The sequence below is a fragment of the Gossypium hirsutum genome, chromosome A08 (genome assembly GCF_007990345.1).
Source record: "Gossypium hirsutum isolate 1008001.06 chromosome A08, Gossypium_hirsutum_v2.1, whole genome shotgun sequence".
In the NCBI taxonomy this organism is placed as follows: domain Eukaryota; kingdom Viridiplantae; phylum Streptophyta; class Magnoliopsida; order Malvales; family Malvaceae; genus Gossypium; species Gossypium hirsutum.
The window spans coordinates 6,609,568-6,753,746 of NC_053431.1; the positions used below are offsets into that span (position 1 = coordinate 6,609,568).

Below are 144,179 nucleotides of genomic sequence, written 5' to 3' on the forward strand. Positions count from 1 at the left end.
CCGACCATAATCACCTCTAATCCATGTTTAATATGTTTTATATTTATATATAATCTGCTATGTTAACTTATTTTTAAATAACAAAAATAACTTTTTTTTTAATTCCAAAAAAAAAAAACAATATGGATACAACATTTTCGAGCTGCGACCCAACTCGGGTTGACCCAAAGACCCATCGGATCAAACCCGACATCAATATCGGCAAAGGCGTAAATCCCAGAAAGGGCCTTTTCATTTTGGTGTTAGGCTCTGTGCTGGTGCTGTGATTTAATCAGGTTTTTTTTTCTTTGTTTTACTTCCACTCCTCCAATGGATAGATACCAGAAAGTAGAGAAGCCAAAGTCCGAATCACCCATTAACGACAATGAGATCCGAATCACTTCTCAAGGCGCTATTCGAAACTACATCAACTATGCCATTGCTCTTCTTCAGGTTTCCCTCCTTTCCCTTTTCGACTTTTTTTTTTGGTCTCATTTCTTTGTTCATTGCTCATTTCGTGCTTCTGGGGTTCTCTTTTTTGCTTTTTGACGTTCAACATTGTATTTATTTGTCTCTTTTGTTATTGGGGTTTTGCTTCTTCTTCTTCTTCTTCTTCTTCTTTCCCTTTAATATGTTTTTCATTTAGGGATTTCGATTTTTTGTGTGTGCATGTACTGAGTTTGGGCATTTTAATTTTTATATGGTATCCTATGGGTTTGATTTTTAGGAAAAAAAGTAATGCAAATTTGGCTCTATTTGATTTCTAGGATTCTTTGTTTGCATTTTCTCTAGTAGTCAGTGGGTTTTATCAGATTGTAAAATAAGGTTATTTGACGTAATTTTTATCCATGTTCTTTTCTATTATCTAACATTTGGGATTTTTCTTAATCTTTTACTGTAATCACTTTCTGTTAATGTTGAGATGATTTATATCTTCTATTAGTTTAAACTATTAATGAGCTGGTATAGTTTATTAGGAAAAACAAGCGAAGGAGATTGTCTTAAAAGCAATGGGACAAGCAATCAGTAAGACGGTAGCCATTGCCGAGATTATAAAGGTTGATGTCCTTTTCTTTATCATCTCTGCATCGTATTTTTCCGACTTTTCCTTATTAGATCTATTTGTGCTGTAAAACAGAAAAGGGTTCCCCAACTGCATCAAGATACCGCCATTAGTTCGCTGAGCATAACTGACGTGTGGAACCCTATTGAAGACGGACTTGTTCCGTAAGTCTCCATATTTCTCTATTCCCATTTACGACGTTTTGGTTTGCTTCTTATTACTCCGAGCATTTAGTTTATTGTCTTGTGCAGTGTAGAGATGACTCGCCATGTCTCGATGCTTTCTATCACCTTGTCAACCGGAGAGCTAAATAAAAACTCTGCCGGGTAAGCTAATTTGTTGATTGGGTAGCCGGTTATTACAGTATCAGGGAAATGAAACTGTGGAAACATTTTTTCTTTTTTAATATAATGCTTAGCCGGGATTAGTTATGTGCTAAATGCCGGTACTTAAATGTTTTCTTTTGGAACCTACTTCTTAAATGTTTAGAACCCCATAATGTGTAAAAACTAATATTACTTGAAATCGAGTGTGAACATCGGATATGTATTTGTTCAATTTTCTTAAAAGTTTCTTTTTCATATTTGGAAGATTTATAGAGGGTCATACCGCCGTACTCATTTTGGAGTATGTGGTGGATACGAGTATTAGACATGGGTAATTAAATAAAATTTTTATTATATTGTTTGCTTAATTGAGAGAACTGTATGACTTGATATATGTGACTTCAGGTATCAAGCTCCACATTTTGTTGAAGAATCTAAGCCGCAATATCATTATCATCAGCAGCAACCACAGAAACAAGCCCAGATCCCGTATAATTCTGTTAATGAAGGTAATGTTCAGAAAAAAGTTGTTACGGAGCTGTTTTTTTATGAACATTTTTCTTTTAAATCTCAACATATTTTTAGATTCATATGGCCGAGGAAGGGGTCGTGGTAGAGGGAGAGGGCGGAGTTGGGGTAGGGGTGGATATGGAAATTATCCAGGTATAGTAAATAGGTTCTGATGCTTTGAATGGTATTCCGGTGATTATTGATATTTTTGTCGAACTTTTAATTTAATGTGGTAGAAAAGGCTTTTTATTAAACATACCTTATAATTCACTAATATCTTTTTTATAGATAATGGTGGATACTCCAACTGGGGCAGAGGTGGTGGGCGAGGAAGAGGTTGGGGCTATCGTGGTAAGTATGCTTCATTGATTCTACTCCAACTTTTGATTTTGATTGAAGTACTCGTGTCTAATACATATTTGAACATGTTTGCGGAGATATGACTTTCCAATGACCCTTCAAATACATGGAAAAACTTTGAAAAATTGAACATATCCGTGTTGGATACCTTTTAATTTGAATCAGCAGGTTTTGCTAATTATTTTTAGTTATCGAATTCCCAAAAATATAACTCAAATTAGTTGGAAAAGAATTCAAATAACAAACAATCTCAAATTCACTAAACATTTAACCAAAGTTATTTCACTCTTTTTATTCCAACAGGTAGTGGCAATGAAAGAGGCAGACGTGGAGGGGGCAGAGGCTATAACCGTGGCCGTGGAAGAATGGGTGGTGGCCGCTCAAGGGGTGGTGGTGGTGGCTACTAAAGCATAATCAGCGACCCGAAGCTCTTGGTTAGTTTTCTTCTTTTTAGACCATGAGCTAAAATACTTGCCTTGGCCAATGTTTTGGAATAGCATGAGATGTGGCTTTAAAATCTCCATCATTGTTAGGCAGTGGTTTTTTTTGTGTTGATGTCTGCATTATATGGATGAGAGGCTTTTTCATTTTTGGGTCATTTCGGATTTAGGCAAGGGCAAGTGGGGATGGGCGGGTTATGATTTGCACTGTAATTAAAGTTACTGTTAAAGGTTGCGAAAACCCTAATCATGTTTATGTATATATTGATTTTTTCTTTGAAATGGTTTCTTACCTCCCTGATTGCCTATGAATGGATTAACTTCAAGTCTTAAACTAAAATGGCCAATATTAAGTATTGGAAATTTTCTTATTTGATTGCAGTATAAGTGATAAGTAAACCTGTCCAAGAATCCAGCATGAGTTGGACAATCAATTTTTATTTTATTTTATTTGAAATTCAGGCTAGCTTAAATTATTATTTAAAAGTTTAATATGAAAATGTATTTTAATATTATAATGAAAACGCAGAATTGGGTTTGTCTGAAGGAAAAAAATGAATCCCATTCCCAAGTTGGGTGATAACTTTGGATTTTTCCTCCTGATATCCATGATTACGCTTTGAACAAAAAATTTAAAAAAGATCTATAAAATTATGAATGAGTATAGCTATACTGCTCAAAATCATTAATTGGATTACTGATTGTTTGGATGGAGAATTGATCTGATGGAACATATTAGATGAGTTCATTTTAGCGAATTGGTGGTTTGACTCGTTCGAGCACGGATTCGAATATTATTTTGAATTTTAGCTTAAAGTTAAAAGTGGGTGAATATACCTTAGAGGTGTCTCTATTGTAGGGACTTAAATTAAATTAGTCCTTCTATTGTTAAATGAATCGATTTAGTTGTTCTATTAGAAAGAATCAAATAAGATTAAATTAGAATAGAGTTAATATTTATTGTTTAAAAAATATAATTTACTATTTAGCAAAGTTAATATTTCTAAAATTTTTATAGTTCTGTAAATGAAATCTTCTATTTGGAATTAAATTACAATTGAAAAATATAATTTTTAATATATTTTTTATACAATATAAATTTATTTAATTTTTTTTAATAGAATAGAGACTAAATTAATTCATTTAATAATAAAGAGATTAATTTAATTGAATCACGATAATATAAAAACTTTTTAAGCACTTTTTTTTTGGTGAAAAGAAAGAATTACAAAAGACAAAAACTAAATCCTCATAGGAGGATCCTCAATCAATCTTAAGCCAAGATTTCTGGAACGAACTGACTTGGCCAAACTATTGGCGACTAGATTTTCGCTGCGAGAAATATGCTGGATCTTCCACTGTTTTAGAGAGTTGTGAGAGTGAAATGTACTTTTCTGACGAGAGTACAATTAGAAATCCCTGAGGAACCTTCTTGAATAGCATTAACAGCTTCAAGACTATCAGTTTGGATAATGACCTTTTCGAAACTTCTATCCAAAAGAAGATTTAAGCCATCTAATATCCCTCCAAGCTCAGCCTCGACCACCGTACAATTACCCAAATATCTGCAATAATCTATAATCCACCCACCATGGTGATCACACACAAAACCCCTAGCAGCTGTAAAGCCTTCATCAAGTCTAACCGAACCATTTGATTTCAAGCTTACCCAATTGCTGTCAGCATGTGAAATGTGTGAGTAACCATGCTCTTTGTGTTGAGCTAGCTTTGAAGCTAATAAATATTGCTTAGCCCAACTGCAGGAAACTTTAAGGATTCCTTCATAACTCCAAGAAAAGTATTGAAAAATACAAAGTTGCGGTCCTTCCAGATGCGCCAAGTAATAATCCCAAAAAGACACGGCCAATCCACTCCATCTAAAGAAAAAGAGAAATGATTTGTGAGATTAACCATCATTCAATTTTGGAGAGAACCAATATAAAACCTGGATCGTCTTTCTTTTGGGATAATATTGTCCCAGATGATTCTAGCTGCAAAATAGTCTCGAAGTACATCCTCACATTCATGTCTACAAAATCCACAAGCACTGCTATTCTTAATGCCTCTCATTGTCCTTTCGACAATCGTTAGAAGGCGATGCTTGAGAGCGAGCCATAAGAAATTCCAGATTCGTTGTGAACCTCTAAAACTCCAAGGCAACTCCTAAATGCGTTCTTTAAAATTCAATGAACCAGTTCGGATCTTCTCATAGACACTTTTAATAGAAAATAATCCAGTCAAGGTAGCCTCCCACACTATTTTGTCAGGTCCCAAGGAAGGGTGCGGAGGTAGAATTCTAACAATTTTACGAACGATCTCTTCTGGAATCCACAAGCGGAAAAGATCTAAATTCCACGATCCATCATCTACAATCATGTTACTAAGCATACAATCTATATTAAGGTTAGAAGAGCATGGAATTTAAGATAATAAGAGGCCACAATTTGGGATCCAAGGATCTCGCCAACATTGGATATTCTTACCATCTCCAACGGGCTAAGAAAGGTTTTCATAGATAAGGGGCCATACCTTAGCAATGGATTTCCAAAGGAAGGAACAACGCCCCCTCGATACATTTTCGGGTAATCTATTGGGAATGTCGTACTTAGTCTTAAGGACCCGAACCCATAAAGTATTGATATTAGAGACAATGTTAAAACCCATTTTCATCATGCAAGAAGTGTTATGATCTTCCAAGTGTCTCAGACCAAGGTCTCCATGAGCTTTCGGTTGACACACTGAATCCCAACTCACCAAAGCTATTTTAGCATTGCCGTTAGTGGATCCCCAAAATGAATTTTCGCACTATACGTTCGATCTCATCACACAGCCCTTTAAGAACCATCATTGTCTGCATAAAGTAACTTGGGATCGACAGAAGGACAATTGAGCTAAAGTCACCCTACCTGCCAAGGAAAGTTGCCTGGCGTCCCAGCTAGACAGCTTGTTGCGCACCTTATCAACCATAAAGTGTAGAGTATTATTTGTAACCCTCTCGTGGAAAAAGGGAACACCTAAGTAAAACCCCAAATTGTTCACTTCATAGAAACCAAAAAAACTGTTGATACATCTCCTTAAATTGTCATTGATGCCTTTGGAGAAAAAATATTTGTCTTCCTCTTATTAATCCTATAAGCCGAGTAGCTATAAAAATCATCAAGAATATTTTTGATGATCTGAGCCTGATGTTCCTCAGTATGACCAAAGAGAATCAAATCATCCGCGAAGAAAAAATAAGAAAGTGGTGGACCATTGCGAACCAGGCGAATGGGGGACCAATTGCCAACACCAATGGTAGCATGAATACTGTGACTCAACCATTCCATACACAAAAATGAATAAATACGGTGATAAAGGAGAACCTTGTCAAACACTTCTGACTGGTTGAAATTTCGGAGTTAGAACCTCGTTCCAAAACACCTGCATAATAGAACTGGAAATTGCAAACATAATAACATCACGTACAAAATTAGAAATACCTGTAGCTTGGAGATACGAGTGAATGAAATCCCAACGCACTCGATCATAAGCTTTTTCCAGGTCTATTTTGATGGTCATCCACCTCCTATTTTTTTTGTGAGCTCCTCATAGAGTGGATAACCTCTTGAGCAATGACAATATTATCTATGATATTTCGTCTTGCGAAGAAACCAGTTTGCTCTGGTCAAATAAGCTTGGGGAAAACCACTTTGAAACAGTTAGCAATAATCTTCATAACCAGTTTATAAAGAACAGAACACAAACTGTTTGGCCGAAACTGGGCAAAGCCTTCCGAATTTTGGGTTTTAGGAATAAGAACAATAAGCAAATTATTTAATTCTAAATCAATACTATTACCAGCAAAAATACCTTTAACCCAACTACAAATGAAGGCGCCGACGTGGTCCTACTGACTTTGGTAGAAAATGGTGTGAAAACCGTCACTTCTTGGAGCCTTCAAAGGTGACATGTCAAACAAAGCAATTTTGATTTCCTCCTCAGAAACTGGCATATTAAGGAAGTTAAAATCTTCATTATTGAGAGGCGAAAAAGCGTTCATGGGTAAACCTCTCATCGGTCCGGGATGTTCTCCATATAAAGCTTTAAAGAAATTGATCGCTTCAGTTTTTAGCTGCTCCTCGTCCATGATCCATTCCCCCAAATCATTTTTTAAAGCGGTGATTTGATTCTGCTTCCATCTTCTCAGAGTTCGGGTATGAAAAATTTGGTGTTGCGATTCCCCAAGGCTAACCAGTCGCATCGAGCTTTCTGTCTCCAGAGAATATATTCATAATACAATACATTTTCCAAATCTTCTCTGAGCTCCATCTTAACTTGGCTAAGAAAAGTCGAGTTTCTTCTGCTGCGCTCGATTTCAATGTTGTAAAGTTTCTTTGTCAAAAACCTCTTTCGGGTAGGAATGTGACCATACACATCTTTATTCCATCTTTTGACTTGATCAGTAAACTCAGAGTGAACCCTTCCAATTCTTTTTAACAAAATTTGAGAACACAGGGTGTTCAACCCAACCTGTTAAAAATCTAAACGGACGCCTTTGTGAGGAATGAAGACCTGGCATCAAAGACAACTTAAGTGGCCTATAGTCCGATTTAAGTCATGGCAAGTGGGTCACCAGAGAATTAAGAAAAAGAGTACACCAAGCATTGTTACAGATAGCCCTATCCAGACGCTTCATAATCCCTCCTCTCTACCAAGTGAATTGCGGACCTTTAAAGCCTAAGTCTTGCAACAAGGCAAAGTCCATAAGTTTACTAAAGAAGGGGCATCTTTTCCCTAGAGTTCGACCCCCTCTCTTTTCAGTAGGAGAAAGAATAGCGTTAAAGTCACCAATCGCCATAGTTCTTTGTAAAGTCTCCCATAAAAGTCTTCGTTTACTATGATTCGGACTGGCGTACACAAAAGTGACCAAAAAAGACTGTCTGAAAGAGGTACCAATAACTCTGACTAACACAAATTGTGAATGGTTTTTAAGAACCTCCACACAAATGGATTATTTCCAGCCAATCCAAATACCACCTGAAAAGCCCACTGCCTCAACACGATGTGAGTAATGAAACCCAAGCTTCGCAATAATTGAATTAGCTTTTCCCCCACTGACCCTTGTTTCGATAAGACTGATCAAATCAGGTTTATGTTCACAATTGTATTCATGAAAAACCCGAATAAACTTCGAACTAGCACAACCCTGACAATTCTAAGAAAAAATAATAAAATTCATAAATAAAAAATTAAAAGTACGAGGACTAAACTTTCAAAGGGCAATGGAAGCTTTATCTCCTTCATCGTTAGTGATGACCTTATCAGAAAATATCTCTACTTGTTCACCAAAAAGCTTTGCCATGGAATTCATAGCTTTAGGGAGTGGGACACGTGAATTTCCAGCAATTTTAAAGCGTCCCCCTCTTCCATGAATTGTTTTATTAAGCGTTCTTCCACTGCGCCTATTACTTTTTTTTATTGTCAAGTTCGTTTCCTTTTGGAGGAGCGTTCAAAATAATAGTCCCCTGGTCTATTCACCGACCCTGATACTATAATATTGTGGTCTGAATTTTCTTTAAAAATCACGGCCGAATGACGTTTGGGGTCCAACAAGTTAGAGTTTAAAACCACATTTGATTCAATAAGACCTTCAAAAGTGGGGTTAAAATGTAGGGAAGAATTTTTGTTTTGTAATTCAGCTGTGGGGCCCGACTGAAAGTGATCCAAGTTCCCTGAAATATTTAAAATCTAATTGTCTGCTGAAATAGATTGATACCCGTCCAACCTGTTCATGGGTCGGGCTATCCAGCCAGGCCTAATGGCCTGCCCGAAATGTGGGAGGATTTGGGCAAAAATATAGGTCCAAAAAATAGATTTGGATAAAAAAATGAGGCCCGTCTAAAAAATGAGCCGGGGTATTTTTGGCCCGGACCCAGCCCGGCCCAAATTCACTAAATGACAAAAAAATTCTACTTTTTTTTTGTTTTTGAATGCTATTTTCTTGTTGTTTTCTCCCTATTTTGCTACCATATTACTATTAGTTCTCCTATTTTGTTGTTATTATTTAGATATTGTATAAAACTTATTTTATTATTAATTTTGTTATTATTTTAAAGACATTTGTTAATTTTATTATTATTTTAGAGGTATTTGCTTGTTAAGTTGCATCTATCTTAGTGTTATTTAAGTCTACATATTTTTTAAAATTTATTTTCAATTTATTGGAAAATATTTATTTTGATTTTTTAGTATTTTTGATGTATTATATATATTTAAAAATTATATAAAATAATATAAAAATAAATACGGACGGGCTGGGTCTGGCCCGAGTTTTAGTATTTTTATTTGGGTCGGGCTTGGAAAAAAATTTAAGCCTATTTTTTAGGCCCGGCTCGGCCGAGCCCAATGAATGGGCTTAAATTTTTAGTTGAGCCTGGCCCGCCCCGGCCCATGATCACCTCTACGTCCAAATTAAGGCCAATATTATTCCCAATAATTAAATTCCCATGCGGCAGGACTTGACCAGCCATGTCTTGTTCAACGTCCAAGTGGACCAGCCCACTTGACTTATCTTCTAGCCCAATAAACCTACTATGGTCCAGAATTCCGTTTTCCTTATTCACCTCAGCCCGTAGCCCAAAATTTCTCCTAGACCTAACCTTCTTTAAATTCCTAAGAAAATCACCTTGTTTAAAAGAGACCTCCTTCAATCCTGAAATTTTAACTCCAAAAATTCCAACCCCGAGTTTCCAGTCCCCAAATCTGTCGATTGTTTATATCCAGTAATTAGAACCGTAAATCTTAATCCATCCCGATTTTATTCCACAATTTTTGCTTGTTGATTTGGCTTTTTGGCTTGATTACGCCTTGATTTTCACTGGACTACCATCCACAGACCAAAGGTGTCGTCCGCCAGCGCCGGATCTGTACCTTTGTCCATCGTCACAGATAAGTCTTCCTTCTCCCCTTGTATGCTCCGATCTACCAAAAAAGAAGAACAAGAATTTTTAGTATGGCCATATTGCCACAATAAAAGCATACCGTGGGAAGAGCTTCAAATTCCACTCTTTGGATCCGGCTGTTGATCGAGACTTGTGAGGTAAGTGGCTTTTCCAGATCTACCGACATCGCCATCCTAGCAAATTGGCCTCTTGCTCCACTATCCGTCTTGAGGTCTAATTTCATCACTTTTCCGACCAAGCTTCCTATCTCCTCTAAAATCCTTTTCTTATATAGGAAGCCCGACAATCCTAGGAATCGGATCCAGGCCATAATCATGCTAGGAAAGGGTTTCAGCGGATCAAACTGGATCGTCCATGGCTGAACGGGTAAATAGTGTCCAAACATTATCTAGGGGCCTTGAGTCAAAGCTCGACTCTGCTTTGGAAACGGACAAGGAAATATCCGTTCTCGATGTCCATTAGTCTAAACGATTGAGAGGGTTTCCAAAGGCTACAAATACAATTATGAAGTACCCCGTAGCCTATGTTCCGTCCCAACAACTTGACAACAACAGTAGTCTACATATCCCTAACCAAAATATTCCGTAAACACTCCGAGAAGACTATGGCGGGGATTCCATTAATAGAGGACCGAAGAATGTCACCATCTTCAATTACAAGGTCTCCATCGAAAGAACCATCACCAGATTCAGATCCATTCCTTCCCAAAAGCTTCTCTTTCCAAGAAACTTCTCTCATTGGAATCGTGTTACGTCCATTGAATCTTCACTCACCACTTTAAACCTGACCTTTTTGGTGTTACGTTCCTCAGCTGGGATAATTTCGGCATCAGTTCGGTCATCGGTTAAGAAAATTGATGCTTAGACAAAAATTTACAATTTACCAACTCTAGTTTCAAAACAGCTATTGTTATTGATTATTTGCCACTTGCTTTTCCATTCTTTTATTGTGATAGATAAAGAAGCATATACCTTAGGTAGCAAACTTAACCAGGTCAAAACTAACCCCAATTTAAAGACTCAGTCCAAGTTGAATCAAATAATTTGAGTTAATTACACTTCGTAATATAATGTAAGATTATTTTTAACAATAAAATTATCAGAATGTAAAATTAAAAGCTTTATTATAGAATGTTTTTTAATAAGAATTTAGTTCTTTTATTATTAATAAGAAGATATTGAATTGGAAGTTGATAAAAGAATTTCATTGGACTAAAAAACATAGACCTTAAATTTAACATAGTATTACTATGATTAATATATTAATTTTCCTTACAAATATTATCTGAACACACTAATTTTGATTTTATTTTATGGATTAATATTTAGTACATTAGTAGTATATTTTTTTATCCCACAAATAATTTTAGAAAACTGTCGCATGTCTTTTTTTAAATTAATTATTTTAATATTTTACTATACTTTTATAAAATATTTATCAACTCCCGAATTTGCTTGTGAAGTCTAAAAATTGTACTGATAATATACCCAATATTATTTCTTATTTTATTACTACATATCATTCTTTTTATTATGCTGACAAGGCCCCACCCTTTTAAATTGGAAAATTTTTGATTTAAGCCCTTTAAAATTTTAAATTAATAAAGGTAAAATTACACTTTGACCTTTTTAAAAATGATAAAAAAAATTAATTTAGTTCTTTAAAAATTATAAGATAGAGGCTATTAAAATGGTGAAATTGTATTTTTACTATTGTAAAAATTACAATTTAATTTCGGCCCCTAAAATAATTTTCTGACTTCACCCCTGTTAAAAAATATTTCAAATATTTTAAAATTAAATAATTATAATAATAAATATGATGAGGGATGGTTTTACCTATTTCTTATTAACGTTTTAAATTAGGATAATTATTTTATGTAATGTTGGTGGAATGAAAAAAATTCTAAAAACAAAAAAGTTGAACCCACGACAATATCTTCTTAAATTCGTTTGTGAAATTTTTTTATTCCACTAACAATATATAAAGTAATAAACAAGTTAAAATATTATATTATAATAAGTTTAAATTTAGGTTAAATTCTACTCTTAATCCCTGTACTTTATGAAAATTATGGATGCAACCCTTATACCTTAATTTGATATTTTTAGTCTTTGTATTGCCAAATGATAACTATTAAATTCTGTTATTTCTAAAATTTAACTCGACAAGCATATTATTATATATGTAATGTCGTATCAGCTTGTTATTTACATATATTACACACTAAAAATCCAGTTAATGGATTAAAGATTGTTATTTCAATAATGATTGAAATATCAAAATTAAAAAAAAAAATATGAACTTAAAATGATCTAGTTAGAGAATATACATTAAATCTACAACTATATGCATAGTATATAACTAATAATTAAATTTAACCAAACAGATTTAACTGTTACTATTTGGGTCAAGACTAAAATTTCAAAACTTGAAAAATATAAAGACTGAAATTGACCAATTAGAAAAGTATAGTCTAAAATTGATCAAATTAAAAATATAGGGACTAAATCCAAAATTTTTGCAAATATTACCTCGGAATCTTATATTGCCAAAGAAAAATATGATATTAAGATTATTGATTTAAGATAATGTTTGAAATCCAAACATCTTATATAACAATTTCACACCACAGCATCAATAGAATCAAATGCACTCTAGTAATCTAAAATTACGAAAAATATTATTTAAATAATAAATTTTCATTTATTTTTAATTAAAATATTTAATATTTATATACTATATATTTCAAGTTTCTAAAAGAGAAGAATAAAATTGTGGCTTAAAATTTTCGTTTTTTTTTGAATAATCTCATTATAAGTTCTAATTATATCTACTCTTTTTGACACAATACTTAAAACTACCCATAACTCCTCTATAATTCATAAATAGAAGGATCATACACTTTAGCACACTTGAACCGCATCCACATATATTGACAACAATGTCCATATCAATCGAACTATTACTTCGACTAAAATTTTCTCTTAAACAAACAATTAAAATTAACATACTAACAATAACCTAATATTATTTGTTTTTCTCAAAATTTTTAAAAAAAGGCTCACATTTTAAAAGTTTTTAAATGTTAGAGCTTAAAATTTTAATCACAAAATAATTGATTTATAATAATAAATATTTTAATTTTAACTAAAATTAATTTTGGGTTACATAAACGGTATTTTAAAGCACAATTAATTTTAGAATCATCTTAATATAAGTTATTTTATTGTCATAGATTTAATTTGGGGCTATATCTTAATATAAGTTACAAGTTTTTAATTGTCACCTTTATTAATTATTTTTTTCTATTTTTATTTAGATTTTTGTATAGCATATGTTTAATTTAGTGTCAATTATTATATTTTGATTTTGATTTTAATTTTTCATGTATTTTATGTTTTGGTAAAACTCACGCATCATTGGCAGGAGCAAATCATTGTCACATACGCACATACTACTAGAGGTGATCATGGGCCGGGCCGGGTCGGGTTCGGGCCTGGTCCATACAAATTTTTGGGCCCGGCCCAGCCTGAAATATGGGCCTAAAATTTTACCCAAGCCCGGCCCGAAATAAAATTACTAAGCCCTAGCCCGGCCCATATTAATTTTTTTTATTTCATTAAATAAAAAAATTAAAAATATAATAAATCAAATATATTTAAAAACATAAAAACAAATATTAAAACAAATAAAAATAATAGTAAAACAATTCTTAAAATAATACACAAATTAATAATATAATAAAAAATAGTTATATTAAAAATTTAAAATAATTAAAAATAAAATAAAAAATATATATTAATATATAATTCGGGCCGGCTGGGCCGGGGCCGGGCCAAAAAACTCTTACCCAAGGCCCGGGCCTCTTTTTTTGCTCAAGCCCATTTTTCGGGCCTATATTTTTACCCAAACCCTCTCATTTTTCGGGCGGGCCTTCGGGCAGGGCCGGGCCGCCCAGCCCATGATCAGCTCTACATACTACTAACATATGATTTTTGCGGCTTAATCTAACGATATTTTGCAGATGTTGAATTTGCTCATGTCTATAATGAGATGGTGAATATTTTAATTTGTTGGATGGCTTCAAAGTGAAGAAGAAAAGTAGAAAAGATTGGTGGGACGAAGCACAAGCGCACATTCATACCATGAGAGGAAGTTTATTGTTGATTTTTAACTCTCATATTTTCATCTTTTGTTTCTCTTGCTTATTTATTGAATTATGGTATTATAGGTATGGGGGGAGTTTATTTTCTTGGTTGCTAAATGAGCGTTGATTGAGAGGTGTTTCTATTGTTTGAGATGAACTGGGTGTGTGATAAGTATGATGTTTTTTTTTCTTTTAAATGTAACATTTATGAATTTTGAAATTTTAAAATATATATTTTAAATTAGAATATATATATATATAAATAAAGATTTTTCAATACATATTTAAATGATGAGAATTTTTCTTGCTATTATTTATCCCTATATCCAAGTTACTTATATGTATTTTAATGTATTTATTCCTTCGGGGATATTTTATTAGAATTCATTTAAGCATCATTTGTTATTTTACAATTAAAATTTGAGAAAATATTTAGTATACTGTCAGTGGTGTTTTTAAATTCCACAAGCGGGTTTGGTGTTGACAAGTGTTCTGTAAGAATAAAGTTAAATACTAATAAATAAATATATATTTTTAAAAAATGATACATGGCAAGTTTTTAAGACTGCTTGTAGAATAAATAAATAAAAAACACACTATTGGTGTACCAAAGACTATCCCTTAAAAATTATAAAGATTTGTTATATAAATTTTCAAATGTCAATTAAAGATTGATTTTACAGAGTTTTTTTTTTTCAAGGTATTTATCGGAGCGAGCTCAGTAATCAATCCTCCGTATTTTGTAAGCCCATTAAGAGGTTAAATGCTAGCCTCGAGTTTTAAAACTACTCCATATTTCTTGTTGTTTTAGAATAATTAAATAAGTAATATTTTTTTACATTATCTATTTCTTTGCTTAATTATTAATAATTTAATTGCCATATTTTTAAAAAAAAAATTTATGATTCATTTAATCATCCATTGTTAGTTTTCAATAAAAAAAATTGATTGGGTATCATGTTTTATATATCTTATATATATATCATCTTTTAGCATATTGAGTTGCTCTAAATGTTAATCATTGTCAAATATTTATCAAAGATATTTTTAAAAGGTTCTTTCTTTTACTCGTGAAGAGGAAATAATTTTGAACTTTGTTTAAATAGTAACATTTTTTATATTAATTGTTTATCTTGATAAACAATTAACTACTTTATCACGATATTTATAGCGAAAGTGTAACAATTCGATTTTTATTGGTATCGAAAAAATGCGATTTTAAAACTCTATTTCCATCAACCAAGTCCGTAAGGATAAAATAGGAAGGTTTATTGAGTTGGTATGATACTATATTAAAGACTAGTTAAGAAATTTAATCGAGAAAACTATTAATTAAAGCTCAGGGACTAAATTATAAAAGTCTAACTACTATTGAATTTTAAATTAAAAATGTTTGAGGACCTAATTAACAATTAACCAAAGGACCGAGATGGTTATTAAACCATTGCTTTCCGAGAGTTAGTGGAAGTGATGATGATTTCCATTAAATTTTCATAATTTCAATTAATATATATGTCATAAATGAGTGGATTAAACTTGATTAATTAAGGTTGTTTAGGACTTAAACTAAGTATTTATATAATTCAATGGGAAAGAGAATCTAGAAAGCTATCATCTCATTCCTCTAACCATACAACCATTAAAAAGTAAAGAAAGAAACTTCAAGCCTTTAATCAAGCTATTTTCTTCAATTTTTTTATAGAAATTGAATCATGATAGTTTGATCTAGTTAACTCATGTGTTAATTTCTTCAATTAGTTGATGTTTAGCAAATTGTCATTAAAGCATAATTGATGAAATTAAGCTTGAAATTGAAGAGATTGTTAGATAGTGAACTTAGATTATGGTAAGAATTAACTTAGAAATGAAATTAAGCTTGTTAGAAGATTTTATGACATAAGGGACTAAATCGAAAAGTATCATAAAATTATGCTATAGATGAAAAATACAAGGTTCCTAATGAAAAATATGAAATTAGATTTTGATATGATGTTAGATATCGAAAAATATGAGTATTTAGATTATGGGGACTAAAATGAATAAAATGCAAAATATGTTGATTATATGTTTCAATGTGAATCGGATGTAAATTGATATTGTTTTTATAATTGAATTATCAAATGTAGCTAAAGACAACGTTGGGCATTTGTACTTTTATGATTTGAGTTCAATATATACACATGATTATTGCAAGCTAGCTATTGCAGTAAGCTTATTACTTGCCTCATGACTCAGTTTGTACGATGATATTGAATGTCGAGAATTGAATTGAATTAAGCATAACTTAAACAAGCATGATATGAACTATGATATGTGATCATGAACATATACGTATTATAATCAATTTTACTTTTTACAACCTAAATGTTTAATATTGGTATTATTAAAATTTAATGATATCAAATTATTTTCATAAAAAAATTTTTATTTTAAATTATTTTTATAGATTATTTAATGTTAAATAAAATTCAGAGGTTACAAATTTTGAATATTCAATTTGTTTGGTAAGTTACAAAATGTATATAAAAAGTCATTTAAAAGAATCAAATTAAAGCCACATAAATTTCAATTGTTGTCCATCCTTTTTTGTCACACTACAATCAAAGGCAATGATTATTTTTATTGAATCCCTCTAAGTCTAATATCTTTTATTTTTTATTATTATTTAAATTTCATATTTGAAATATCAATTCATATCATTTTAGTTTTAGGGTAAAAATATTTATTTAGCCGTACGAAATTCTTATAAAGGAAATTTAAGTAACTTATCAGTAATTTTAAAAAAAATCATTTTTATATAAAAATATTAGGTTTCTATTCCTATTAAATATTTCTTGTAACACCCCCTACCCGTATTTCAAGCCTAGAATAGGGTACGAGGCATTACCGAATTTAATATGATCAATCATGTAAAAATCATCCATAAAATTTCTTCTAAATTAAAAACTTTCATACATATGTTTAACGTCCCTTATATGGGCCTATGGGGCCCAAAACATGGTTCGGGACCAAACTGTAAACATATGAAACTTTTGCAACACTTAGAAAATTTTCACACTTTGGAGAGTCACACGCCCGTGTTTTCAACCCGTGTAACTCTCTGTTTATAACTTCATAACCCTTGTCAGTCTACACTTCATATAAATAACAAGAAACGTGTATGGGCTCATTTCTCATTAAATTTCTCATATATATACACAATTTCACGTTGTGTAATCATACAACATATATCAGCCATATCTCTATAATCTAAATATATTTTTATAACAACTTATCTTGATTTCATACTGTTTCATATTTAAGCTTAAATAACCAAAGTATTTGAAATATTATCTTTATGCAAATAGTACACATGAGGTATATAATTCCATAATTATGAATAAACACATTTATCAAACATTTTCCATATTCATATACCAATGTCTCATGTCTCCATATATCAATAACCGTCATTTTTATGAATTCCGAGTTCAATTTTATAATTATTTGTCTCGTATTTAATTTATTCCATTTCGAAACTTTATTCATTAATACGTTTAAATTATCAATACATATGGACAGTATATTCAATAATCACAAATGAATTCATTTATCAACCAAGTTCTATACTCATTTCTTATCAACTTGTACTTCCTGTATCACATAATTCCATGTAACACTTACCAAACTTGTCAAATTAGTGAACGTCTTGCGGAATTGAGTACTTCGTTTTCTCGATGCCATAGTTCAACTATGGTCTTACACATCTTCACATAATGATGTCATAGCCCAGCTATGGTCTTACATATATTCATATATCGATGCCATAGCCCAGCTATGGTCTTACACGTAATCACATATCACATATCGATGCCATAGCCCAGTTATGGTCGTACACGAATCACATATCTCACTGATGCCATATCCCAGATATGGTCTTATACAGTAGCATATATCACACCGATGCCATATCCCAAATATGGTCTTATACGGAAATCACTTGTCACTTGTTGTAATACCCTGAAAATTTTTACAGTAAGATATTATCCTTGATATAGTAAAATAAGGAAATAAAGTGACATAAAGGGAAATTTTGAGTTATGTCAATATTAAGAAGTATATTATGATATATTAATTCAAGAAAGGACTAAATTGTAAAAGTGAGAAAAGTTTTGTTGCACAAGAGTAAATACTCAAAATTTAAGGGGTTAAAGTGTAAATATGAAAAATTTAAAAGACCAATAGTGTAAATATTTTAAGAGTGGAATGATCTAGAAACTAAGGAAAATGGATGAATTAGGACCAAATTGAATAGGTGAAGAACTATGAGGGACTAAATTGCAATTTTACCAAAATTAAATGATGACTCAAGGATGGAATTTTAAAAGATAATAAAGGGCAAAATGGTCAATTGGAAGAGAGAGAAATCTAGAAAGTAATGATGATGTTGATGATATTTTATGATTATTTAATTAGATATATATTATTTTAATGAGATATTTTATTATTATTTTATTATTAATTATTTAGTATAAAAGGAAGGAAAGATGAAGAATTTTCATCATCTTTCCATGCATGCAGCCAACGTTAGAAGAGAAGGAAAAGAAAGAAATTTTCTTTTCTTTACAAATTGGTCCTTCCACCAAAAATTCACCATTTCCACCTAGAAATCAAAAGAATTTCCATTGCTACTAAGAGAGAGAAATGTTAAGGAGGCCATGGGGAGTTAGAATATCAAGTTGGATTCAAGAAATAGAAGCTGGAGGAGAGAGAAAATCAAGTTAAAGATTAGTATCAATAGAACAAGGTAAGTATATCAAGATTTCAATATGTTTTTAAGTTTGTTATTATTGATAAAACATGGAAATGATGTTATAGTAGAGTTTTCTTACATAAGGTCTTATGTTCTTGATATGTTAGTGAAGAGAAAATGAGAGAAAGTGATGAGAAATGGTGTAGAAAAAGAAAATAAGGATGTTATAACATGGTAATTAATATCTTGTACTAAAACAGTATTGGACAGCAGCAGTAGACTAACTTTGAAAAATCACCATAAATTGTATAAATCGAATTAGAAGATGAAAAAAATATTAAATTAAATATCATTGAGTCTAGTTTCTCATAGAAGAAACGGTGTAAGCAATAGATTTGTAAATTTTGAGATATAATGAATTTTGTGAGACAAGGTCAGAATGAATTCGGGTTCCCCTGTTCTGACTTTGAAAAATTATAAAAAATTGAATAAAAATAATTAGGGACTTAAATTTATATGTCTAGAATTTATAATGAGTCTATTTTTAATAGAAACAAACAAGAACATCATTTGAATTCTGTATAAAGAGATAATTTATTTTTAGTGAAAAAGGGTCACAACTGTCAGATAGCAGAATAGGGGTAACTTTAAAGAATAAACTGTACTTATTGAATGAACCAAAAATTCTGAAAATTTTATGGTAAGAAGATATATGAGTATAGTTTCAGGAAAAATTATCGGATCTTAATTTAGAGTTATAGAGCTCCAGATATAAATAATTTAGTGACTATGACATAGATGGACAGCTTGAATATTCATAAAAGTAAATAATAAAAATTATGGATAATGTTACTTACAAGTGTGTTATCTACATTAAGGATGTGGAATGGAGAGGAGGAGGAGGAAAAATATGTATGAATATTCATCTAGCATGGCTAATTTGCATATTTTAGGCTCAGGGACTAAATTGAATAAAAATAAAACTTTATGGGCAATTTTGTAAAAATGTCAGAAATGACCAAATTGCATGAAATGGATTATTTTATTATTTAAATTACAAAATTGAATGAAATTATTAATTTAGTTCAAGATCGGGGGAAAACATGTTTTAGGGATTAAATTGAAAAGTGTTGAAATTATGGAAAATTTTGATATTTTATAGAATTCATGGACTGTTATCAATATATATATGAGAATAATAGCTGGAAATAAGGATTAAATTGCAAGAATTTTATTTTCCTGACCCTAAGGGCGAAATCGTCATTAATTAAAAGTTAAGGGCAAAATGATAATTTTACCTAGAGCATTAATTAAATGCATTAGAATATGAAATGAATGAAAATGATGATCAAATTTATTTATAAAGATCCGGACGACTCAAATATGAGACTTGATCGTGGAAAAGAAAAGATATCGGATTACTGAAATTATAAACACAAACAAGCAATGAGGTAAGTTCATGTAACTTGAATTATATTCTTAAATGCTTGAAATGCATGTTTTTGATATGAATATGATTTGAATGTTCATTATATGAAATTTTATGAAACATTGACATATTTGATAAAAGAGGAAGAAACCTCGGTTGAATGAAAGGAAAATTCGATGGATCTCTGAAAAGGAATTGACGGTAAAAAGGATCTAGCCCGGACGGGTGATCCTATCCTGATATAGCCCTCCCGAAGAATACGTGTAAATGGATTTAGCCCGGACGGGTAATCCGAATTAGGGTCTGAATTTAGCCTGGACTGGTAATTCAGATCCAAGCTCATTAGAGTAATTGTCGTTGCAGGGGATTTAGCCTGGACTGGTAATCCCGACAATACTCTATGAGTTTATATTACAGGGGATTTAGCCTGGACTGGTAATCCCACTGTAAGGATGAGGTTCGCGGGAGTGTGCTCTCTGATATGAAATGTGTAAGACCATGGTTGAAAGATACCATGGCAACCTGATATGAAATGTGTAAGACCATGGTTGAAAGATATCATGGCAGCCTGATATGAAACGTGTAAGACCATGGTTGAAAGATACCATGGCAGCCTGATATGAAATGTGTAAGACCATGGTTGAAAGATACCATGGCAACATGACGGGAAATAAATAAGACCATGGTTGAAAGATACCATGGCAGCGTGACATGAAATGAATAAGACCATGGTTGAAAGATACCATGGAAACATGAAAAAAAAATGAGTAAGACCATAGTTGAAAGACATTATGGCATCATGTCAAAGATAAATAAGACCGTGGATGGGAGACGCTATGACATCTGTTGAACAATTGATATTCAGGTAATATGTATCAGGTGACGAATGGTTATATGAAATAATTATAAAGATAGATAAACGAAATAAGTATAAGTACATGGAATATAATTTATGTTAAGTTTGATATAAACTATTACTGGAATAAATATACATAAAATATATGGAAATGATAGAGCATGAAATATTGATATAATGAAATGAATGATATATGCTTATGAAGAAACGGTAAGAGCATGATATGTTTCATGACATGTACATATATGATTATCTTTGATATGTTGATACAAGAAAATTATGTAAGTTGAGACTATTATTAAACTCAAGTGCGATATGTCGAGAAAATAGATATATCAATGTTGAATTTATATCAGATATGTGCAAGTATACTAACAATGCTGCTGTTTGATGCTTATACTAGTGTCAAAACTGTTGATTGAATGGTAATATATTTATTTATATGATGCATTGAATCGGTAAGTATTTAAATTTTTTTTAATGATCTGTAAATGGTAGTAATGCTCTGAAACCCTGTTCTGGCAGCGGATACGGGTTAGGGGTGTTACACTTGTAGCCGAAGCTACCACTATTCACTGATCAAGTAGCCGGAGCTACCATTTTTCACTGATCAGGTAATCGGAGCTACCACTTTTCACTAATCAGGTAGCAGAAGCTACCACTTTTCACTGATCAGGTAGCCGAAGCTACCACTTTTCACTTGTCATTTGTCCTTGATCAGATAATTGTAGCCGAAGCTATCACTTATCACTTTCACTTGTCTTTGATTAGATAAGTGTAGCCGAAGCTATCATTTATCACTTGTTGCCATGGTCCAACCATGGTCTTTTCCTTCAATTAATCTTGTCATTGAACTGAAATGCTCAATTTGATCATTTATTCAATTTTCATGCTTTTACATTATTCACGATTTTATCATCAATACATATGAAATAACACATCATGAAATTCATAAAATTAACAAATAATCACCAAAATTTAGCCATATAAACTCACAAGTTCAATTTTTGTATAATAACGATAATCATAATTTCATAATAAATATTCCAAATAAAACTTTATATCATTTCTAATCCAACACTTATCAATTATAATCGGGCATGTGATCAATTTATACACGAGTCATTCATATATTTTTTCCTCCTCCTCCTCTCCGTCCACATCCTTGGTATAAATAACACACTTGTAAGTAACCTTATCCATAAATTTCACTAATTACTTATGTGAATATTCAAGCTATCCACCCGTGTCATAGTCACTAAATTATTTATATCTGAAGCTACAGAACTCCAAATTAAGATCCGCTAATTTTTCTTGAAACTAGACTCACATATCTTCTTACCATAAAAATTTCATAATTTTTGGTTGGGCCAATTAATAAGTTTATTCATTGAAGTCTCCCCTGTTCTGTTGTCTGACAGTTCCGACCCTTCTTCACTAAAAATTAATTATCTCATTGTACAGGATTCGAATGATGTTCCCATTTGTTTTTCTTGAAAATAGACTCATTCAGAATTCTAAACGTATAAATTTAAGCCCATAATTATTTTTATCCAATTTTTTATGATTTTACAAAGTTAGAACAGGGGAACCCGAAATCATTCTGACCTTGTCTCACAAAATTTATCATATCTCATGCTACAATTCCATTGCTTACATCATTTCTTCTATGACAAACTAGACTCAATAAGCTTTAATTTCATATTTTATCCATCCTCTAATTCCATTTCTACAATTTTTGGTGATTTTTCAAAGTTAGACTACTGTTGCTGTCCAAAACAGTTTTAGTGCAAAATGTTGATTTCCATTTTGCCCCAAAGTTCACAATTCATACAATTCCGTCCTTTCTCAATTAACCCCTCAATTAAGATAATTTTCTCAATTAATTTTTTCCTAGACATTATAAGTTATTTAATAACTATTTAAATTCAGAATTTCTACATAAAACTCTAATTTCAAACTATTTTACAATTAGGTCCCAAACATTCACTTTCTATTCAATTCTTTCAATAAAATCAGCATATAAACAATTTAAAGCTCTAATTCCATGCCAAATCATCATATACTTCCAGCACATATTCATAGAAACTTTCAATTTCTTTCATAGACTCAAAAACTAATGAATTTAACAAGTGGACCTAGTTGTAAAAGTCACAAAAACACAAAAAAATTCAAGAAATAATCAATAATTGAACTTACTTGAAGTAAAAATATGAAAAAAAAGCTTAAGGGAACTCTTACATGGTGTTTTTGCTGATGAGAATGCAGAAAAATAAAGAGAAATCTAGATAATTCCACTTTAGTCCTAGCTTTATTAAGTAAATTTTGCAATTTTCCAATTTTGCCATTAATTTTCCTTATTTTCTTGCTGATTTCATGCCATTGCCGTCCAGCCCAAAGAGACCTTGGGTCTATTTTCCTTTTAAACCCTCTTTATTTTATCATTTAAGCTATTTAATCATTTCCCATAATTTTGCATTTAATACAATTTAGTCCTTTTTGTTCAATTAACTATCAGAACTTTAAAATTTCTTAACAAAACTTTAATACTGACTTATTAACACTCCATAAATATTTATAAAAATATTTATGGCTCGATTTAAAATTCTCGAGGTCTCGATACCTCGTTTTCGATTCTAATTATTTTAATATTTATTTTTAGTACACTATTCACTACTTCAAAATTTTTCCTAACTTCACATTTAACTTATACTCACTAAATTAATAATATTTCCTACTCATTTGTCCGATTTAATGATTTTGAATCACTGTTTCGACACTACTGAAAATTAGACTGTTACATTTCTTTTTATTTTTCTTTAGAGAAACTATTTACCCTACACTTAAGTATTAAGTATTCCATATTTTCTGAACTTCATTTGTACAGAAAACATGGTTCTTATACAAATCTACACACTCACAATTCACCATAAATAAATCTTAAAAATAAATACAAATAACTACATAAGTGATCTTACATAATTAGCTAATACATAAATTTATACACAAATAATCTATTAAATATAATTTCTTTTGAAAAAGAGAAGCAGTATTTTTATTTGTCAAAGCGGATGTCGGTACTAGTTTTAATTTTAATAGGTATATAGATATGCTCAAAACATGTTTATGAATTTTTATTCTTCATTATTAACAATCTACACAATAATAATTCTATAAAGAAATTATTAACTATCTTATTAATTATTTACAATGTTTTTTTTATAAATATGATTAATTTTGATGATATGTAATGAGTCTACCCAAAATTTTCAATTACTTATATTTTTTATTTTATGTACTTTTTGATAGTAAATGAATTAAATATTTGCTTTCATCTTTTATTAAATTTGAAAATAAATCTCAAAATATAATTAGACTACATCAAATATCATATTATATACTATTCGATATGTCGAAACTATTTTTTATTTTGAAAAACGGGGATCGACTTTTAAACGAGGTATGGAGTCACCACCAATCCTTTTTGTTTAGGTGTGATCGGGTCACCCTGTGATCAATCATTTTAATAAAACATTTTGGTTTATTAAAACAACATTTTTGGTCTACGAAAAACTAGAAAACGGATTCGGGAGTCAGTTACGCGCGAGGAAGGATTAGCACCCTCGCAACGCCCAAAATTGGTATCGTATTGATCAATTAACGTCCTAATGTTGAAAAGTTGAAAAGATTTTAAAACACGATCCCTTTAAAAATGTTTAGTTATCCTAAATTGAATATTGAGATTCTTTCGTTCAGAAGGAATAAAATATCATATCCAGCACGATAAGACACAACATTTCGAAACCTTGATACCAAATCATCTCATGATTTCCAAAACTCATGCACTTGAAATTTTAAAATGATATTTGGCTATTTGGCCAAACGGTAAATCGAAACTAACATGATTTATCGAATTTTCAAATACGAAATATTGTCTCATTTTAATTTAAGAAAACATGAATGAAATTTCAAAAGGATATTTTGTATTTTAGTCGAATGAAAAATCGAAACCCAGCACGATTGGGCACGATCTCTCAAACTTCCAAACACGAAATATTGCCTCGTTTTAAGAGGTTTTTTAAATGAGGGCGATTATAAAAGCGGTGAAGTACATTTATTCGGTTTATATAAAAAAATGAATTAAACAATTTAAGATGACAAAGTAAGCAAGCTCGATCATAAATCAATACACAGAAATCTAAAAGCAAAGTAACTAATATGGAACATGTACATAGTTAATATATTATACCATTTATCAACGATATTACAAAGGTGCAAATATGGAAATTAAAACACACAAAAACAAACAATAACCAAACGAACAATAAATAAAATAAACTATATCTATACAGACAAACAATACATGCAAAACTTTAAAATTAATTATAAAATAAATAAAAATAATTAATGCATAAAATACAAAATATTGATCTATCTAAATTAATAATATACATATAATGAAAAACTTATTATAAATATATGTACAGATAATAATATAAAAACGTTTGAAATAAACAAAAATACATCATAAAATAACTTTAAAATGCATAAATTATATATATAAATTTAAAAGGAAATGTATAATCACAAATAGATTTAAAAGAAAATACATAAAATCATATAAAATCAACAATATATATAAAAAAAATAATGTACAACAATTCAAAGCTAATGATATAGGAAACATTTACATATTTATAAGTGTAAGAAATAATTTTGTAACGAAACAGTATAAATGATATACAAAACAATATATATATACACGAATAAATAATATACACAAAATACAAATAGCTTAATATAAATAATATATACAAAAATAATAATATAATATTTAAAAAATGCTCAAAAAAGAGAAAATCAATAAAATATAATGAAACAGAATGAAAATATACAAAAGAAAATAACAAGAAGAAAAAATTAAAATAATGTGGAATCAATTAACAAAATGTTAAAATAACATGAAAAGAGGGGGGAAAGAATAAATGAGTGATAAATAATATAAAAATATGAATTTTAAAAGAACTCAATGGAAATAAAAACAAAATTAAGGGGATAATTTGTAAACAAATAAAATTCCTAAAGCGTAGACAAGGACTAGAATGAAATGTGCTCAAATAAATAGGGATTTAAAATACAAATATTCCAACTCACAAAACGCAGTATTTAAATGAGGAGCCAATTAAAACGATGCGCAAATCCTTCGAAATAAAAATCGTTATTCAATCGTTGTTTTTTATGTTCGTATTCAGCATCTCCTCTCCTTTTCTCCCAAAAAACTCCCCCTTTACAATAGTTTTGAATGGCTTTTATAGCCAAATTTTACAACTGATTACCTCTTTTTTTTTGTAGGCAAGTGGGATAATAGAGTTAGTAAGGTGATGGAGTTAGTGGAGTAATTTAGTGGGGTGATGAAGTTAGTAGTTAGTTTTTGTAGGGTGCTAATTAGATGGTTGGTGTTTTGAGCTTTGCTTGTTAAGACCGGACAAAATTTAAGCTCTACACGATAGATATAATTATTTTAATTTTAATCTAAAAATTATAAAACTAAATTCTACTACCGTGTAAATTGTGTATTTTAATACTTGTATTTTAATTAAATCAACTTTAATTTTTAATTTTATTTTTAATCCTAACACAATTAAAACATATTACACCTGAATTATGCATTCTTAATAGCTATATTCTTTTTTAATTTCAAAATTTTAGCCTTAATGCAAATGAAAATCGTTAAATCTATTAATTCATTTTTTATAAGTAATATATGAAAGTAACAGACATAACATTGCACTTGCGATTATATATTTGACACATTCTAAAAATTTTAAATTCTAAGAGTACAGTGACTAAAATAGTCAAATTAAAGTACAAATACAAATCCAATCCACAACTTACGTAAAGTACAAAGTTTAATAGCAAAATTTGACCAAATTATAAATTGTTATAACTTTCACGTCCATTTATTAATTAATACCAATTTTAATTATAAAAGATTAAAAAATATGCGGGCAATAATACTAGTTTAATATATTTTAAACAATAAAACGAATTTTGGGTCCAGTCCGGCCGGAAGAAGACAGACAATAAAATATTGTATACATAATATGAAATATATTATCAGAAACGTTATAGAAAATCCAAAGGCTTGATTATAGGAACTTAATCAAGATTAATTTTCCAAAGATGCTTAATCATATTTCCACACGTCAACAAACTTACTACTATCAAAAGGATCCAGAAACACAAACTTATATTCTAAATGCAGTCTTCTGATATGGTTATACATGACCCACATGTAATTTCACAAAAAAAGAAAAGAAATCTAACTAGAAGAAGCATTAGACATTACTTGTGATTGCAATAATTCTGATCTGGGAGTTGCCGATGGAATGTAGAGCGGACATGCAATTCATGAACATTTGAAGCCGTGACAAACAGACAGTACAATGATGAGGATCAAAGCGACCAAGATTCCGAGAACTATAAGCTTTACCTTCATGTTCTGTAACCACATCTTTCTCCTCATCTGGGTTCCCTGCTGCCGAAAATCTTGTGCCTACAATTCAAAAGAAGCACCAGTAGGAGAATCAAGTAAGAAATTTTCAGGTTTTCGAATTGAATTATTCAGCTACCTCTTGAATATTTGAGAGCAATAAATGCTTTTAAAATGAAAGAAGTTCACAATTGGAATGATCACATATGTTCAAGGATCCCCACATTTAACTAGAAGGTTTTGCTTTCATGTTTTACCAATTAGTCAAATAACAAACCCAAATAATAGACCCCATATTGTTTCGACTTATCATTTTTCTTGAGTTACGGTACCTGACAGATTTCTGGATTACGAGTCTGGCATATAACCTTCCATTAACCCTTTAAAAATACATGAAAAACCTTCAAAAAAATTTGAACGAAACCCAAATCCAACACTTGCACCCATGTTTGAGTAACAAGTCTATATATGATCTTAAACCCCAGTGAAGATTCAGAAAACAATGTAGTTAACTAATGATGCTAAATATTTTAATAATTTTAAAATATACGCTGATAATATGTAAGAGGTTAGCACTTAGCATGGTTTTAACAGTGAGTCACCTAGCAAATCCAAATAATGGCTCGGTTATGGCCTATCCATAATGCAATTTTAGAGAACATTGCACAATTCTTTAAAGTAGAACAATATGAATATCCATTTGCTGACCTGAGAACGAAGATTTTCTGTTCTATCCACCAGAAGCTCAATTCTCTCACCACGGTCCAGAACCTGAAAAATTTTGGTTAACTAAAAACACAAAAACGGATCACAAATGCTTTATCATCCATGACCCAAATTTTTGTAAAGCCAGGCTCTTCTCACTTAAAACCATTGTTCAAATAACCAAACCAGATGTTCAAACTAGTTGAATTGAGAATCGGAAGTCCATTTGTCCAGCATATATCATTAAACCAGGAGTTTTTTGAACTGGCTGATAAATGGTTGAACCAATAACAACCAAAGCCCAGAAAAACTGTAACGACTAGTGTTAAGCTTTTCTTATTAAAATTCTTTATGAAAACTTTAGTGAATTTAATGATATTAGAACATTTAGCCTTTTGGATTTATAATAAAATTTACATCGTTTAGCCAAACACATATTTTATTAAACAATTACTATATTTAACCCTTTTTTATTAATAGTCCTTATTTAGTACAACCCTGAATTAATCTCACTTATTCAATCTCCTGTTGGATTTTTTAAACATTGCTTAAAACCGTCACATAGTAGTCAATGTTATCATGTACAAAAAGCCAACTATTAAAGATAAACTTGAGTCGATAATTACCTTCTCAATGTTTTCCATCATAACTCCTTTAACTTCTGAAACTTGAGCTTTCACTTTGGCAATCTTACTGATCTCCTCAGGATGATCAATGCAATACTGCATATGCTCCTTTAATTTTGGCCTATATTAATGATGTAATAAAAACATAGCTATCAATCTACTTGACACCAAAGAAGACATTCCTTAAACTATGTTAACTCTTTATTTTTATTGAAATATTCTTGTCTCACACAACATATATGGACATGGAGATGTGACCCTACTAAGATATTCCAAATACATGGAAAAACTTAGAAAAATTGATCATGGCTGTATTGGAAACTCACATCCGAGTCTACATAACATAGTTCTTTACGGTCAAGGAAAAGAAAATACCCAAACTCCTTGCTCAGGCTGTTTGCAGGGGCAGATGCAGCTTTTCCTCCGCCATATCTCTTGGTGAAATCCTCTTTAATTCTCTCAAGAAATGCCATAGGAACCTGTCTGCCAACGGATTCAATAGCAACCACACAATAAGCTGCAAAGAGGAAGGAGTGAGGTTATAACTCAAACAAGTAAATAGGTAACCTTATATTCATGACGGAGGATGCAACAAAACACAAGTAGGGAAATAACAGGAAAATATATCATGTAAGTAGCAAAAGTACCCTTCGAAACGAATACCTAGGCTTTCCGTCTTTCAACACATAATTAAAACATTAATGGAGCAAACCGCTCATTCTTCTTCTACAACCTATGAAGTACGAACACTTCTGCTAGGGGAGCATGCAAGTATCAATTGTGTTTGACACGTTAAAATACATGTTGGACACATGATGACACATCCAAAAAAGTAATAAAATCGGATTGATCAAAACATGTTCATGAAACAGATGGACAAACCCGGACACGATGAAGGTTTTCCTTTTACTAATAAGCATTTTGATTCAAATGGGTATTTTAAGATTCAAAATTTTAAATTAAATATTGAAAAACTATTGGCATGCTCATGTCTAATTAAAAAAATCACTTTTTTATTATTATACAAAATTATTTTTATTGTCTTGTCCTACCTAACCCAGCCCATCCTAATATTTTAAAAATTCACTTATCACCACTTCCGTATTATATTGTACCTACATTCCATGTCCATGTTCATGCTTCTCAGTCTACAACCATAAGGGATGTGATGAAAGGGAACTAATTATTTGCTAATGTAAACCAGTAATCAAACTGCATAGCAAGTTAACAATCCTCCAATATATATAGTACAAGCAAACAGAGCCTTCAAACTAAAATTTGGAAAGCACACAATCAGCCAATCATACACTTGACGGAAATGAAAATTGCCAAAAATTTGAATCATACTCAGTTATCACAAGAAGCAAGCAAGGTAAAAACTAAAATTATTCATATTTTCTTCCGAATATGCAATTATGATTAAATTATCGCATGCATCGATACATAATTGTTCATATAAAAGTAGAATCAAGGCAGTTCGATTGCTAATAAAAGCTTTTATGTTTCTCATTTCCAATTCTCCAAAAACGCTACAATTTGCTCTTATATCAAAATGCTATCCATTTCTTTTCGCTTCAATATGTGGCTAAGAAAGCCGTAATCATCACAATATTTCTATGCGAGTTTAATTCATTTGAATCGGCTAAACACTCAATCTTTTAGACAAACTCAGTTTTCAGAAGTTTCAATTACAAGTTAAATCATCTCTTTTCCTGGAATAAAAATAATCCAACTGATCCTATCTCTTTTTCCTCTCTTACGTATTAAATTACGCTAAACACAAATAATTTAAATAACCTAAAACAAATAACACAAAACAAAACTAAGAAAAATCGACCAACAACAACGAGAACAAAAACAAGCTTCGTCATCAGATGAAAGCAGCAAAATAAGGCAGATCATGGACAGATCGATAAGCAAAATCGTAAAAAAAGAAAAAAAAAAGGAGAAAGACAGAGAGAGAGGAGAGATTACTGAAGCCGTTATCGACGAGATAGTTAAAGGTATGGCCATCGCAGTTGTAAGTGAACTTGTTGTTTGAAGAAGGAAGTTTCTGGAGACACTGAGAAGCTATGCCGGTGAAGTTTCCGGTGAACTCCGTATAGTCGGCTAAGACCACGGTGCCTCGTGCCACGAAGGCGTAGATCAACGATTGTTGCCCCATGAAATAACAACCCCTTCTTCACTAACTCCCAAACCCTAGCAGAAAGAGAGAGATATAGAATCGGAGGAAAGGGAGAGAGGAAGTATCGGAGGTTTTTGGAAAAGGAAAAGGAAAAAGAAATGGAAAGGAAGGAGACTTTCCTTTGTCTTTTTCGCTTAGATGAGAAGCTAAGGTAACCGGTCGGTCTTTAATTCAGTGTACATCCGATCCGGTTCGATTTTTAAATTTAAAACTTCCATATCTATCTGTACGAGATATGTAACTATCTATAAGGAAAATCTCATAGGGATAAAAATGTTGAACACGTGGCTTCAGCTTCTGAGCTAGTGCTTCTCATATTTGTTCTGCTTTGATAACTTATATATGTAAGGCTGTAGCGTCTAAAATTAAAGGCCGAGTTCGAATTTTGGATTGGATGAATTTTGGGATATTTAAAAAAATATGTAGATTTTAAAGATAAAAGTGAAAATACATTTTACAAGACCTATTTTTTAACTTTTTGATATATTAATTTTTTTAGTTAGATAATTAAATATTAATAATTTTATCTTTAAATTTCGGAGTTAATTTCTCTTCTACTCACATTTGAATTTTTATTTCATTTGTTTCAAACTTTTCTTTTATTTTTAATTACTAATTTTAACATATTAACTTATTTGATTAAATGATCAATTAATAGTGGTTTTAACGTATTTTTATTTTATGTTATTTCAAATTTTTTTAATTAATATCTTTAATTAATAAATATATTATTTTCAATTTTTTCTATTTTAATTCCTCTTTTAATTAATAACTTTTTTATTTATAAAATCAAATAATTATTATCAATTATATAATATTTTTTGATGAAATTAATCTTTATCATTATATTAAAAATATATATTTTTAAAAAATATATATATTTTATATTTCAAAAACATCAATTAATTGTTTTGATATTTTTTTATATATAATATTTACATTTCAAATATTTATTTTCTCCAACTATATGGTAATTTCTAATATTATAAAATTAAATAATTATTTCAAATATCATTCTTATTTTTATATGTAAAATATTTTAAATATCATTGTTTTTCCATCTACATTGTGAGTATGATATTTCAAATATTTTTATATGTGAAATATTTTAATTAATTATTTTAAATATCATTATTTTTATATGCATATTTCAAATACACATATAAAAATATATAATACTAATATTTACTACACTTATCGTGATATGGATTGAAAAATAAATATTACACATAAAAATTATATTTATTAGAAATAATGATATATTAGCAATAATTATTTGATTTTATAAAAAAGTATTTATTAATTAAAAAGATGAATTAAAAATAAAAAACTTGAAAATAATAATTAAAAAAAAGGCTTGAAACAACATGAAATAAAAAATAAAAATATGCTTAGAAGAAGATTTGAACCTAAACTCAATGATAAAATTATTATTATTTAACCATCTAACTAAATGAGTTAATATGTTAAAAGTAGTAATTAAAAATAAAAGTAAAATTTGAAACAATATGAAATAAAAATTCAAATATGAATAGGAGAGGAATCGAACCTGAAACTCAAAAGTAAAACTATTAATATTTAGCCATCTAACCAAAATAATTAATATATTTAAAATGCTAGAAAGTGCGTTCTATAAGAAACATTTTTAATGACAAGTCTTCGTGCAGGACGCGTTTTCTGTTTCTTTCTAAAAAAATCAACTTATTCCTCTAAATGTCTCAAAAATCGGCCCAAAACTTTAAATGTTTTTTAAAATCAACATTTTTTTTCAAAATGGGCCAAAATTAAATATATCTGATTTTGTTTTTTTGAAAAAGGAATTCTATATCTAATGTGAAATTAAAATATTGTTGGTATATATTGCAGCCTTGCAAATCAAAAGTGGTAAAAGTCTCAAGAAAGTTTTTGTATTTAAAGATGGATTGCATTTTAATTTCTCTACTAAATTAATGAATAAATTGGTTTTTATACATTTTTGAAATGTGTAAATTAACTCCTTCGTTATTTGTTTGTTAAATAATGACATGGAACGTTAATGTAAATGTTAATTAGTAATTTAGTCCCTCAACTATAGCTAAAATATCATCTTGATTTTTAAAATTTTTCCTAACAATAATTTAAAAATAATTTAAAAATTACTATAAATTATTAAAAATTATGTTGAAAATTCAATAAATTTAGCCCTCAATGTTTACAAATTTTTTAATTTTAATTATAATTCTAAAAAATTCAATAAATTTGGCCCTCAAAATTTACAAAATCTGTCGTTTTAATCCTAACTCTAAAAATTTTAAAAAAAATTAAAAGCATAATTTTTAACTCTTTGTAACCTATTGACGTTATGTAAAGATATTAAAATACGAAAAGGAATACACTCTTTCAAGTCACTTGCAAAATAACTTAAAAAGTTGAGATAAAACACACACAAAAATTAGGGTAAACTACACCAATTGTCCCTAAACTTTATTTAAAATTATATTTCAGTCACCCAACTTTCAAAAGTTATATAATAGTCATTAACTATTTTGGTGACTTGTCCATTAACTACCACTAAGAGGATGACATGGCACATTAATTTAAATAGTTAATTACTAATTTAGTCCTTGAACTAAAGTCAAAATTTTATTTTGGTACTTTAAGAATTTTTTTTACCTTTTGTTATCTTCTTTTTTCCTTAAGAAATTAAAGCTAGATTTCCATTAAAACAAAACCAAGCCAAGTTTTATTAAATTTAAAACTTACATTTAAAGAAGCTTATTTTTGGTGAATCATGATTCTTTTTTTTGTATGTGAAAATTTGAGCTTACTTTAAATAATAGGGAAACATTTTTTATTTCCAATAAAATTATTGACTTCATGAGAATTATCTAATGCAATGAGACATTAACTTTACCTGTTAAATACGCTCTCCATTACAATTTTAAAAGTACTCATTTCAATAAAATTATGGTCTTATTATTGTTGAAATACAATTAAACTAAAGAAACAACATATTTATAGTAAACAAAATCTTTCGATTTTGTATGTCTTTTTGGTGACGAAGAAGATGAAAACAGAGAGCTCCTTTCATTGTTTCTTCACCTTTAGAGACGTGTTGATGGCTTTGGATTAAAATTCCACTTTTTATATTTTATTTATTCTCTTAAGTTTAAAATATTATTTCCTAAAATTTCAAAATTCATGGAGTTCTTATTTAGAACCCATAAATTTATATTAAAAATTCAAAACCCAGTAACTTAAAGATTAAAGCTTCTTAAGGTATTAAACAATAAGATCTTCAAATGAAAAAGTTGTAATAACCAAGGGGATGTGAAAATGAGTAATTAAAATTTTATAGCAGTGATTATATACCATCAAGACATATGAAAAGCATAAGAGATGCAAAATTGAGTATTCGCTAAAGTAGAATAAACTAAACGTTAAATAAATTTTTATGTATCTTTTAGTTGAAAGCATGAGCAGCGAAGATGCAAATGAACATTAATGAAAGCATAAGAAAATTGAAAGTGAGTATTTTTATGTATTTTTTTTCACTTCAATCAAGTTTTTATCTATTTACTTATTTTTGGATTCAATTTAGCATGAGAAATCTTTTTTATTCTTCTGGGTTTTGTAAAAAAAAGGAAGAAAGTCTTGTAAAAATATGATGACTTTTGGGTTTCGACTCGAAAGTTTGATAATTTTTTTAAAGATTTTTTTATGTAAATTTTTTAGATTTGTTTACGTATATATTTTGAACGTTTAGAATTTTTTATTTAGAATTTTTATTCATAAAAATATTTTCACATAATTTTTAATATTTTTAATATATTTTCAATAATCTATATTTATTTTTTTCAGATTCTTTTTAATTTTTTATAATTATTGTTAAGAAAATTTAAAAAAATCAAAATCACATTTTAGCTATAGTTTAGGGACTAAATTAATAATAAACCACTTAAATTAATGTTCCGCATCATCATTTAGTATTAAATTTTAACAGAGCGACTAATTTGCATGTTTCAAAATATGTAAGAGTTATTTTTACCCTTTTTTTTAATAGAAGGGTTAAAATGCAATCCGCCCCTAAGTTTAGGGGCTTCCTTAGTACTTCTACCAATCAAAAGCTAACATAAGATTTAAGTAACTAGGAGGATTTTACATAAATAGAACAAACTTTGAATTAGTAAAACATCATAAGTAGAGGGGCTATTTTGGAGATTACCGTCAAGTCGTGCTAACTCGTTAACACACCTGTTACCATTGTGTAAGACATACCTAAGTGCTTTAGAAGTCATACCCTGGATATCCCACACTTATCAATTAGAGGGGATAAATACAAATTAGAATTTTTATCATAAGAAATGAAAGGAAAATGATAATGGCATCCATTTCAATTTCAAAATTAACAATGTGAAGATCTCCGGCCAAACGACAATATATATTTTAAAGCTCAAAGTTTCACTTCAATACTAGTGGCTTGTAAAATATGTTTATACGCTCTAGTTTATCCAACCACTTGTATTACCCCTAATAAGAGCTCCAATCCCGACTCTTCCAGGACCTATCAGTATTAAGTTTGCCACAAGTCATTCCTCCCAAGTTCCATCAACAATGGAAGAGACTTGTGCAAAAGAGTATATCCAATTCCAACATCTCCTAATAACTTGATAATTCTTAAATAAATGTCGTATATCCTTACGTGAAATGACGTATAAAAGGTATTAGTTCTTTATCAAATGAATTTTATGTCTAAGGAACAATTTGGGTGGGTAGGATTGAACGTTTGATTGAATTGAAAGAAAAAAATTTTGAGTTGATGAGTCTCATTTTATTATTTTAACTCGATTTGAAATTTTTTTAAATTGAATCGAGTAAAATTAAATTCGAGTTGAGTTTAATTGAATGAAATTGTTCGAGTTAAATTTAAAAAATTAAACATGTCAAATTAAAATCTTATTATAATACAACTAATTCTATGTTAGAGCATATAAATTTAATATTTTTAAAAACTTTTTCAAAGCAAAATAAGAGGGAAAAAAATGATAATTTAGTATGATAAACTTGAATAATTAATTTACTTATTTAGCTCATACAAATTATTATTTTAGATTTTTAAATTTTTTTATATCTTTATATTTTTAATACTTTTAAATTTTATAATTTTTTTAAAAAATATAAAATTTAGATTTTTATAAATATTTTGAGTTTTTCTTTTTGTAATTTTTGCTGAGAGCGACTAATTTGTTTATTTTCAAAATTGACATGGGCCAAAGGTGTATTTACACTAATCTATTATTTGAGTTATTCGAATTATAACTCAAATTATTCGATATTGAACTCAAAACTCGAATAAGTAATTCGAGTTTACTTGAAAAAATTGAATAACTCAATTTGATTAACTCAAAATTTAAAATTTTTAATTTAAATCGAGTTTTAATCTGCCCACATTTCCATTTAATAATTTTGGTTAAGAAATTAAATGATTTGAAAAATAGTAAATTAGATCTCAGCACCTATTTAATATTGAAACAGAAACAAAAAAGACGTAGAAGAAATAGTGTGCAATGAAATCAAAGGAGAAAAATTAAGGTTCTGTTTGTTTGCCAGTAAAATATTTTTCGGAAAATGATTTCTAGAAAATAATTTACTTTTCTGGAAATGATTTACTTTTCTGGTGTTTGGATGAATCTGTGTAAAATATTTTCTGTTATTTGCCAGATTTCTTGAAAATAATTTTCGGAAAAACTGTTTTAAATTTAAAAAAAAAAATGTATTTAATATCAAGCATGTACAAGTTGCCAAATTCTTATATTACTCTAAAAAAGTTAGACAAAAAAATTTTAAACCATTATATAAAAACCATTGCCATGTTTTGAGATTTATCTTGGACAAAACAAAAATTCAAGCCTTGAAACAAAAATAATTGCTTAGTTCAAACTCGAATGTAAGAACAATTGCCTAACTTAAAAGAAAGGGGAATAGAAGAGAAAAGAAGAAATGGTCATTTTTAACTGTGGAACTGAAACAGAAGAAAATCTGTGTTCTTCTAATTTTCCTGAAAATGTCTTACCGAATTAGAAACGGTAAGACATTTTCCAAAATTAAGAGTTCTTTTTCCCGTGTTTTGTAATTGATTTTTCCTTAAGAAAATATTTTCAACCAAACAAACAACGGAAAAGCCTGAAAACCTTTTTCGAAAAATATTTTCCTTTCAAACAAATAGACCCTAAGTGAAAAAAGAAAATCATAAATACGTGTCAAGTATAATACAATCCAACAAATATGAGGTGTAGTCGTTGTTTATCTTTATCTCTTTAAATTTAATATTTTTTAAATTAAATTAAATTGATTGATTAAATAAAAAATCGGATGAAATATTGATCTAAATTGGATAAATAGATTTTTATATCGATTGAACCTATTTTTTTTAACACACTTTTTTTATAATTTATTTATTTGAATAGAGTAAATATCAAATCAATTAAATTGATGATCTAATCAATTACCGGTCGAATTTTGAAAATTTTGAATTTTTTTTGAGGAAAAAATTATTGGGCCTAAACTTTTTTTTAATCTATGATCTTTTAGACTTCATGCTCCAAACTGAAGGCTCAAAGTCATTATTGTTTTTTCAATTTAGTAATAAAAAATTCAAATTACTGACATGGCGTAAATTTACTGGTAATTCTGCTTCGTTCTAGTAATACACCCATAGATCTGAGCGCACCGAATCACAGACCAGCAGTTTAACACTGGGTAACTGAAAAGAAAACCCTAGCGACCTCACTGTAATTCGTATATAAATCCGCTTTCTTCTTCGCTTAGCGATTCCTTCCAGAGAGAGAGAGAGAAGGGGAGCTCCAATAAGGCGAAAACAATGGTGTCCGGATCTGGAGTGTGCGCTAAGAAGGTGGTGGTGGATGCCCGCCACCACATGTTGGGGCGGTTGGCTTCGATCGTGGCCAAGGAGCTGCTCAACGGCCAGAAAGTGGTGGTTGTGAGATGCGAGGAGATCTGCATGTCGGGAGGACTCGTTCGACAGAAGATGAAGTACTTGAGATTCCTCCGCAAACGGATGAACACCAAGCCTTCTCATGGTCCCATCCATTTCCGAGCTCCCGCCAAGATCTTTTGGCGCACTGTTCGCGGGTCAGTTGGCTGATTTTGAAACATCTAGAGGGTTTTTGTAAAGATTTCAATCTTACTCTTTGTTTCTATAAAGATTTGGAGCTGAATTCAACTACAATTTTCTAAATAATTCCTGGATAATGACAACATTTGCAGGATGATACCTCATAAGACTAGTTCTATTTTGAACTGGTTTTGAAACATCTAGGGCTAAATTGAACTGGGTTTTGTAAATATTCCTATCTTTTCTTTTTTCTGTGTAGAATTGAAGCTGAATCTAACTGCAATTCTGTAAAGATTTCATGGATAATGACAACATTTGCAGAATGATGCCTCATAAGACTAATGTCTTATTTTTAATTGATGTTGAAACATCTAGTGCTAAATTGAAATGGTTTTTGTTTCTGTAAGAATTGAAGCTGAATCCAACTGCAATTTCGTAATGATGACCTTTGCAGAATGATACCTCATAAGACTAAGCGTGGAGCAGCTGCCCTTGCTCGTTTGAAAGCTTATGAGGGAATTCCTTCCCCATATGATAAGATTAAGAGGATGGTCATCCCTGATGCTCTTAAGTAAGTTTCTCAATCGTCTTTCTTTTTTTATATTTGCAATATATAAGTCTGATTTTTCTTGTAATTCTTTCCTGATATGTTTCAAAAATGAAATTAGGGTTTTGAGGCTTCAGAAGGGGCACAAGTACTGCTTGTTGGGCCGCTTGTCATCTGAGGTTGGATGGAACCATTATGACACAATCAGGGTGAGTATTATCTTGTCATTCTGTGCGTTGCAATTGGCTATTCTTCGATCCATTCGTACCATTGTTTTTTTTGAGAGAAGCATTATTTAACTTAATGTATGGCTTAAGTTTGTGTTGGTTAACTTTGTATTTGCATGTTTTTAATTGCATGTTTAGTTGTTGAGATAACATTCAATCCAGGGATGTGTTTCTTTTTCCTCTTGGAGCTTTTAGGAAAGATTTGCATGTAAAATATCCATCTTATTTGGATGGTCGTATATATATTTGGATGATTATATCCTCATTTCCATGTTTTGAATGTCTCCGACATGGACATCGGACAAATGTACTTTAGGAAGAATGTAGAGTTGGAGTAACATAGATTGGTACTAAAGACTAGGATGTATCCTGTTTAAAGCTTTATGAATTTACTGTACTGATCTCTAATTAAATTTGTACTTGCATCAAGGAAAAATATAAGGAATCCGACCCAAAATATGTATTGTTACATTACTTCTTTACCTTTTAAGGGATCCCAATGGGATTTCGACTTTATGTCTTGCATTCCTAATTGTAAATATATGTTATTTATGTCAAGTGCCCTTATTTATATATTATTATAGCTTATCTTTTGAAAATTTTCTTAGAAGCCATTCTTTTGAACCTTGAGGATGTGAAATTAATAGATAAATTACATTACTAAAAATATTGTTTCTAACTAAACTGTGGACATCAGGAGCTGGAGAAGAAGAGGAAGGAAAGGGCTCAGGTTGCATATGAGAGGAAGAAGCAGCTGAACAAGCTTAGGGTAAAAGCCGAGAAGACTGTAGAAGAGAAACTCGGCTCTCAACTCGACATCCTTGCCCCAGTTAAGTACTGAATTTCTAGTGGCTAGCTAGTTTCATACAATTTTGTTAAAGGTTATTGGTTTCACTATTTAGTTCCGTTTGAGATGTGGAGTTTAAAATTTTTGTTGAATCTTGGGTTGTCCCTTTTTTTTAATGAACTTTTTGGTGTAGGATCATTCGAATATAATTCATATATGCTTTTTATAATTAGTGGATGCATTAAGACTATCGGCATTGCTACTGTTATGGAAGCTTCATATGTTTGATAATTGATGAAAATCAATTATCGGAGCAAGGGGTTACTTTGAACAAATATTTTATCACAGGTGCAATCTAAAAATTATTGCATCAATAAGCTCAAGCTCGAGTAATAAAAGATATTTGGTTTACATTTTCCAGACTTGAAAATCAATGTCTGCGACATTTATTTTGCTCTAAATATTTTCGGAAATCTGCCATTTCTATCTTGAAAAGAGAACACAATAAAATAAAAAACTGGATTGCATTTTGCAGCTTTTTTTTAATTACCTTGTCGACATTACATAAGTGTGGAAGAACTTGTATCAATAAATTTCTTGTACTACAAGGCTACGTATAGTCGGTTTTGTTATTTTTATAAATTTTGTTTATGATTTTTTAAATAAATTTTAAATTTTAAATTAGCTTAGTTAATTTTTTAATTTATTATTAATGTCTTTTTGACCTTTTAAACCTTTTACTTTTAGTAAAAGAATAAGAGTCAAATTGATTAAAAGTGAAAATATTTAGGGTTAAATTTATTATTTATACTTTGTATATAAACACCAAATTTTAATAGATGCTAAAATGTAATCCAAAGTTAGTATAGGAGATTTGTGATACTTTTGCTAGAACTTTCAAGCATAAATCACAAATAGGCATAAATAGTCTTATTTAAGCCAACTGAAGGCTATTAATTAAAGCGAGATCATTTTGAGCTAGGTTAGGATTCCTACACGGGCATGTTCAGGATTCCTACATTTTGGCTTTTGTTAATACAGAGAAGAGTATAGAGAGAGGAGAATGGTAGTTGAGGAGTTCGGTTCACCTAGTCAGGTGATTGCAGCCGTAAGTCAACTAAAAATTTGACAAATGCAAGTGCATCTATCAATTAATAGTATAGGTACGGTGAGTAAAAATATTGTTTCCACGAGGACTAAAAGTACTAGTAATAACTGTCTTTTTATTATTTAACTAATAAATTGGAGTGATTGATTAAAACTAAAATGAACTAAATTAATTAACTAAAGAACACAACAAAGAACAAATCAGGAAAATAAACGATTAACAACCAAGAAGCAAAACAATACTTAGGAAAGAATCCACCTAGACTTCATCTGTCATTATCAATCTAAATTACGTAATTTCTTCACTTAGTATCTTGATTCATAGAAATCCTTAAATTATGTTAATTTCTCTCTTCAAGACTAAGAGCAACTGGCTCTAGGTTGATTAATTGAAATTTTTTTCTAATTAAAACTCCTATCATCGCATTAACTCAATTTATGGATTTCCTTGTTAGATTTTACTCTAATTCGGTAGATTTATGTCTCCCTATTTTTAGGATTGCATGCAACTTCACTCAATTACACTAGAAACAGGGTCCATCAAACATGGATTAATAGTCTAAAAATATTAAACCAAGAATTAAGCACACATAATTGAGAATAAGATTTAAGTATTATTGCGTAAAAATAGAAATCAAATAACAGAATCTATCCTACGGTTCATCTCCCTAGGTAGTTGGAAAATTAGTTCATGATAGCAAATAAAAACATCCCAAAGACAGTATAACCACAAGAAACAAAGAAACTCATAATAAACTTCAAAGAAATCAAAAAGGAGATCTTCAATCTTGATGAAAATCTATTTCAGAGTCGGCTTCAATGGTGTTTTTCGAGTTGTTTTCTTGAGTATTCAATGATGGCTCTACTGTTTAGAGCGCAGTTCGCGAAATTGACACGGTCTAGCACATGGTCGTGTGGAAGCCTGTGTGGCTCACACAGCCATTGTCCAGTACGTGTGGAATGGCCCAGCTTGTATGGCTCTTGAAACTTGCTCTGATTTTTCGATTTTCACTCATTTTTTGCTCATTTTGCTCCTAAATGCTCTCCTAAGTATAAAAACATGAATTTAAAGGATTAGGAGCATAAAATTCATCATTTTAAATTGAATAATCATCCAAAAATATATTAAGAATAATATTAAAACATGTTACTTTTAGCACTTATTATCAGGACAGAGAGCTGGAAGTTATTGAGAATAACATTAAAAAGAGTTTGGAGTATTTATAGCCAGACTTAGTGTCCTTCCAGGGTCCCCTATCTTCATCATTCTTGGAAGTATTTACAGGCAGGGGTCCTATGCAGGATGGTGTTAACGTGTTGGACTTGCCATTTAGCTATCATTATATAGCTCGTGGGATGTCTTTGATGGGCCAAAGATGTCTGTGACAAGATAGATCATATTATTCATTTCCACTCCAATGGGATAAAGCAATTGAGCCCATGTGATGTTTGGTAACCAAATGGCTTCATGTTCCCAATGAAGATTAAACTATTTTTTGTCCAAATAGTCAACTCGAAAGGGTGAGCTCATAAGAGATCACTTGGTTTGCTGGTGGTAGGCTTACTGTTCAGGAGTCTTCTAAGCTTGCCATGTGTCTTGTCAGAAATTGGGGTAACAATATTCCCTTTTTTTTTTTGAGTCAAGAGGAGTGGCCTTCCTCGATGCGCTTCGATATGATAACTTTCTCTTTTCTTGGTCGCTCCAGATGGTGGCTTTATTTCACGGGGAAACATTATATCCAAATGTTTGAGGTTCTGCCATAAATGTACTTTAAGGACTGTATTTTCAGGGAGTGGTGATAATGATGATCAACAACCTTTTTAGACAGGCGATGAGTTGCCCTTGGTTGCTAATTATCCTTCAAAACGATGCGTTTTGGGAGATAGGTTTATATATATATCCCGGGTTGTCTTCTTCAAAATTACTTTACTTCCTTGTTGTTTGAAATTTTTGCAATTGTTTCTGGCTGTTTTCTTGCTTTTGTTAATTTTCTACAATGATTTTTACATTTTAGTAGTTTATTTGCTTCGATTCACCTTATGGTGCTTCTTTTTTATCCTTGTTAAAGCTACTTCTTGCAATTTTGTTAAAAAATGGCTACAGGGAGATGAACGGTTTGACAAAAGTCAAGGTAAGGCTGGTGGTCGTTTTGGACGTGCTCCATTGAGATAGGAATCGAAAGGGTTAGAAAATGACATCGATAAAATTTGGCTAACATGTTGCTAGAAGGTCTGAGAGGGATAATGACAAGCTTGTTGTTAGCCTTAGTTATCCATGTTCTACGACCCCTCGGAAAGATCACATAATGTTAGCAAAGCTGGTGGAAGGCCAAGATTTTTCCTTCCATTGTTTCTTCTAGAAGTGGGTTTTACGCTTCCCCTCCCCTTCTGGATTTCATTTGGGGCGTTTTGTATGACTTTAATGTGGCAGCAGGGCAACTGTCAATTCTTTCTTGGTGTCTACCTGTTGGATTTTTCATCATGTTTCACAAAAGGGGGATATATCATTTCGATCGGATGTTTTAGTATACGTATTTTTTGTGAGAGTTAAATAAAGATAGGCTTCTCGAGTTATTCGAGTTTGTCCCTAAGATAGAGAACCTGTTTTATGGTGAGACGGTGACCATGCATATTAATTACAACAAATATATCCTAGTAGAGCTGAAGTTTGGTAGAAGATTTAATATTCCTATTAAGTAGACACGACCTTCTACTGGGAAATGTTATTATCATCCACGTTTACATGACATTCTTGGAGGTTCCTACCAATTCAAATTGATAAACCAAAAGGGAATTATGGTGGTCCATCTCAAAATTACTTTGAAAGGCGTCCTTAAATATTGTCTTGAGGAGGGAGGTATTAGGGAGTACACAACTCAAGACATGACGGATGGTTCGAGAATGATGAGACGATACCTTCGTATCATATGCCTTTCCCTCCCACGTTAGATTCGGGATAACTAAATATTTGCGAGGGGTGGCCTTGGAACCCATTTGCTATATCAATAAGCTTTGCCACCTACCTAATCACAATTCGGCAGTACCTCCAAATATTGACCAAATTATTCCTTAGTTGTATGATGATAGCCACTTGGGTGTTCCAGAACTTCTTAATGTTAACAACGATGAATCTGGTAACAGTTTCTCAGATAATGCTTGCCATTTTGCATATTTTTTGGGGTTAACCCCTTTTTTTGGTATTGTGTAAGTAATGCTACCTTGGCTAGGTTAAAAAGGCCCAACAAAGGTGTTGGGGACTCTGAGAGGAAACGATTGAAAAACGAGTCATCTAGGTAAGAGCCTTTTGCAAGGTCCAGGGGAATAGTTATCGATGACTTCACAGGTCCTGAGCCTCACCTCCGACGACCAATTGCTTCCAGTGATGCTTTACCTAAGGCTACTCCTGTCAGGTCCTTGCCAAAATCCTTATAGCGTAAACAACATGAGCTGCCATTAGAGCTCTCGCTAGTGTGGGGTACACACCTTCAAAAGTTGTGCCTCAAAGCGAGAGAGATTAATGGCAAAAAGAGACAAAGGATTTTTTCGCATAGATTCATGAGTGAGATAGGAGAATTTGTTAGTTAGAGGCACACCTTAACTTTTTTAATAAAAGGTTGGAGAGGCGGATCTAGGCTTTGAGTGGAGAAAAAGCTCGTCGAAGGGAAAAAATTGAAAAGTTGGTAAGTGGCCGAGAAGGTCGTAGATATCGTGGAAGCAATCATTCCTATTATCAGAATGCAAGAAATTCTGTCATTATTTCGGGAGGTGAGTATACTATAGGGGTGCTCTCACTGGAATCAATTTCAACACCCTGAAGATGCTACAATTGAGGTAGGACCATTTGGGGGAGCTACTGCAGATGGTGGTGTTAGCAAGGATGTTTCCAGCTCTTATGATGATGGTGACGATGGCATTGATCTTGGTACCTTTCTTGACAAAGGGAAGGGTCTCGCAGATCTGAACACTTCTTTTGACAAGGGAAAAGGTCTCGTTGTACAATAATTTTGTACAAATTTTTTCTTTGTATACATCATTTCGTTTTATTGAAATGTATACAATTTTCTTCAATCTTTGTGTTTCTGTATTTATATTTTTATTCCCGGTGTCATGATATTATATTAATTGACAAATTAACATTCAAAAGGCGTTTTCTATTTTCGATGGTCTTCTGTGTTGTGAAATAGTGGGTGTATAATTCTTGTACTTGAGCAATTTGAATTGTTAATAGGGTGGGTGGGTCATGTTTTGTTTGGCTATCTTCATTTGTTCTCTTAAAAGTGTTAGCTTTTGACATATTGACCATCATAATGTTGAAGCGTATTGTACAAGTCTTTTGGAAGGACATCAAGTACGTTTAAGAGCATTTAATTCGAGGCTTGATAGTGACATTTAGGGAAGTGATATCAATGATAGCGCCTTACCTAAATATCCTGTTTGACCACGTGTTACTCTTGTATTGGATAGTGCCAGGGCGCTATCATTGGTAAGAGGATATTTAGGTACGGAGAGAGTAACACTCCGTGGTAAGAAGATATCATTGGTACCACGACGGACACTATCATTGGTAAGAAGAAGAGGGTTTTGAAGAGTAAGAGGTTTTTTTTTATTGCTTTTATTCTCAAAAGAGATGGTTTTATATTATATATAAATGTAGATTTATTTATTTATTAATTGGAGAGAGGAAAAAAGAAATTAGTTAAAAAGGAGGTGTATTAAAGAAATTTAAAAAAAATCATCTATTATACCTTTACAAAATCTTATCAATCCAAAAAGAACTTAATTGAAAAGACGATTATGACCGTATTCATTTTAATGGCTCTCAAAAGTGTTGGTTTTATATTATATATAAAAATTAATTTATAATTTTTTTTGGAAGGAGTCAAACTTACAATTTTATAATTCTATGAAGAGATTAAATTGATATTTTATCATTTTTAAAGGTCATAATTAAAGTATATATTGTTAGAGTTTAAAATGTAATTTTATCTAACTTACAAATTTATAATTTTAGAGTCACTAAACTAGTATTTCATTATTTTGTGGGCGAAAAGCCTGTCGACCTTTATCGGCACTCTCCTTACTTATAATTTACAAAGAAAAAAAAAACATGGAAATCTATATGCTAAAACAAAGAAAGCAAGTTGATATATATATATCAACTTGCTTTTATGATTTCAAAGTTTACTTTTAAGTTAATAATTTTATATTTTCGATAATGTTAAGATTTTGGAATACAGATATCTTAGTACCACCTCTTTCTTTAGTAACTTTACATTCTCATGGTACTATAAGATTTTCTACAATAGCACCCAAATTTTAATGAGTTTAATTCATTTTATGAGACATTTAGTTAATGGAATCTTATATTTCCGGTAGTAATATAAGATTTTAAAAATGTGATTACCATATTTGGATTTTAAACATTAACATAAGGAGATAATCTCACATTTTCAATAGTGTCAATGTTTCAGGATATAAGAAGTAATCTCAATATCACCTCTTCCTTAGGTAATCTTACAGTTTGACTAGAATATGGAATTTTAAATAATTTTAGTCTTTACTTTCATTATTTTAATTAACTTCATCTTTTTTTTTATATAAATAAAATATAAGTCTAATTAAAAACATTGTTTTAATGGGAGGTTTACCTTTCAAATATTGTTTTACCAATTTGTATTAATTATTATATTTTTAAAAGGTTTAATATATAATTTGATACTCGAATTTGACATTTTTTTCTAATGTGGTAGATGTGTTATTTTTTGTCTAATCTAGTACATGTATTTGACAAAAATTATATATTTCGATACCCAAAGATAACGGTGTCAGCTTTTAAGTATTTAATTCTGGTTTTAGAATTGATTTCATGAAAGTTCATAGATAATTATAAACTTTCATCGAATCCATCCTAAAACCCGAATTAAATCTCATCCATTTGTATTTAACAAATTAAATGTAAAATTAAACAAATTCACAATTTACGCTAAATTTATTCTATTAACAAATCATGAAAATATCAAACCTAATAATTTAAATTTCACCAAATCAACCCTAAAACCTAAATTAAACACGAAAAAGTTAAAACCGTTATCTTTAGATACCAGAATATATAACTTTTGACAAATACATATGCCAAATTAGACCAAAAAAATAACATAGTATTACATTAAAAAAAATGTCAAACTCGAGTACCAAATTATATATTAAACCTATTTAAAATGATTATTTTAAGTTTTTTTAAGAGTAAAGTAATTGGTAACACAATCAATTTTCATGAATTATTATAAGTATAATTTATAAATTTATTTCACACCACATATTTTCTTATTAATATATAAATTGCAATAAAAATAAAATTATCATAATTTTATAAAATTTGAAATTATAAAAATAAAAAAAAAAACTAAACTTAAATAAAAAAGAAAGATAATTTCTATAACTAAAATATTAAATTGCACATTCCATCAACTAAAATCAAATATTGCACAGATTAAATTTTTATTTTGGATTTCACATTTTAATTTAAAGGACTCTACATTTGCAAGCTAGATTGCTAGAATACAATGAACTAAAAAGGAAATTTCTAACTCTATACTATAAATTGGATTGTATTTTGACTTCTATACTTAAAAAAGATGGAGAAATTAGCCGTCGTATGTTAGATCAATAAGTAAACTAATCATTTTGTTAAAAATTTCATCTATTTTTACTGTTAAAAACTAACCCTATGCATTAGCATGAGGCACATGTGGCACACATGTCATTGTTTGGTTATTCTGTCAATCACGCTAATTTTTAACCGTATAAAGAGATCAAATTTTTCAACAGAAGTAACCGAATTTGAGCAATATATATACATTTTCCGCCACCAGAATATGGAAATTAATGAATATTTAAATTGGAAATAGCAAATGAGGACAGATTTTCAGTGCTATGCCTTCTGCTTCTATTGCAAACAAAGAATGAAAACCAGACCGACAGTTGAACTGGTAAGACCCGAGCTAGGATGAGTAACGGCGCCGCAGGCACAGGAATAATGCAGTTGAAGCAGCCATAACATATGGAAACACAGTCCAAATTCCCTGTATGATATTTTACATTAGATATTTCTATTTACAATAAATCAAACATTGGAGAAGCACCAAGAACCTGTTATACCACTACTGTTGCGACCGTTGCCAGGGCAAATACAGGGCGTTTCCTCATCAAAAATCCAATTCCAAGCTTGATTCCAGATAACCAAAGAGAATATAGCATTAGTTCCGAGTGATAACAAGTTAAAACTATGTTACTTAAAATCAGGTGTATCATATTCGAGATATGAATCAGACACGAGTAGTTCGATGAGCAGCCCATCATAATCATAGGTGTATACCATATAGACAAAACACTATATTTGATAAAACTCATACTCGAGTGTGAGTGGCGTATATAGATTTGTGTTTGATATGGATATATTTAAATTTTCCGAGTTTTTTCACGAATTTAGAGGATGGGTCATATTCCCATACGTCAGGATCGTGTTAGACGCTATAGGAAAACTAAAAGTGAATATGAAAAATCGGAGCAACATAAAATCGAAATCCAAATACCATAATACATGGGCAAAATAACACTAATGCCAACAGAAAATGACTGACCTGAATTGGAAGAGTGACCAAACCACCACAACAAACTCCAGCAAAGAAGAATTCAGGAGATATTCCCTTCATTAGATGCAGCATTGTAATCATTAGTTGTAAAAAACAATTTTATAGGCTGGATACGGATGTTATTTGGACTCGAATGTGAGTGTTGGATACGGAGAGTTCTTAGAAGGTCATATACCATATTCATATAACATAAGTATCATACACGAATACTTCAACAACGAAAACAAAGTCCGAGAAATATAGGTTTAGATCATTCTATCTTCAATTACATGTCATGTCAAACAACAATGTAAACTTCATTACTAAGGCACCAATATTCTATGACATTCCGACTCTTCATATTCTTTTAAGCATTTGTATGGTTGTATTCAACCATGAGTATGCAAATATAATCTTCCAAAGACTCCAAATAAATAAAATCTTAGAATAAAATTAAATATACTTGTGCCAGGCACAAGTATACTCACACTCAATTCCGAGTACATAGTGAACACTATCGTGTAGAGAAATATAGAAGTATTTACTAACCAGAGACCCTGCGAGGAAAGCTGTGGGATTTCTTACTCCGAGTGAAAATCGCTCTACTGCAGATCAAAAAACAGGACCACTAGAAAACGTAAATTTTAATTCCACAAACATGTACGTTAAAACCTCAAACATAATTCAAGAAATTTGTCTAATATGATTAAAAATATTCCAAAATGTTAAAAATATACATGTTCGATACGGGTATATCCAGATTTTCTTAAAGCTTCTTTATGTATTTTAAGTATCTTTAAAGAGACTATCTCTGTATGACTATATCCATAGCCGGATATATGTCAGACATGAATATCATACTTCCGAATATGCAAAACAAAAAGAGCAGAGTAAAGAAGCTCTTGTAACTCACTGAAGCCTATGAGATTGCCATATTTTTGAACAGCGCGTCTGATTTGCAAAACCTTCTCTTCACCGATTCCTAACTGTAGTCATCATCAACATTGAGAAAAGATATACATGATTATTGTGCAAATGCAGGAAAAGTACATGCTCGGAATAGAATGTACTTTTATCCATAAAAGTAAAACGAACTAGGATAATGGATATCTAAAGGTTAATATTTGCTTCTGCTGTAAAGAGTAACTATATTCAAGTCAGCAACAAAAATGAATGGAACATCCGCAAATATCTAAATACACACTACCTACGACATCTCTAATAAGTATGTGCATTTGTGAATAGAAATCCTGAACCCTAAAAGAACAAAACAAACCTTTGAACAAACATCATCAGATGCTCCACTTTCTCTAAACAGCTTTCCAAGGTAAAATGGTATCATATCACTGATGCAAACTCCCCTAAATTTTCAAGTTGCGTTTAAGCAACGAAGAAAGAAAATCGTTTAGGAATAACAGACAACCAAAAAGGAATAAAAAACATGAGCATACAATGCAAAATGAATTGGTTATAGATGGAAGGGTAACTTTAATATAAGATGTCAAAAGACCCAAATATTTCACAATTTAACAACATGAAAATCTCTATGCTTTGGGATACTTGAACTTCAATTTCCTAGAGATTTTGACTCAAGACAAGCCTAGTTGATCATATTAACAGTCAACACTCAAAGAATGTATTCTTATCTAAGTTGATAATCACATTCTATGTTACGCAGACTCGAGTATGTGTCTGAAACAGTTTAAGATTTTTTTCAAGTATTTCCATGTATTTGGAGGATTCCTATTGGTCATAGCCCCGTATCAATCAGCTGGAAAAAAGTTTTATATTTCAAGAGAAAATGAAAAGCCTGTGCAACATAGTTAAAAAACACAACTAAAATAAATAATAAGATAAAGCAATCACTAACCAGTATACCCAAAGAACTGTGGATATTATGTATGGGGCATTTCTTGAGAGAGACTCAACAAAGGAATGCCATGTTCCATCCAATGATAGTAACCGTGCCAAAGTTATGCCAACCTAAATTTATCCAAAACAGATATATATGTTAAAATTCAAAAGAGAGTGCTTAGTTAAAGTAAAAAACCTAATAAAAGGAAACTATGTTATTTTAATTAGTTGTAAGTGTCAAATACATTTATAATTAGATTTTCTATGTTTGTCTATGTATTTAGAAGATCCATGATGGTCATATTCCCATATCCATGTATTGGATACGAGTGTCACACACAAATGTTTCAAGAAAAATGAAGAATCTGAACCACATAGCAAGCAAAAAAAGAGGTAGCAAAAATTTTGAGTTAGTGAAACATTAAGTACCAATGCAAAGGACAGACCCAAATATTTAAAGCCTCTTCACTAATGAAAAGTCCACAACCAGCAGCCATAAGCAACCAGAAGTATATCCATCTGAAACATGGCAAGTAGGTAAAAGGTACTTTAGAGCCATTTTAGTAAATGAAATACATATGTGGGAAGCATAGGCACAGCTCAGCTCTTCATTTGTATTCATATCCAACAAATTTTCAGATATAAATATGAGAATATGATGCTTCAAAGACCCTCTAAATATCTGTTATTGACAGGCCTCTCAAAGCTATGTTACCCGGACTCAAAGTTGAGGGTGGGATAAGGGTTTTTCTCTTTGAAGTTTTTTCATATACTTTGAAGTATCATACTATGATACCTGTATACCGGACACAAATACTTCAAGCAAAGTAAAAAGTCGGAATAACATAGATAAAAACTATAAAAGAGATGGAACTGCAGTTTATTGTAAATTCAAGCACAGAAGGCATACCCTGGTGCATATTCAGGAAGCATAAATCTATAACCAAAAGCTTTGAAAGTGAAACCAACAGTGGTATCCATAGTTGAAGAGGGTGAAACTTCAGCCAGGCGTTGAACTCCAAGCAATGATCCAAAACTAGCTCCTTTTATGCCAAATGATATGACAGTAAGAGCTGCTGCCACGCCTAATGCGATGGCTAATTTTGCCAGAAAAGAACTTCTTCTCCCTGAGACAATATTATATGATACAAAATCATTAGCTTGTCAAAAATTATATACAAAAATGTTTTAAACATGATAATTACACTAGAAAATACAAGAATTGTCATGTTTACCTGCAGTATTGCGATTTTGATTTTCAGGCAACTCGTCATCATCAGTTCTATCTCCTTTATCTAGCTTACCCATTGGCTCAACATTACCAATGTTTTCATCATCTTCATGTTGAAAACTTCTAATCCTGTTTTTTAACAATATGAATTGACAAAGATCCATGGATTATTTAGATAAAGTGTAACATTTAACTTTCACTAGACACAGTTTCTAGGTAAACAAGTCTAATCCAACCTAATCCAGCAAGTTCGAACAGCATCTCGAGTCGATCCAAGCTTCGAGACTCAATTCCAGGTTGAGCTCAAACCAAATTTGGAATTGAACTTGAGCTCAACTAGGCTTTGATTACTCTCTAATAACCATACCATAACAAAGGCTAAAAAACCGAAACTGATAAAAGCAAACAAAGGAATGGAAGTTACCTAAAAGAAGAGTGCCTTGTAAAGAAGTGGAAAGGTTTTAATTGTTTGGGTCGAGAAATGTGAGAGAAAACAGTTTGGGTTTGGATATGGGGGCGTGGTGAAGGGTGGAATGAAGAGAGAAGTGGTATTGAAGGGTGTAAGGAGTAGGCAAAGGAGAAAACCACCATGGTTGACATTGTTGGGAAGCTTGGAAACTGGATTGTTATGTTTTGGGTAGGAAAATGCAAGGTCTCATAAAAGGGAAGGGCGGGGGTGAATTTGGCTTAGTTTGATTGGTGCGGGGCGTACTGGAATAAACAATGGGATATACTGTTCTTTCTTTTTTTTTTCTTTCTGATTTTTGTTACACAAATTGGGAGTGACGTCGAGATTTCCCTGCACAGGATTTTAAGACGGGCAGTAATGAATCTCAAGATTAAGCTGTTCCTAATTCTATACTATTTTATAATTTACAATTTTTTAATTTTTTTTAATTATAAATTTATTTAGTCACGAAATCATTCATCTATAACATTGTGACTAAATTCTTTCTAATTAAATACAATTATAAAAATTACTTAATTAGTGCTCATTCAATAATATTGTCGTAAGTGTAATAGTTTTATAAGATATCTTTAATCTTTTTTAGATAAATTCGTTCTCTCAATTTGATTTTATTTTATCTTATAGCAACCATTATATCTAATTCATCAAAAATTAATTACTATCACATAGTAATCAAGTTAATAACCACAAAGATAAACGACTCGTGATTATATTTAGTTTTATTTATCATGTAATGTAGATGAAAGAATGTTTTACTTATTAGTTAGGCTATAAATTTCACCATTGTGAATGATGTTACATATTGCAAGAGTTCTATACCCAACGCACCAGCTTTCGGTTCCTTATATATATGAACTCAAGTTTTTACTTACATCAAAGTATATGAGTCACATATACATAGTCTATCATCCATTTAGGATTAAGACATGTCACACTATGAATGTCACACATAAATAAAACCATAGACGGATTTAAGATTTATTCTACCTAGGTCTTGTCCGATGTACTGTTAATCCAGTCAATCACATCTATGTCTCTATCATTTAAGAGTCATTCACTCTAATGTTCAAGACAAAAAATCTCCCCAATTGAATTTGATAGACAACATATTAGTTTTTCAATTGGTTTGCTCATTTTCGATTTGACTAATGATAATAGGACATGTTTAGATTCAACTACTAATACAAGTTGCCTTTTCGTATTACAATCTGACCACATAATATCACTTAATATTAGTTAAACGTTAGATAATCATCGAGTCAATATCTTATGTAATTACTGTCAATACCATCCCTACCAAGAATCAGTAAGTACATCTTATTTCCAATGTTTAGATCCCTAATTTTTGTACTATTTTTATCCGACGCTAATACTATATTTGATTAAACAATTTTTTACGGTTCTTGCCAAATTTTTTGCAAATCTTGCTCAAATTTTGATATCAATTGTTAATTGTATATATTTGTCGTTGAAGTACCTGATTTAGGGGAATCAGATCAAATTTGATTGTGAGGAACGTCGATTGGACCCCCAAGGAAAGGTGTGTATTCTTTATCAAATGAATTAGGGAAAATCGTGTGTAGGTTTAAGGCCACACAGGCGTGTAGACCACACAACCCCCTATGGCCATGTGCCATGCAAACCCTAGTCTAGTTCGTGAACGATACAACCATGGATCTTCCACATGGCTGTGTCTCTCCTATAGGTTAATTTTTACATTTGTCACACGGTCCGCCGACACGGCTATGTAACCCCTCTACACGGTCTACCCACACGACTGTGTAAGTCCTTTACACGGTCTAACCACACGGCTGTGTACCTTTATTTTATAGTTTTATCAGAATTTTAAGAATTGCTTAATTTAGTCATTGTATAGTCCCAAACTATTGATTGGAGTTTTATTTCACTCAATTAAGTCCATGATATTTTGAATACATTGAAATTTGTGATTTAATGACATAATTGTTACTATGATAATATGGGATGTGTGAATGATTGCTTATCTATCGTCACAGTAATTCTAATAATTTGATATTGTCATTATTGCTTCTACTCCACTAAGTGCATGTTACACATGTTAAGAAATGTGTCCATATTGTAGTAAAGATGTAATTGTTTTTTATGTGCTTGAATAATGAATAGATAAATTTCACATTTCACTGTTATGTTTTTTGGTTTTTTGTATTTTTGTCTTTTATATTTTGCATGCATAGCGAAATTGTGACAAACAAATATTAACTTATTGATTGTTTAAGTTCAAACTGATTATAAGTGGCATTGTAAGAATGTTTATATTGCGAGAAAGACAATTTACTTCAATAGATAATCATGAGTCCATAATCTCATAAATGAATCAAAGTAAACATTTGATTCAAATATTAAGAATGATTATTATATTGTCTACAATTCCAATTGAGGAGATGGTTAGTCTTAGCTATCCAAGCAGTTGTGTAACATCTCGAAATAGGGCCTAAATGGAATAGTGGTTGCGAAAGCACAAATCTGAGATAGAAAAGTTTATTTCGATTAATTTTTTTTATGATTTACCGAGTGATTAGATGCATGTGTTAGAGTATTGATAAGAAATTTTATAGATTGCATGTTTAATTTGCCTATTAGGACTTATTTGCAGAAGTTGCTGTAACAGCCCGATTTAGGGCCTAAACGGAACGATGGTTTTAGAACCACGAATTCGAAGTCAAAAAATTTATTTCGATTAAGTTTTAAGGTTTATTTATTGATTAAAATATTGTGTAAAAATATCGTTAAGAAATTTTACTGATAAAGTGTTTAATTGGACTTTTAGGACTAAATTGCAAAAGTTGCAAAATATGTGTTCTAATTCATAAGTACTTGATTGAAATGGGGTTTTAAAAAGGAGGTCCTTAAATGGTAATTATACCATTATATTTTGTTTGGACAAAAATGGGCATGAATAGGACAAAATTTTAAAGAAAGACCTTAAGGGCATTTTAGTCATTTGGTAATTAAAAGAAATAAAAAGGGAAAATAAAGCCAAAATTGACTCATCTTTTTCATGGAGGCCAAAATTAGCATGGGGGAAGCCATGGCTAGGGTTTTCAAGCTTTCCAAGCTCAATAGTAAGTCCGTTCTAGCCCCGTTTTTCAAGTTCTTTATGTTTTTTGAATCCCGGTAACTTGATTAAGCTTATTCTAGCAATAATTTAAGCTAGGGTTCATATTTGGAAAAATATCCATAGGTGAAATGTATTTATTTTGATGTTTTATGGTAGAATATGAAGGCTGAAATTATGTTAAACAACTTTTGCTAAGCGGTTTTAAGCAAAAATGAGTAAAACGGCTTAATCGGTAAAAATTGTTATTGTTCATAACTATGTGTTAGAGTGAGAATTTGATGTTGCTATAGAAGGGAAAAGTGATCAGCATGTCATAAAACATAAGAATAAGGGATGAAGTTTAATTCCCGAGCCTAGGGGCAAAAGTGTAAATATGCAAAAGTTTAGGGGCAAAATTGTAATTTTCTAAAGTTTTAATTAAGGACTGTTTTGAATATTAAATTAATTAAATAAGTAAAATATGATGTTTTATATCCCGGAAAATGAGATTTGAACCTAGAATGGGAGAAAAATCGAAAATTGGGAAAGTTGGTAAAATGGCCGTTTTAGTATCGAGGTAAGTTCATATGTATAATAAGCATTAATTTATGCATGTTTCAATGTAAAATTAATATATTTACTATGATTGCCGAGGTGTTGAAAGTAAGTATAATTATGATGATTTAAATGTTCAATATTATTTCGACATGGAAATGAGAAAGTATGTAAGTTTGTATGTAAATAATACATTATCTTTATTACGTTTTTATATTTCAACATATTTTATGTATTGTAGCTGATTTTTGAATCATAATTGACTATTGGAAGAATGGAATAAAGTATTAGAAAGTGAGATACTTCCCGTTTGAACCTTCGGAATCGAAAGATACAGATGGTATGTAGCTAGGTCACAAGTGTAATACGGGATGTATACCATGTGTACAAGAGAGCTACGAGACATTATGAGGTAGCTAGGTCACATGGGTAATATACAAGAGAGCTACGAGATAGATGTAGCTAGGTTGCATGTGTGGTTCTAGGTGAAGGTCACTATGTAAACAAGAGAGCTACGAGATAAAGTGGCTAGGTCACATGGGTGATACTATGTGTACACCATGTGTACAAGAGAGCCAAAATTATGTGTATAATCGAGCTAGGTCACATGAGTGGTGCTAAGTGAATGCCACTATGTGTACAAGAGAGCCAAAATTATGTGTATAATCGAGCTAGGTCACATGAGTGGTGCTAAGTGAAGGCCACTATGTGTACAAGAGAACTTCAATTTTAAAGGTGGACTGTGAGCGATAGCATCGCGTATCTGTTATTATTCCAAAGTGTTCAATTGGGAAATTGATTAAATGAAATTGTGTATGACTTTGTGAAGATAAGTGTAAGTATATACGTATGTAACTTATGAGTAATATGCTTGATATGTGATTGGAAATTGGAAAGATTGTTATGGGTAAGTGATGAATACAATTGAAGTGTGAAAGATCAGAATTGACAATAAAACTGTTCTGGATAGTTGCAGTGACGAGAATCTAAAAATTTACCAAAAATAGTAAAAATTGAATCAGAGACTGAATGAGATATCAAATTAAATTTTAATGAGTCTATTTTCATATAACAGAAACAGAGAAAGCAAATGAATTCTATATTCTGAGATATTTAAGTTTCTATGAGACTGGTTCAGAATGACTACGTGATCCCCTGTTCTGACTTTGAAAAATCATTAAAAATTTTATAAAAATAATTATGGGATATAATTTATATGTTTGAAATACTTAATGAGTCTAGTTTCAAATAAAATAAACGATAACATCATATGAGTTCTGTACAAAGAGAAAATTTATTTGTAGTGAAGAGTGGTCAGGGAAGTTGAGCAGTGAAACAGGGGTAACTTCAATGAATAAACTGTACTAATTGGCTAGACCAAAAATTATGAAAATTTTATGATAAGAATATATGTGAATCTAGTTTCAAGGAAAATTAACGATTTATAATTTGGAGTTTTGTAGCTCCAGAAATAAATAAATTAGCTGCTGGTACTCTGCTAGACAACTTATTTTGAACCTGTTTATAATTGTAATAGTGAAAGTATGTGTGTTTGTGATGGTAATGTTCCGGGAACATATTGTGCCTTTGTTTAATGTATGATAATGTATTTTTTATTAATATTTACATATTTACTTACTAAGCTTTAATTCTTACTCCCTTCCTTTCCTTTTTCCTATAGTGTCGCAGATGTTAGCTCGAGTTGGAGGTCGCCGGAGGCTAAATCACACTATCAAACTATTGATAGATATATAAAGGTTTTAAAGTATTTTTAAGTCTTTGGCATGTATGGGGACTTGTTTAATTATTATTAAGTTGCTAGGAGTTGGCCTAAAATACTGACCTATGTTATTTGAAGGTCTCTATTGTATAAAGTCATTTAATGTAGATAGTCTTGAATATGTTTGAAAAGTTTAAAATTGATGAAATTTTATGTCTCGGTTTTAAATGAGTACAAGTACTCAAGTCCAGTAATACCTCGTACCCTGTTCTGGGGTCGGATACGGGTAAGGGGTGTTACAAGTTGACTCCACAGGTAAAGACATTCATGGTATGATTTACCTAAAACCTAAGTTAGTCACTGACCATACTTATGTAATTCATATGCTTTGATATAAATGGAGGCTTATGCTCTAAAGATGATTAAGTCGATAGCCGGTATGTTGGGTACATGACTTGTGTATGTCATGACTTTACTAGCAACAATGGAATTTATAACTCAATTAAAGAGTTAACGATATCCTCTCATTAGCATTGCGTGGATTGATAAATATGAAATGTAGCGACAGGTTGCTCGTTCTCAAATGAGCAATTTATCACAGTGATCATATTAAGAAGATATAATGGTGACAATGAGATAAAATATGATTGTATTGAGTGAACGGATTTAACTCAGAGGAATCAATGATATCATATGAGGGTAACACACACATGACTAGGTTATTGGACAAAACAGTTGGATGAATTGCTTTTGTAAATAGTATATAATAAGGAGTTTTCAATCATGATACTTCTTGTGGTTTGACTCCATGATTAAGTAATTACGAATTATCGAAACAATGCTTCTAGACATAATTGCAATTACTAGAGCCTAATTGTATATGTTTGATTGGTCCCTCCGCTAACTCGACTAAAGTTTGATCGAATTGCATTTGAACAGAAGAAAAATCTACGACTTTGAAAATAATTTAATTGAGTCAATTTATTCGATGTGGAATTAAATTGGGCAGTTGAAAGAATTATTCAACTAGAAAATTTGATTAAAGAATTTTCTTGAAAAATTAAATTGGAAAATCTAAGTGATTTTTTAGAAGATTAATTTTGATCAATTAAAATTCAGTTAATCAAATTAATTAAAATTAATATGATTATTTTGGAAACTAATTTTTCAAGCCAAATAATTGGCCTAGTGGGTAATTAAACTTGAAAATTGGATCTGAAATCGTAAATTGGGTCAAAAAGCCCAAAAAAGAGCCCAAAATTATATATTAAGCATGATTATTGCTACCGTAATAATCTATTATAAGCACAACAATTGCTACTATATCGACTTGTTATAAGCATGATATTTCTACCATGTTGATATGTTATAAGCATGTTATGTTGCATTGCATGGGGTGAGATGATATGAACGTAGGAAGTAGTCGACAATTTATCTACCCGACTAGTGGTTCATCCATAATGTATTTTAGTCGGCAGTTTATCTATACGACTGATGGTTCATCCACAATATATTGGCAAAATTTATCTGCATTGATGGATGGTTCATCCGCCAACATTTTTATCTTTAGCAGTTTATCTGCAACGATTAAATAAGTTCATTTAATTAGTTGACCTCCTTATGTTACACGAATTGGATCGGTTCAAGAGAGTCAAAAGAGTCCCATTTAATTAGTTGACCTTCATGAAATGTTTTGTATACATTCGTCGCGAGCTTAAATCCGCACACTTGACACAACTTACTTGTATCAACATAATTAATTAGGTATATTATATTATTTTGGTTGATTCATTGGATTAAAATGTTAGTGAAAATTAAGATTTTCTTAAACACATTTTATAAGAATGAAATTAAAAAAAAAGTTATAAATAAACATTTTGAGAGTAAAAGTTAACCACGAAAATAAAAAGAAATATACACAAAAAAAAAATTCAATCCACTAATGTTAGCAACTTTGAATGTGAAACTGTTGTTTCATTGTATGTTATAACATCGTTTGAAACAATTTTTTTGGGAAAATCAAAGTTATTTACAGATGAAGCATTTTTCGAAATTAAACTTATAGTATAGTTTGTGATAATTTGGATTAAAATTTCAATGCTTTCTATTTGATTTTCAGCAAGACCTTTCAAAGCTTAGTATATTATTATTATTAGTGAAGCTTTAGATTTTATGAAAGAGATTAGGGTTGACAAGTGTTCTATATGAATATAGTTAAATATTAAAAAAATATATAATAATTTTTTAAGTTTAATTATAAAAAAAATTACATTGTCAATGTATCAAATACTAACCTTTTATCATATACTTATATAATATTTTTCAATATGGATAAGATGAAATCCGAGTCAATTATCAAATTTTATTTTATTTTAGCGGTAATTTTTGGCCCATTAATTTGGCAATTAGATTCATTTTGGCACCTATACTCTTTTATCCACTTTGTCACTTGAACTTAACAATTAGGTCCATTTTATCCCATTAACTTGAAAAATATTAGTTTGATGATGTGGCACTTTGAGATTGTATCGTATCATCACTTGAAAATTGAAAAAAAATTATATGATTTTTTGGGTGATGACATGATAATTGGTATAATCTCATAGTGTTAAATTTAGTATTTTAATAATTAGATTGATGATTGAATCGATTAGACTACTGGTTCCTGATTCAATCAATTCGACTGTTAGATCGAGAATAATTAAAAATAATAATAATTCATAAAAAAACTAGAATAATTTATCGGTGCAACCTGTTAAATAGCTAATTTTTGTTTCGAATTTCAAATTTTACTAAATTTGAGCAAATTTCGATCCAATTAGTTCAACCCTTTGTTTGGATCGTTAAATCCATAGATTCTTAATCTGATTGACTGATTTGGTTAGGTTCCAATAACAATGGTTACATCATCAAATCTTGATGAAATCTAAGTTTAGAGACAAAAAGGATTTTATTGCCAAGTTCAGATAATAAAGTAGATTAAAAATATAGATATCAAAATAAACCTAATTATGAAGTTGTAAGCTATAAATTATAGGTTTAATGATAAATTTGGCCACTAAGGTTTACATATTTTGCCAAAATGGTCATAATTGTATTTTTGAGTCTTTTTTGGCCATAAACTTTTGTTTTTTTTTCAAACTAATTTTTTAACAGATTTAATGAAATTATCGTTAAAAAATTTACCAAGCATGTAAGATTTAAACTTTTTGAAAAAAAATTAAAAAAATTAAATTTATTCATTAAATCTATTAAAAAACAATTTGAAAAAAATTAAAAATTAATTATTAAAAAAACTCAAAAATATAATTAAAATCAATTTAACATAATATGCAAACATTAGTGCGTTCTAATGTCGGCATTTATCACGCCTAAAAAATGCAGATATCGTAAATGCCAAACAAAGAAAAAAGGTCGAAATTTCCCAGTACCTCACTCACGATTTTCTAACCCATCATCAACCGTGCAATTTCCCAACTAATCAATCTTAACCGTCCATTCCCTTCCCACTGAAAAGGCCAAAATAAAATCCAATTTAACAGATTCAACGACTTTTCCAATTTTCCAAAACCCGGAATCCAAATCTTTATCAAATATAGTTAAATTCCAACTTTAAATTCCCCAGATTCAAGCGAGTATACGATTCTATAAAACTCGCTCAATATAGTACCCACGTCATCAACAAGCAGGTTATACTTTTAACAATTTACCTCATTGTCACTACGCGAGGACCCTGCGCGTATGAGTTAAGAAACTGGGGCTCCACTTAGTGGTTTACAATTGTATATATAGCGTAAAATCAACGCTTTCGCTCTCTATTTCAGAGCTCCTTTCGGTCCTATTCGCGACGTACACGAGAAACCGAAGGGGAAGGAGACAGAGAGCGGCACTGCAAAAAAAAAATGTCTGCAACGGGAAACGTCGGCGGCGGAGGACCAGAGGAGGATAAGAAGCCGGCCGATCAAGCTAATCACATTAATCTCAAAGTCAAGGGCCAGGTTTTTACTTTTTACGTCATTTAGATCATCTCTGTTGTTTTTCTTTTCGATTTTTTTTCTTCTTTTCATTTATTTGTTTTTTGATCTCGTTTTTGTAGGATGGAAACGAAGTGTTTTTCAGGATTAAGAGAAGCACTCAAATGAGGAAACTGATGAACGCATATTGCGATAGGCAATCGGTGGATCTGAACTCCATTGCTTTCTTGTTTGACGGGCGGAGGCTCCGTGGAGAGCAGACTCCCGATGAGGTAAATTTCCTTACGTGTTCTCGATGTTCCGAAATGATATACAAGTTTATGCGTAAGTTTATAAACTGCTAAATTCTTCAAGTGCCTTGATGATCCATCCTATAAATTTATGCATAATCATAATTTTCTACGACTAGCATATCGCACTTTTATGAATTAATGATTGAATTGTTTTGGTTTTGTTCGGATTTTTTTGTTCTTTATTAGCTGGAGATGGAGGATGGAGATGAAATCGATGCGATGTTGCACCAGACCGGAGGAGCGGAATAAAGCAGTAGGTATTATATATATGATATTGTTTCTTCTATATATGTAAATGAAAGATTTAGAGAACATTTGGAACAGTGGGTTTCTTTGATTTATAGCTACAGTAGTGGTGAATTTCCTTGCTATTAAGCATGGATAATTTAATGAACTGTCTTTTGTTTTTTCTTTACTAAATGAAAATGATTGTATCCAATATTATGCTTCAAATATTTTTTTTTCTTTGCTTAGAATTTCATCGTCTTTTGACAATTCGTTGGAAAAGCTCTTCGATAACGAGACGAAATGAGAAGATATAGCGTGGACGAAGTTATTTTTCTGTTTTTCGTTGACTGTTTGTTTTTAATCTCCATGCGCATAGCACAGTTCCTCCAAATTCATGATTATAAATTTAGAATATTTGTTTAAAAAAAAAAAGAAAGAAGATAATTATTTTAGTTAGGTTTGATTTTATTTAAAAAACGCTTAATTTGATTTTAAAAAAAAAAGTTCAATTATATAAATAATTACTCAATATTGAAATTAATATTTTTATCTTATTTGTTAAATCACTATTAATTACTCATTAGGTCACTTTTTCAAAATTTAAAATTATAAAAAGTTTAAAATCAAAATTATTTAGAAAACTATTTTTTGATAAAAAAAACATTACATTTTATAAAAGTACATATTAAATTACAAATAAATTATAATTTTTTAATAAAATATTCTTTAAAAAAATACCAGTAAACAACTCTTAAATCAAATTCAAACTTTCTTTTTGTTTTATTTTATAAATAACATTTTATTTTATTATACGATTGACCTTGTTTTTTTATCTTGGTCATCACCTTTGGTCACAATCCTTGGTTCCAACAAACTTTAATTTTAACTCCATAATTTCTACATCCTCCATCACTGTACTATTGAATTAGAAATCGGCTTTGGAGCTACTAGCATAGCCTTTGGGTCTTTAGTTCCCCATCATCACCTGTTTATCTCTAATCATGCTTGTTTTAAACCATAATAAACTCATTTTGGACAACAATTTAAAAGCATCAATTCTTTTCTTTTTTAATATCATAATGTAATTTTTTATCCAATTTAAACATGGAAGTCATTAATGTTAAAAAAAAAGCCAAATTTGCCTAAGTTTTCTTCATGTTTTTTCCTTGAATTGTTTTATTTATAAAATTATTATTTTAATAAATGAATGTTAGAAAATGAGAAAATTAAATATTTTTATAATTTTATATATATTGAAAATTGAACTTTTAGATCATCATTTTTAAGTTTTTACTTTTGAATTTTTAAGAATCTAGATTGAATTGGCATGATGTGTAAAGTTTAGAGTTAAATTTATTTAATTTTTTAGAATTAATATCAAATTGATAAAATCTATAAATATTGGGGGTTGAATTTATTATTATGTCAATGAAATAATGGCTAGGTTAACACTTCCTTAATAACTCAACGAATAAGTGACCAAAATATTAAATTTGAATAACGTTAATAACTAAAATAAAAAAATTTTAAACACGAATAACCAAAACAAACACATATAGTTAAATAATTGTTTATATAGTTTACTCTTAAAAAAAAAGCCACATGCCTATTAATGATTGGGTAATTTGAGTTCGCTTAATACTTTTCCTTTTTTAGATTAAGTACTATAGCTAATTTATCACTTTAGTTCATGTATTATTTTTTTTTATCAGTTTGCCCTCTATATCTTTATTCTATAATTTTCGTTATTCTCACTCAAATTTTTGTTTAAAAAAATTAAACCAATCAATAACATCACGTGTTAAGAAAAAAAACTTTAAAAATTACTTTATTTAAAAAAAAATAACAGAACGAAAAAAATCATTAAAAATCTAAGAAATCCCAAATTATATTTTTCAGACTCGAGATAAAAAAATTTACCCAAGGCCGGTTCATTTAAAAAATAGGTCTTATTTTTTGTCAAAGCTCATTTTTAGCCTTGTATTTTTGTTTAAACTCACTTACTTTTTGAGCGAGTCTTCGGATCGTGTCAGATGACCCGGACCATGAAGAAGTCTGAAGATTGCAATTTCTTAAAAGGAGAAATAAACCGGGCTTTTCTTACAGGCCGATTTAAACTTAATAAGCCCTGAAGGGTTTTTCAAAAGCCTGGTCTACCACTTCCATAAAAAAACGCAAAAAGGGATTTTAGTCTTCCAGTCTGAAAATCCCGTAACAGGCTCTTGATATTTGCACGACTCAGTCAGTAATAAGAAGCTTATAATTCATCTATGGCAGCCGACGGTAACAAGAGAAAGAGGCCCAACATATTGGTGACGGGCACGCCTGGAACTGGCAAGACGACGACCTCTTCTGCTTTGGCGGAGGCCACCAATCTGCGCCACATCAATATTGGTGATTTGGTCAAAGAGAAGAACTTGCACGACGGCTGGGACGATGATCTCCAGTGCCACATTATCAATGAAGACCTCGTAATTCGACCTCTTCCCTTATGCTCTAATTTCATATTTCTTGATTTTTTAAAAAAAAAATTATTGAGGTTATTAATTTAGGGTTTATGGATATTAGTGATTTTAATAAACAAGAAGTAGTTTTTGGGTATAATATTTAATTTAAGCAATAAACAGTGTTTAAACTTGGAAATTTTACGCCTTGTTTGATTGTGATTCTATTCGTAAATTGGTTTGGTATGCATGAATTTGATATTCTGGGTTTTGCGCATGCATTGTAGTAAGAAATGAGAAAGCAAATTTCTCAATAGCAAACGGAGTGCTAAATACTTAATTTACAGGATTTTGATTGTATATCTCATTACCTGGATTTGTGCAAATTTTGGATAATGATGGATACGCTCTGTGTTTTTTCATACATTTGGAGGATCATTTTCTCGTACTCATGTCCAGAATATGAGTTGGACTCTAATACCTTGGGGAAAAGTAAGAGTTTGGATCATATGGGTATAGGCTGTAGGGATATGACACTTCAAATACGTGGAAAAATTTTAAAAGAAATGAATACATACCCATGCTAAATGTACATCTGTATTCAATATTTATATCCAATTCTGTGCATCATAGTTCACTTTCTTTTCTTGTTTCAACTTTGGGTATGTTCTATTGTTTTTGGTTACTATTTTCTAGTATTTTGGCTTGTAGTTTGTTGCATTTGATTTAGATGTATCGGATTTTGAAGGTGTGTGATGAGCTTGAGGATGTGATGGAAGAAGGTGGAAACATTGTAGATTATCATGGTTGTGATTTCTTTCCCGAAAGATGGTTTGATCTTGTTGTAGTACTTCAAACTGACAACACCGTGTTGTATGATCGGTTGAGTAAAAGGTATCAATTTTCAGTCCATAATACTCTTTCCTGTTCGTTTCTATGTTGTTCCAACTCATCATTTTTCTTTAAGTATTCATGTCAGATGCGTTTTTGGACACATGTTGGAGACTTATCCATATTCAACATTCATACGATGCCAATGTTCTGTCTATACGATCATTTTCTTTTTATTCCCCGAGTCTTCATTTTTCTTGAAATTTGTCTAACACTGTTTCGTCATATCTTTGGATGTGGGTATAGGGATATATTCCTCCAAGAACCCTCTTAAGTACATGGAAAAACTAAAACACACACACACACACAAAAACTGAGCATACCCGTGTACATTTACCTAATTCAGACACACAGTTATGTGGTTTTGTTTTCTCATCAATTCTTTTTCTCTGTCAGAGGTTATGAAGGTGCTAAGCTTTCAAACAACATAGAGTGTGAAATCTTCCAAGTACTGCTAGAGGAAGCAAAAGAAAGTTACTCGGAAGATATTGTAAAAGCTTTGAAGAGTAATAATATCGACGACATCACAAGAAATGTTTCAAGTTTAACTGATTGGATCAGGAGTTGGCCCCCAACATCTTGAACGCTTGCTATTTTCCGCAATCTACCCTCTGCATATGCTTTGTTTCACCATGCAAAAGAAGCTCTGGTGAGTGCCTTAATCAAGTATGTCTCTATCAAGTATCGGTTTAAATCTCTATTGCTTTTAAAGTTTAGCTCGAACACGAAATCAGTTAATTGTGGTAGTTTTGGTTATTTTCGTGGGCTAATCTCCAGGTCTGGGTTCGAGTTATGTGAGATTGTTATCTTTAATTTTAGTATTTTTGTTGATGATGTTTGTAACTGATAGTTCAAGGATGTATTGTGATCAGTGAAGAGACAATTGTTATGTAGGTTTTTCTTTTTCCCCTTTTAAAATATCTTTGCCCCTATTGGTTGATAGAGATATACCTGATTAAGCACTCATAAGAGCTGGCTTGACAACGAATTGGTTGAAAAGGGATCCATTCAGTAGACAAATATGTAAAGCAAAAGATTCTAAAAGGTCATAAACGAGAGTTTCAAACATCACTTATTATGTAAACATTAAGAAAGATGGAAGTACAACAGATTCATGGATTTTGATGTGGGTGTCTCAAGCATCATCGTCTTATGTTCTATATCTAAATCCACGACGGAATATGACCTTCCTATGACTGAACTTTAAGGCAAAATAAGGAGCACATAAAACAAAAAAAAGAAAAACCTGAAAATTGATGGATACCGTAAACTAGATTATTTCCTCATCCTCGGCACTATACCTCATCTGGCAGGTTTCTTTCTCCACTCGGTACGGCCTCTGTTTATTTCCTGCCCGTCACAAGACACTCTCAACAGATGCAAAAACTTGGGGCAGTCTGCATCTTCTCTTGCAGCTGTAGACCCATTTGTCCCATTGTGCTCTGAAACCGTTTCGGTACCATCTATTGGTTCCAGACTGGTAAGCGAATCAACCACGTCATCCTGTAGGCATTCCCGCCTATAATCTAACGTGATACTTTGCAATTCATGTGTGTCAATGATCTCTTGAGGCATGCTCTGCCGAAGCGATATGCATAAATGACATGAGCTTCCAAAATCAACTGGAACAGTTAAAACCAATACGGAATGAAAGAATTTTCAGGTGCCCTTTCCACTGACCTCCAGAACCCATCCGATGTAGGTAACGTAATTGACATGATGGTTCATGTCCAGATCAGCTCGTCTTGGCTGCATCAAGGGTTTTAATGAGTATACAAACTGTTGAAATAAACAGACCAATTTGATCTCCAAGCCCTTTTCTTTTTAAAATTAGGTTAGATAAATCAGATGATCTTACCGTAAGCCGAAGCCGCGAATACTGAGCGGGATCTTCTAATTTGATAATTTTCTTCAAACTTCTGTTGTTCTTTTCAGGAAATGCTAACCTGTAACAGCCAAAAGAAGATCAATTAAATAAGAAACAACGCATCCCTTAAAACAAATTGCATAAATGACATGATTATGCTCTGAAAATTATTTGGGTGAGGAAAAGCTCCTGAAGATTATAGCTTTTCAGGGCATTCCATTGAAGTTTTATAGCTTTTCAGGGCATTCCATTGAAGTTTATAGCTTTTAATCCTTGGGTGAGGAAAAGCTCCGACCTCGGTTCTCGTGGACAGAAGATTAGATGTTCTTCTCGGACATCATCACTAACTTTCTGCAGCCGTCTCGTGTCCTGGTTCATCATCACCCACTTGCTGCAACCATACCACATGAGATTAGCTTTCGAAATAAACCTAATCTTAACAAATATTCAAAGTTAAAACTAGAAAAGATACAGCAGAAATGAAGAAATTCAACAGCATTCATATAGAAACAATAAATCGAAATGGAAATATGTCAGGAAAGAGCAACAGGCTCTGCAAAATGTTCACAGGACAGAATCTAAACAATCAGCAAATAATTTCTAATTTTCATGTAAATTTTCAATCTGAACTAAAGTTTAGAAAATTATCAATGCCCTTGGGTCTTTTCATTTTATGAATCCTATAATATGCATGGTGAAGGAAAGAGAGCGGATAAAGAGACACACCCTGTAGCTCTTCCTATAAGTTCACCAGTTGCGGCATCCTTTAGGATCCAGTCCCTTCTGGTTCCAATTCTTCCCTCACTTTGGCACCATGTTTCAATTTCAACCACGTCACTCCTACACCACAGAATCAAACACCAAAATTTTCAAACATATACAAGAAATTGAAACCAGATATCAATGTCATTAAATGAAGGATAAAAAACCTACCAAGCAGGGTATTTGTATATTTCTATATGCATACGTGCGGTCACCCATATGAGATGCATTTTTCTCATGGTGGGAGTTGTAGCAAACCCGTCTGTCGAAAATCCAAGGCTTTGAGCATGGTTAGATCCAACCTCCTGCATTGCATGAAATCCCAAAAGATTAAACAAACAAAAGTAAATGAAACTTCATTCCATGATTTCATCTATAGTCGCTAAAACTTAGTATAACAAAATCAAACAAGCAATTTGACCAAGCCATATCAAAGCTGAATGGATCGGTTTTATATAAAAACTAGAATTACATACACTTGCTAAGCAAGTGAAAAGAAAATATGTAAAAAATAAATTAATTACCCCTGCACCCCCCCCCCAAGGGATTCGCCCCTGCATTTTAACTTGTGAGAACTACACAACTGAAGAGTATTATATATAGTATGCATTTGAGTAATTTTAAAAGTTATAACTGTTTCATTTTGAACTTCAACATTCAATTTTAGCTTGTATTTAATCAATTTCTGTAGAAAATTCACACTAGTTAATTTACAAAGAAAGACCACACTTCCAAATTACAGAGAGAAAGCTTCAATACACCCAAAATCAAACAGTATTAAAAAAACCCAGAAATCTATGAAGTTTCATAACAATTTCCAATCAATAAATACACAGACAGCTAAAAGATGATCTCAAAATTCCCTTTTTGGGGGCGCTCTAACACTCCGGATTCAACTTTGAAAAACAATTCAAAATGAATTCAAACAAATAAATTCAACAAGAAATCGAAGCCCAAATTTCGAAACAAAAGAAGAGAAGACCTGCAAGAGATTAGCTAGCGTTTCAATAGTGGCGGTTTTGTTGATTCCAACTTCATAACACCTCACTATATACTTTTCGTTATAAGACAACCCATCTTCCGCCTAGCTACCCAAGCGGAGCAGGTCGGCCAAACTCCCCGACCCACATTTAACGACCTCGGCAACTTCTTTTTGCTGGCTTGACAGCACGGCTTGAACCGGCGTCAACTTGAGTCTACTCAGCGGGGAACAAGAGACAGAGACCGGGCTCCGCCGCCGAAATGCGAAAGGACTGGGTGAACCGGGGAATCGGCATTGAACCGATGCCTGAATTTGGTCCGTCACACTGCAAGAGCAAAGCTTCAACATCTTTCTATGAAATCTTCTTCCTCTGCAAGAAGCTTTAGTTCTCTTCAGTAGTTTTTATTATTTTAGTTATTTCCATTTATTTATTGTCGATGCGACCGAGGTCGTGCGGTGGGTTGTTGGTGGAAACGTAATTGCCATGTTTTACGATATTGCCATTCCCCCAGCACCAAAATCTATGTGACGTAATTATTCAAACAATAATTAACTTTATTGACACACTACAATTTATATATAAATTCTAATTTTGTGTAAATTTATAAATAAAATTTTGGATTTTATATGACACTGATGTAACACTCTTTTTATGTTTATAAATTATATATATAATTAATTATATTTATTTTATGTATAAACAAATTAATATATTTATTTTTTAAAATGCTAAAGTTTCAAATATACATTTTAATCGTTATTAAAATTTTATGTATATAATTACACTAAATCAAAATTGATACACCAATTTACAAACTAAATAAAAGATTATACATAATTTCAAGTTTTATCCATAATTTTATTTTATTTTTTGTAATTTTAAGTTCTTAATTCTATAAAAGAAATCATTATTATAAAAAAAGTAATATATTATTATGTTGTTATTGTTTTTTTTCTTTTACATTAAATTTCTTCAACATTTAGGGCTTGATTAGTAGTGCTTAAAAAAATTACTTCTGATTCCAAAAGCACTTTTGAAAGAAAATTGGGCTTAACAAGTTGTTTTTAGCTAAATTTTTTTTACTTTTAAAAAATACTTTTGAAAAGCATTTCTTAAAAGAAAAAACTAAAATTTCTAATTTTTCCTCTCCCAAAAGCATTTTTGGTGCTTCACTATTTTTTTACCCCTCCAATAACATATTACTTTTAACTTTTTCTTTTTTGTACTTAATTACAAATGTGTTAAAATTATTAATTAAAAATAAAAAAAATATTTTTTAAAATAATACAAATGTGTTAATATCTAATTACAAGAGACCTACCGCATCAGTGACGCACAAAAGGCCAAGTCTCAAATGGCCTATCTTCCTCCTCTTCATCTCGGATCTATTACCATCAATATAATCTATCATGATAAGGCCTTTCGAGAGTAGTTCCTAATAGATTTGGCGGCATGCTTACTTTGTCAAATCTCAGATATATATATACATTAGAATATGATGAGAAACTAAAAATTAAGAATGAAACCAGATATGATTTTAAAGAAAACAAAATGGAAAAAATAAAAATCACGAAATTATGAACAAAACCACAATAATGTAGACTTCAGTTAGAAACAAATTAAAAACCATGATAAATAATATTAAAAATGTTCTGAATAATAACTAGCCGAAAGCTAATGTCGCTGCTGATAAAAGCAAAATATTAATTTGAAAAAATTTTAGCAATTGAAAAGGAAATTTTTTTTTTCATAGAAGTGTATTTTCAAACCTTTAATAGTTTAAAGAAAACATTTTTGTATTAATATATTATTAAATGTGAATATTGAATACATATTTTAGTGTATTAAATACAAAATTCTAAATTAAGAAAACATTAATCGGTACTAGGCCCCTCATGAAGTGCTAGTTGGACTGTTTATTTATGTACTCTACATTTATTTTTCATTTAAATTTAACAATAAATATCAAGTTATATTATTTTAAAAATAATTCATTGACAATTAACTTTTTCACCAAAATTTTTGACGGTTCCATACCTAATGATGTGAAAAATAAAGACATGATAGATGAGAACAAATTTTTATTATGGATTTAATGATTTTTTAAAGATAAATTACACTTAATGTCATTAAATTATTAGTAAATTTATATTTTGGCCATTAACTTCAAAAGTTACAAAAGTTTTCATTTAAGTCATCGAACTATTTATTTGTACTACCTGCACAAGTCGAAAGCTATTCTTCCTCCTACTCTTTTACAATTCAGTTTTTTTCTGAAACAACTTTGAACATCATGAATCTACGAATCAAAATTCAAACTGTTTTTTCTTTAATCTCCGACATCGATTGTCAGATCGACTTAGATCTAAGGTATGTTCTTCTACTTGTCGATAGGTACTGATCCACCATACCATCGTCGAATCGTCGCTTGGTGCTAGCTAGTCGGACTTTAAAAAAAAATACTTAACAGCCTAATGACTAAAATAAAAACTTTCAAATAGTTCAGTGACCATTTGTAACTTTTTAACGTTGAGTGACCAAAACTTAAACTTACTAATAATTTAATGACCTTAAATGTAGTTTACCAATTTTTTAATTATTTTACAAGCACCTATTTGAAAATCTAAAAAAAAAATTAAGAATGCTAAAAGATTTTATTTTATTTTTTGAAAGATTCTAGAAAGTTAAACATTTTAAGAAAATTTTAAAAATTTCATAAAATTATGAAAATTCTAAATTTTTTTAAATGCTAATAAAATTTAAGAAATTATAAAATTTTATTAAAAACTAAAAGAAAATTTTATAAAATAAAAAATCAATAAACACATTTTTAACTTGCATTTACTTAAATATCTTTATATAAGAAATTACTCATTTAATTATGGCATAAAAAAAACATATATTTTTTTAATGGTGTATCTAACTAAAATCCAAAAAAAAAATCTTAGGAAGTAAATATTGGGATATCTTACTATGAGAAAGGATTGTGTGAAACTATAATTCCACGTCATCCCTATCCCTTTCCAATAGAAGAATGACAAATAAGATTTTTTATCTTGATTTTTCGCTTTTAATTCTTGAAAAAATTCAAATTCAACTAAAAATGCTAAAAATTGGGAGGAAAAATTTGATTTGTCGTTCTCCTATTGAAAAGGAATAAGAATAACGTGGAATCACAATTTCATACAATCCCTTCTCATCTTACTATATTGTTTAAAGAAATAACTCCAGGATTTTAATGCACAAACTAGTATTTATGAAGCACTAAAAAAATTCTAAAATTATTTACTATCATTTATAGATGCATCAATCAATGAAATAAATTCTTTACTTGGACTGCCATTTTTTATGTTAAATTTTAATTTGATAAAGCAAATATTTAATTTGAAAAAAATTTAGCAATTGAAAAGGAAAGTTTTTTTTCATAGAATTGTAACTTCAAACCTTTAATAGTTTAAAGAAAGCATTTTTATATTAATATATTATTAAATGTGAATATTGAATTCATATTTTAGTGTATTAGATACAAAATTTTTAAATTTTTTTTGGTGAAAATAGAACAAAGTAAAATAAAATTACATGGGATATTCAAGAGGAACAAAAATCCTCTCTTTGGCTGACTTAAGGAAATCTAACACTTCATCTGGAGGAGACTCAAATAGATGTAACTCCTCTTCTATTCCAAAAGCCAATTTGGCAATGTAGTCTGCACTATGGTTCTCCTCCCTGGGAATGTATCTTAAAATCCAATGACTTTCTTGGGACAAGATTAGGTGTATTCTCCTCATCAAAGCGGAAGTTGAGCTCTTCGAAACGTTATCATGAATAGCTTTGACAACTTCCAAGCTATCTGAATGAATAATCACATTGCTATGGCCTCTGCGTTGGATGAGTTTTAAACCATCTAGAATGCCCTAGAGTTCTGCATAAAAAATGGAGCAATTTCTTAGGAATCTATTATAACCCATCACCCAGTTACCAGTGCCATCCCATACCATTCCTCCAGCAGCTGCTCTTCTTGATTTTTTTGAACAGCACCATCAGTATTGAGAAAGATCTAATCCTTGGAAGAAAGCTCCTCATGGGATAAAGCTATACTATCACTCAAGAGTTCTCTAGTAGTCAAAGACGAATGCTTGGCCCAGCACATTAAAACTTTAATGATCTCACTAGAGCTCCATGATTTCTTTTGAAAAATAAAGAGATTGCGGTTCTGATGGCTATCGATTCCATCAATATAAACCTACACCTAGTTTGAAAATTAAAGCAGTATAGGGAGTAGGGTCGATCCTACAGAGACTGGAATTACTGAAAATTGTTTGTTTCTTGACCAGATTAGTGTCTGGGCAGTTGTTGTGCCCGCGACGTTTGGGGGGGGAAATAAAATATGAAACCTGAAATAAACACAAGAAAACGTAAAAAGTAAAAGATGAAATAAAAATAAATAACGAAATAATTTAAAAGAAATTCAATAAAACTTAGCTCAGCCTTAAGTACGGGTTTTCCCGTCTTTGACCCGTTCCTCGAAATTAGGTGAACTCCTCTTTTCCGATAAGCTAGTTATAGCTACCAAGGACGCCTCGGACACCAACTCTTCCTTGTGTAAATTAGTTATGGAACGTCCTATAACTAACCCTTACCGATCGAACAACCTACGAAACGTTCGTGATTTAAAACTCCGGCAGCTTTGCGTTCTAGAAGAGCCTAGCTCGAACCAATGCCTTCAAACGTTTGGGACATTTAAATTCGGTTACTACTTCCCTTGACGGAACCAAACAACAATCCCCACTTGGCACGCCAATGTGTTCACGGAAGACCAATTAGACAATCGATCCTTTCGGAATTCCAACTGTACGTCTAGCCACACTAACTCAAACGACGTCTTTTTTGACTTAGTGTTGTCTAGACTTTGTGAGTTGACGAAGTCATACTCTTAATCCGGAGAAATAATAAATATCGAAAGTTGGGAGTTAAACAGCTCGGGTTCGTAACTCACGGGTTTTTTTGACGGGGTTAACACCGACTTAAAATTGAAAGGGGTTTAGTGTGGCATGAATTTAATCATGCTTGAAGGTTATGGAAATGATAGAAATTATATGAAAAAGGTAGTGGAAATGGATAGGAAAAATATTTGCAAAGAGAATTAGACAAATTTTGTAAAAAGAAGACAAAATAATCTAATGCTCAATTGAATTAAGAAAAATAAAAACAAGGTGGATAATGGAATTCCAAAATGAAATAGGAATGTAAAGACAATTGATTAATGGATGATTTCCTAAGAACTAAAACCCCCAATTTATATAGATAGGGTTTACTAAAAATAACTTAAGAAAATTAATATAAAATCTAAAATAATAATAATTAAAAATAAATAAACTTAAAATAAAATTTCCTATTTTTGGCTTTTTACAAAGTCAAATTTATGACTAGTCCTTGGCTTGCTCCATCTTTTCGCTTTGGCCCATTCCAATAATTTTCTTCTAATTTGGCCCATTTTTAGCTTGCTTTTGATCAATTGCATCCCTGACAAGAATTAAATCATAAAAACACTTAATTAGCAGGGTTCAATTTATCAATAAACCAAATTAAGCACAAAAAATATGCAATTTGACATGTTTATCAAATCCCCCCTACTTAGCTCATGCTTGACCTCAAGCATGTTGTTCTTTCAAACATTAGAATTAATTCCACAATTTATTAAAAATCGAGCCCCTTTTCCATATCCTCAATCAATGCAAACAACATAGGCAAAAAGAAATAAATGTTCAAAATATACATTTTAATCAACAAGTGTCATAAAATTGAAATATGTCAACTAAACAATTTCGCTAAATTGAGATTGAATCCCATAATTTGCATGGCATTATTAATTAACTATGCATCAGAAAATTAATAGACAAGATCAAACTTTTTACGCGAACTAGGATGACAACCCAAGCACCCTATCCCGGTTACTCAGTTCAAACAGTCTTTATTTATTATGTATTATTTTTTTTCTTTTTTTATTTTATAGGGTGTTTAGCTAGCGGAATGTTTGTAAGTTATTGACTTGTCACTCGAACCTTTTTATGCAAGACAAGATGACAACCCAAGCACCCTGCCCCGGTTACTCAATTCGGTCACGTTTTCGAAACTTCATTCATAGCCTGAACCTTTATTAATTTATTTATGCACAAACAAACATATTTTATTCAATCAATCAATTCATGCGAAAAAAATTCTAGCTACATATACCAATTTTAAAACCTAAATGTCAACCAATCTATATACTTAAACATTTAATTCGAAATTTGCCCAATTGCTTAAATCAACTAAGTATGAGGTTTTAAGGCAAATATTGAATAAATTGTCGAAAGAATTCATCGTAAGATTGAACACATGCAAAAGAGAAAGACATGCAGCAAAAATTAAGTATCAGGTCCTTCATCTGGATGAGGAGGAGGAATTCCCATAATGTGAGCAATAACCTCCTCTGGTAGCCAATCCTGCAAAAAATTAATGTTCCAATTGCCATCTCCTGTGACCAAGTCACTAAGCAAACAATCAGTATTAACATTAGCACAGCAGGTAAATAATTAATCAAAGGTCCAACAGTAGGAATCCACTGATCTTTCTAACACTGAATTTTATTACCATAACTGACAGACCATAATAGATTATCATGTAGAAGGTTCCAAACTTTTGAAAGCAACTTCTAAAGGAAAGAGCTCTTCGCCTTTGATATACTAACTGGAAACGGATCATTCACCCTATACTTAGACCTGAGAACACGAACCCAGAGAGCTTCGTCATCTTAAACTAATTTATAACCAAGTTTCAGCAGGAAAGCGATGTTCTAATCCCGTAATTGTCTCATGCCAAGTCCTCCACACCACTTTGGTTGGCAAATAGAGTCCCAACCTGCTAATGACATCTTTTTCTTACCATCCGACGTCCCTTATATGAAATGCCTTACCAGACATTCAATCTCGTCACAAATCTTCCTAGGAATCATCATGGACTGCATGAAATAACTGGGAATGGCTAGAAGAACTGATTGCACAAGAGTAGCTCGACCAGCAAAAGATAACGGATGAACATCCCAACTTTGTAACTTCATACAAACTTTCTCGATCACAAAATGAAGAGTGTTGTTAGTGACTCTCTTATGGAATAGGGGAATTCCAAGATAATGATCAAGATTATCCACCTTCTGGAAGCCAAGTAAATTATTGAGGAAGTCAGTCATGGGATCCTCAACTCCTTTGGAAAGGAAGATATTAGTTTTCTTGGAATTAACCTTGTGACCTGAAAACTCACAAAAGCCATTCAGAATAATTTTTAAAAGCCTTCCAAGCTGTTCATCCGCTTTGCAAAATATAACAAGATCATCAGCGAAAAATGTGCGAAAGAACTGGCCCAGAACAAGATAAACGTATAGGTTTCCAAACCCCTTTGGATAAAGCTGATCTAATAAAATGCCCTAACCATTCCATACAAAGTACAAAAAGGTAGCGGGATAAGGGACAACCTTGCCTAATTCCTCTAACAGGTCTAAATTTAGCCGTTGGAACTCTATTCCACAAAACCTGCATGGTAGAGTTAGAAATAGCAGAAATAATAACTTTTCTAATATAATTAGGGATACCTGCCGTTTGAAGAGATGAATCAATAAAATCCCATCGCACCTGATCATAGGCTTTTTCCAAATCTATTTTAATTTCCATCCACTTCCTGCTCTTATAGCTCTTCATAGAATGGATAACCTCTTGCGCAATGATAATATTATCAGTAGTATTACACCGGACAATAAAGCCTACTTGTTCCTGTGCAATAATTTTTTGGAAAAATAATCTTAAACCGGTTAGCTATTACCTTCATCACCAACTTGTAAAGAACAGAGCAAAGGCTTCTGAGGCGAAATTGATCAAACTCCTCGAGATTCATAACCTTGGGAATAAGAACAATCAAGGTATTATTAAGCCTAGGGTCAATATCGCCTCTACTGAAGACCATTTTCACCCAATCACAAACATCTGGGCCTACCGTATCCCACTACTTCTGGAAGAAAAGAGCATAAAAGCCATAACTGCCTGAAGCTTTCAAGGGAACCATGTCAAACATAACTTTTTTAATCTCATCGTCAGTGACCACTCTTCCTAAAAAATCAATATCAGTATAATTAAATTGAGGGAACCCATTAGGAGGCAAAGATATCATGGGCCTAGGATCTTCCCCATACAAATTTTGGAAAAAATTGGATGCTTCCAACTCAATGGCTTTAGGATAAAACAACCAATCACCTAGAGAGTTATGAATAGCAGAAATACAATTATTTTTTCGCCGTTGCATAGTGCGAGCATGAAAAAACTTAGTATTCCTATCCCCTAAATAGAACCAATCACATCTAGCCTTTTGCTTCCAGAGAAGTTCCTTATGATGTAACACATTTTCTAATTCATGTCTTATCTCCATTTCAAGGGGAGCCAAATGATTAGTACCTAATAAATCCATTTTCTTCTGTATGGTCGACAACTTATGGATCAGGTTTCTCTTACGGGTAGTAATATGACCGTAGGTATTCTTATTTCAATCTTTAAGATTTCCAGTGATCTTATCTAAAGAAGCCGACATGTTCCCTTAAAAGTCCCATTGATCTTTCATGAAATTATCAAAATCAGGGTGCTCGGCCCATCTTGCTAAAAACCCAAACGGTCTTCCCCTAGGCAAAGCAAGAACCTGGTTTAGATTTAAGAGAAGAGGTCTGTGATCAGACTTAATCCTCGAAAGATGAGCAATTAAACTATTTGGAAAATAATTAACCCAAGCCTCATTTCCCAAAGCTCGATCCAATCTTTCAAATAGATTACCCCTGTGCCAAGTAAAATGAGGTCCCTAAACCCCAAATCATGAAGATTAGCCAAATCCACAAAATCACCAAAGTAAGGACATCTCCTTCCATCCGAGAGACCACTTGTTTTCTCATTAGGGGAAGGGATAGTATTAAAGTCTCCGATCGCCATCGAAGGAATTTGAACACTAGGAATAGAAGTTCTTAGATCCTACCAAAGAACTTTTCGCTTTTAATGATTTGGGCTCCCATACACAAAGGCATTCCAAATCGGGTTTGAAGAAGAATTAGGCCAAATCCGCGTAAAGATAAATTGGAGTGATTTCGTATAACTTCAACTCGAACAGAAATACAAAATTCTTAATTAAGAAAACATTAATTGATATTAGGCCCCTCATGAAGTGCTTCTTGGACTCAAATTAGGGTTTAGTACCAGTAAATGCTCATTTCTAAAATTATTTACAGAAATAAGTCGTTTTAAAAAAAATTACGAGTATGGACCGAAAACTCAAAAACGCATTGACGTGGACACATTTTCAATGGAAAACCCAGAAAAACGCTTCCACGTCAATGCTTTTTTTTGTGTCAGGCAAAAACTCGTTAACATAGACATGCTTTAGTAAAAAGCACTGACAATGACGCGCTTTAGTAAAAAGCACTGACGAGGACGCATTTTTGGTTATGTAATCCCCAGTGGGTTATTTGCAAATTAGGGCCTAGGTTTAGGGTTTTTGAATTTTATCATGGGTTAGTAAAAATTTAATTAGGGTATTAAGTTTTTAGTTGTTTCGAGTTTTAAGGTTTAATTTTTTTTTAATTGCTAAGTATTGTTCTGGGAAAAATAATTTTGTCAAGATGGGTTCTGAAAAAATAAATTTGACGTAATGTGTTATGAAAAAATTATTTTGACGAGATAGATTTTTTTTTGAAAAAATACTTTAAGTTGAATATAGAATCAATAATATATTTGTACAAAAATACCCAAAGGAACTTTTATTTTATTAAATAAAACAATATAAAAACAATGAGTAAAAAAATATTGAAAAGAATTTATCCTAGTACAACCATTTATTCCTTTATTCACTTAGTTCCTTCCTCCCTTTGATGTTTACAACTTTTACTGATTTCAATTTTTTGGTACCACTCATATTTGTAATCATGATTATTAAATATAATTTTTCATGTATTTTCCGGTTTTAATTTTTACTTTCTTTTTATGTTTAAATGCAAAATTAACCCTTAAATTATATCATTTTTTCGATAAGGTACATAAACTTTTTTTTGGTCAAAAGTATTACCTAAATTTAATATTGGGTTAAGATCCACTTCATTTCCTTTTCATCTATTAATATTCAATACAATGATCATAACCATTCAAATATGTAGAATTCATATATATATTAAATGTGAAAATTAACTTGTGAATTAGTGGCGGAGTTAGAATTTTTTTTTGGGGTGGAATTAAAATGTATATTTATATGATAATAAAAATGCAATTTCACCATTTTAATAGTTTATATCTTTATAATTTTTAAAGGATTAAATTAAATTTTTATTATTTTTTGGGGACAAAATGTAATTTTACTATTGCTAATTTAAAATTTTATAAATTGTAAAAGATTTAAATAGAAATTTTTTCATTTTAAGAGGAGTCGAGGCCCTGCCAGCATCCCCTTTGGCTCCACCACTGCTATGAATGGTGATTAAACATGTATTAAATATAGATAGATGAAAAAATAATAGGAGAAAGCCAAATCCAATTAAATTACCCCAACCTCTATTGAAAATATCATTAACCAATTACATGGTAATATCTAATCATACATTTTAATTAATTTAAAAAGATATTTTTTTCACCCAAATTTTCACATATTCTCTCAACTTATTTTCGGTTAGCAACGTTATCAAATATTAAATCCAATTTCATAAAAGAATCGTCAATACCAATCTATATGATGAAATACAAGTACTGAATAGATATTTTAGACCAAGTTAAGGGTAAACTACATATTAACCTTTCAATATTTGTCTATCAAAATTTTGGTTCTATACGATTAGTCTCATGAAGTGATTAGCTGCAAAGCAAACAAGCATGTTAGGATTACTAGTAATGTCCACAGCATGATAGTCGATATTGTTATATACCGTTCATATCGATTGGAACACTCTGTTCTGATAGTAAACCAAAACAATAAAATTTAAGTTTTATTTCAGTTTAAATTTTGGTCGTATCGATGCATGCCGATTGCTTTTGCCCGTACTAGCCAATACAAAAAAAAACCTTAAAAAATACTTTAGATTTACATTTAAATTTTTATTATTTATTTGTAATAAAAAAATATAATATACAGTCAACCCTCTCTATAGCAACCTCAATTGTCTGCCCAGATTTTGCCTATTATAGAGAGGTGATTGTTATACACCATGACATGTTATAGAGAGAATATTGTTGTAAACTTACAATAGAATTTATATCGTGAATTTTCATTAAATAAAGAAAGCAAGAATTATGTTCAAAAAAAGAAGAAAGTGGGAAGGAAATCAACAAAATTAAAAGACATATAGCAGGTGCATTTATTATTGCTTTTATGCATATTTTATTTTACATTCTTTCACGTGATTGATTATAAAGTTAATAAATCTAACAAGTTCAATCAATCAACATGAGTTATCAAATTAAATTAATCAATTTTTCATTAGTTACTAAATTTAAATAATCAATTTATAAATCTATGATGCTCCAAATTCATAGTAGAATATTTAATTAGTGAACTTAATTGTTTATTGAATTCATATCTTTAATTCAACTCATTAAAAATTATTTTCATTTAATAAAATATGATTAATAGATTTTTTCACATGAAATTTAATCATTTTATGGAATTATTATTTTAATTAATATCATTTTAATATAATATGTTGTTGTTATAAGTAAAAATCTGTTATAGAGAGTTAAAATAAAACATAAAAATTAATTCTTTTAGAAACTTGGTTGTTTTGGCGAAATGTTATTATAGCGGGAGGTTGTTATATAGAGATGACTGTATTTTAAAATTGAATTTATTATTATTATTTATTTTGAATTTGTTGAATTATGAATTTTTACGTGCATAGTATTGTATGATCTTGAAAAAGAATCAATTGAGCCCTTAAAAAAAGTGCATCTTATTGAGTCTTTAATGACTAAAAAAACAATCAATTTGGCCATTCTGTTAATAGAAATCGTTAGTTAATCAGTTTGACCATTAAAAGTGTTGATGTGGTTGACGACAGCCATCAAGAGATTGACATGTGACATGCCACATGGAAGAATGTTGAAGTGACATGTCACGTCATATAAAACCATCATTTTTTAAAAAATTAATAAATATTTTATAAAATATAAAAAATAATTAATAAAAATTACACGTGAAATGAATCTGAACATAATGGTGAGAAAGGAAAATCAGAGTAGGGGAAGGGATGGTGAGGAAGAGGGATAGGGATGGAAAATGGAAGTTTGTAATGGAAAATAGTACCTTCGTTACGTCTGTAACAGAAAATGGTTAGTGGTGACTGTTTTGTTATTTTTCAAAAGTTGAGTGAGTGAATTGAAACCTGAGTGATTGTTTTGCCAACTACCCCAAAATTGAGTGACTGTTGGTGTAATTTACCCTAAAATTTATTTAAATTATAATTACTAAAAATGAGGGTTCAGTAACAATAAAGGCTCATTTTTGAAATTATTTATGAAAATGGGCCGTTTCAGAAAATAATAACGGGAATGGATCGGAAACTCAAAAATGCGCTGATGTGGATGCGTTTTCCGGGGAAACCCACAAAAATGCTTCCACATCAGTGCTTTTTTATTGTGTCAGGCAAAAGCGTGCTGACATGGACACACTTTAATAAAAAGCGCTAACGAGGACATGCTTTTGACCATGTAATTCCTTGTGGGTTATTTGCAAATTAGGGCCTAGGTTTAGGGTTTTAGGGTTTAATTAGGGTTTAGAAAAAAATTAAATTAGGGTATTATGTTTTTAATTGTTTAGGGTTTTAGGATTTAGGAAAAATTAAATTAGAGTATTATGTTTTTAATTGTTTAGGGTTTTAAAATTTAGGAAAATTTAAATTAAGGTATTATGTTTTAATTGTTTAGGATTTTAGCGTTTTATTAGGGTTAGGAAAAATTATATTAGGGTATTAGGTTTTTAATTATTTAAGGTTTTATGGTTTGATTAGAGGTTAGGAAAAATTAAATTAGGGTATTAGGTTTTTAATTGTTTAGGGTTTTATGGTTTAATTTTTTTAATTGCTAATTATTGTTCTAGGAAAAATTAAATGCTTTTAGTAGGATGTACAGTCACTAATATATTTATACAAAACTATTCAAAAGAAATTCTATTTTATTAAATGAAACAATATAAAAATAATTTGTACAAAAATATTCAGAAGAACTTCTATTTTATTAAATGAAAAAATATTAAAATAATTTGTACAAAAATATTCAAAAGGACTTCTATTTTATTAAATGAAACAATATAAAAATAATTTTTACAAAAATATTAAAAAATAAATCAAGGCATGTGCCGGTTGGAATCAGTGCCACATGGAGGTGGTCGACGGTTACGCTCTAGATTCCTTATTAGTTTAGCTTCTGGCCAGGGTTTGTGGTTGTTCGGAATCAACTTCTGGTTGTGGGCGTTGGGAAGATGACCCACCTTGATAGAACAAAAATTGCTGATGTGTTTGTATTACCCACGATAAATGAGTGTAACCAGTTTGAATCCCATAAGGCGATGGGGATTGGAAATGAGTTGAGCTCCCCGATAATGCTTCGTGCGGTCTCTTCTATGATGATGGCCTATATATCATCGATTGACTCGGAGTCATCGAAAAATGAGATGCACAGGGCCATACTTTCCAACCTGGCATAGGAGTGGAAAAAGGATACACATAAGGGTTAGGATACGCACCTTGCATAATCTGAAGGGGCTGTGGTGTGGGCACCCTCACTTGCTCCATTGAGGTCGGTGATTGCGTGGGCGCTGTTGATGGGCCCTTCTCGCCATCCCTTGTCCTTGGATTTAAAAGACCACATCATTCCCTTTCGACAGGGATTTGCCAACGCCTCTTCTCTTCCAAGAGCAAATATGGTTTGCCATAGAACCTAAACCATGGCATGTAATCCGGATTGCACGCTAACTCCGAAACGATGATCGATACGCAAGTAGGTATATTATTGTACCGATTTTCCTACATTTTGATATATTCCGAGTGGAAGAGCGGCCAACGCATACCCAATCGCCATAAGTCGATTTTGTGCTCATCATTGAGCACCTCAAGTGCCACCGGAATCGGTTGTAGGAATCTGAATTGCCGCAACACTCTATCCATCTTGTGCATGTCGATGGCGATGTAGCTGACCAATGGGACCCTAACATGCTAGATGTTCGGATTCTGTAGGAATTCATCTGGAATTACTACCCGAATTGTTGTATCCTCATTTGATGTCCATTGAAATTATATGAACATGATAAAAATATTAGTTATATACATAATACTAAATACGAAATCTACTATGTTATGTGTATATAGCTCAAAATGAAATAAATACATACATGTGTTTCTGACTGTTAGTCTAATAGAATCTGTATATCTTTAAGAGCGATAGGTATTCCCCCATAACTCGGTGAAATGTTCCACCTATTTAAATAAAATTTTAGCATAAAATTTTATTTTAAATTTATTTAATAATTGTAAAATCTAATATAAATTTTACCTTGTTACGAGTGAGAATGTATACGGGTGGTCCACTCGAGGATGTAGAAATGGAAAGCAAAACCGAGCCTATGATTGTAGTAGTGAGAGGCAACCTTCGATTTTAATTTTATTTAGTTGCGTCGCCTGACACATCTCCCAATACAATGTCGCCAACACGGAAGACCCCCAACTAAGTTCACCATCTGCTCTAAAATCAACGAGTTTCAGCAGCCACGTCAAATGTACGAGATTTCATGACTTTTTCGACATCAGATAACCTCCGATGATCTGAAGGATGTACACCCAAGCGTATCGTACTCTTTGTATTTCAGTCGATTCATCCCCTAGCATCGGAAATGTCTCTCATAACCAGCCCATATCGATCTGACCTCCGTAAATAATATCCAGAATTGCACCTAAAAGATTGCAACATATGGCTCCTCAATCAACAGATTGAGCGGACCCGGTGAATACGAACCCATCTACTGGTAACCCCAACTGTAATTGCACATCCTCCAAAGTAATGGTATGCACCCCACATGGAAGATAGAATATGTGCATCTCGGGTCTCCACCTCTCCACAAACGCGGTGATGAGTTTCGAGTCCAACTTGCACCCCCGACCTAAATTGTCATGTGCCAAAAACCCGCTTCCCTTAAGTAATTTTCAATCAACGGTGATGGAAGACTAGGTAGATTACGAATAAAACATTATAACACTCAATCTGCCAACTATTATAAAAAATTATAAAAAAATATTAATTAAGTTAGAAAAATGAAATAAAAAATAAAATAATATTAAAAAATAAAATTAACCCTTACTATTTACATTGGGTTGACAGAGATTTGTTTATTATCGAGACGAATTAATTGCTGGGTCATTGCTAACACGATCAAATTTATTAGAAATTATAAAAAAATAATACTAATTTAGACAAAAAAAATTAATGAGCTTTGAGAGCTTTTTTGAGAAATTTGGAAGAATAATAAAATTGGTGTGAAAAAATGAGTTGGGGGAATTTTATATTTTTTTTTCTTGACCATTAGGGGATTACACAAGGAAAAAAGCGCTGACATGGAAGCGTTTTTCTAGGTTTTTTCTAAAAATGCATCCACTTCAACACGTTTTTAAGTTTTCGGTCCATTCCCATTATTATTTTTTGAAACGGCCCATTTTTTAAATAATTTCGAAATGGGCTTTTATTGGTACTAAACCCTAAAAATGACATTGGTACATAAATTACTAAATCTACATCCGATGCAGCGGTGGACCCAATTCTTTGCAGCAATGTTAATTAGCAACAATGGCAATGAAACTCAATTCTTGCTTCATTCTTTGACTGCAACTAATTTTCATTTTCATGGTGGCCCACATCCTGGTCAGCACCTTGGCCTTGCCCTTCCGCCATTTCCGAAGTGGTGGCTGTGCCATAATCCCACTCGCCAGTACCACTGTCGTCTCAATCATCAACCATTTCACCACCGCCAGAATAAGCTCCACCTCTTCCATCACCTCCTCTCCCACCGCTATCTCTATCTCTGCCATAATTTCTATATTTGAATATATAAAAATTATTAATAAAAATTAAATATATATATACACGATTTTTTTTCCAATTTTCCAATTTCAATTTTTTTATAACTTTTATAATTTTTTAGAAATTTTAAATAATTATTAATATTTTTTTATGATTCCTAATTTTTTTTGAACTCATTTATAATGAATCTGAACGATTAGTTGTCTAGATTCAAATGAACCTAGACAACTATATGTTCAGGTTTATTCTCGATGTGAATTAATTAATTTTTATATATTTTTTAAAAATATTTATTTAATTTTAAAAAAAAGTCAAAAAATTTATTATGACCTTACCACATCAACATTCTTCCACGGCTTATCCCTTGGTGGTTGTCGTCCATCACGTCAGCGTCGTTAACAATCAAGCTGATCAACTAATTGTTTCTGTTAACAAAATGACCTAATTGATATTTTTTTTATCATTATGGACTCAATAGAGTGTAATGCTTTCTAAGAGCTCAATTGGTTTTTTTTTTAATTAAAGGCTTTTTATACTCTTGAGCTTGTAATTTATGGAGTAATTTTTTTGTATATTAAAATTCATATATGACGAAATTTAAACATATGTCACCAACATTTTGAAGTATTTTATATTTGAGATTTATTCAATCTAATTATTTACTATTTATAAATATTTTTTATATACATAGTCAATTTAAAAAAAAAAATTCACTGACTAACAACTTGGTCCACGGACCTAAAGTCGAACACCAGCTTCAGTCTTAACGTCACCCACATACTGCAACGCATGAAACTAGATTACGTTTGGTGACTTGTGTTGGAGTAATTGTTGGAACAAGCAAGCAAATTAGGTTAAAAATTCATATTTGTATACAAAATAAACAGAGTTAATCGGGTCTGATCTAACCAAACAAGGTTTAGCACTTAAATTTTTATCCCAAATCAAAGCATGGGCTTCCAACATCTTTGAACTCAACACCGCTTGATACAAACCTAGTCGAAGCTAGGTTTCACTATTAAATAGTAAAAATACTAAAATAATATTAAAACACTTTCATAATTAAGTTTGAATATAAAAATATCGGTTGCATTATTGAAAAGGAAAGGAAAATATAAACAATTCATTCTAGCATGAATTATAACTTGCCTTGGCAATTAACCCAACCCCAACCTTAGACTTGGGGCTTGTATTACCGCACTTATTTTTAACATTCATATCCAAGACAAGACCACATCATATTCGGCACTAAACCAAATCCAAACTATGTAAGTTTGAGACTACAACAAAGGCAAAAAACCATGATAAAAGGTAGATTTTCCCAAAATAGAATGCTCCCTATCCAGAAGCCTAAAACACTAAATTGTATGGTGAACAAACAAGAATTGAATCTACAATCCACGACCACCCAAAACCTTTCAGTATTACATTGTCAAAAGACAAAATGGGCTTAATGAGGAAGCGAAAACCCTAAATGAATCTCACAGCCAAATTTCCTCTGCTAAGCTTTCAATGCTTTCTTCTAAATGATATTGCAACAATGTCAATAAATCACTACACTACATACCAAAAAACTATCTTTGATCACTCCCAACCAATTTCCAAATTAATGTCTTCAAGCAGGGGCAGATACCCTTGGTGCCATGTTCTTGGCTGCTGCATTAACAGCTAGTCCACCAGAGTGGTTCATGCGGCTGCCGCCATTACTCCCCATGTCACCCCTTTGATATCCATCACCTCTGCGGTTGGAATACCCTCCTCGGTTGTTGCTCCTGTTTCCAAACTCACCCCGGCTGTAGCCCCTGCCACCACCACCATAGTTTACCCTCCCTCTTGCTCCATCATTTCTGTATCCAGCCCCTGAACCAGAAGACCGTCCTTTGTTCCCTGTAAATGAAGACAGTCTTATATCATGCAAAAGAATATCTTTGACTAAATTCTATAATCTGGACTGATCAAAAAACTTGTTCTTCAATTAAATACGATTTGTATCCAACCAAGAATTGAAACCATTAGTCCTACACCAATCAAATATTCAAATGTTGTAGGATGGAAACACTTCTTGAATGTTAACCTAAAAGAACCACCTAATTGGAGATGACCAAAGCTCATTTTTAGCAAATTCTCTAATAACCATAAAGTGTCATATATGACAAGTGAGAGAATCTCATACCCAATCAATCTTCTTTTGCCAAATCATGCAATATTATTCACTAAATTTTTGGAAATTTTAAAAATAAAAGCAACTTGCCTCGAGAGGTAGACCGCTTTTCTTCAACAATTGCATTACGCCCACCAATATTTATAGGTGAAGCCTGAGAAAAATGTCAAAAGAAAAAAAGAAATAAGGTAAAATCATGCAAATTTTTGCACAAAAGAAATTAATAAATGCAGCTGAAAAACATTTGGGACATTAATATAAACTTGTAAGATTGCATCCATGATGCACATCAAAAATCAAATATAAATCATGAATTAAGTTGCATTTCATATAAACTACAGGAGGATAAACAGACAAAAAAAATAAAGAATAAAGATTCAACACAATTCACATAACCTGTTGCAACAAATGCCATGATACAAGATGTACATATGAACCAAATGCAATATGATGGAAAATAATAAAAAGAAAAAGCAAAGTACAAAAAGATAAATACCTCTATGGCACTTTGAGCAGAACTTGCAAGTTCAAACTCCACAAAACCAAAACAGAATCCCTATTGAGAAATACAAAGAAAATATTAACTGAACATACTGACACTGAACATTTAATGCATTGAAAAATGAGGTAGATGTCTACCTTCTGACTTCGAACTTGAATACCACCGTTCTTAATAGGTCCAAACTTCTTAAACTCGTTCTCCAGCATGCTAGGTGTGGCATGCAGGGGCAGACCTTTGACATAAATGGAGGGGCCCTCAGCTGCCACACAATCGGACAAAATAAGTAATCATATACAAAGCAAAAATAAATAAATGAACAAAATAAAGCAGATTACAAATAATCCGCCTGAGTTCTTTTGAAAGTTGTGCAGGAAAGATGAAAAACTGATACCTTCCACATCTTGATTGGTCCCATTTTCTGTAATACTGTTGTTGGATATCTGTGCATCAGACACTGGGGCCGGAGAAATAGGTGGTGCCACAGTTCCTGGTTGGTCATGGCTCTTAACTGCAGACTTCACAAGGGAATGCGTAGGGGTGGATAAAGGAACTGCATTCTCCTTCATAAACTTCACCTATAACAATAACAAAAGAGGCTAAATCATCACCTTAAAGTTGGGAATATAAACACTAAAGAGGTCATTTTGAGAAAGATTAGAAGCCTAGCATGCAGCAGAGTGCTTCGTACAATAGACGCATATGATTTCTTTGGCACTTCCTCAATTTTGGAGTTGGAATCATCAAACATTTGCGAATCATCAGGAATTTCATCTACAACCTCAGCCACTGGTACTTCCTCTTCTTCAATAGAAGCATCTCCATTTTCAGAAGGGTTATACACTTCTGGCCCATTAGCTTCTTCAGGCGTTGCAGCCAGTTGCTCAACAATGTGATTCTCAGGAGCAGAAGGATCTGCAGACAAATATCTACATCAATTGAAGAAATCATTACAACTCTGTATTTCTTAAGGAGGCCTGGGTTTTCAATTACCATTCTCGGTAATAAGAGAAGCTTCAATATTACTAACTAGTTCCTGGCTTCCACTTTGATGTTTGGCTTCATCAATGTATCTAAATACATCGTTTAAAACAAAATAGCCCTTGTCTTGAGGTGCCAAAAAGAAACTCTGAGTGAATTTCCGCTTTACTTTGTCCTTTCCAGTTAAATGCCCAGTCACAAGAACAATTACTCCACCATTGTGTGAGTCTTGTGCATCTACAGTTGTTATCTCAGCCAGAAATTCTCCATAACCAAGTGAGAGTATCTTCTCATTGATGGCCTGGTCCACAAAATGAAGCACCATGGTTTCAACTCAAACGTATAAAAGTAGAAGAAAATTAGTATCATAACTGGTTTTTATATGAATATCAATCCATCTCGTGGCTGGGAAATAAAAAAAATTATCAATCATAACTTTTTTTTATTTTTTAAAGCTCTTAACATAATCTTCACTTGTAGAAAAATAGTTTAGGCATCAGGATCTTCACTATAATGGCACATTTCCTTTCATTTTTGCACAAGTGATCCATGAAGAGAGTAGATTTTCACACCAGAAGCTAAGTAAACCTGGATCTACTAAGGCACATACTTTCAAAAGGGTAGAAAATATAGTTTCCAATAAAAACATTGTATTAGAGAATGAAAATAAGCATGAACATGATGGTACACGTACAACATAGGCCCTCATTTAAAAAGTCTGACCCAAGCCAAACCCGTGTGTGAAAGGGACAGGCATAGAGAACTTACTTGCATGGTTGTTGTGATACTCATGCCGCCATCTTCAACATTGTATTAAAGAATGAAAATAAGCATGAACATGATGGTACACGTACAACATAGGCCCTCATTTAAAAAGTCTGACCCAAGCCAAACCCGTGTGTGAAAGGGACAGGCATAGAGAACTTACTTGCATGGTTGTTGTGATACTCATGCCGCCATCTTCTTCAGGGCGACCGAGTTTGCTGTTATCATGGTAAAATCGGTGAACCAGTGCAGGGGATTGGTGTAATATAAGGTAGTATTGATGAACAAAGGCATTACCCACCTAAAATCACCGACAATATAGATTAAAACCTAACTCCATATGTATTCTTATTACTAAAACATAAAATAAGAGGAACCCAACATACAACATCAGCCGTAGGAGCTGCAATTCCAGATGGGACTTCTTGTTCAGTAGATGCCATTGCCAATTTGGTGCCTACAAAGCAACGAAATACAAATTCAAATCACTAACATAAATCAAACCAAAAACCCAAACTAAGATTTAAGCCTAAAGGAACAATATGTTTTAGTCCGCAAATAGTCACGATACATCCCAAGTTATACGTACACCGAACAAATAAAGTATTGAGCTATCGAATATACTGTAAAAAGTCCCGGAAATTTCTTTCAGAGAAAACAAACAGACCTAATAGATCCATAGAATGAACTTCTCGTTCAGAGTTAAAATCAATCGTATCTATTTATTGAGAAAAGTTCAACATCTTTTTTTCCCCTAAATCTGAACGTTAATGGTTGATATAAGAGGTTAAAGCAACAAAAATAATGAAAAAAAAAGCGAAATGGAGAAACAGAAATGAAGTGAAGAATAGTTGAGAAATGAGGATTTACCTGAGCTTTTAGATTTGAATCGCAAAATATTTATATTTATATGAACTTTGTTTTTTGGTAGTTGATGGCCTTTCACTGACCTCCCTTTTCCAATGGGATGTTTGGCGCTTTCTAGGGTTTTTGTGGATCTTGAAGAGGCGCGAGACTGAGGGAGGAATGTGAGATGACTCGGCTCAGCTGAAACAGGGTTTTTGGCTTTTATAGTTGGAAAAATAATATGTTATAATTTTCAAATTTACATTTAAATAATTGCCTCCCCTTTTAGGTATAAAATGTGTTTGATTTATGTAATAGCCCAAATTTGTCCGGCCTTAAACCAAATAAAACAGTAATAAATAAGTGTTTATTTATTACAGTCCAATTTACAAAAGTTTAAGTGTTTGTGGCCCAAATACTTAAAACCTCAGACCATAACCCAACAGCCCAAATACCTAAACCCTATGACCGGTTACAACCAGATACCCATACCTAATTATACTATCACCCGGTACCCATTACACCCAGATCCAAAACATATAAGGCCCAAGTAGCCCAATTTGTTAACGGAAAGCAGAGAGACCTAGGGTTTCAGAAACCCTAGGCGCCGCAAAAGGAAGGTTCCAGAATTCGCACAGCAACCATCTCAAACGATACGCCTTTTCGAATCGCGCCGTTCCAGGAACCCCCATCAGCGCCGTAACGCCAGTTCTGAATCCAACCGTGATTGGCGCACGAATCAAAGCCAGAGTACTCGCCACCATTCGCGCGAACACCTGCAAAAAGAGAAAGAAAAGCAGCAGAAACGAAACAAACATGGAAAGAAATCGTCCCCAAAAATGTAATAGTTTGCAGAAGGGCTATAAAAACCCTTTTTCTAATTTGTAAAGGAGGACGATTTTTTAAAGATAGATACACGGAGATTCAATAATAAAAAAAAGAACTCATTTTTTATACTAAAAATCGGTAGTCAAGAAAGAATTATCAGGTGATTATTATTTTTCTCTTTAAATACATGTAAATATTGTAGAAAATAAAAAGGAAAGGGATATACCTTTAATCGGCGTTGAAAGGCGAGGTTTTTAAACCTCCAGCCACCGTATGCGGTGAAGACGACGGGGGCGCGTGAGCACGTGCGAACCCCTGGATGGAGGTCCGGTGACACTCCAAGAGCCCCTCCCCAACTCTCTTTCAGAGAGTTTCTTTCTTATTTTTAAAACAGATTTCAGAAATGATTTTTAAACTTATAATTTGGCTTATATAGTCTAAACGAAACGGTGCCGTTTTGGTTTAATTCAATAAGCACAAAACGATGTTGTTCTAAAGCTTCCAGGGTCCGCGTGTTGATTCGAAAACCCGAAGGAGATCCGCGTTTTTTTAAGTCTTGGGATATTTGTTTAATTGGTTCCTCTGTACTTTTAAATTTTATAAGTCCATTATATTATTATTATAATTTGACCCTAATATTTTGTTTCAGTTTTAATTTAGTCCCTGCAATAGCCACTTTAAGTTCTGGATTAAAACGGTGCCGTTTTAGGGGTAAGGGAATTTTCCCCCATGAGTCTCTGGGGTTTACATAGGCATTGCAATTGGGTTCAAACCCTTTCTTTTTTAAATTAGCCTCTGATTTTTATTTTAATTCAATTTTAGTCCTTTTTAAAAAAAACTTTATTTATATATTATTATTTACCTATATCTATATTATATTTTATTACATAATATTTATTATATTTTTTTATATTTTTTTATTATATTATTTTACACTTTAATATATGTTATTTTATATTATTATTACATCATATTTGTTATGTATTTTTGTATATTATTATCTATATTATTATTTTGATAGATTTTTGTACAAAATTAGTATTATATAGTCTATTAATTATTTATTCATGTTTCTTAAAAAAAAATTATACTTTATACCTTATGCTATAAAATTGTTTTTCATTACATATATATTATCTATATTATTATCATGCATTATTAAATATTGTATTTTAATTATATATGTATATTTTTTAAATAATTACTCACTTCATTTTATATTTTAATACGTATTAAATCTTTTATTTATTGTTATATTTTATATCATTTATATATTAAATGCTAGTTTCATAATATTATTAAGTGTTGTTTGTTTGATATATATATATATATGTTACTACATTATTATTATTATTTTATATATTATCACATTTGCTTTGTATATATATTTATATGTCTAATTGTATATCATGCGTCGTTTTTTTTTAAATTAATTATTACTTTGTATGTTCGTATATTTTGCTTATTCATCTTCAATATATGCTATGTATATCTTAATATGTATGTTGTTATGTAACTAAGATTTGCTATATAACTAAGATTTGCTATATTTATGTATGTATGTAGTATAGAACCTTTATATTATTGCTATCATATTATGTAAATGCATGTTTTAGCTACCTATTATTGTAATATGCTATCTTACATGTTATAATGTATATATATGGTTCTTCATGCGTTAATTAAAAATGAGATTCAAAAGTTTTCAAAAATAAAAAGGCATTGCTTGGTATTTGGAAACTTCGAGAAAGGTAGTGCCCTAACTTACTGGGTTGCGACTTTTCTCGTTGAGTTTGAATAGTCAAGCACCCTTCTAAGTTTTTAAGGTTTTCAAAGTACGAGCAACTGTCTTGGAATTTCAAAGCGTTGTGTCCTAACTTACTGGATATAGCGTTTTGTCGTTTTGAGATAGGGATTTTCAAAAAGGGCTAGCTTAGCTTTGAATGTCTTAAAAATATTGCTTCCTAACTTATTGGATGTAATATTTTGATTCATTTGATACAAGTGAACCCTAATTTTCAAACTTAAAATATTTTAAAAGAGGTTTGCATCTTAAAACTTTCAAATTTCCGACAATAAAGACACTTGATAATCAATTAGGTACCAATTTTTGGGCGTTACGAGGGTGCTAACCCTTCCTCGTATGTAACTGACTCCCAAATCCGTTTTCTCGATTTTCGTAGATCAAAATTAATGTTTTAAAACAAAACATTTTATAAGGTGATCCAATCATACTTAAAAAGACTGGTGGCAACTCCCGTTTTCGTTTTTCTTAAAGTCGATTCCCATTTTCCAAAACTCGGTTTTAAAAATGGTCTCGACAGCTTGACGACTCCGCTGGGGACTAATAAGAGAGTCAAGCCGTGTAATTGATTATCTCTTGTCTTAATGTCGAAAATTAAAAATTTTAAAAATTAATCCTCTTGGCATTACATGTGTTTGTATTATTACATATGTTGCTATATTCTGATACGCATTGCATTTGCATGACCGTTGTGGTCACACCCTTAAGTGGGAGTGAGAAACTACGCCTTCGTGCAGGATAGTGGATCACTTTCGGGATACATCCGTATCTATGGTTTCGTGAGATTTTCGTCTCTGTGTAGCCATAGGGAAATGTATTCCCCTGAACTGAACTTAATTCAAATGAGCCTATAATGGGTGAGAATCAAGAAATCTGCTGGTTCAGGTACCTCAACTTTAGAATTGAAACCTCATATAGAGAAATCGTAAAGCTCAACTTAGTTAGAATTATACTTTAAATATTACCCTCACATTTTATTCTTGAGTTTATTAATATTATGTGATACTGATTGTTTCCTTTTTTCATTGCATGTCATTTCGCATTTAAAAGGTATCGATTCACGGTCAGTTTCTAAGTTAGAAAGTTTTATTATAGAGAACTGACTTCTTGATAGAGTGGAGGGCAACGCTAACGTCCATAGATGGTCTGAGCAAACTCAGCTAGAAAAAGGGGATAGCATAACTGTGGGATATATGTCAGAGCTGTCAGACTACACTCGCATCAGTGTCACACAGAATAATTTGCAGGAGCTTAAGGCGATTTGGGATCAGTGGGGCAATGAGACCAAACAATTATTCTACGGTAAGTACGGAGATTTGCCCTATTTGTTTGATATTCAGGTTGATGAGAACTTGTTTCGAGCTCTCGCTCAGTTTTGGAACGCAGCATACAGTTGTTTTACCTTTGGGGAGGTAAATTTAGTGCCTACTGTGGAGGAGTACACAGCCTTACTTCGGTGTCCTAGATTTCAGTGTGATAGGATTTATTCTCGAGCTGCTTGTGTCCCAACCTTTGGTAAGAAGCTGATGACCATTACGGGGATGAGCGAGCAGTGGGTCATGGCTAGAATTAAGGAAAAGGGTGAGAATAAGTACATTCCGTGGGAAGCTTTGAAAGATCTGATCCAGACACATCCAGACGAGGCGAAGAGGGTAGACATTTTTGCCTTAATCTTATACAGATTGATGGTTTTCCCCAGGGCCTTGGGATATGTGGACGAGGCAACCACGGATCTCTTCCATCAACTTAGCAAATGGGTCACTCCTGTTCTTGTGATTTTGGCGGAGACATTCAGGTCCTTGAATGCATGTAGGAGGGCCAGTGCGGGCAGGTTTGTTGGTTGTGCTCAGTTACTTTTAGCTTGGTTCTACAGTCACTTCCGATTGATAGAGAGGGTGGTTTGTCGAGTCTTCTTTGATGATTACTCCCCGTTGAAGGACATAGCAGCTTCAATTAGGAAAGTTGATGTTCCTGAAAAAAATTGGATAGCGCTACTTCAAAATCTGCAGTCAAAGGACGTAGAGTGGAGGGCTCTATGGATGATTCCTAGTGAGGTTCTTTACCGATGCAGCAGTTTTGATTGGGTCCCTCTGTTGGGAATTTGGGGTGCCATTGGTTATGCCCCTTTGCTTGTGCTGAGGCAACATGGATTGAGACAGTTCATACCGGCAACTTACGGTTTGGTTCAGAGTGAGTTCATGTATAGAGGAGCTGACTACAAGAGGAAGGTCAGTGAGATCTCTAGTGCTTGGAACAAGACTTGTCGATTAAAGGGATTAGTTATTAGCCTTGCTACGACTTCGGAGTACGTCGAGTGGAGAGGTAGAAGGATTAATGATAACATCCCTAAGCCAAGTGTGGAAGGAGCTCGACCGATAGAAGAATATTTGCAAGTGACGCCATCGGAGTTAGAAATTAAGAGGCAAGAGTTCGAGAGAAAGAACTTGGAGTTCGAGAAGAAGATAGCAAAGCTCGAAGAAGAAAAGATGTATTTGAGCCTAGACGTCGACGTTCAAAAGATGGAGGTCGAGAAATAGAGGAAAGAAAAAACGAAGATCAAGGAGGACCGAGACGATTTAAAGGAGCACTATAAAAGGGCACAAATAACTTTGAAGAGAGCAGGACTAGGAAGGTTTTCAGATCAGGGGCAGAAAAAGGTCCAAGAGGAAAAAGCTAAAGCCGAATATTGGGAGAAGAAGTTCCAAGAGATGCAATCGCGGAATTTGACCTTAGAAAAAGAAAATCAAGGTTTAAAGACTAAAGTAACTGAGCTCGGGCGATCCTTTCATCTACATCGAAGTCGCGATTCTACGGTTGAGGTAAAGAAATTAAAAGGCAAAGTTGAGGAGTTGGAATCAGCATTGCAGGATAGTAAGCTCCTAATCGAGCAGCTTGGGGTACAAGAAGATCATTTGAAGGGAGAGCTTCATCAGTCTAGAGGACAGAACGAGAGTTAGCCCTTTTATTAGATAGAGTTAAAACTTTGGGCATTAAGGCGAAAGAGTATTTGTAATCATCTTATATGTAAAGATATTTTTTTTCTAAATAAATTTTTCTAAATGAGATTGAATCAGAATCGATGTCCTTTTGGCATTCATGCATATACATCATACAACATTTCATCGCATCATTTGCATTCAAAGTTATAGAAAGACCCTAATTAGTTAAAATTACCACAGAAGTAGAAAAGAAAATCTGGAAACCACGCTTCAGTACAGAACTCGTGCAAAATCTAGGAATATGGATCAAAGGTTTGAACAGCTACAGAAGGACATGCAGGACCAATTGCAAAAGTAATTGGCCAAAATACAAAATGACATGAGGGAGCAAATGCTAGAGGCTCAGAGGAATATGATGACTGAAATGGCTCAGTTGCTGAGGGCCACTAATAAGGGAAAAACCCCTATGGCAATCACTGGTGAGAAGGAAAAGGATCATCCTCCAGACTTTACTCCACCCCACGGGCCTACACAAACCGAGGCACTTCCTAGGAGGCCATCTGTCACTATAATGACTCAATATGGACCGGTTGATGCTGGGATCCACATGAATAACCCAACTGGTTCAGGATTTAATTTGGGTAACAACCCTACCAATCCTCTCATTCCCGACTTGGACGTGGCTGAAAAGGAAGATTTGAGAGCCGAAGCTACAAAACGGTTGGAGAAAAGTTGTAGATGGTTGGAGGAGAAATTTAAGGCTCTAGAGAGTGCTGATGGGCATCATGGAGTTGATGCCAAAGACTTGAGTTTGGTCCCAGACCTGGTGTTTCCCCATAAATTCAAAATGCTGGAGTTTGAAAAGTACAGCGGGACTACTTGCCCAGAGGTCCACATTACGATGTTCTGTAGGAGGATGATCGGATATGTAAACAATGATCAATTGTTGATTCATTGTCTCCAAGATAACTTAGTGGGAGCAGCAGCCAGGTGGTACAATCAATTGAGCGGGGCCAGAATAAATTCATGGAGGGATCTTGCACAAGCATTCATGCAACAGTACAATCATGTGACTGACATGACGCTGGATAAGATCACGCTGCAAAACATGGAGAAAAAACCTAATGAGAATTTTAGGCAATATGCTCAAAGATGGAGAGAGGTTGCCATCCAAGTTCAACCACCATTGTTGGAGAAGGAGATTACCATGTTGTTCATAAACACTCTGAAGGCTCCATTCATTACTCACATGATTGGAAGCACTACCAAAAGTTTTGCGGACATAGTCATGGCAGGAGAGATGATCGAGAACGCCATAAGAGATGGCAAAATTGAGGGGGAAGCGGCCAAAAGATCGGCCCCAATGAGAAAAGACAATGAGGTGAACAACACAAGTAACTTCAACTCGAAGGCAGCCACAGTTGGTCAACCCAAAGTAGCTGCGGTTGGGCAACAAGGTTCTCAAATGCAGGAATCGGGCACAAGGCACGAGAGGATGCAATTCACACCTATCCTTGTTACATATCGTGAGCTTTATCAAAGCTTATACGATGCACATGCTATTACTCCTTTCCACTTGAAACCATTACAGCCTCCATATCCTAAATGGTATGATGCAAACGCCAGATGCGAGTACCACGTTGGAATATCGGGGCACTCAATTGAAAATTGTACCGGATTCAAGAAGGCCGTGGAGAGGTTGATCAAGATGGGGGTTGTGAAATTTGATAGTACCCCAAATACTGAAAACCCTTTGCCAAATCACGACGATTAAGAAGTGAATGCCATTGGCGAAGCTAGTTAGAGAAGGATGAAGGAAAATGTTGCGGAGGTGAGAATGCCTATGAAGGTGATTTGGGAGGAGATGATGAAGAGAAGGATGATAACTTCTAGGAGAGAAACAGAAAAAACGAGGAACTACTGTGAGTTCCATGCAGAAGAAGGTCATGAGACCCAAAATTGTGAGGAATTCAGAGCCTTGGTGCAAGGCTTTATAGATAATAAAGAGCTACAAATTTTTGAAGGTAGCTCTTATAAAAGAGAAATAAGTGTGCTGGAAGGTGAACAAAAAGGAACCAGCCGGCTAAGGATCATTATCTCCCTGCCAGGGAATAACGAAGTGGGGACACCAGCAGTGCCCAAGGTCATTATCCTTAAACCTACTCCTTTTCCTTACAAGGAGTCACACGGCCAAGTCACACGCCCATGTGTCAGGTCATGTGCAAAAACCTAGGCATTCTGTTTCTCAATTTTAAGATGCAGGGGACACCTGGCTAGACCACATGCCCATGTGCCAAGCTGTGTGTCACACATGGCTGAGACACACGTCCGTGTCTTTACCCGTGTGGATGAAAATAAGCCATTTTAAGGCCACTTTTCTCCCTTTTATGATATCCACCTGCACACAACACTTTCATATACTAATATATCCCAATCCAAGCAACCAATACAAGCCAAAAATTATGTTTTAGATATAATATATCATCATAAAACCTATTTACATAAACTTACCATAATAAATCCATACATTAGTTTATCAAATTTACTACAATATGCATGCAAACTACATTTAAGATTCATAACCACCATTCAAATTGTTTCATTAACAAACTATCCCTATACATGCCATATAAATCATAAAACACTTAACAAAATCTACCAGAGCAAACTGGATAGTGTAACTTGATGTGTTGATCCGATCCTCCGAACTCGTGTTAATATACATGGAACATTAAACACACAAGAGTAAGCTTATAGAAGTTTAGTAAGTTCATAGGGTTTAAATGTAAATCTTACCGAACATCCTATAATAAATCATTAAACAAGCATTTCACTAATATTCTCTGCCATTCACAATTTCAAATGATGAATTCACTTGATTGAGCTCAATATCAATAATTTCTTCGATTTTTCCACAAATAATCTATATGTCACTTACCAATACTCATCAAATTAGAGAATGTCTTATGGATTTGAGTACATCGTTTTCTTGATGCCATAGTCTAACTATGGTTTTACACAAATATTGCCATGGCCTTGCCATGGTCTTACACTCGTAGTGCCATAACCCAGTTATGGTCTTATCATCAAGATGCCATGGCCCAGCTATGGTCTTACACGTATTCATATATACTGCCATGGTCCAATCATGGTCTTACGTTCATGGTGCCATAACCTAGTTATGGTATTTTCACTGAAATGCCATAGCCAAACTATGGTCTTACATTTAACACTTTGCCATGGTTCAACTATGGTCTTATCCGTCAGTTCGTCATTTGTCACTGAACGATCGTACTCAATCTTGCGTTTCACTTAATTTGAACTTTTGATCTAATTTTCATATTTTACAATAATCATAATTCAATAAAAATCATATGAAATAACAACTTATATCATTCCTAAATTAAAAAATAATCATGAAAGTTCAACCATATAAACATACCTGGGGTAAATTGTAGAAGTTGTAGAAATTCAGTGACTAATCCGTTAATTTTTCTTTCCTACGTTTATCTTCAGTTTCTTGGTCTATAATATAAAATTATTCATCCATCAGCATCTAATTCAATTCTAATTTACATCACAATTTATACCCTTCAATTTTCAAAATTACACTTCTACCCTAAATTTTATAATTTTTACAATTTAGTCCTTGATTAATTAACCCATCAATTGAGCTTATTTTTCTCAATTAACACTTTATATAATCATTTTAGGCTACTATACAGTCTTTGATGTTCAAAATTTTAGCATCAAACCCTAATTCTTAACTTTTTTATAATTAGGTCCTAAAAATCAATATCTATTGAAGTCACTTAATAAAATTATCACATAACTAAATTAGAGCTTTAAATCCATGTTTATTCATCATAAAATTTCAGCACTCATCCATGGTAACTTTCAAAATCACTCATAAAATAAAAAACTAATGAATTCAATAGTTGGACCTAGTTGTAAAAGTATCAAAATCACAAAAACTATAAGAAATAAACAAAAATTGAACTCACTTGTGGCAAGAATATGAAAAAACTTCTTAGTGAGACTCTTCAATGTGTTTTTTGCTGAATAAAAATGAGGAATTGTCTAGAAATTCAATTTAATCCAATTTTAACTATTAAATTTTATTTATTTTCCAATTTTGCCTGTTGTTCACACTAGTTTTGTTGTTTTCTTCTACACACTTGCCGCCCAACCTATTGCCCATGTGTCTAATTTCTCATTTGGTCCTCCCTTAATTACTTCTTTAGCTATTTAATCTGTGTTTCCTTAATTAGCAAGTTTTGCACCTTTTTTATTTTAGTCCTTTTTAATTAATTGACTATCAAAACGTTAAAATTTTCTAACGAAACTTTAATAATAATTCACCAACACTCCGTAAATATTTATAAAAATATTTATGGCTTGGTTTGTGAAATCAAGATCTCAGTACCTCGTTTTCGACCCAATTTACCTAATAATTTCTTTTAAATCACAAAATTCACTAATTCAAAAATATTTCTAAAATCACACTTGACTCATAAATATTAATTTATTTAATTTTCAAACTCACTTATCGGATTTAGTAATCTCGTATCACTGTTTTCGACACCACTGAAAATTACACTGTTACAATCGGTGTTAGGAGTGGCTACTTTGCAAGATGGCGAGAATTGTGGAGATTGGGTTTATTTGAAGAAAAATAAATTGGGTTAGGTGTGTGTGTGTGTGTGTGTTTATTTGGGCTTGGGGTGTTGGGTTGTGAAGAAAATAAATGGCTGTATTGAGCAAGGCTTGCCTACGCCACGATCAGTATCTGATTTCCGAAAAAATCGACAGCCTCCATCACACTCTTGAAAAACAACATATTAAATGGATTAAATAATAATCTTGTTATTATTAATTTTATTTTCAACCTAAATTTTACCGAAATTCAAAATTAAATAAATTAAAATAAATTTGGGTTGTCTCCCAAAATTCGCTTTTGTTTAATGTTGTTAGCTCGACGACCTTAAATGTTATTTGTTTGGCTCATTAAAAATTAATTTTTCCATCTCGTGCACTTGGATGTTCTTGTAGAAAGGTTTCAACCTTTGCCCATTGTCCTTAAAGCACTTCCTGAATTCCTCCATCATCGGTGGATTGAGGTGTTTTTAAGCTTTTTTGTTCAAGTTTGCCTTTTCCTCTATCAGAATCCTTATATGTTCTAGAAACGGTTTGAGCTCTAATTTCGAGGCCTTCATGCGAATGACAGCTTCCCGTATTGATTTTTTTTATCATCAATAATTCCTCTTGTTTAACATCGAGATCTACACTCCTGCAAGGCACAATTTGTAACTTATCCTTTTCAAAATATAAGTTTTTCAATGATTCCATTCCATTGACATTAGAGACATTTGTTATTGCACTGAGATGTCTCATATCCTCACAAACATTAAACCTAACCACTTCACCGTCAAATTTTATAGTGAGTGTTCCACTTCAAACATCAATTTTCATTTGTGCGGTGTTTAAAAATGGTCTGCCGAGTAGAATATTGGAAAAATTGGTGGAGTTATCATCCTCTATGCAGATAATGTAGATATTTGTAGGAAAAATAAGTTCGTTTACCTTGACAAGAACATCCTTCAACACTCCTTTCGGATGCACTACTGACCTATCTGCAAGCTAAACGATTACACCTAGTTTTTTAAAAGGACCCGTATTTAGTAGTTTATAAATAGGCAAAGGCATAACATTAATAGATGCACCTAAGTCACACATAGCTTTTTTAATCCCAACATTACCAATCTTGCAAGATATAGAAAATATACATTGGTCCTTACATTTAGGTGGTATTTTCTTTTGTAAAATGGTGGAGACATTTTCTCCAACACTCACCTTTTCATTGCCTACGAGATTCTTCTAACTCGTGCATAATTCTTTTAAGAACTTTGCATATCATGGAACATGCTTAATCGCATCAAGAAGACGAAGTGTTTATTTTTACGTTTTGAAATGTGTCAAAGATTTCCTTTTCTTCTCACTTCTTTTTGCATTGGACGAGTCTTCTAAGAAATGGAGGCGGTACTGCAAACAACCTTTGAGGAGTCAAATCTGTAGTTGACGCTGGATCGAGTTTTTATTTTTTCTGTTTGGGATATCGGTACGATTTGTGTCAGAAGCTGACTCCAAAATTGTTTCACTTATCAATGTAATAACACTTACATTATGTCGAGGATTAGATTTAGTTTGATATGACAATTTTCCTTATGACTCCAGTCGACTGATTGCAAACGCAAGCTTACTTATTTGTTTATCCAACTCTTGAAGATGTAATTCTGTATTCTGTTAGAATTTTTAGGTATTATTAGCTAACATTTCCACTATGGCTTCCAGAGATGATTTTGGAGGCGGTAACTGTTAATTCGAAAGTGACATTCGTTGGTATGGCTGATTAAATCAAGGATTTGACCCATAACTCAAATTTAGATGATCTTTCCACCCCACATTATAGTTGTTTTAATAGGGATCATATCGCCTTTGGGGTGGCCTTCGAACGTTTCTAACAACATTTTCTTGTTCTGTTGAACCCTCGTGCAAGATAGGACATGAGTCGTTGGGTGATCTGGCATAACACAAATTCTGTACAACCAGACTGAGCTTATTTTATCTGTAAGAAAATTTTGAACAACATTAGTAAGCTTATCAATTTTATATTCTAGAGATAGAGAACTTAACCCATGAACCCGTCTCGTTAGAGAACTTAACCTATGAACCCGTCTCGTGGGTTCTATAGCCGGTCAGAATTGTTGAGAGTTTGCAACCATAGTCAAAATTAACTTCATTGCTCTCTGAGGCGTCATATTAACAAATGCCCCTCCACTAACAGCATTTATAATTTTCATTTTCATTTCCATTGGGAGTAACCCCTAATAGAAATATTATAAGAGTGACTGTTCAGTCAAGCCATGTTATAGGCAACTTGCACACAACTTTTTGTACCCCTCTCAATATTCGTAAAGCAATTCAGTCATCTTTTGCCGAATTCCTACAATGTCCTTCCTAAATTCAGTTGTTCGAGCTGCTCGAAAGAACCTGTCAAGAAATAAACAAGACGTGCCAGACCATGTATTAACAGATCCTGAAGGTAAATAAAATAGTCATTCTTTAGCAGAGTTGGCTAATAAGAAAGGAAAAACACGAAGTTTAATTTGGTCTTCGATTACTCACTAAGGTTTCATGCTTGAGCAAACTATGTGAAATTATTTGATATGGGTATGCATATTTTCATTTTGTAATCCGCAGAAGGTGGGCAATAGATGAATCAAGTCTGATTTTAACACAAACGACATTCCTCTCGCTGGATAAGTTATACATAGGGGTTGTTGTTCATCTGGGGCTACTACGAGTTGGCATATAGTTTGCTCTACCATCTCGTATGGTTCGTCGAATGAGAAAATATCCTCGGTGTAAGATACAGTTTCAAACTCGGGATGTGGTCATTTACCGCATCAAATGGCTTCTCTTCACAGTTTTCAAGCCAACTTCTCTATTTCTGGTTCAAACTCTAGAGACCCTGGTTCTGATCTGGTTATAAGGAAAATAAACAAAAGTTAGAAAAATATTTTCAATCCCCGGCAACGGCGCCAAAATTTGATGGGCGTCGAAACTACCAAATAAAAATAATTCCTATAATAAAACAATTCTAAACAGTAGTAAATAGTAGTAGGATCGATTCCACATGGATTGGTGATTATGATCAACTTTCGTATTTTTCTCGTGAACATAATTTTTTTTGTGTCGATAATCATGGCAATAGACGTGCCCAATACTCTAAACGACTTGCTAAAAAATAAATAAATTATAGGATTTTCGAAATTACTAGAAATTAAATAAATGAAATAGCATAAATAAACAATTAAATATATTGAAAAAAAATAAATTTGGGAAATAAATTTGAATTTTGTAAACAGAGTTATAAAGCCTTAACCTTAGACTTGGTGGATTCCGATTTTTGAATCGATCCTCGAAAATTAGTTTTCTCCTCCAAACAATAAGCTAGTTATAACGGCTAAGAACGTCCTAGTCGCCAATTCTTCCTCTTATAGTTGATCCCAATACGCCCTGCAAACCAACCCTTATCGATTGTCAACCGCGATATATGCGTTCGCAATTCAAGACCTTGGCAGCCTTACATTATGAAAAACCCAACTTGGATTAACGGCCTCAACCTCTCGAGACGTTTAAATCTGATCACAATCTACCTTAACTTGTTTGCGAAAATTCGAATACAGCACGATCGACTCGACTTCCCAACTGTAAGCCAAAACGACTCCAACCCAATGCGCTTTTTGAATTGAAATCGAGTTAACTTTAAGAGATGAATTTTTTAATCCCAATATTCCAGAGAGATGGTGAATATCGATTTGAAGGGTTTTTAGTGCAGATACAATTTATCACAATTCTTGACCGGAAAGAATACTGACCTAAAGCTAATTTAGATTTAGTGAAGCATGAAGTTTATCATGCGTTGCTAGTCATGAAAGTGGAATGGTAATGGAGAAAGATGGAAAGGGGAAAAGACTTGGGAAATAATTAAACAAATTAGTTAAGAAGAAAAAAATGAAATGAAAGTGGTATGCCTATTGACGCAGAAAATGGAAAGAATAAAAAAACAATTTCAATTCAATTCTAGCTAATTAAGGTGTATTTTTTCAAGTCCATCATGCCACCTATTTATACATAAACTATATGCTAAAATTAGTTTAATCCCACCTACCCACTAATTACATGAAAAATATCAGATTTTATTTTTCTAAATTTGAGTTTTACAAGGTCAAAAAAATCTGATCAGCCCTTTAATATCTTTAAATTTTTTATTTGGCCACTATTCTATTGTTCATGCTCCAATTGAATCCTTTTTTGTTTGTTTTTTGCATTAAAGTATTCGAATTTCATTCTTGACAAGATTTAAACATAAAATTCACCAATTAGCATGAATTAATTCAATAACAAGTTGATTTGAGCATGTAAAATATGCAAAATAAGTATGTCATCAGTCGTTTTTGACTCAAAGTATCAATGATGGATAAAGGTGTTGGTTTCTTTGGGTTCGAGAGTTTTCGAAAATGAAAAAACTGATGTTTGGAGTGATTTTCTAGGTCTTTTGAGTTTCAGAGGTGTAACTGTGGAGAAAATTCCAACTCGAGACTCTACAAAACAACGTTGGTGCCCTTCCTATTCGTCTTCTGTTGCTAAAATCTCCCATGAGCGTGTAAGACCGAACCCTGGTATGATTGTTGCAGTAGCTTCTATTCTTAGATCATTGGGATAAGATCCATTAAGAGAAGCACTTATAAAATTCCTAGCCATTCTCTGCGGTAGTTGATGAACTTTCGAAACACGAAATTGGAGATGAAATTGAACGACTTTACTCACAACCGGATAAATATTTTTAAACCAAGTGTCGGCTCTGACAATACCGAACATATCCATTCGGAGTTGAACCTACCATTCTGGTCCCAATGCGAGCATCATCTACTTCCTTTTTATGGTATCGTCCATATCTTATACATCCGCCCTACAGACAGATTCAATCTCGTTGGAACATCCTTTTTGCAATTGATCGTACATTTTTTTGGATTCAAGCTTCAAGTGCAAGAAAGACTCACCAGGCAAATAGCAAAAGCACTTTCACCAATCTTAGGTGGAGATATCATGGTGGTTGTGGAGGGTAACCATACATGTATCATGTATGATCTCTAGAGAGATTGAGAAGTTGGGCAGTAACACGACCACCATAGCTATACTCAAGCAATTTTTGACTGATCCGGCAACTCGGTCCGTGTTTTTGCAGAACATTCCAAACAATACTACATCTGGAACACTGTAAGTTATAACTTGATTTTTTTATTTCCTTTTCCAGAGCTTTATATTGTCATTCTTTTGCCTTTGTTCATCTTTCTGTTAGCCTATAACAATGCAAAAAACAGAGTTATTTATAGTGTATATATTTTGTTCATAAATCACCAATATCGACCCTCACTTTTGTTCGTAGATCATCATATCATATATATTTTGCAGGGACATCATATCATATATACCTATATATGTATATCTATATAACTACATTCACAATGGATACCTGTCGAATTCTTTTTCGTTCTTCTTTTTTTCAAAAGAGAACTTTATGGGTAAATTTCAATTCTAATTTTTAGATTATAAGAATGATTAAATTTCAATTTGATTCCTATATTTCACTTAAATTAGAAATTTAATTTATATGTTTTAAATTTGACATAATTTGATACCTTAACTTTTACAATACCATTAGTTAGTCTAAATACTTTATTCTAATTAAAATGATTATGTGAATCTTTTAAGAAATGTTAGCACCATTACAATTCTTAACTAATTTCAGGTTCGTTACAATGTTATTTTTTAGTTACATGAATATAAAGTTTATTTTATTTTATTTTTCAAAATGTCATACTAACACAAAAGAATTCTAATAGTGTTAACAAATTAACCTAAATTTTTAAATTTGAAAAGTAGAGAGACAAAAAATTTAAAAATAAAAGTATAGAGATTAAATTCTTAATATACGTAAAGCAGAAAAACTTTGAGCAAATTGTAACATTTAAGTTTTTACACCATAATTTAGTTAAGAAATAAATAATTAACCCAATGCGAAACGTGTGTAAAAACCATACTATATATATTATTACAAGGTACACATATATGGCAACAATTCAATGTAGATCACTTCACATATAAAAATCACAATGAATTTTTGAAGAGAAAATGGAGAGAGTAGAGGTGTCCATGGGTCGGGCCGGGTTTGGGAAAAATTTTAGGCCCGTTTGCTAGGCCCGAACTCAAAAAATGGGCCTAAAATTTTGCCCAAGCCTGACCTGGATAAAATATTAAAACCCAATCCCGACCCTGCCCGCCCATATTAATTTTTTATATTATTTTTATATAATTTTTAAAAAAAAATATAATACATCAAAAATACTAAAAACATTAAAATAAATGTTTCTCAACAAATTGAAAATAAATTTAAAAATATATATACTTAAATAACACTAAGATAAATGTAACTTAACAAGTAAATGTGAAAAATAGTAACAAAATTAATAATAAAACAAGAGTTATATATAATCCCAATAATAACAACAAAATAGTAGTAACATAATTGTGAAATGGTAGCAAAATAATTAAAAAACAACAAGAAAATAATAAAAAAAGCAACAATTTTTTTGTTTTCGCTTTTGGGCTGGGCCAATAAAGCCTTACTCGAGGCTCGGTTCATTTTCTAAATGGGTCTAATTTTTTTGGCCAACCCATTTTTCGGGCCTATATTTTTACCCAAACCCTCCCACTTTTCGAACGAGCTTTTGAGCTAGGTCTAGGAAAGAGTACCTTAGATTTTTTTTGGTGAATTACAAGAGGGTAGAGCCTTAACAGCAATAGGACTAATGCGGCTCGAATCCAAGTCACACCTAGGACGGTAAATACCCTAATCATTAGGCCAATACATGAGGTTTGAGAATACCTTAACAGCATGTTTGGTTAGCTGTAATGCTAAACCATTATAGCTGAATTCAGTGGCCCATCCCTATTCCATTATTTGGTTGGCTGTAATGGGCTTTTACAGCCCCATTCCATACAACCTTATTCAAGGCAAAACTGTCGTTTACCATTCGGCACTCTACCCACGGAATACCCATTCAGCGTGTGTGAGTTTCATCTATACCCTTCTCCCTCTTTTTCATTCTCATGTCTGAAGCATCTTCTTATTTTCATTCTTCTTCCCATTTCCTTCCAACCTTCTCTCTCTTTTTCATTCTCACGTCTGAAGCATCTTCTTTTTTTTCATTCTTCTACCTATTTCCTTCTAACATTCTCCCTCTTTTTCATGCTTCTATCCTGACCAACCCTTTGACAAACCCTATAAGTTTTGTTCATCTTCTCCGTCATTTAAAATCTCGTTCCCCGTCGACGCCTCTGCTTATCGCATCACTAGCCATGGTAAGCAACACCCTTAGATTATTTAAAATAATATTTTTTCTACATCTTTAGATTTTCTTTTATATATACAAAACTATTTGAGGATACTTTAGACATTCATCTCGATTCATTTTAATTTACTTGGGCAATTTCTGTTTGGCTGCCGAGAAAATGAGTGTGAGATCGGGGAGAAGGATGGCGTTAAATTTTTTTTTATGTTTGTTTTTGCTTATTATGATCAGTTTAATCGAACAAAACACTTGATTTCGAGATCAATAGCTTAAACACTGAAGAAAATTAAAATGGAATGTAAACTAATAAAGTATTAATAGATGCTTAGAGCAATGCATTTTTCATGTCACATCTAAGATTATGTGTAAATCTTAGTCTTATTTAGTTTAGTAACCTGGGCTAAATTACAATTTTATCATTTTTATGAGAGCCAAAATGCATTATTATTATTTTTAGATTTTCCTTGATATATATATGAAACTATTTGAAGAAGCTTTAGACTTTCATTTTGATGCATTTGAATTTACTTGGAAAAGTTCTGTTTGGTTGCTGAGAAAATGAGGATGAGATCGAGGAGAAAGTAGGTGTTTTTTTATGTCAGTTTGTAAGCTTATTATGATCAGTTTAATCGAACAAAACACTTGATTTTGAGATCAATAGCTAACAAGGGCAAAGCCAGGAATTTTTTGGGGGTTGAGATTAGGGTATATATTTTTATGAGAATTAAAATGCAATTCTACCATTGTATTATCTTATATCTTTATAGTTTTTAGGACTAAATCAGTATTTTATCATACTTGGGGGCATACTATAATTTTATAGATTTTGGGGTCTAATGCCTGGATGTTTACTTGTCAATTCGTGTATGCGCTTTGTGCTCTTGTATTTGCCATATTATAATCAAATTTAATTTAGATTTTGAAACATTCATGTATCACGTCTAGCTAAATGTATACTATGGTTAGCATTAACAATGGTATTCTTTTTCCTTAGTTTGAATCTTTATATGAACTTTGGGGATTTACTTCTATTTATACTTTACATAAAACTCATTATGTTGGTGTTGTAGTCAAGGAGAAAGGTTAGGGAGCCAAAGGAAGAGACTACGACCCTTGGACCTGTTGTACAAGACGAACAGCATGTTTTCGGTGTTGCCCACACTTTTGCATCTTTTAATCACACTTTCATTGTAAGTTACATGGTCTTTGAATTCTTTTACTTGGTAACACATATTTCTTGCTATTTCTATATGATTTTTTTAAGCTGTGAATTTTAATCGGTTTTATTTTTTTCCTTTGGTATTTTGACAATGATAGCATGTGACTGATTTGTCTAGAAGAGAGACTATGGTTCGTATTACAGGTAAGATATTGGGATTCCATTAACATATCATTTAGCTGCCAATTTTTATATTCTAGTGGAAAGGGATTGTTTGAAATGTCTATAAATAATAACAAAAATTGAACGTTGGACTTATGTTACTCTAACTTGGGTGTGAATGTGAATAGAGCATGTGTTTGACACAAGTATATCCATATATAAATGTGTTAGATACAAGTTTGTAGGTACTTAAAATAGCCTGACATTTGTATTATTGAACATTTGTTCTTTAGATTGAGTTTAAAATTCTTGAATAAATCCAGGTGGTATGAAGGTGAAAGCTGACAGGGATGAATCTTCACCTTATGCTGCTATGCTTGCAGCACAAGATGTTTCCTAGAGATGTAAGGTCATATACCATTCCATTCATTTTTATCATTTAAGAAAAACCAGAAGTTGTCACTTTACATTACATTACATTAACTCGTTACTAGAAGACATACAATATCTGACATTACTACTAGATTTATATTATTGTTGACGAGTTGCAAATCTTTATGCTGAGCAGGAACTCAGAATCACGGCACTCCATATCAAATTACGTGCTACAGGAGGTAACAAAACCAAGACCCCTGGTCCGGGTGCTCAGTCAGCTCTCAAGGCTCTTGCTCGCTCCGGGATGAAAATTGGCCGTATCGGTAAGCCACAACTAATTGAAACTATTTTAAAATGCAAAGGAACAATCTTTTGTTTTGCAAATTACTAGGGGAGAGTAATTGGTTTAATTGGTGGGTTTGGTTGTTTTTTTTGGTTAATTAACCTTGTGTTGTTCGGCTTATATGGTTATATATCTATTATATATTATAAATATAAATATATTTTATATAATTTTAACAAGATATAATCTGTTTTTTCAGTCAGTTTGGTTTTGGAATTAAAAACTGACTGAATTAACCAATTAAATCAAGGTCAAAAGTGAAGTTTTTTTTTTCCAAATTTTTGGTTGAAACGGAAAGTTGTCCCTTACATATTACCGTCGAACCCTTATGATGTTATTCTTTATGTTATTTCAGAGGATGTTACGCCCATACTGACTGATAGCACCAGAAGAAAGGGTGGTAGAAGAGGGAGAAGCTATAAACTAGCACATTATGTTCTAGAAAATCTATCCTTTTAAGTGTTTTTTTGGTGGCATTGGCATTTGGTTATTTGGTAATAATTGTTCTTTATGAGCCCTTTTTCATGGTTTTATATTGGTATATTTTATATTGGAGTTGTAGAACATAATGAACTATGAATCTATCAATCGCATTTTTCATGTTTTTGGTAATGTTTTATATGAATCTCATGTTATAAGTAGGAATGTTTAATGAAAATAGTATGGTGATATTTTTATTAAAAATTTGTGGGCATATCATAGGTAGTCCCTAAACAAAAATTGTAACTTGTGATGTTACTTTTACAAGTTAATGCTCATGTGGAATTTATTTATAAAAAACCCAAAACTTGTTTGATTCTTGCAAAACTCTTGTTTCCATCATGGATGTTTGAATTTGATCAAATTGGTCCATCATGGATGTTTGGATTTGATCAAATTGGTTGGTTTAATCAGGAATTGGTTGGGTATAAAGTTGGAAAAGACATCAAATTGGTTGCCTTAGGTTGGGTATCAAGTTGGAAAAGGCATCAAATTGGTTGCCTTATTGATTCGTATAAATTGTTGAATTAGGTTAAAAAACTAGTTAATCGATTTTTAATTTTTATAAATATTATTTTTATAATTTTTTAATAATTTATTTAATTAATTCATTGATAAATTAGAGGTAAAATCAATTTGACTATCGACTTGGTTCTTAAAACTTTTGGCTTGTAACTTTTTGTTAATATATGAATATTATGCTAGGATATGAAATATAATTCTCAAGTTATTTAGTACTTTTAATATTTTGTTTTTTATTGTAGAATAATTAAATTATTTGTTTTACTAATGATATTTTAGCACATTAAATATGTATTGCAGTTTAAAAATAATAAAATAGATTATATATATTTTTAAGTATTATATATTTTGTTTTTTTTAATTCATATAGTAATAATTATATTAAGAATGTTATTAAATTATATTTTTTATTAAATTATATTTAATAATAATTATGTTAAAATATGGTTAAATTATTTATTATTTTTATTAAATTATTTTCAATAATAATCTTATTAAAATTTAATAACAATAACAATAATTATCTACCTAAAAAATTTTTTTGCTAAGGGTATTCTAGTCATTTTAGTTTTTTTCCTTATGCTATTACAACATCATTCCATTCAACCAAATACAAGAATACAATTACAGTTTTATTCCATTTCATTCAACCAAACAGTTAAATTACTGATTACAGCTCTATTCAATTATAGCTCTATTCAATTATAGCTCTATTCAATTACATCCCTATTCAATTACAGTGAACTAAAAATACCCTAAATTTGTTCCAAAATGGAAGTAAAAGTATAAAAAAAACTAAATATTAATTAAAAAAAAAGTAAACCACCAAATGTTAACAAAAAAAAGTAAAGTAGTAAAAGTAATAGGAAGAACTAATTGAAAAAAAACAAACTAAAATGCTAATAAATGGTGTTTTTTTAATTATGAAAATAAGTCGAATTTTGAAATATTTATAGGAATTGATGGATTTAAGTAAAACGTTTTTAGTTTGAAGTGATTTTTGTTGTAATAGGTTTTTATATAGATTTCAAAGTTTTTTTTTTATTTTTTTTAAGCAACGTAAGATATAAGATATGTATATATATAGACTTATAAATAAGTTTGTAGCTTGTTTCTAAATAATGTAAAATTATTATTTTTTAACTAACAATATAAAATTAAAGACTATGTATAAAGGAAGAAAAAAATCTTTTAACTAATATAAAAAAATCTTAAGAAAAAATCTTTCTGTCGATAGAAACGATATTTATTGGTATTTTCGTAATTAAAAAAATAGAGACATTTATTGGTATTTTAGTGGAAAAAACAAAACAACGGAAGAGTTACAATAAAGCTAATGAATATAAATTATTTATATAATATAATACATATAATCATAGAGATAATGATTACAGATTATCTCAATATATATATTTTACTTTTTAAATTTAATTTGAATTTTATTAGAATTTGTATTTTTTAATTTTAAATTTTACTAAATATTTAAAGATGAAGTAGATATAATTTTTAAATTTTTAAATTTTTAAATGTTAAATGTTATTTTTTTGAAAAAAAATTAATTTTAAATGAATAAATAAATAAAAATGTTCTTATTTTATGTTAATTAGATAAATAAAAATTTACTTTTAAATTATTTTTTATTTTAAGATAATTTTTTTAATGAAACCTTTTTTATTTTAAATTTAAGTGTTAAGATAAAACCTTTTTAACATAATTTGAAATTCAATTATTTTTTATATTTTTAATTTGAAAATTCACTAAATAGTTAAAAATGTTAAAATATTAAAAATTTTATTTTATAATTTAAATATCCATATTAATAGTAAATTTAAACAAATAAAAAAATATATATTTAAAAAAATTAAATTAAAATTAAAATAGATTTTATAATTAAATAGTAATTTAAATCAAATTTAGAAAAAAAATTGTTCAAAATACGTACCGAATTGGTAGGCGATTAGCAGCTAGCCTCTAATATAAAAACAAAGGTAGAGGTTTGATAGCGCCTGGGAGAGTGAAACCAAAGGGTGAAGCAGAACCCGTCCCTTGCGCCGTTCTGTCATCATGGGTAATTTTCTCTCCATTTTCTCACCCTGCAAACTCTTTATGCTGTTTTTCTTTTCTCAGGTATTTCCAGGGATTCTATGCACAAGAGACGTTCCACAGGTGGCTAGCAGAAGGCTTGGAGGAAGAAACGAAAGTAATTTTCCATTTCCTGCCCATTTTTCTACGTTTTTTGTTTTTGTTTTGTTTTGTTTTTTTTTTGTTTTTGGTAAATCTGCAGATGAATAATGCGTTGGGATTCCTTTTCCTTAAACAATCGATCTGTTAAAAAGATTGTTGATCAATGATCATTGATGGTAGAAACAGGGGCGAGTGGGGCTGGGCTCCGGCCCCTAAAATGTAAAATTATTATTTAGGCCTTAAAATTTTTAAAAAATTTTAAATTAGTAAAAATAAAATTATACTTTTCCTCCCTAAAATTATAAAAATTTAATTTAATTCTTTATAAATTATAAAAATATAAACTATAAAAATTTAAAATTTCATCCCCTAACAAATTGTTCTGGCTTCGCCCCTAGGTAGAAATGGAGTGCAAAGGTGCCTCTTTTTGAAGCATAACATTTGATTTTATGATTTATTATTAAATCTGACAAACTAACCATTCTTGAGTCAATTAGTATATATGTATGGATTATGGAAGATTCAAATCATGTAATTCCTACATGACATGCATATATGGATAATATACATACTTATAGATGTATATGCATGGATCTTAATTCAATCATGTATATATATATTCATGAAAGATTGATATGTTTGTTTTGGATGTTGCTGTCGTCTTCACGTATGGTTTTATGTTTGAAATCTTATGCTTAGATGATTCAAGTTTTATTGCTCCGATGCTTTATGTTTCTTGAGTTATGCCTGTGTGATATCGGTGTCTAATGTTACACCTGGACATGGAAATAAGGATATGACCTTCCAAATCCATGGAAAAACTCGCATCTGACACTTATTTCGAGTCCAAATAACATAAGATTTGAGGGCCAAGATGTCTGTTATTTGAGGTTCTTGGGCAGTACTTTATGGATGAATACTTTTGGGAATATAGATCCACTGAATTCCCGGTTTTCTTTATTGATGATTTCAGTTTTTCTTGGCAACAGGCATGAACTCGGCCGCCAGCCAGGAAATACAAACCTATCAAGCAACAAAACTGTCAGGAGAATCCGTGTTAGAGGAGGCAACGTGAAGTGGAGAGCGTTGAGATTGGATACAGGCAACTATTCATGGGGTAGTTTATCCGTAACCCGTAAGACTCGTATTCTCGATGTCGTATATAATGCCTCGAACAATGAGCTTGTTCGCACACAGACTCTGGTAAAGAGTGCCATTATTCAAGTTGATGCGGCTCCGTTTAAGCAATGGTACCTTCAGCACTACGGCATTGACATTGGGAGGAAGAAGAAGATGGCCTCTAAGAAGGAAGCTACTGAGGTAGAAAGTTTATAAATTAGCTTTCCCTTACTGAAAATTGAAGGTCACTTTCAAACTATGTTGCTACATAATAAAAAAGCTTAGGAAATGAAATTGAACATGCTCATATTAGATACATACATATATAAGATACTCAAACTCGAGTTAAAGTAACGTAGGTTTTGATGATTGGGTTTAGCTTTGAGTTGATATTTATTGTTTCTGCTTATAAAAACTGACAGGAACCAGAAGGGGCTGCCGAGGAAACCAAGAGGAGTAAGCATGTGGCAAGGAAGCTTGAGAAACGCCAAAAAGATCGCAAATAACTTGATCCTCACGTTGAAGAACAATTTGGTGGTGGTAGATTGTTGGCATGCATATCTTCCAGGCCTGGTCAATGTGGCAGAGCTGATGGGTAAGCTTTGGTTTCTAATCTGTTTCTTACTGGGATTTGCATGCGAGAGTCGTGTATGATTATGCATATGACATGTTTTTTCGATGTATCTGGAGGGTCATATTTAAAGGAAGTGAATAGATAGAGCAACACAAGTTTTTACTAATCTTTATGTTTTCTCAACATTTTTATTTGTTTGAAATATCTGTGTTTGACATATATTTAAAGTGTCTTTTAGATGATTATGGATTCTTCCAGTTTTTCTTAAGCTATCCTCCATCAAAGAACTTTCAAATACATAAAAAATTTAAAATATATATATTGAACATGCATGTGTAAAAAGATGCTTGCATGCCATTTGACATGCAATTTTATTACAAAATATTATATTTAATTTAATATAATTTATATGTTTAGGTACATATTGGAAGGTAAAGAATTGGAGTTCTATATGAAGAAAATGTATAAGAAGAAGGGCAAGGGTGCGGGAGCTGCTTAGATGAATTAATTTGGCGTTTTTGTTTTTTCAATTAAAAGTTTGGTGAGAATAAAATAGAACTAGTTTTTATATAATTTTATTTGGTTGAATTAATGGTATTCAATTGTTTTTTTAGTATGAAAAAAGTTTTTAGTTGTTTTTTTAGTATGAATACAGTATATGTGTAGATGATTGAGTCTGATCATGTGTGCAAGTTTTAGTTTAGTTAGTTCTAATTTGTTGGCTTTAGTTTGGATTGTACCAGTTTTTAATCTTTTTGTACTTTAATAATTTGATTCTACTTGGTGATTGCATGGATAGGATAGTTTGATACTTGTGGCTACTTGAACTTGTAATTGAATTGGACTGGTTACACTTTAAAAAATTAAGATTAAAATTTGCTATTAAACCCTATAGTTTGCAAAAGTTGTGGATTTAGTCCATGTACTTTAATTTGGTCATTTGTAAGCTTTATACTTTTCAAATTCTAAAGCTTCAGTCCTCATTAAACTGTAACTACCTAATTTATTAAGTTCAGGTTTATCTATTTCCAATCTGATTGGTAGGCATATTATCATGTGTAATGTCTAGTCAATTTGTTATTTTCGTATTTATGTGTAATGATTCAATTGGAGAATATGGACTAATTTGCAACTACGCACATGGTACATGATTAGTAATTGAATTTAACTAAATAATTAAATACTATTGCTTGGTCCAAGACTAAAATTTTAAATTTTAAAAAACACGACTAAAATTGATGAAATCGAAAAGTAAGAATTAAGATTGATCAAGTTAAAATATATGGACTAAATTTACAATTTTTCTAAAGTACACGAATTAATAATAGAACTTAACATGAAAAATAATGTAGCAGTTTGTTTAAGGTTTAAATTCAGGATTATGTATCAATTAAAGATTTAAAATCAATGCGAGTTCTATCTCAAAATTGTGTAATAAGCTTTGTATTAATCGTTAGCACTTTGTCTGTTCTAAGGATTTATCAAACCAAATGGTGGGTTGTACACGTTATGTTATATAAAAAGTGCGTCGATTTTTGTCATAATTGTACCAAATTCAAAAAAGTATTTCGAATTTTGAATTCTAAAAATTTTTTGATTTATTTTCTTACATTTTCTTATACAAACATAGGATTTCTTTAGATCACTTCAAATTGCTACATTATTTGTATATCCACTAAATTAGAAAATGGATTTCCTCTATTGGGTTGAAAATAGGGGAAGGAGGTATAGCATTTCAGAGAAATAATCATTCATAAAATCACAAAAAGATTAATTTCGATAACTCAGTTAAAGCTCTTATATATATGCGTTCTGCGCTTCGCTATAGTATAATTATTAAAAAAATATTATTCTATTATTTAGTTATTTATTACTATAAATTGAATATTATAAAAATAAAAAATTATTATAACACTAAAATAACAAATGCATATGTGCAATGGGGAAAATAAGAACCCCAAAAATGAAAAATATATATATTCAAAAATTTAAGATTTAAAATCAACATAAATTTTTTCCGCATTTTTTCACTCTTTCATATATTAGGGGATTTCAGTTGGAAAAGAAAATGTTTCATACTAATGGATTCGAGTCCATGGTCGTAGGTTCCAATGTATGAGATCTTGTAACACTTACAAATGAGGCCCTATCGATTAGTATTACATAGAAAAAAATTAATTACAGACACTAATACAATTAGATTTGCTCTTCATAGACAAGCTTGAGATTTGCGATCCCAAGTAAGATCAGTTCAAGATCATGAGATCGTTTTATATCAGATAGGAAGGACTGTTGTACAAAATGTACTTCTAAGTAATTGCCCCTTAAATCCTATATCTATGTATATGAAGAAGAAATCATGTAACCAAGGGGATTTTTATTTGTATTGATGACAAATTACAAAATTCCCTATAAAAATATTACTATATAAAAATAACGGAATAATTATATTATACTCTACAAATAGATCTAAAATGATGTTAAATATATATTTTTTAATTATTTAATTATTATTTTATTATACCTTGAAAATAAATAACATCAATCTAAACCTACTTGTGGAATTTTTGTATTCCACAGTCAATGTATAGAATGATGATCTAAAAATAATATCTTAATATAAATGTATGAATGCTATTATATAATGTATCCCGTAGAAGCCAGAGGTGATGAAACACAGTTACATCTTCAATAGGGGAGTATTTGACCCTAACGTCGTAATTCCCTCCAAAGAGAAGGCAAAAGTTTTGTTTGCTTCGGAAATTTCACTTTCCTCTGGGATCGCATACACAAGTGCCGAGGTTGATGTCGAATTTAAAATAATACTTTCAACCATAAGATGTGTGCCGTCTTAGCTCAGCCGGTAGAGCGCATGGCTTTTAACCATGTGGTCGTGGGTTCGATTCCCACAGACGGCGTGCGGTGGTTGTTTTTATAGGGCTAGTGTTCCTTCTTTTCTGCTTAGTTTATGTTTTAATAAAACCCAATACCATCAAATAAAACAAATTTGACAAATGGTTGATTTATTATTTCTTTATACGTTAAGTCTGTCACTAATGGCTCAATGATCCCTAACGTGGACCAAACACAAGAAGAATGTACAAAAGGAATAAAAAAAAAAATCGATAACAATTTGAGGGAATAGCAAAACCAGTTTCTTATTTTGCTCATTCTTCAAAATTGTTGTTTAATTTTTTAATTTAATTTAATATTATGTCAGCGATACTATTTCATTAACAACAAAATTAAGGTGCAGTGATTAAAATGTTAACTTCTCAAATATACAAGAACTAAAATGTTCTTTTCAATAATAGAGGGATTAAAACGAATTTTATGATATAGTACAAGGATTTGTTGCGAACTTTAAAAAAAAATTTATCTTCTGTTTTTATACCTTAAGTTTCATATGTAAAATATCGTGTTTACTAAAAATAGAAAATATTAAAAAGATGTATTTAAAATAATATAATTTATTTTGTAAAATAATAATAATTTAATTGAGTTGGTTTATAACAACAATTTAAAAATGTTTAATATGGAATAGATATTTATAAAATATATTTTTTAAGCAAATATATTTATAAAAAATAAAAAAGACTTTAATTGAAATAGTAAAGTAGGTTTAGATTTAATTATGTTGTTTATTCTTTTTAATTTTTATAAAAATAAAAAAAGTAAAAATATTGTCAAAATAATAAAACTTACTTAAAAAGTAGTGATATTTTAGTCAAAATTTTAATTTGAGCTCGAGTTTACTAGCGTTCAAATTTGGTTCAACTCAATTATACCTGTAATGCACAAGGCGAAAATTTGAGAGAAAGGAATAGAGAAAGAACAAAAGAATGCAAAGTCAGAGTAAAAAACTATATTTTGTGATCTATATACCTTACCTATACATGCATACATACAAAGATTAGCAACTTTCAAGTTATAGGTACTGCCTTTCTAGCTGTTAAATGTTCTAGGAACAGTTGTTCTTTTGCCTTCTATGAACTGTGCAACATTCCTTTTCCTATTTTAGATTAGCTTTGGTTCAGTTTTGAGTTCCAGGAACATGTTTTGGGTCTTCAATTCATTGAGCCTCTTCAACAGCAGGGTTGGTTTGCAGGGCAAGTAAAGACAGTAAGTCTCTAAGACGATAACCACTACCCTAGAAAGAGGTAAGTGAAAGACCCATAATAGCCATTGATATGACAGAGCATGCCGCTAGAACTGCTTGACTGCTACCTCCTAGGAACTGGATTGCCAGAAGCCCTGCCATTGTCGAGCTTTGCATTCCACTGTATAACGATACTGTTCGGCAAACTTCTTCTCTTTGCCTGCGCATAACAATATGGTATCGCCATATCGGTAACCGGTTATGTGTTGGACGTGGTTAAAGCAATTTTCGGGGAACTTCTAAATACATAGGATGTAATATAGGAGGTTTGAATTACCTGAAAGAAGGAATCTTCAAGATCCAATATCCGATAGGGAATGCCACAGTGTGAAACGCCAAAATCGGAAGAACCAATTGGAGACTATCTTTTGATAATTTGACTCCGATTCAGTGCAAGAGGGCTATCGATGCACAAGGATGTACAGATCATAGCAGCAAAAGGCATCACAGGTCGGAGGATAGTGACTACCGATTTTGCATACGTATTAAGCACAAGTCCAAGAGCGACTGGAACAACAACCACCTAACACGAACAACCGAGCTGACATTTTACATTTTTTCACCATAAAACAAGAATGCTAACTCGAGAATGCACATCGGCTTAATGTACACATTACCTGTAAAATTGACTTCGACTTCATTATTGCATCAACAAGAACTTTCTGCGTCTCATTTTTTATATATTTATTTATTTTAATATTATAATATACCCTATACATTTATAATCACCCAACTTTGCTTGAAGAATCTAAAACCTTCATTGATAGTATACTAACCTAGCATTTCCTCAATGGGATAATACACTTCGCTTTCAGCTAGATATGTAATACCCCTACCCGTATTCATTGCCGGAATAGGGTACGAAGTATTACCGGAGTTTACGAATTAAATTTTTTTTAACTCAATATAACCCCTTTATAGATATCTAACCTTCCCTGAAATTTTAAACCAAAAACAATCCACATCAACCAATCCAATTCAACATATTTTCAAGATAAATTCATGCATATTTATAAAATAACATCATCATATACCCAAAACCAGGTTTGTTAACCATACTAATGGCTAACTTTATATTCATTTCACGTTAACATTTACTTTATTAGTTTATACATGCCATTGATTTCCAAAATAAAGTTTCTTTATTACCGAAATCCTGAGGTTGATAGTGTGATGTGTCTCCGACCAAATCCGACCTTCGAGCTCTTAACACTACAAAACAGGAGAAAATGAAACAGAGTAAGCACTTTGTGCTTAGTAAGCTCATGTAACAAGAGTTATACTTACCTAATATTTTTAATACAATACAATAAACATTCCTATATCCATTCAATGTATTATTACCCTAACATGCACAAACTCAACTTTCAAGTTAGTACAATAATTTCCATGTACCAATAATATATACTATGATTGATGAACTCATCAATACATGATTTCTACTTTCTTATTTTTTTTTTTCATATTTATCCCGTTGAATTTCTTAGAATTTTCGATGGATTTTCAGAGGTACACTTTTAGTGTACATTTTCGGGTCCGTCAATTCATATTCATGTGCGCACATTTCCATTTCAGAGAGCACACTCCCGCGAACCTCAACCTTGCAGCGGGATTACCAGTCCAGGCTAAATCCCCTGTAATATAAACTCATAGAGTATTGTCGGGATTACCAGTCCAGGCTAAATCCCCTGCAATAACAATTACTCTAATGAGCTTGGATCTGAATTACCAGTCCAGGCTAAATTCAGACCCTAATTCGGATTACCCGTCCGGGCTAAATCCATTTTACACATATTCTTCGAGAGGGCTATATCAAGATAGGATCACCCGTCCGGGCTAGATCCTTTTTATCGTCAATTTCTTTTCAGAGATCCATCGAATTTTCCTTTCATTCAACCGGGATTTCTTCCCATTTTATCAAATATATCAATGTTTCATTAATTTTCATACAATGAACATTCAAATGATATTCAAATCAATAACATACATTTCAAGCATTTAAGAATATAAATTAAGTTACACGAACTTACCTTGATACTTGTTCGTGTATAAAAATATACTAATCCTGAACTTTTTCCTTTCCTCGATCTAGCTTCATATTTTAATCTTCTGGATCTAAATAAATAAATTTAATTATCAATTTAATACATTTCATGTTCATATGCAACATTCTTTATAATTCAACTATTATTATTTATAGTTTATTCAAAGCTGTCTATTTGAGTCATAGTCACTAAATTATTTATAACTAGAACTACGAAACTCCAAATTAAGATACATTAATTTTTCCTGAAACTAGACTCATATTTTCTTACCATAAAATTTTCAGAATTTTTGGCTTAGCCAATAAGTACAGTTTATTCTTTAAAGTCACCCCTATTCTGTTGTCCAACAGTTCTGACCCTTCTTCACTAAAAATCAATTATCTCTTAATACAGAATTTAGATGATGTTCCCGTTTGCTTCTCTTGAAAATAGACTCATTCAGGATTCTAGAAATATAAATTTAAGCTCATAATTATTTTTATTAAATTTTTTATGATTTTTAAAAGTCAGAACAGGGGAACCCGAATTCATTCTGACCTTGTCTCACAAAATTCATTATATCTCAAAATTTACAAATCCATTGCTTACACTATTTCTTCTATGAGAAACTAGACTCAATAAAATTTAATTCCATATTTTTTTAATCTTCTAATTCGATTTCTACAATTTATGGTGATTTTTCAAAGTTAGTCTACTGCTGCTATCCAAACTGTTTTTGTGTAAGTTGTTTATTACCATTTTTCCCCTAAGCTTTTAATAAATGATAATTTCGTCCCTACTCAATTAGCCTCTCAATTGAGCTGATTTTTCTCAATTAACATTTTATTATATCATCTTAAACTAGTTTACAACCTTTAGGAATCATAATTTCAGCAATAGACTTTAATTCCAAGCATTTTCACAATTAGGTCCTAAAAATCAATTTCTATTGAAATTACCTAATAAAATCATCTAATAAACAAATTAAAGCTTTAATTTCATTCTATTTCATCATAAAATTACAGCACTCAACCATGGTGACTTTCAATTTCATCCATGAAATCAAAAACTAATGAATTTAATAGTAGGACCTAGTTGTAAAAGTCTTAGATACACAAAAATTACAAGAAAAAGGTAAGGATTAACTCACTTGGTGCAAAAATTATGAAATACCAGCTTAGAGAACCCTCCTATGGTGTTTTTAGCTGCTGGAATTGAAGAGAAATGAAGAGAAATCTAGATATTTCCTATTTAGTCCTAGTTTTATTTAGTTAATTTTGCAATATTCCAATTTTGTCCTGAATTTATCAATTTTCCTGCTGATTTCATGCCCTTGCCGTCCAGCCCAAATAAATTTTGGGTCTAATTGCCTATAAATCCTTTCTCATTAGACTCTTAAGCTATTTAATCATTCTAGCAACTTTTACACTATTACAATTTAGTCCTTTTCATTTAATTGACTACCCAAACATTAAAATTTCTTAACGAAATTTTAATACCACATTATTAACATTTCATAAATATTTATAAAATTATTTTCGACTCATTTTTACGAGATATAGGTCCCGATACCTTATTTTACCCAATTTCTTCAATAATTTCTTTTTCTAACAAACCACTAAATCGGTAAAATTTTTCTATCAATATTTTCATACGATTTTCCTATCATATCAATTTTTATGCAAAAATATTGAAATAAATTTCTCTTTAAATTGGATTTGTGGTTACAAAACCACTGTTCCGATAACTTTGAATTTAGACCATTACAATATATTATAGGTTTAATGGTGTAAAAAGCTCTCAAAAAAAAAGAAGTAATTAAGCCGTTATTGTTATTTTTTTCACTCAATTGGGTACTTGGACGACCAAAATGTATAAAAAAGGGCTCTCAAACTTTTAAAAAAGAAGCAATTAAGCCCCTGCTTTTTTTTTGCATTCAATTCAGGTACTTGAATTGCCAAAATACATAAAAAAGGCTAGGGGCGGATCTAAGGAGCTTGGCAAGGGGCCCCGACCCCCTAAAATAAATTTTTTTCCATTTAAACACTTTATAATTTATAAAATTTTAAATTAGTAATGGTAAAATTTCATTTTGCCCCCCTAAAATGATAAAATTTTATTTAATCCTCTAAAAATGATAAAGATATAGGTTATTAAAATGGTGAAATTGCATTTTTTCTATTATAAAAATATATAATTTAATTTCTCCCCCCAAAATTTTTTTTTGACTTTGCCCTTACCCTCTAAGTCATATTTCTGGATCTGCCACTAAAAAATGGTCTTTGACCGTTAAAGTTAGCTACCTCTAATTTTTTTAGTTAAAGTTATCATGTGTCACAATCACAACGTGACATTTGACAAAAAAATGATAAAAATTAAAAATCAATAAAGGTTATAAAAATTATTAAATTTTAATAATAAAATATATAAAATATTTAAAACTTACTAAAAATTAGAAAAAATATAAAAATCATAAAAAATTGTAAAATTTTATAAAAATCATAAAATATTATAAAATATATAGAAATGTAGAAAAAATATAAAATTTTATAAAGTCATAAGAAAATTATAAAAATATGTAAAGAAATATAAAATTCGTAAAGAAAATTACAAAAATTATCGTACCAAAAGAAGTATTTTATAATTTTTCCATAACTTTAACGATCAAATGGCATTTTTTAGTGGTGGATCAAAAATACGACTCAGGGGGCAGGGGCGAAGTCAAAAATTTTTTTGGGGGGTTAGAATTAAATTATATATTTTTATAATAGTAAAAATGTAATTTCACCAATCTAATAGCCTATATCTTTATAACTTTTTAGAGGATTAAATCAAATTTTTATCATTTTTGAGGGTCAAAGTGTAATTTTACCATCACCAATTTAAAATTTATAAATTATAAAGAGCTTAAATAAAAAATTCTCCATTTTAGGGGGGTCAGGGCCCTTATCAGCCCCTTAGATCCGTCCTTGACCTTTTTGATACATTTTGGGAGTTTAAGTGTCAAATTGAGTGAAAAAAAAAAGAGCAAGAACTAATTTTTTTTTGAAATAGTTCAAAAATCTAATTGAGTGTAAAAAACATTAGAGACTTAATTATTTTTATTAAAAAAAATTAAAGAATAAGAGTTACAAAGAATAAGAGAAAATTATGCTTAAAATATAAAAAAATTAATTGATTAATAATTTAAGTTTAGAGAAAATTAGGTGTGTACAAAATGTAACTCTTAAAATATAAAAATAATTAATTGATTAATAATTTAAAGCAATATTAGAAACATATTGAAAAATTGGAACTTCCAAAGAGTAAATTAAATGGAAATACTGTTAGGGATTCCCCTTTCGTTAATATCCTTCTTCTCAGGTTGATGTTTCCTTTTCTCCTTAGATATTGGAGGCATGGGTTTTGATGTATCAGGGTACAAGAGCTTGTACGGAATCTTTGCAAATCCCCACCTATTCATTAAATTATATTCTTTATTCCTCTCCTTTATATTTCGCTCTATTGCTTCAAGGTTTTCCCTGAATTCTTTGAACTTTTTTTGAATTATAGACTCGTGATCCTCAATCAATTGCCGCTCTTTTTGGGGTGATGTTTGACCCAAATAAACCTCATTTGATGTATGTCGTGACAGAAGATCCATTACCGCAATTGCCAACTTCATTTGGAACTTATCAGGCAACATCTCCTCCACGAACTTCAGGATATTCTCTTCATTGATATCTTCCTCATTTGGGAGGAATTTTCTCAATAACATGGGACGATTTGGTGGCCAACCCCCGTATCCATACTGTCCGAAGTTCACTGCTGCATGCAATCCTGAAGTGATCCATATGAGAGTTGTCAGAGCTTTTACGAGGCTTTCGAATGTATTAATGTCGTACCATCCCTCCTTTCGATCTTCATGTCCTCTCGTTTTGATTTCATTCCACCATTCTTGGATTTCCTCATCTTCCTTCACATCATTGTCGTTAAGGTAGAAAACATTGCAGTATCCTGTCACCCATGTTTCAATGGCGGTCCATATCTCAATTCCATCTTTTGCATAGGGATAGTCTTCTAAAACCAGCTCCACCTCAGCGTCAACCTCAAACATCTTCTGTTCTGCACCTGTCGCCGCCTTGTTGCTTGATTTGTCTCTCTCGACCTGCTCCATTGGCCCCGATACAACCTCATCTCTGACTCTGAGTTTCGCCATACCTCTGAAAATGTAATGGTCCTCATCGTTAGTTGTACAACTTGGAACATTTAAAGGAAGTGAATCCATTCAATTCTAATGGATTCAAGAATTACCAACCTTTCGAGAAGGTCTTCAGGAAGGGCCTGCTTATCAAATCTCCATTCTTTATACAAGTGAGAAGACAATTCCATGGAGTATTCACCAGTAAAAAGAAGAGTCTCCAGAATCCCTCCAGCATTAAGGAAGATGGCTCGAGCCAATGCATTTATATGCAGTGTGTCTTTGAAATGAGGATCCAATAGCCTATGGATTGGATGCATTACGCTCAACCGTCTTCTCGTTGCAATTATGAATGGCTCAACTACTGCATGTGTATGCAACCTTGATTTGGATGCATTGGCACATCAAAACAAACATATAAATTTAACAGATACGAAATTAATTGGGTTAATTTAATGATTACTACTTACCAATGGCTAACTAACTGGTGGTAAGCTGCATCGTTGGATGCAACGTGAAATTTTGCAAACTCCCATAGGAGAGTATCTTGTGGAAGCACCAATCTAGGAGAGTCACCAGGCAAGCTTAGTTCTATTCCTACTGGTTGAAGCGTTGCGGACGATGAGCCCGTTGCTATTAGTATTGTTCGAGTTGCGTAAGCACAAACACCTTTCCCATTTATCATTGTCAGAAATTGCTCAAGGTAATGATGATCCAAGATGAATGCCCTTTCGTTTACCACTGCCTGCCATATAGTGTTGTGTATGTATTCATAAAGTAGTTAATTTGAAAGGAAAAGAAATACATAAATTTGTTTTTCTTTTTTACCAAATACACATCTAGCAATTGCGGCTGTTTATGCTTCTTTCCCTGTAGAACCTGCAACGTTTAAAATACTGGATTGTAAGCTCAAACATTATATGTTATAAACCTAGGAAAGAGATTGCTCAAGGTGTGATCCAAGATGAATGCACTATTGGCTTCAATTGCCTGCCATATAGTGTTATGTATGTATTCATAAAGTAGTTAATTTGAAAGGAAAAGAAATACATAACTTGTTTTCTTTTTTACCTTTTTCAAATTTTGCAATTGCGACTGGTTAATCTTATTGTCCAGCTGAACCTGCAACGTTTAAAATATTGGATCCTAAGCTCAAACATTATATGTTATAAACCTAGGAAAGAGATTGCTCAAGGTAATGGAGATCCAAGATGAATGCCCTATTGGCTTCCATTGCCTGCCATATAGTGTTATGTATGTATTCATAAAGTAGTTAATTTGAAAGGAAAAGAGATACATATCTCTGCAAAATGATCTTGACCAAACTAGTTTTCTTTTTCATACCTCTGGCTTATCTTCAGGTGACTCATAATTCCACATTTTATAAAAAACTTCGTATAGAGGTAATAACTCCTCTCGCTGCAACGTTTATAATAATGTTAGTTTCCAATCTATTAATTCTTAAGGCTCAAAAATTATATATTATAAACCTAGGAAAGAGATACCTTCAAGTGCCGGATTCGAACAGGATTTGTTCCTGCAAGCATTTGGCGACCAAACTCCTTGTCCTCAGCCCAAGCGAATTTGTCCTCTTACAACAACAAACAAAGTAAAGAACATTAATCATAAACATAAATTGTTTCAATCAGCGTATCTTTAATCATATATTGTGTTTATTGTGATTGCAAACCTTGTGATAAATAGAAAAAACATCTATAGCAGCTATAAGTTCATGTTTCCCACCTGCTACAATTGAAGGCAATTGAGCACTGACATGTTGTCTTTTGAGAGCAAGAGTGGCAACAACTTGGTTAAGAATTTCCTTGGGTACCAATTTTTCTAGCCGCTGCTTGTCCGAATCATCCAGTTCTTCCACTTCTTTGTCTGCATAAAAGCCTATAATGTCTTCAAAAATGTCTTGTTCCTCACTTGGATCTGACACTGACCTGCTGGGACCTCCATGAGAAGATGGTAATTTTAGCTTTCTACAGAAATCTATTATGGATCGAATGAATCTAACATCTTTCTTCGATATCGCTGCCTTGGGTACAAAGAAATGTGCAACTTTGGTGACGAAGTCGGGACATTCTCGATCCGACAAGTGTGGGAGCGTTGATTCCGGCGCAAGAAACCGAATAAGAGCCTCGACGAAGTTGTTTTTCAGTTCTTGTAGTTTTTCGTCGCTCATTCGCTCATCGGGTGGAACATAAAATTGGAAGCAGCTTGCTGGTCCTGACTCCCTTGAATGGTCTATTTCACATACAACCAAATATATCAAATGAAAGCAATTCAATGAAAAATAAATAATTAGACAAATTTAAATTTATATATTCTATTTATATGTACCGTGTTGGCAATTAGGATGGCCCATTTTCAACCGACGTGGGTATGGAAATTTAGTGGAACCACCCAACACAGGTCTATCATATAGTCGACCATTTTTAGGATCTCCAAGATTGTTATAGACATCATAATCATAAATTCGATCCCATAGGTGCCATTCACCCTTGGGTCTTGAGGCTTGCAGTTTCTGAAGTTCTTTTTTTCTCAATTCTACTAAACCCTGTGGCGTTTCCTTCGGAAGATATAACTGTAAAAAATACAATAGTTTCAATCATAATCAAATATTACATCCATTGAACTACGTATAATTTAATAACTAAGTTATCTCAATTATACATATGTAAGTATGCTAGCATACTTGATCTGAGAAGAAAATTCGTTTAAATCCGGTCTTGGTGATGGGGTAAACCCAAGAACCACAATAGAAATAAAACTTTCGTTCCTCGAGAATATTCGGATGGTTAATGTAATGTAAAGTGACGGATTTGAGGAAAAACTCATGCTTCTTATCTCTGTTTTCAACAACAAAAGCCCTTGGAATCCCGAAATCTCGCGTCACCTCAAACTTCAATTTGAATTTGATCACTTTTGTTGGCACCTTCAAACGTAAGACCTCATGTTTTTTCTTTTCTAGCTCTTTCCCCTTCATTATATATACATTCTCACTTTCAATCCCTTTTCCCGTGGCTGCAATATATACATATATATTCGTATAACTATAAACTAGAATCAAATTATTACATTATGCAAATAAAAAAAAACAGATTGATAATCAAAATATATTTAGACCTAAATCAAAATAAATTATGTGATTTAATAAAAGAAAAAATAAAAATTAAATCAAAATATTTTATTTTTAAAAAATAATAATATAGCCATATTTGGATACAGTATGACAATGCATTGTATATACTTACTTGGATCCTTGTTGTCTTGGCTGTAAAGACGAACAGCAACAGATAATCCAGAGGCACAAAGGGAGAACCAAGGACTGCGATCGATCTCAAATTCTCCTTGGATAATGTATTTTTGAGGGTCATGGCGATGGCAACATGCTTGTAGTAATCCACAACAACCCGCGGTTTCTACCATAATTTGTTGCTTCCTTTTTTAGTTCCTAATGCTTTTTATTTCGTATTTTTTTTCTTTTAATCCTGTAAAAAAGATCGCCATCTGTCTGATGAATAGCATACAAGATATTTTAGCAAAGCTATGGAACTTAATCCGAGGTGCCAGAGAGCGCAAATATATAATGCTTGCAGTAGGAGATCATTTTTCATGGTGACGCGATGGAGTCGAAGGAGAATGTTCTTGGCTTTAGTTGGGAGGTTAAGCTTTGAATCTAATACATTACCTAGCCATTGAGTTTTCTTGTTCGCCACTTTTTTACTTTAAATTAGATTCCCCCACCCTCGTTTTTTCTGCTTGCTTTCCTCACTGTTTAAAATCTTTGTTTCGTTTTACTGATCGTCTCATTCTGTTTGTTTTGTTCTTCACTAACAATAAAATAAATATGTATTTTACATTTTCAAATTTAAATGAGCTTTTTTACTGGTCCTTCCAAGCTTTCGTTACCACTGTATCCTTCCAAATAAAATCTTCCCTTAAGGCTTAAGTTGACGGGTTTGGAACTAAATTAAGTATGTGATGATAAAACCCAATACCATCAAATAAAACAAATTAAGTTCGTCATTAATGGAATGAAACGATTTAACTGATGTTGATGTGACATTAAATAAAAAAGTTTACTAGTCTTGAAAACAAATGGAATCACGCGGCTTAACGATGGCTAACGTGGACAAAACACAACAAAAATGTACAAAAAGAACAAAAAAAAAACAGAAAACAATTTGAGGTAATAGCAAAATCAATTTGTTACCTCTGTTCATTCTTCAAAATTGTTATTTAACTTTTTAATTTAATTTAATGCCATGTCAGCCATGCCATTCTATTAACAAAGTTAACGTGAAGTGATTAAAATGCCAGCTTTTCAAACATGCAAGGACTAAAATGTTCTTTTCAATAATAGAGGAATTAAAATGAACCTTATGATATAGTGCAAGGACTTGTTGCTAACTTTAACAAAAAAAATAGATTATCTTCTACTTTTATACTTTAAGTTTCATATGTAAAATATCGTGTTTACTATATTTTTTTAATTTAAAAGATGAAAAGTGTTAGAAAAATATATTTAAAATAATATAATTTATTTTTTAAAATAATAATATTTTAATAATTATTTAATTGAGTTCATTTATAACAATAATTTAAAAATGTTTAATATGGAATAGATATTTATAAAATATATTTACTAAGCAAATATATTTATAAAAGTTAAATAAGATTTTAATTGAAATAGTAAAGTAGGTTTAAATTTTATTATGTTGTTTATTCCTTTTATTTTTTTTATAAAAATAGTGATATTTTAGTCAAAATTTTAATTTGAGCTTGAGTTTAGTGACATTCAAACTTGGCTAAATTTGATTATACCCAAAGCGCACAAAGTGAAAATTTGGGAGAAAGGAAGAGAGAAAGAACAAAAGAACTCACATTCAGAGTGAGATTAGAAACTTTCAAGTTATATGTACTGCTTTTCTAGCTGTTATATGTTCTAGGAACAGTTGTTCTTTCACCTTCTATGAACTGTGCAACATTCCTTTTCCTATTTCAGACCGTTTTGTGCCGGAACTTTAGCTTTGATTCAGTTCTGAGTTCCAGGAACATGTTTCGGGTCTTTGATTCATTGAGCCTCCTGAACAACAGGCCCAGTTTGTGGGGCAAGTAAAGACGGTAACCACTGCCCCAGAAAGAGGTAAGTGAAAGACCCATAATAGACATTGCTATGACAGAGCATGCCACTGGAACTGCTTGACTATTACCTCCTAGGAACTGGATAGCCAGAAGCCCTGCCATTGTCGAGCTTTGCATTCCACTGCATAACGATACTGTTCGACAAACTTCTTCTCTTGCCTGCGCATAACAGTATGGTATCTCCATATAAGTAACCGGTTATGCGTTGGAAGTGGTTAAAGCAATTTTCGGGGAACTTCTAAATACATAGGATGTAATATAGGAGGTTTGAATTACCTGAAAGAAGGAATATTCAATATCCAATATCTGATAGCGAATGCCACAGCGTGAAATGCCAAAACCGGAAGAACCAATTGGAGACCATCTTTTGATATAATTTGACTCTGATTCAGTGCAAGAGAGCTACCGATGCACAAGGATGTACATATCATAGCAACAAAAGGCATCATAGGTCGGAGGATAGTAACAACCGGTTTTGCATACGTATTATGTAATCTGTCACCGGAACAGGGTTACAAGATGTTACCGATGTTTACGAAATAGTTACACAAAATTCCATTATTTACTTATATTCACATCAAAGCTGTCCACTCGAGTCATAGTCACTAAATTATTAATATCTTGAGCTACTGATGCACAAGGATGTACATATCATAGCAACAAAAGGCATCACAGGTCAGAGGATAGTAACAACCAGTTTTGCATATGTATTATGTAACACCTCTAACCCACATCCGTCACCGGAACAGGGTTACAAGATGTTATCGATGTTTACGGAATAATTACACAAAATTCCATTAATTACTTATATTCACATCAAAGCTGTCCACTCGAGTCATAGTCACTAAATTATTAATATCTTGAGCTACTGATGCACAAGGATGTACATATCATAGCAACAAAAGGCATCACAGTTCAGAGGATAGTAACAACCGGTTTTGCATACGTATTATGTAACAGCTCTAACCCACATCCGTCACCGGAACAGGGTTACAAGATGTTACCGAAGTTTACGGAATAATTACACAAAAATTCCATTAATTACTTATATTCACATCAAAACTGTCCACTCGAGTCATACTCACTAAATTATTAATATCTTGAGCTACGGAACTCAAAATTAAGATCCACTAATTTTTCCTGAAACTAGACTCACATATCTTCCTACCATAAAATTTTTAGAATTTTCGGTCAAGCCAATAAGTATAGTTTATTCTTTAAAGTCTCTCCTATTTTGCTGTCTGACAGTTCTGACCCCTCTTCACTAAAAATTAATTATCTTCTCATACGGGATTCGGATGATGTTCCTATTTATTTATTTTAAAAATAGACTCATTAAGGATTTTAAGAATATAAATTATAACCCATAATTATTCCTTTATAATTTTTAATGATTTTATAAATTCAAAATAGGGAGCTCGAAATCACTCTGACCTTGTCTCACAAAAAATCAAGTATTTCTTAATATGAAAGTCTTTTGCCTACAACGTTTCTTCTATGTGAAACTAGATTCAATAGGCTTTAATTTCATATCTTATTCAACCTCTAATTAAATTTTTATAATTTATGGTGAATTTTCAAATTCGAACTACTGCTACCAACCAAAAATTATTTTAGTACAAAATATTGTTAACTAGTTTATAACATCTTTACTTCATCTCATTTAAACTCTATACATGCCATATAAATCTTTAAACATAAAACAAAAGCTACCGGAGTTGATCTGGATAGTGTGCCTTGTTGTGTTGATCCGATCTACCAACTTCACTTCAATTCAGTCTACATAAAAATATCAAACACACACAAGTAAGCTTTTTGAAGCTTAGTAAGTTCATAGATTTAAAAGTAATGCTTATCAAAACATTTATTAAAGTTCCCTGCTATTCATAACTACTGTTATAATACTTCATATAGCTGAGCTCAACATTAACAACTACTTAATCTCTTTCAGTTGGTTCACTCCTCTTGTATTACTTGTTATCAAATTAGGAAACGGCTTACGAAATTAAGTATGTCATTGCTCAGTGTCACGATTCACAACTCTGTATGGTTTTCCTCATTGAAATATCATACCTACATTTTACAACTCGGTATGGAAAATGCCATACCTACGTTTCTTAACTCAGTATGGATAATACCGTATTTCACAACTCAGTATGGTTAATACCATACCTACATTTCACAATTCAGTATGGATGATACCATACCTACGTTTCACAACTTTGCCATGGATCAACCATGGTTTTATTCGTCAATTCATCACATGTCACGATACGAACGTACTCAATCCTGCATTTTTCCTAATTTGAATTTCCACCTTTATTCTTTCATTTAAACATAATTTTCACAATCCCACAACAAATTCATATTTGATAACACATTATATCATTCAATCATTCACAAATAAACATGTAAATTCAACCATATGAACTTACCTGGCTCATTTGTAGAAGATTTCAAAATCTAGGAACTATTCTGTAACTTTTTCTTTTCTTTGTTCGTCTTTGGATTCTTGATATATAATATAAAATATTTCCACTCATTAGCATTTATTTCAATTCTATTTCACTTCACAATTTATGCTCTTTAACTTTTGAAATTGCACTTTTACCCCAAAATTTATAATTTTTACAATTTAGTCCCTGCTCAATTCACCCATCAATTGAACTATTTTTTTCTAGATTAACACTTTATTTTATCATTATAAACTATTTCACAACCTTTGATATCCTGAATTTCAACACCAACCTCTAATTCACAACTTTTTCACAATTAGTCCTAAATACCATTTTCTATCAAAATTACTTAATGAAACCACTTTAATATGAAATTAGAACTACAATTTCATAATAATTCATCATAAAATTCCCTTACTCAGCTATGGTAACTTCCAATTTCACCCACCAAATCAAATACTAATGAATTCTATAAGTGGACCTAATTGTAAACGTCATAAAAACATAAAAATTATCAAGAAAAAGCAAGAATCAAACTCACATGATGTAAAAATATGAAAAAATAGCTTTGTCCAGACCTCCTAGGCGTTTTGGCTGAGAAAATATGAAGAGATCTCTAGATCTTTCAATTTTGTCCATATTTTATATGTTAAAGTTGTGAAATTTCCAATTTTGCCCTTATTTCCCTTATTTTTCTGCTGATTTTCTTACCCTTGTCGTCCAACCTATTCATTTTTAGGCTTAATTTCCATTTAAATCCTTTTTATTTTAACACTTGAGCTATTTAATCCTTCTAGCAAATTTTACTTTTGTTACAATTTAGTCTTTTTTATTTAATTGACTACCCAAACGTTATAATTTCTCAACCAAACTTTAATACTAATTAAATGACACTCCATAAATATTTCTAAAAATATTTATGGCACGGTTTTCAAATTCGAGGTCTCGATACCTCATTTTTTGACCTGTTTGACCTAATAAATTCTTTTAATTCACCAAATTCACCAATTCACAAATTCTTCTAAATTCTTGCTTGACTCATAAATATTAAATTACTATCTTGTTCAATATTACTTGTCAGATTTAGTGATCTCAAATCACCATTTCCAACACCATTGAAAATTAGGCCGTTACAACTAAGCACAAGTCCAAGAGCGACGGAACAATAATCACCTAACACGAACAACTGAGCTAACATTTTACATTTTTGCACCATAAAACAAGAATGCTAACTCGAGAATGCACATTGGTTTAATCTACACATTACTTGTTAAATTGACTATGACATCATTACTGCATCAACTGGAACAACGGATCCAATTAGGAGGCCAGTTAAAAGGGGTGTGAGGAACACCGATGCAATGGTGGTAAAGCTAGTGAGAAGAATACTCACTACAACATCTCCTTTGCTTAAAAAGGTAGCATAACTAGACGACTTAGCCCCTGCAACATACGATGTGAGTATAAAACCGGCATAAAACATTGGAGACATGCCGAACGCCTTTGCAATTAGAACCCCGAAACCTGATTTGAGTATATACTGTACGATAAGTCCAACAGATAGTGGTAATGGTCTGTAATGAAACAAAAACATAAAAAACTTAAGAAAAACGTCTCAAATGAACTGATAGCAGCATAATTAGAAACTATATATAATACATATATATATACATACAATTATACCTTTTGACTGCAAGTGCAAAATCATCCAAGGAAAGCTTAATTCCAATTGACAACATAATCCCACCAAGAGCAGGAGCATATAATTCCTTAGATACCCTGCATAATAGTTTTATTTATTAATTCCAGAATCTTTGTCCATTGTCTAATAAACTATTGAGCATTTCTGGTTCCAAAGCGAAAGCCAACTTTGAAAGAAAAGAATAATGAGAACTTGACAAAAATAAAATAAAAAAAAAACTGTCAAAAGAGCGAATATTTAAATAGTAAAAAGTGGGGAAAAAATAGTAATGAATAACCAAGATATATATAAACTATATTGAATACTTGAATTAGGCAATTATTCTCGTATTGGGACTCTGAAAATTTTTTTAGGGTCATTTGCAATTATTGAACTTGATAATTGTTTCACATTTAACTTGGATTAGGAGTGATATCGGTTTGATTCAATCGAGTTTTAAATTTTTTGAACCGTTCATAATTTGGCTCTCGACTTTCATATTAATTTTTTATTTTGAAATTTTAGACTTATTTTAACAAAATGAGCTTTGTTTTATTTATAGTTTTTGAATATTATTTGACAAAAATTCAAAATCCTTACAAATTTTTTATCCATATCAGTTTCACAACTTGACAAATTTTTCAATTTAATCCCTAAATTTGAATTTCATTAAAAGTGTGATGGGTGATACAAAATTTATATAGAATTTTAAAAGTCTACAAAATACAAAAAAATATTGAGAAATTATAAAAAAATATAAAATTTTCAAGTCTTAAGAGTTCCTTTAAGCTGGTTTTTCATATTTCTGCACTATATTAAAAGTCCAAAGAAAATCGAAGAAAAGAAAAATTATCCGAATAGTTCCTGAGCTATAACAAATTTTACAAACTAGTCCAGGTAAGTTCGTATGGTTAAATTTTAATGTTATTTATTTAATTGATGATTGGTATTTATGTTTATTGTGAAAATAAAATTTTTGCTAAACTATGTATATTAAAGTGAAAGTACGAAGCGATAGGATCGCAGGATTGAGTACATTCGTTCAGTGTAAGAAAAGAATTGACAACAAATTACCTAAGTAAACCGAGGTTCAGCATTTGTTGCGAACTTCTATGTTTGCTTTCCGTTTAGCTCACATAAGCTTTAGTTAACTTATATGAGTTTCAGTTTAACCCTATTAGGTTTCTATCCAGCTCTTATGAGCTTTTGTTTAACCTTTACGGGTTTCCATTTAGCACTTATGTACTTTTGTGCAGCCTTTGGGCTTCTGTATACGATGTACTCATATCCGTATGACGTTCTCTAATTTGACAAGGTTGGTAAGTGATATATGGAATTAATGTTTGAAGATTTAAAGTTATTTTGATATCGATCTGAAATAAGTGAATTCATCGATTGAAGTTGTGTTTGGCAGGAATAGTATATTGAATGATTTACTTAAATGAATTATTTTAGCATATTCAGTAAAATTTATGTTTAAAGCCAACGAACTTACTAAGCTTCATTAAGCTTACTTTAGTTGTTTAATATTCTTTGTAGATTTTCAATAAGTTCGGAAGATCATATCAACACATTGGTTCAGACTATCCAGATAACTCCGGTAGATTTTGTTATGCATCTTAAGGTTTATATGGCATGTATAGGGTTAAATTGAAAAGAAGTAAACTTGTAATATGGTTGATAGTGGCACATATACATATATGTATGTTTGTATGCATGTACTTAGTAATAGCTTATAGTAATCAATGAATGGAGTTAATGTACTAAGTTTATGCAAATGATTTGTATGATGACATATTAGGTCTAAAACTTTATTTATGGCTTGTATTGGTTGCTTGATTGGGTTGTATTGGTATATGAAAATGTTGTATGCAGGTTGATTGTAAAAAGGGTGAGAAAAATGGCCTTTAAATAACCTATTTTTCTCCATATGGGCAGAGACACAGGCGTATGTCTCAGCCGTGTGTCATGTACATGGGCGTGTAGTCTGGCTGTGTGTCCCCTGCATCTTAAAATTTAGAAACAGAATGCTGAAAATTGAGCACATGGGTGTGTGGCTTTGCCGTGTGAAAACTGCACCTAATTCTAGGAAAATAAATTGGTCATAGTTGTCCGTGTGACTCAAGTCAGGGAGTTACACGGGGTAAGACACGGCTTGAAGCACGGGCATGTCATAGGGCCACACGGGCGTGTCCCTTGACCACACGAGCGTGTGACTACTGTACCTAGGAAAATTTTTGAAATTTTACGAAAAATTTTCTGAGTTCTCGATTTAGTCCTAACTTGCTTATAATATTTAAATTGGGCTTCGAGGGTCCATTTAAGAGACAACATGATTAGTCTCAATTATAAATAATAAATGACAAGAATTATGTGTAATTATTGTGTAAACTTCGATAATACTCCGTAACCCTATTCTGGCAACGGATACGGGTTAGGGGTATTACACGGTAGCCTTGCATTATGAAGAACCCAACTTGGATTAACTGCCTTAACCTCGCGGGATGTTTAAATCCGATCACAACCTCCTTAACTGTTCACTAAAATCCGAATACAGCACGACTGACTCGACTTCCAAAATGTACGCCAAAACGACTCCAACCCAACACATTTTTTGAATTGAAATCGAGTTAACTTTAAGGGATGAATTTTTCAATTCCAATATTCCAAAGAGATGGTGAATATCGATTTGAAGGATTTTTAATACAGATACAATTTCTCACAATTCTTGACCGGAAAGAATACAGACCTAAAGCTAATTTGGATTCAGTGAAGCATTAAATTTATCATGTGTTTTTTGTGATGGAAGTGAATTTAATGGTAATGGAGAAAGATGGAAAGGGGAAAAGACTTGGGAAATAATTAAACAAATTAGCTAAGAAGAAAAAAATGAAATGAAAGTGGCATGCCTATTGACGCAGAAAATGGAAAGAATAAAAAACAATTTCAATTCAATTCCATCTAATTAAGGTGTATTTTTTCAAATCCATCATGCCACCTATTTATACATAAACCATATGCAAAAATTAGGTTAATCCCACCTACCGACTAATTACACGAAAAATATCAAATTTTATTTTTCTAAATTTGGCTTTTACAAGGTCAAAAAAAATCTGATCAGCCCTTTAATATCTCTAAATTTTTTATTTGGCCCCTATTCTATTGTTCATACTCCAATTGAATACTTTTCTACTTTTTTTGCATTAAAGTATTCAAATTTCATTCTTGAGAAAATTTAAACATAAAATTCACCAATTAGCATGAATTAATTCAAGAACAATTTGATTTGAGCACGTAAAATATGCAAAATAAATATGTTAACAGTCGTTCTTGACTCAAAGCATCAATGATGGATAAAGGTGTTGGTTTCTTCGAGTTTGAGAGTTTTCAAAAATGGAAAAACTAATGTTGGAGTGCTTTTCTAATTCTTTTGAGTTTCAGAGGTGTAACTGTGGAGAAAATTCCAACTTGAGGCTCTACAAAACAACGTTGCTGCCCTTCCTATTCGTCTTCTATTGTTAAAATCTCCCATAAGCATGTAAGACTGAACCCTGGTATGGTTGTTGCAGTAGCTTCTATACTTAGATCTTGGGTGAAGATCCATTAAGAGAAGAACTTATAAAAATTCCTAACCATTTCCTGAGGTAGTTAATGAACTTTCAGAACACGAAATTGGAGATGAAACTGAACGACTTTACTCACAACCAGATAGATATTTTTAAACCAAGTGTCGGCTCTGACAATACCGAACATATCCATTCAGAGTTGAACCTACTATTCTGGTCCTAATACGAGCATCATCTACTTCCTTTTCATGGTATCGTCTATATCGGATAAATCCGTCCTGTATACGGATTCAATCCTGTTGAAACATCCCTTTTGCAATTGATCGTACATTTTTTTGGATTCAAGCTTCAAGTGCAAGAATTACTCACCAGGAAAATAGCAGAAGCACTTTGATGCGGTCGTTGAGAGCACCAAAAATATCCTATTCCCTGTAAAATAGTAAAAATAACAGTAAAGGAGAAGTAGGGCCGAATCTTTAGGGACAGGATTGTACAAATGCTCGTTTCTTAAAATCCTGGACAATTTCTTGGCCAAGAAAACCTGCGTTCCTGAAAAAAAAAATAGAATTAAGAATTTCGAAATAAAGTAAAAACAAAATTTAGAGTCAAATTGAAATTGCGAAATTAAATAAATTGCGAAAATTAAAATGGAGAATATAAAAATAAATAGAGTTTGAAAAAAGAGAGAGTTTCTTATGTGGCGAGATTCCAGCCTCCAGTTGTCTCGATCCGACTTGGGTTCAACCTTTGGCTTTTAAGTAACCCTTTTCGAGCAGGATAATTCAGTTATAGTGGAAAAGGATGCCTACGACCACCAACTCCAAGAATTAGACTTAAGATTTGGCGGAACCTAACTCTAGCCAATAATCGCTTTTGTGGAACTATCTTCTGCTATATCATCACTTCCCAACAGCGAATACCACGCCGTTTTGTCTCTTGGATTTTCCAACCTTTGACGCAGAAAGCCAACGAACTGACTGTGCAACCTTCCCAAAACGTACAAAGCGGTCGTTCCTTGCACAAGTTGAAAAGATCACCTATTAAGAGACATGGACGGAAGCGTCAGCCCCGTAATACTGAGAAGCGATGAATACCCTGTTGAGAAAGCTAAACGCGGATTCTAAGCCTCATGAACCTTTTTAGGGAATTTCGACAACCTTCGGCTAGATTAATTTAGTAGCTCATGATTTTTGGGAAAGAAATAAATATAATAGATGTAATATCCTGATTTTGGGCCTAGTCGGAATAGTAGTTTCGTGACCACAAAATTCGAGATAGAAATAATTATTTTATGATTATTTTAAGGTCTATGATATGATTGCATGATTGTGTGAAAATTTAGTGAAGAAATTTTATGCATAAAGTGCTTAAATTGAAATTAGGGACTAAATCGAATAATTTGCAAAACTTGCATTCTAGAAGTTTCTAGTATGAAATTGTTTTGAAATATTAATTAGGAGGTCTTAAACAGCAATTTTACCAATTTATAAGTCTATGGACAAAAATTGAACATGGATGGAATTTTTGGAAAGTTTAGTAGTAAGGGCATTTTGGTCATTTATGGGTAAAATGAATTAAAAACAAAATTAAAAGCCAATTTTTGTCCATATTCTTCATTAGGCCGAAATTTCAAGGGTTCTCCATAGCTAGGGTTTGTTTCAAGATTCCAAGCTCCATAGTAAGTGATTCCAAGCCCCGTTTTTAATGTTATTTACGTTTTTGGAATCCCGGAAGCTCGATTAAGCTTATGCTAGCAATAATTCAACCTAGGGTTTATATTTGGAAAAATACCCATAGGTGAAATTTGTGTATTTTGATGTTTTATGATAGAATATGGGGTTTTAAATTATGTTAGACAACTTGTGCTACTCGGTTTTGAGTGAAAACGAGTAAAAGGGCTTAATCGGCAAAAATACCCAATAGTCACAAGTATATATTAGAGAGAGAATTTGATGTTTCCATAGAAGGGAAAAGTGATCAGCATGTTATAAAACATAAGAATAAGGAATAAAGTTTAATTCCCGAGCCTAGGGGCAAAAGTGTAATTATGTAAAAGTTTAGGGGCAAAAGTGTAATTTTTTAAAGTTTGTATTAAATGCTGTTTTGATGAATGTATGTATTAAATAAGATTAATTTGGTATTATAGATCAAGAAAAACGAGATTCAAGTCGTGATCGAGGAAAAGAAAAGATTGTGGACTAAATTGCAAAATCTTTATATTTTGGTACCAAGGTAAGTTCATGTGTAAATGTAGTAACATAATTGTCATTTTAAGCAATTTAATGTTGTTTATATGATATGATGCTGATTATTATCATAAAATATTATGCTTTGTGGTTATTTTCGAATAAAATGCAAATTATGTGTATTAATTGTTAAATATAAAGTACTACCGAGTATTGGTTTCGGTATTTTACGGAAGATGGCAAGGAGATGTGTTCGAGGAAAATCCCGTTTGAACCTTAGGAATAGATTAGGATACAAGTGACATGTCACTAGGATGGTTGAGCATCCGAACTCGTTGAGTTGAGTCCGAGTTCACTTATGGATGCGAATGTCCGAACTCGTTGAGTTGAGTCCGAGTTCGTGAAATGTAACTAGGCATCCGAACTCGTTGAGTTGAGTCCGAGTTCACCTATGGATGTGAACGCCCGAGCTCATTGAATTGAGTCCGAGTTCGCTTATGGGCGGGTTACATGGTAGCTTGGCTACATATGTGGCACTTATGTGCAAACTTTCCATGTATCCGAATTATATTCCAATGTGTTCAGCAGGTAAAGTTCTACTGAAATGGAGGAATACTCAAGATGAAAGGGACGTATTGGTAAGTGCTGTGAAATGGATACTTTGAACAGGTATGTACTTAACCCTCGGGTTGAAAAATCGATATAACAACAATATGGTAAGATGATAAATGAAAATGTGATATGAATGTCTTGGTGATGATTATGCAAATGATGTTTTATGTTTGCTTATATGGTTATGTTACTTGCTATTTGCATGTGAACTTATTAAGCATTTATGCTTACTTCCTCCTTTTCATTCCTTGTAGTTTTGACAAGCCAGCTCGGAAAACGGGAACGATCGGAGGCATGCTCACACTATCCGTATACCATCTTGGCATAATGGCTTGCATATTTTGAGTATGGCATGTATAGCATTATAATCATTTTGTATATATGGTCTTATGATATGGTTATTGAGTGGTATGGAAATGCTTGGTAATGATTAGCCATTGGAATGGCTAATCATGATCATATTTGGTGTTATGTATGTCAAATTACTAGCTAATCCATGGAAACCATGAAATAGGTAAAATTTACCATAAAATAGATTCAGACAGCAGTAGTAACGTGAATTTGAAAAATCACTAAAAATAGTAGAAATGGAATTAAATAATGAATTAAGTCCGTTAACACCTCGTGTTCGACTCCGGCAACGGTCTCTGGTTCGGGGCGTTACAATAGAAATGAGATTTTTATTAAAGAAAATATGGAGAGAACAAAAGACAAAATTCTTGGGAAAATGAGTGTTTTCAGAAAAAAAGTGACCATCCCCTATTTATAGTACTAGAAAACCTATTCCTAATTAAATAGTAAAATATAAATACAAATAAATAAAGATAAATAAAGATAAATGAAAATAAATCTTAAAATTAAATCTAAATAAAAATCCTTAATAATTATCCTAATATAATTGAAATTAAAATAGAGTCTTGTACTATGAAATCTCTTCTTTTGCATTGTAGCCCTTATGTCGTCCATGCTTGCATTTTTGGCACTACTTTTCTCGTACTTCGCATGTTGACCCACTTTATCTCCAAATTCATGTTTTTTGCCATTAAATTTACTTTTGCCTTCAATTAAGTCCCTAAAAGGTAAAAGATCATAAAATAAACCAAATTAGTAGGATCATACTCAAAATAAATATGCAATTAGCACATAAAATATGTCGTTCTAGAGTATTATCAAGTTCCCCCTACTTAGCCCATGCTTGCCCTCAAGTATGGTTCGTGTCCACTGTGGAAATTAAGTCCTGCCATAAAAGAAATACTATTCCAAAATTTTATAAAAATTACTGAAAATGCATATGAAAAATAAGGAGAACCCTTAGCTTGCTTTAAGTAAAATTGAAAAAGTATTCTAATTAACACACATAAAAATTAAGATCAACTTGGATTATTTCATGAAAATTAGGTAATTTGCCAAATCCATCAAGACACCTTATTTGTTTCTACCTTTAGTCCTCACATTTTATTAATATATCTTCCCTTTTTTTCTTTCTTTTTTTTTCTTTTTTAAATTTATTTATTTTTACTTAGGAATATATTGAACCTTTTGACGCGAAGAGAGATGACAGCCAAACACCTCACCCCGATTACTCAGCCTAACACACTCTTAATTTTTATTTTTCTTAAGAACATATCGAACCTTTTGACGCGAAGAGAGATGACAGCCAAACACCTCACCCGGTTACTCAGCCCAACATATTCTTAAAAATTAATCCGGTTAGCAGGAGTTTTTTTAACACCCCCTACCCGTATCCATCGCCGGAATAGAGTACGAGGCATTACCGAGGAGTACAAAAACACTTACAGATAATTTAAATATATTTTCATAACAACTTGTCTCGATTTCATACTATTTCATATTTAAGCTTTACTCACCAAAGTATTTGAAATATCATCTTTATACAAATAGCACACATGAGGTACATAATTCCATAATTAAGAATAAACACATTTATAAAAAATATTCCACATTCATATATCAATGTCTCACATTTCCATATATCAATAACCGTCATTTTTCTTGTTTTTTAGATAATTATGTGTAACCATTGATAAGCATGCAATTCACTGTTTCTTCTTGTCAATCACAATTTCAAATGACAAATTCGTGTGAATGAGCTCAACCTCATTAGGTGTTTAAATTCTGTCACTTTGATTCACATGCTCATAATTTACTAACATATTCTGTCAAACACAATCTCTGAATGACAAAATTACATAATTGAGCTCAATAATAATAACGATAACATTACTTACATTTCTTTTTCCACATGTTACATTTACGACTTACCAACTTGTCTATTCAAGGAACAGCTTACAGATTTGAGTACATCGTGATCTGAAGCCCGAAGTCTAACTGAAGCACATAAGTGCTAAACGGAAGCCCGAAGGCTAACTGAAGCACATAAGTGCTAAACGGAAGCCCGAAGGCTAATTGAAGCTCACCAGAGCTGAACTGAAACCCCAAAAGGGTTAACTGAAACTCATATGAGTTAACGGAAGCTCGTAAGAGCTAAACAGAAAGCAAACACGAGAATTCGCAACAAATGCTGAATCTCAGTTTACTTGGGTAATTTATCATCAATTCATCTTTTTCACTGAAAGATTGTACTTATTTCCTGCGTTCCGTTCCTCCGAAATTCTTAGTTCAATTTCATATCTTTTGTACATAATTTACTTATTTTCAACAATTAACATACATAAATATTAATCACCATTCATAAAATAATATTGAAATTTAATAATATTAACAAATGGTTACTAAATTTAGTTATATAAACTCACAAGTTCGATTTTTGTATTATAGCAGATAATCATAATTTCATAATAAATATTCCAAATAAAACATTATATCGTTTCTAATTCAACATTTATCGATTATAATCGGGCATGTGATCAATTTATACACGAGTCATTCGTATATTTTTCCTCCTCCTCCTCTTCATCCACATCCTTGGTATAAATAACACACTTGTAAGTAACCTTATCCATAATTTTCACTAATTACTTATGTGAATATTCAAGCTATTCACCCGTATCATAGTCACTAAATTATTTATATCTGAAGCTAAGAAACTCCAAATTAAGATCCGCTAATTTTTTCTGAAACTAGATTCACATATCTTCTTATCATAAAATTTTCATAATTTTTGGTTGGGCCAATTAATACAGTTTATTCATTGAATTCTCCCCTGTTCTGCTGTCTGACAGTTCCGACCCTTCTTCACTAAAAATTAATTATCTCCTCGTACAGGATTCAAATGATGTTCCCGTTTGTTTGTATTAAAAATAGACTCATTCAGGATTCTAAAAATATAAATTTAAGACCCTAATTATTTTTATCCAATTTTTTATGATTTTACAAAGTCAGAACAGAGGAACACAAAATCATTCTGATCTTGTCTCACAAAATTTATCATATCTCATGATTTACAATTCCATTGCTTACATTATTTCTTCTATAAGAAACTAGACTCAATAAGCTTTAACTTCATATTTTATTTATCCTCTAATTCCATTTATAAAATTTTTGGTGATTTTTCAAAGTTAGACTACTGCTGCTGTCCAAAACAGTTTTAGTGCAAAATATTGATTTCAATTTTGCCCCAAATTTCACAATTCATACAATTCAGTCCTTGCTCAATTAACCCCTCAATTAAGATAATTTTCTCAATTAATAATTTTCCTAAACATTATAAGTTATTTCATAACTATTGAAATTCAGAATTTCCGCATAAAACTCTAACTTCAAACTCTTTTACAATTAGGTCCCAAACATTCACTTT

General features: G+C 31.8%; 11 protein-coding genes, 3 long non-coding RNA genes, 1 other non-coding gene and 2 pseudogenes across 21 annotated transcripts; 9 read left to right on the top strand and 8 right to left on the bottom strand.

The window, feature by feature from the left end:
* Positions 1-224: 224 nt before the first annotated feature.
* LOC107961265 (ribonuclease P protein subunit p25-like protein) lies at positions 225-2,960 on the top strand. 2 transcript variants are annotated; one of them, XM_016897444.2, is made up of 8 exons: positions 225-432; positions 957-1,037; positions 1,118-1,206; positions 1,294-1,368; positions 1,774-1,877; positions 1,954-2,031; positions 2,167-2,229; positions 2,542-2,960. In XM_016897444.2, exons 1-8 carry the CDS (start codon positions 310-312, stop codon positions 2,643-2,645), a joined length of 717 nt encoding a protein of 238 aa, XP_016752933.1. In that variant the 5' UTR covers positions 225-309; the 3' UTR covers positions 2,646-2,960. The 2 variants fall into 2 exon arrangements, with proteins under 2 accessions (XP_016752933.1, XP_016752940.1); XM_016897451.2 differs by lacking the exon at positions 1,954-2,031 and having other exon boundaries at positions 227-432.
* Positions 2,961-3,859: 899 nt separating this feature from the next.
* Positions 3,860-8,193, bottom strand: LOC121204925 (uncharacterized). Its single transcript, XR_005900064.1, has 2 exons — positions 6,726-8,193; positions 3,860-6,612 (listed from the first exon to the last, which is right to left on the bottom strand). It is a non-coding gene; the product is annotated as an uncharacterized lncRNA (long non-coding RNA).
* A 1,002-nt stretch (positions 8,194-9,195) lies between these two features.
* LOC107961282 (uncharacterized) lies at positions 9,196-10,538 on the top strand. Its single transcript, XR_001701250.2, has 2 exons — positions 9,196-9,756; positions 9,894-10,538. It is a non-coding gene; the product is annotated as an uncharacterized lncRNA (long non-coding RNA).
* A 16,479-nt stretch (positions 10,539-27,017) lies between these two features.
* Positions 27,018-31,109, bottom strand: LOC107961290 (vesicle-associated membrane protein 721). Its single transcript, XM_016897469.2, has 5 exons — positions 30,585-31,109; positions 28,986-29,127; positions 28,611-28,731; positions 27,988-28,050; positions 27,018-27,342 (listed from the first exon to the last, which is right to left on the bottom strand). Exons 1-5 carry the CDS (start codon positions 30,772-30,774, stop codon positions 27,196-27,198), a joined length of 663 nt encoding a protein of 220 aa, XP_016752958.1. The 5' UTR covers positions 30,775-31,109; the 3' UTR covers positions 27,018-27,195.
* Positions 31,110-37,485: 6,376 nt separating this feature from the next.
* Positions 37,486-39,699, top strand: LOC107961307 (60S ribosomal protein L13a-4). Its single transcript, XM_016897478.2, has 4 exons — positions 37,486-37,926; positions 38,364-38,480; positions 38,578-38,665; positions 39,381-39,699. The coding sequence occupies exons 1-4, from the start codon at positions 37,655-37,657 to the stop codon at positions 39,522-39,524; spliced, it is 621 nt and encodes a 206-aa protein (XP_016752967.2). The 5' UTR covers positions 37,486-37,654; the 3' UTR covers positions 39,525-39,699.
* A 7,670-nt stretch (positions 39,700-47,369) lies between these two features.
* On the bottom strand, positions 47,370-52,086 carry LOC107961318 (uncharacterized). The gene is made up of 11 exons (XM_041075747.1): positions 51,718-52,086; positions 51,298-51,422; positions 50,973-51,189; positions 50,509-50,581; positions 50,079-50,191; positions 49,485-49,569; positions 49,122-49,194; positions 48,758-48,813; positions 48,218-48,283; positions 47,736-47,801; positions 47,370-47,659 (listed from the first exon to the last, which is right to left on the bottom strand). Exons 1-11 carry the CDS (start codon positions 51,891-51,893, stop codon positions 47,579-47,581), a joined length of 1,131 nt encoding a protein of 376 aa, XP_040931681.1. The 5' UTR covers positions 51,894-52,086; the 3' UTR covers positions 47,370-47,578.
* An 8,709-nt stretch (positions 52,087-60,795) lies between these two features.
* Positions 60,796-61,819, top strand: LOC107961331 (small ubiquitin-related modifier 1). Its single transcript, XM_016897495.2, has 3 exons — positions 60,796-61,111; positions 61,210-61,359; positions 61,567-61,819. The coding sequence occupies exons 1-3, from the start codon at positions 61,016-61,018 to the stop codon at positions 61,627-61,629; spliced, it is 309 nt and encodes a 102-aa protein (XP_016752984.1). The 5' UTR covers positions 60,796-61,015; the 3' UTR covers positions 61,630-61,819.
* A 1,819-nt stretch (positions 61,820-63,638) lies between these two features.
* LOC107961354 (adenylate kinase isoenzyme 6 homolog) lies at positions 63,639-65,836 on the top strand. Its single transcript, XM_016897510.2, has 3 exons — positions 63,639-64,079; positions 64,801-64,946; positions 65,340-65,836. The coding sequence occupies exons 1-3, from the start codon at positions 63,879-63,881 to the stop codon at positions 65,524-65,526; spliced, it is 534 nt and encodes a 177-aa protein (XP_016752999.1). The 5' UTR covers positions 63,639-63,878; the 3' UTR covers positions 65,527-65,836.
* Positions 65,837-66,002: 166 nt separating this feature from the next.
* On the bottom strand, positions 66,003-69,025 carry LOC107961342 (oleoyl-acyl carrier protein thioesterase 1, chloroplastic-like; annotated as a pseudogene).
* A 16,858-nt stretch (positions 69,026-85,883) lies between these two features.
* LOC107961363 (nuclear transport factor 2) lies at positions 85,884-90,151 on the bottom strand. Of its 2 annotated transcripts, XM_016897521.2 has the most exons (10): positions 89,941-90,151; positions 89,457-89,527; positions 89,234-89,371; positions 88,318-88,606; positions 88,016-88,239; positions 87,719-87,902; positions 87,465-87,586; positions 87,322-87,381; positions 86,916-86,979; positions 85,884-86,551 (listed from the first exon to the last, which is right to left on the bottom strand). In XM_016897521.2, the coding sequence occupies exons 2-10, from the start codon at positions 89,511-89,513 to the stop codon at positions 86,280-86,282; spliced, it is 1,410 nt and encodes a 469-aa protein (XP_016753010.2). In that variant the 5' UTR covers positions 89,514-89,527; positions 89,941-90,151; the 3' UTR covers positions 85,884-86,279. The 2 variants fall into 2 exon arrangements, with proteins under 2 accessions (XP_016753010.2, XP_016753005.1); XM_016897516.2 differs by lacking the exon at positions 89,941-90,151 and having other exon boundaries at positions 89,074-89,371.
* A 5,715-nt stretch (positions 90,152-95,866) lies between these two features.
* Positions 95,867-97,261, top strand: LOC107954161 (uncharacterized). The gene is made up of 2 exons (XM_016889642.1): positions 95,867-96,546; positions 96,640-97,261. The coding sequence occupies exons 1-2, from the start codon at positions 95,867-95,869 to the stop codon at positions 97,259-97,261; spliced, it is 1,302 nt and encodes a 433-aa protein (XP_016745131.1).
* A 3,908-nt stretch (positions 97,262-101,169) lies between these two features.
* On the bottom strand, positions 101,170-104,126 carry LOC121204926 (uncharacterized). Of its 3 annotated transcripts, none has more exons than XR_005900066.1 (4): positions 103,433-104,126; positions 102,673-103,029; positions 102,211-102,537; positions 101,170-102,112 (listed from the first exon to the last, which is right to left on the bottom strand). It is a non-coding gene; the product is annotated as an uncharacterized lncRNA (long non-coding RNA). The 3 variants fall into 3 exon arrangements; XR_005900067.1 differs by having other exon boundaries at positions 101,170-101,590; positions 101,668-102,537; XR_005900065.1 differs by having other exon boundaries at positions 101,170-102,537.
* A 2,984-nt stretch (positions 104,127-107,110) lies between these two features.
* LOC107961381 (uncharacterized) lies at positions 107,111-110,145 on the top strand. 2 transcript variants are annotated; one of them, XM_016897529.2, is made up of 6 exons: positions 107,111-107,475; positions 108,536-108,655; positions 108,783-108,828; positions 109,110-109,190; positions 109,355-109,484; positions 109,860-110,145. In XM_016897529.2, the coding sequence occupies exons 1-4, from the start codon at positions 107,224-107,226 to the stop codon at positions 109,184-109,186; spliced, it is 495 nt and encodes a 164-aa protein (XP_016753018.1). In that variant the 5' UTR covers positions 107,111-107,223; the 3' UTR covers positions 109,187-109,190; positions 109,355-109,484; positions 109,860-110,145. The 2 variants fall into 2 exon arrangements, with proteins under 2 accessions (XP_016753018.1, XP_016753025.1); XM_016897536.2 differs by having other exon boundaries at positions 107,130-107,475; positions 109,110-109,195.
* Positions 110,146-112,488: 2,343 nt separating this feature from the next.
* On the top strand, positions 112,489-115,110 carry LOC107961434 (40S ribosomal protein S8). Its single transcript, XM_041075749.1, has 4 exons — positions 112,489-112,706; positions 113,664-114,010; positions 114,232-114,404; positions 114,801-115,110. Exons 1-3 carry the CDS (start codon positions 112,571-112,573, stop codon positions 114,313-114,315), a joined length of 567 nt encoding a protein of 188 aa, XP_040931683.1. The 5' UTR covers positions 112,489-112,570; the 3' UTR covers positions 114,316-114,404; positions 114,801-115,110.
* A 2,118-nt stretch (positions 115,111-117,228) lies between these two features.
* On the top strand, positions 117,229-117,301 carry TRNAK-UUU (transfer RNA lysine (anticodon UUU)). Its single transcript has one exon. It is a non-coding gene; the product is annotated as a tRNA-Lys (tRNA).
* Positions 117,302-123,798: 6,497 nt separating this feature from the next.
* Positions 123,799-128,320, bottom strand: LOC107961400 (probable lipoxygenase 6). Of its 2 annotated transcripts, XM_016897545.2 has the most exons (11): positions 128,007-128,320; positions 127,448-127,776; positions 127,093-127,336; positions 126,490-126,996; positions 126,252-126,337; positions 126,091-126,165; positions 125,818-125,868; positions 125,575-125,625; positions 125,217-125,491; positions 124,864-125,127; positions 123,799-124,768 (listed from the first exon to the last, which is right to left on the bottom strand). In XM_016897545.2, the coding sequence occupies exons 1-11, from the start codon at positions 128,179-128,181 to the stop codon at positions 123,877-123,879; spliced, it is 2,949 nt and encodes a 982-aa protein (XP_016753034.2). In that variant the 5' UTR covers positions 128,182-128,320; the 3' UTR covers positions 123,799-123,876. The 2 variants fall into 2 exon arrangements, with proteins under 2 accessions (XP_016753034.2, XP_040931682.1); XM_041075748.1 differs by lacking the exon at positions 127,448-127,776.
* A 1,369-nt stretch (positions 128,321-129,689) lies between these two features.
* LOC121204927 (probable sodium/metabolite cotransporter BASS3, chloroplastic) lies at positions 129,690-134,219 on the bottom strand (annotated as a pseudogene).
* Positions 134,220-144,179: the final 9,960 nt, after the last annotated feature.

Excerpts from the sequence above, each read along its gene's own strand:
- LOC107961307 (XM_016897478.2), top strand. The coding sequence starts at position 37,655 with ATGGTGTCCGGATCTGGAGTGTGCGCTAAGAAGGTGGTGGTGGATGCC. Across the intron at positions 37,927-38,363 it reads TTTTGGCGCACTGTTCGCGG|AATGATACCTCATAAGACTA; the intron begins GTCAGTTGGCTG and ends TGACCTTTGCAG. Across the intron at positions 38,481-38,577 it reads GTCATCCCTGATGCTCTTAA|GGTTTTGAGGCTTCAGAAGG; the intron begins GTAAGTTTCTCA and ends AAATGAAATTAG.
- LOC107961434 (XM_041075749.1), top strand. The coding sequence starts at position 112,571 with ATGGGTAATTTTCTCTCCATTTTCTCACCCTGCAAACTCTTTATGCTG. Across the intron at positions 112,707-113,663 it reads GCTTGGAGGAAGAAACGAAA|TTTTTCTTGGCAACAGGCAT; the intron begins GTAATTTTCCAT and ends TGATGATTTCAG. Across the intron at positions 114,011-114,231 it reads CTAAGAAGGAAGCTACTGAG|GAACCAGAAGGGGCTGCCGA; the intron begins GTAGAAAGTTTA and ends AAAAACTGACAG.
- LOC107954161 (XM_016889642.1), top strand. The coding sequence starts at position 95,867 with ATGAGGGAGCAAATGCTAGAGGCTCAGAGGAATATGATGACTGAAATG. Across the intron at positions 96,547-96,639 it reads GCACAAGCATTCATGCAACA|ATGGAGAGAGGTTGCCATCC; the intron begins GTACAATCATGT and ends ATATGCTCAAAG.
- LOC107961265 (XM_016897444.2), top strand. The coding sequence starts at position 310 with ATGGATAGATACCAGAAAGTAGAGAAGCCAAAGTCCGAATCACCCATT. Across the intron at positions 1,038-1,117 it reads CCATTGCCGAGATTATAAAG|AAAAGGGTTCCCCAACTGCA; the intron begins GTTGATGTCCTT and ends GCTGTAAAACAG. Across the intron at positions 1,878-1,953 it reads GTATAATTCTGTTAATGAAG|ATTCATATGGCCGAGGAAGG; the intron begins GTAATGTTCAGA and ends ACATATTTTTAG.
- LOC107961318 (XM_041075747.1), bottom strand. The coding sequence starts at position 51,893 with ATGTCAACCATGGTGGTTTTCTCCTTTGCCTACTCCTTACACCCTTCA. Across the intron at positions 51,190-51,297 it reads TCAAAATCGCAATACTGCAG|GGAGAAGAAGTTCTTTTCTG; the intron begins GTAAACATGACA and ends ATATTGTCTCAG. Across the intron at positions 49,570-50,078 it reads ACAGTTCTTTGGGTATACTG|GGGAGTTTGCATCAGTGATA; the intron begins GTTAGTGATTGC and ends TTGAAAATTTAG.
- LOC107961331 (XM_016897495.2), top strand. The coding sequence starts at position 61,016 with ATGTCTGCAACGGGAAACGTCGGCGGCGGAGGACCAGAGGAGGATAAG. Across the intron at positions 61,112-61,209 it reads ATCTCAAAGTCAAGGGCCAG|GATGGAAACGAAGTGTTTTT; the intron begins GTTTTTACTTTT and ends TCGTTTTTGTAG. Across the intron at positions 61,360-61,566 it reads GAGAGCAGACTCCCGATGAG|CTGGAGATGGAGGATGGAGA; the intron begins GTAAATTTCCTT and ends GTTCTTTATTAG.
- LOC107961363 (XM_016897521.2), bottom strand. The coding sequence starts at position 89,513 with ATGGCATCTACTGAACAAGAAGTCCCATCTGGAATTGCAGCTCCTACG. Across the intron at positions 87,382-87,464 it reads TTCAAGTTCGAAGTCAGAAG|GGATTCTGTTTTGGTTTTGT; the intron begins GTAGACATCTAC and ends ATTTCTCAATAG. Across the intron at positions 86,552-86,915 it reads AAAGCGGTCTACCTCTCGAG|GGAACAAAGGACGGTCTTCT; the intron begins GCAAGTTGCTTT and ends CTTCATTTACAG.
- LOC107961381 (XM_016897529.2), top strand. The coding sequence starts at position 107,224 with ATGTCTGAAGCATCTTCTTATTTTCATTCTTCTTCCCATTTCCTTCCA. Across the intron at positions 108,656-108,782 it reads CTTTTAATCACACTTTCATT|CATGTGACTGATTTGTCTAG; the intron begins GTAAGTTACATG and ends TGACAATGATAG. Across the intron at positions 108,829-109,109 it reads GACTATGGTTCGTATTACAG|GTGGTATGAAGGTGAAAGCT; the intron begins GTAAGATATTGG and ends GAATAAATCCAG.
- LOC107961354 (XM_016897510.2), top strand. The coding sequence starts at position 63,879 with ATGGCAGCCGACGGTAACAAGAGAAAGAGGCCCAACATATTGGTGACG. Across the intron at positions 64,080-64,800 it reads ACATTATCAATGAAGACCTC|GTGTGTGATGAGCTTGAGGA; the intron begins GTAATTCGACCT and ends CGGATTTTGAAG. Across the intron at positions 64,947-65,339 it reads TATGATCGGTTGAGTAAAAG|AGGTTATGAAGGTGCTAAGC; the intron begins GTATCAATTTTC and ends TTTCTCTGTCAG.
- LOC107961290 (XM_016897469.2), bottom strand. The coding sequence starts at position 30,774 with ATGGGGCAACAATCGTTGATCTACGCCTTCGTGGCACGAGGCACCGTG. Across the intron at positions 29,128-30,584 it reads TCTCGTCGATAACGGCTTCA|CTTATTGTGTGGTTGCTATT; the intron begins GTAATCTCTCCT and ends TCCTCTTTGCAG. Across the intron at positions 28,051-28,610 it reads TGATGGAAAACATTGAGAAG|GTTCTGGACCGTGGTGAGAG; the intron begins GTAATTATCGAC and ends AAAATTTTTCAG.
- LOC107961400 (XM_016897545.2), bottom strand. The coding sequence starts at position 128,181 with ATGGTAGAAACCGCGGGTTGTTGTGGATTACTACAAGCATGTTGCCAT. Across the intron at positions 127,777-128,006 it reads CCAAGACAACAAGGATCCAA|CCACGGGAAAAGGGATTGAA; the intron begins GTAAGTATATAC and ends TATATATTGCAG. Across the intron at positions 126,997-127,092 it reads CCATCCTAATTGCCAACACG|ACCATTCAAGGGAGTCAGGA; the intron begins GTACATATAAAT and ends TATGTGAAATAG.